This window comes from Panthera tigris, chromosome D3 (assembly GCF_018350195.1).
Source record: "Panthera tigris isolate Pti1 chromosome D3, P.tigris_Pti1_mat1.1, whole genome shotgun sequence".
NCBI classification, from domain to species: Eukaryota; Metazoa; Chordata; class Mammalia; order Carnivora; family Felidae; genus Panthera; species Panthera tigris.
In genome coordinates this window covers 39,259,538-39,403,716 of record NC_056671.1, presented here as the reverse complement: position 1 = coordinate 39,403,716, position 144,179 = coordinate 39,259,538, and the positions used below count along the sequence as shown (strand labels likewise).

At 39.7% G+C, this 144,179-nt stretch overlaps 1 pseudogene; it reads right to left on the bottom strand.

Moving 5' to 3' along the window:
• Nucleotides 1–25,723: 25,723 nt before the first annotated feature.
• LOC122232877 lies at nucleotides 25,724–25,923 on the bottom strand (annotated as a pseudogene).
• Between the last annotated feature and the right edge of the window lie 118,256 nt (nucleotides 25,924–144,179).

Sequence of the window (144,179 nt, the reverse complement as noted above, 5' to 3'; positions counted from 1 at the left end):
CAGTGCAGTATCTCCCCCCTCCAAAATTAAATAAACTTAACAAAAACGACTCATTGAGTCAAACATCTACCAATATGGAGAGCAGCAGCACTACAAGTACCTTAACATATTATCAACAAAACATAAATTTATCTTGAAAAGCTATATGAAGTTTAGAAATAGTTATGAAAAATTTTAATATACACTTGCCCCTTTGCTACAAGCTTTGAATCAGGATAGTTCTCCACAAGGCCAAGGCACAGTTCTGATTTTCTGGACCTAAAAAATATCTAGCACACATATCTTGTACAAATTAAATGTGCTCTAATATATTCAATCAGAATTCTAAAAATCTGTGAGCCCAGCATGATTCTAAAAGGGGGTGGAGTGGTTGGAGATCTTCCTTATGGAAGAATAACAACTAATACATGAAGAAATAATGGTACAGTTAGAAAAGGCATCATATTAGGACCATTATTACAATAAGTGATTCAGGCTAAGATCACGATTTCAATGGTAAAGCCAATAGGTTAAAAGCTGCTGGAGAACAGGACATACCCATTCTCAAAGTGTTGTTTCACAGATAATCTTTTAGAAAAGGTACAGAAGAGCCTGCATAGTGATGGAATCTTGTGGACACTCTGAGATTAAACTTAATATTACAAAGAATGAGAGGTACCCAAAAGAACACAGCGCCAGCTAAGGTAGTATCTGGCTAAGAATTTGGACCTGAATCTAGGACAGAGGAAATTAGACAAGTTCAAACTGAGGAACAATCTGGGAAACAAGTGAGCTAGAATCTTCAAATTAATGGTCATGAAAGATGAGGAAAAAAATGCGGGGGATTTTCTCGATTATGGAAAACAAAGGAAGGGTGCCTGGGTGGCTCCGTTGAGGGTCGGACTCTTGATCTTGGCTCAGGTCATGATCTCACGGTTTCATGAGTTTGAGCCCCACATTGGGCTCTGCACTGACAGTGCAGAACCTGAGTTAGATTCTCCCTCTCTTTCTGCCCCTCCCCTGCTCACACTGTCTTATTCTCATATATATTAATAATAATTATTATTATTTTATTATTTAATTATTATTAATAATAATAATTTATTATTATATATTATATAATAATATATTATATTAATTATAATTATTATATAATAATATATATTATATTAATTATAATTATTATATAATAATATATATTATATTAATTATTATTAATAATTAAAAAAAGAAAAAGAAACAGGACAACAAAAAGCAAATAATGATCCCTGATCATTGTGTTCTGGATCAAAATAAAAATAAAAGTTATAAACAATATTATTAGGACAATTGGTAAAATATGAATATAAACTATGTATCACATAATAGTATATCAGTGTTAAACTTCTTGAATGTGATCCTTATATTGAAAGTATGTAGAACATCCTTGTTTTTAGGAGATTGAGCATACGTATTCTAACATGAAAAAGGATGGGGCGCCTGGGTGGCTCAGTCCGTTGAGCACCCAACTTTTGGTTTCAGCTCAGGTCATGGTCCCACAGTCTGTGGGTTTGAGCCCAACAGCACCATGGCAATGAGGAGCCTGCTTGGTATTCTCTCTCATTTCCTCTCTCTCTGCTCCTTCCCCAGTCTCTCTCTCTCTCTCAAAATGAATACACTTTAAAAAAAAACATAAAAAAGGACAGATATAGCTAATGTGACAAAAAGTGAAGAGTTGGTGAATCTTGGTAAATATATAGTGTTCATTGTACCACCGTGCAAGCTTTGTATGTGTTTGAAATTTAAAAAAGAAAAGTTAGGAAACTGTGATTTTCTTAAGTCTTTTCTATCATTATGCTTACAAATTCACGATTCCAATTTTTTGGTAAAATTTTTCAGAAATCAACAAAACTACTGCTTCATGGTTTGTAAGATTTCACCTGTGCTGCATTAATAATAGTTATTCTTATAACTTATCACTCACTATGCCAGATACCACAATGAGTCCTTTATAAATATATTCTCTCATTTGCCTCTTAAAGCATCTAACTTGTTGTGACTTTTACAATTCACATGAGAAAACTGGATTTTAGTGACACTACATCAACCTGCCCTAGAGGCTGAAATAAGACTTAAAGGCATCACTATGTTCCTAGAGTCCAAGTTCTCACTTGTACAACCTCCCTAGGAAATGTCCGTACGTAAAGGTTGTGCACCTGAACCAGGAGAGGTGCATGATAATAAGACAGACAGCACTGGATTCAGCCGAACTGTGAACTTCCTGACACAGGCAGTTTTACTCGGGAGAAGTGAAATCAATGAAAATGTAGGGTTAGGTACCATGATACATACAGTCACTTTCAGAAATGTTGAATATTATTTTTATTAAGCTGATGCTATTTGTCAAAGTACATAAATACATTTTTGTTCCTTGCATTTGCGATAATCTTTTACTGGCTTATTGCTTACTATGTCCTATTATGATTCAGTTCTGATTCCTAATCAATGTAGATTAATACACGACACGAGAAGAAATCAGACTATCTTAATAACATGTAAGAAGATGAATTCTCTGAGGATTCTTTATTAGTTGATTCACACATTTTCTTTGATGTCATTATTTTTCTGTTCTATGAGATAACAAGGCATCTTCACATAATGCTTTATAGTTATTTTAATAATTAAGCTGGATAACCTTTAACTTGTTTTGTTAAGATTGTAGGAAACAATCTGTGAATAATATTTCAGCTATTGTATGTGGAATCAGCAGAAACATAGCAAAATTGTAGGTACAGCATAGGGCATACAGAGACATTTTTATACAAAGAGTTGGAGAAAAAGCTTTCAAAACACCTATTATAAAGGAGAACTATACCCAAAATGGCAAAGGTCTATTGGTTGTAGAGAATACTTGTTTTTTCATCCCTCCTTACCTAAAAGAACACCCAACATAAATCATTTCTTTCAGTCTAAGGGAACATTGTATACTTTATAGAAAATGAGTCACTCAATACAACATCAAAATGTATAAAGTGTATCCATTCATTGATTTATTCATGTAAAAACTTTTACTTGGCCCATGTTATGTGCCAGAAAGTGCTAGTCGCTTGAGGGATAAAATATGATCAAGATATGGTGATGATCCCATTGGGTTTCACAAATTGTGGGCAGAATATTAATCTATTATCTTCAGAAAGATCAGTTCATCAATGCCATTACCCCGTGAGCTAGTCCTGCAGTGAAAGTTCTACTGCACATTAGAAAATTTTAGCCATTGGCGAGAACTGTAGGTCAGAGCCAAAGGGTGTTCAATTCTCCATAAACAATATAGCTAAGTTAATTAAAATACAAGAATCTCTTTTTTTTTTTTTTAAAGCAAAAGAGTAATCAGCCTGATGACTCAGAATGAAACACTGCCATTTTCTAAAAGGTCAAAAATATATGACTTAGAGCTAATTAGCCAACCGATGAAGGCAGTTAAGACTTGTTCCAAACCGAGTAACTATTTTGTAATCATTACATGAAAGGTTAAATCCTACCCTCCTTGTTCTGAGTATACCAAGGTGAACTAAATAGACAGTGACATCTACAGATCTACAGTCAATGGAAGAGAAAAAACTACCTGAAAGGTTATTCAAGTGAAGGTCAAAAAAATGTATCAACCTTCACTGAAATTAACATAAGCTCATACGTTAACCTTCAAGACTAGATATTGCCAAAGGCAACATAAAAGCTCTACCCGAAAACAAAACAAAAGAAAAAGACCTCCAACATTTAATTCTAGGTGGGAAAGGAAAGAGAACTTAATTCACCGGTGACCTCAGAGTGCTGCCCTGAGGAAAATTGAAACTTGTTTGGGAGCAGGATCTGAGAGTAGGCAGAGGCACTGATCAAGGCCCTGACTCTGTAACAAAGTAACAGGCGAAAGGCATTGAGTGGGAGGAAGGTGGTGATGGGGTGGGCTCTGTGTTTTTACATTTGGTCATTTTTTTTCCTTGATATTCCTTTAATACTTCAAACGTGCTGCCATTAACCTCGCCCATTGCCCCATGCATTATTACTAACGCCTCCCTATATGACAGAATAGAATAGCCCCTGGCATAGCCTTTTTGCATTTCCAGTATATACTTTTGAAGATGAAAGAGAGAAAACTCACGAATACACCTAAAAGTCAGACTGAGGATAGAATATTTTTAGTGTCCTTTCAGTGTCCTTTTCTGTTGCAGTGACAGAAGTGGAACACAAACTAGCTTAACAAAAATGGAATTCATCAGATCATTAAACTGAAAAGCCTAAAGCTGGCATTGCCTTTATATACAGCAGGATTCAGGGCTCAGAGGAGGCCATCAAGGCTCTCTTCTTCCCCGCAACGCTGGGCTGTGCTTGTCATCAGACCGCTTCATTCTGCATCTGGCCCTAAGCACAGGGCAGGCCGTCCACATATTAATCCCACAAAATGATTCTGACAGTCTCAACCTGGCTCTCATTACCCCGCTGTCTCAGGACTAGGGGAAGGTACAGTGACTGGAAACTTCATCCCGTGAGGTGGAGAGGCTGATTTCCCCAAGGAAAGGTTATTCCCCACAATACCCAGTCATTGTTTCTTTTTTTTTTTTTTATTTTTTTAATATGAAATTTATTGTCAGATTGGTTTCCATACAACACCCAGTGCTCATCCCAACAGGTACCCTCCTCAAGACCCATTACCCACCCTCCCCTCCCTCCCACCCCCCATCAACCCTCAGTTTGTTCTCAGTTTTTAAGAGTCTCTTATGTTTTTGGCTCCCTCCCTCTCTAACCTCTTTCTTTTTTTTCTTCCCCTCCCCCATGGTCTTCTGTTAAGTTTCTCAGGATCCACATAAGAGTGAAACCATATGGTATCTGTCTTTCTCTGTATGGCTTATTTCACTTAGCATCACACTCTCCAGTTCCATCCACGTTGCTACAAAGGGCCAGATTTCATTCTTTCTCATTGCCACATAGTACTCCATTGTGTACATAAACCACAATTTCTTTATCCATTCGTCAGTTGATGGACAGTTAGGCTCTTTCCGTAATTTGGCTGTTGTTGAAAGTGCTGCTATAAACATTGGGGTACAAGTGCCCCTATGCATCAGCACTCCTGTATCCCTTGGGTAAATTCCTAGCAGTGCTATTGCTGGGTCATAGGGTAGATCTATTTTTAGTTTTTTGAAGAACCTCCACCCTGTTTTCCAGAGTGGCTGCACCAGTTTGCATTCCCACCAACAGTGCAAGAGGGTTCCCGTTTCTCCACATCCTCGCCAGCATCTATAGTCTCCCGATTTGTTCATTGTAGCCACTGAGACTGGCGTGAGGTGATATCTGAGTGTGGTTTTGATTTGTATTTCCCTGATGAGGGGCGACGTTGAGCATCTTTTCATGTGCCTGTTGGCCATCCGGATGTCTTCTTTAGAGAAGTGTCTATTCATGTTTTCTGCCCATTTCTTCACTGGGTTATTTGTTTTTCAGGTGTGGAGTTTGGTGAGCTCTTTATAGATTTTGGATACTAGCCCTTTGTCCGATATGTCATTTGCAAATATCTTTTCCCATTCCGTTGGTTGCCTTTTAGTTTTGTGGATTGTTTCCTTTGCTGTGCAGAAGCTTTTTATCTTGATGAGGTCCCAATAGTTCATTTTTGCTTTTAATTCCCTTGCCTTTGGGGATGTGTCAAGTAAGAAATTGCTGCGGCTGAGGTTAGAGAGGTTTTTTTCCTCTCTGACCTCAGTCATTGTTTCTTGAATGAATGAATGGAGTCAGTCCATGAGTAAAATCATTTCTAGAATATTAGACCTTTTTTTGAAGTGGTCAAATTTCTCTAACTCCTGCCCCGTACCACACTTCTGGTATTCACTAAAACACTTATAACAACTAGAAATTAAAATGTTGTGGGTCAGAATGAAAAATAGTGGGACAAGTACCTACTGTAAGTAAAATTCTGCAGGTGGAAGTGAAGACTTTAGCAGTGAGGTTGTAAACCTGGGGAGTCTGGCAAAGGTGACATGACATTCCTAAAGACAGGGTTGAGAGGTATGGGGAAGAAAGACAAATGCATGGACGATTGAATAGCTATACAACAAAGTAGTAATTCATTTGTTTTATATATATATATATTTTTTTTTTAATTTTTTTTTAACGTTTATTTATTTTTGAGACAGAGAGAGACAGAGCATGAATGGGGGAGGGTCAGAGAGAGAGAGGGAGACACAGAATCGGAAACAGGCTCCAGGCTCTGAGCTGTCAGCACAGAGCCCGACGCGGGGCTTGAACTCACGAACCGCGAGATCATGACCTGAGCCGAAGTCGGACGCTCAACCGACTGAGCCACCCAGGCGCCCCTTTTTGTTTTATATTTTTAATAAACCTTGATTTGGGAATCATTTTAGATTTACCGGAAAGTTGCAAAGATAGGACAGAGAGTTCCTGTATAAGCCTACGTTCAGTTTCTTTTAATAATGATGTCTTTTTCAGCTCTATTAAGGTATAATTGAGAAATAAAATATATTAAAAGTATACAAAGTAGTGATTCTTAAAGCACAGAATATAACTCAAGTAACCGTGGTATTGTTTTTCAAACCATCATCACTGCCCAAGAAAGATTCTGGTATGCCCCAAAAAAGGATAGTACCCAAGGTCTTAATAAACGAAACTGGTTTGACATGTTCTTATGATGAGTGAAAAAAACTGGTTTTGACATGATCCAAAAAATTTGAAGCGATGAGCCCAAGCTAGCAAATTTAAGTTAAACAGATACAGATGTCAAGTTCCATGAGCAGGTTTAAAATGTATAGAAACCGAGCAGAAAAGCTTACAAGATCATTTGGGAGGGGGAACTCAGGATCAGAAAACTCAATTAGGAAGTCATAGTCGGCATCTGTTATTTTTGACAGCTCAAAGTAATGTAATCACTCTCTGCACATTCTGATATTTTCTTTTATTGTCGTCTTACCTTCTCCATGTAAAATTCAGCAAAACCCACATTTCTTAGCTTCCTTGGTTACTAAAGTGCAGGCATGTACCTTATCTTCCACCTCTGGGGTGCATCCACATAAGTCAGGTCAGAATCCAGCTGCCTGAGCGGAGGGCACTGGTATGGGGGTGCGGGTGGCCTCTGTGGCTGCTGAACCGCTTTGAGATGTGGTTCTGGGGGTTGTCCCAGTTGGCCTTATGTCCCTGTTCTTACAGAGTTGACCAAGTTTCTGAACGCTCTCTAACATTTTGAAAAACAAACAAACATACAAATAAACAAATACAATTTCCCCACTTAAATGGGATCCAATGGTTTCTCCTTATGAATGCTGATCACAGAGGCCTCTGCTGTTTCTTTGCAAAGCTGAGATAATCACACTTCTGCAAACCTTACCGGAGAATAAAATGAGGTGATTGATATATATAAAACCGCTTGGAAAGGTATTAAGGAATGATACATAGGTAAGATTTTAATGCGGAATAAACCTATTTTCGGATGCTCCAAATGGCAAACCTAAATCATACTGGAGCCACTGCAAAGAGAGGAATTCTCAACATATTTTCCAAGAAATTAGGGCTGGCTGGTGTTGGGACAGGCAGACTGGTAAAGGAGTGAGCTTCTCATACTGAAGATATCAAAGCATAACTGGGTATTTAACAACTATATGATAAATGGGACTTTTATTTCTGAAAGAGACTTAGACTAGAAACTACTAAGACATTATTATAATCCTACTATTCCCCGATTTTACTTTGTCAATTTTACATGAAGGGATATTCTGGGCCATTTTGTATGTTTTTTCCATTGATTGTACATTGATGTATAATCAATGTGCGTTGACTGTATCCCATTTATTTAATTGTATCATAAAACTAGTATCCCTTTAAATGATAAAAACTAAATTTTTCCATCACTAAATTTATATATATATATATATATATATATATATATATATATAAAATACATCAATATATATATATAATACATCGAAACACCAAATATATTGGCATATATCTAAGATTAAAATATGTTGATACATATCAATATATCAAGATATAAGGATAAAATTATCTTATAAGATATAAATTAGTATAATGACATTGATTAGGAACATGTATAAGTATGTACAGGGACATTGTATGTATTTACAAAATAATTGTCATGATATGGGTTTTTGCTTTTGTTCTTTTCAATTTTTATGAAGAAAGAAAGATGACTTTTTAATCTATATTTCAGTCTGAAATAAATACTTTTTTATCTGGGGTAAATTTAGTGTACAGGCACTTCTAGGGCGCTGAGTTTACAAACTCAATCCCCCAGCGTTATGAGGGCAAACACACACTTACATGAGAGGGTGATAACGTGCGGCCTCTCCACCCTGCCCCAAGGGGGCTTTCCTTACTCTTCCACTATCACTTAAGTATGTATTCATTTGCCAGTCTACCTAGTTGGATTAGGAACTCTTTAAGAAAAGGGCTCATTAAAATAACAGCTTCGTGGGCTGCCTGGGTGGCCCAGTAGCTTAAGCGACTTCAGCTCAGGTCATGATCTCACAGTTCAGGACGTCGAGCCCCGCGTCGGGCTCTGTGCTGACAGCTCAGAGCCTGGAGCCCATCTCAGATTCTGTGTCTCCCTCTCTCTCTGCCCCTCCCCTGCTCCTGCTCTGTCTCTCTCTCAAAAATAAACATAAAATAACAGCTTCATTAAGATACAATTCACGCATGATAGGATTCACCCCTGTACAGCACATAGTTCTGTGTTTTTTTAGTATATTCTCAGAATTGTGCAAACATCACCATGATCGAATTTTGAGTACTTTCATAATACCTTAAAGACACTCTGTAATGTTAGCCATCGCTCCTCTTTTTCCCAGCTCCCCTCTGCCTAGTCCTAGATAACCACTAATTTACTTTTCTGTCTGTGTAGATTTGCCTACTGTGACCATTTCATATGAATGGAATCCTACATCTGTGGCCTCCCGTGGTTGGCTTCTTTTACTCGGCATGTTTTCAAGTTTCCTTCGTGTTATAGCACGTATCTGTACTTCATTCATTTCTATTGCCAAATATTATGCCATTGTCTGGATATACTATATTTTATTTATAAATATATATAAATATATATATTTATAAAATATATATTTATAAAAAGTGTCCTCCCATCAGTGGGAGAACACTTGAGTTGTTTCTCATTCGGGGTTATTATGAAAAGTGCTGGCATTAATGTTCAAATTTGTGTGTGTGTGTGTGTGTGTGTGTATAAGTTTTTAACTTTCACAACTATATCCCTAAGAATAAAACACTGGGTCATGCGGTAACTTTACGTGTAACCTTTTAAGAAAGTGCTATACTGTCTTTTAATAAACTACTAGAGGGGCGCCTATGTAGCTCACTCAGTTAAGCATCCAACTCTTGATTTCAACTCAGATCATGATCTTACAGTTCATGAGTTTGAGCCCTCCCGTAGGGCTCTGCAGAGCCTGCTTGGGATTGTCTCTCTTCCTCTCTTTCTCTCTCTCTCTCTCTCTCTCTGCCCCTCCCCTACTCATGCTTTCTCTCTCTCTCTCTCTCAAAATAAACTTAAAAAAAGAAAGAAAATGCTAGAATGTCTTCCAAAGTGGTGACACCACACAATTTCTCTATATTCCCCTCTGATACTTCTTATCATCTGTCTTTTTATTCTAGCCATGCTAGTATGAAGTGATATCTCATTCTGGTTTTGATTTCCATTTCCCTAATGATGATGTTATTAGTCTATATTGAGCACATTTTCATGTGCTAGTTGGCCATAGGTAGATCTCTTTTGGAAAAATGCCTATTCATATCATTTGTCCACCCTTTAATTAGGTTATTTGTGTTTTCACTACTGAGCTGTTAGAGTTCTTCATGTACCGTAGATATAAGGCTATTACCAGGCATACGACCTGCAAATATTTTGTCATATTCTGGGGGTTGTCTTCACTTTCTTGATGGTGTCCTTTGCATACAAAAGTTTTAAATTTTGCTGATGCCTAATTTATCTATGCTTTCTTTTTTCACTTGTGCTTTTGGTGTCATAGCTAAGAAACCAATCCAAAGTCACAGAGGTTTATAATTGTGTTTTCTTCTATGCATTTTATTTGGTTTTAACTCATACATTTGGGTCTTTGATCCATTTTGAGTTAATTTTTGATAAGATGTGTGATACGATTCAATTTTATTTTTTGCATGTGGACATTCAACTGGCTCAGTACATTTTGTTGAAAGATCTTTCTTGTCCATTGAATTGTCTTGGTACCCTTGTCCAATTTTTAATTGACCATATCTACGAAGACTAATTTTTGGACTCTCTCTTCTGTTGATCTATGTATCTATCCATATTCACTTTTGTAACTTCTACAACTAGCAATGTGCCTGTCCCCTACTCAGTGCAACATATATACATATTTCTAATGAGTGGCAATAAACCAGGAAGATTAGACTTTCCTGCTTACTGTCTTGAGAAAAAGATCTATTCTGCGGTTTTTGGATGAAGTAGTCTGTAGATGTCAATTATATTTCATTGATTGATGGTGTTGTTGAGTTCAACTCTATCCTTATTGATTTCCTGCTTGCTGTCCATTTCTAAGACAGGGGTGATGAGTGTCCAACTAGGGTAGTGGATTCATCTATTTCTCCTTGTAGTTGCATCAGGTTTTTGCCTCCTGTAGGTTGATGCTCTGTTGTTAGGTGCTCAGACATTAAGAATTGCTGTGTCTTAGGATAAATGACCTTTAACTATTATGTAAGATATTTCTTTATCCCAGATAGCATTTTACTTTGAAGTCTGCTCTGTCTGAAATTAATATAGCTGCTCTTGCTTTGTTTAATATTAGCATGGTCTATTTTCTCTATCCATTTACTTTCAGTTTATACAGGTCTTTATATTTAAGTGTATTTTTGTGGACAACATAGAGTCGGGTTGTGTTTTTTGATCCACTATGACAATCTCTGCCTTTTAACTGATGCATTTAGACCAGAGGCATTAAGAGTGCTTATTGATATTGTCGAAATAATATTTACCATATCTGTTGCTATTCTTATTTATTCTTGTCCTTTGTTGCTATTTCTGTCTTCCATTCTTTTTTTTTGCCTTTTATCATTTTAATTGAGCATTTAATATATTTCTATTTTCTTTCCTATCTTACCATATCCGTTATACTTTATTTTTTACTTTTTAGTGGTTGTGCTAGAATTTGCCAATATCCAAGTTCACTTTCAAATAATACTATGTCATTTTACACTATACCTTATATAACAAAACCCCCTAATTCCTTTCTTCCATTCCTTGTGTCATTACTGTCACTCATTTCACTTATATATAAGCATGAATAAGCAAATATATAATCATAATCAAATACATTATTGGTATAATGATTTTGAACAATTATATATTAAATTTTTAAAAATGAAAGTTTTTTTCTTTACTATTTCTTTCGTGTTCTCCCTTACTTTACATAGATATGAGTTTCTGACCTATATTATTTTTTTCTCCCTAAATAACTTCTTTTAACACTTTTTGCTGGGCAAATTTATTGGCAACAAATTCTGTCAGTTTTTGTATTTCTCAGAAAGTCTTTGTTTTTCCCTTACTTCCGAAGCATAATTTTAAAGAATTCTCGATTGGTGGATTTTTTTTTTCTCTAAACACTGCAAATATTTCATCCCACACTTTTATTACATGGTTTCTGAGGAGAAGTCAAATGTAATTATCTTTGTTCCTTTACGGGCAAGCTGCTTTTTTTTCCCCACCTCTATGTTCCTTCAGGATTTGTCTCTTACCTTTGATTTTCTGTAGTTTGAAAACGATTTGCCAAGTTATAGATTTGTTTGTTTGTTTCTGGCATGTACGCTCCCTGGTGTTCTCTGAGCTTCTTGGATCTGTGGTTTGATATCTGACATTAATTTGGGGAAATTCTCAGTTGTTACTCTTTCAAAAATTTCTTCTGTTCCTTTATCTCCTTCTAGTATCCCCATCATGCATATGCTACCCCTTCTGTAGTTGTCCCAGAGTTCTTGGATATTTTTATGTTTACTTCACTCTTTGCTTTTTGGTTTTCAAGCATTCCATTGGTCTGTCCTTCAGGTCATTTACTTTTTTCTTCAGCCATGTCCAGCCTGTCAAATAAGCCCATTACAAGCATGCTTCATTTCTGTTACTGTGTTTTTTTTGGACCTTAGGATTTCCACCTCTCCCTCTCCATCACCCATCTGTTCCAGCATGCTACTTGATCCATTAGGGTCCTTAGCATATTAATCACGTTTTTTGTTTGTTTGTTTGTTTGTTTTTTAAATTCTCCGTAAGACCATTCCGCCGTCACTGCCATGCCTGGTTCTGGTGCTTTTGCTCCACACAGTGTTGTCATTGTTTCCTGATAGCCAGATATGATATACTGAGTGAAAGGAACTACTATAATTCAGCCTTTAGTCCTGTGGTGGTGAGTGCAGGGAGAGCGGAAGTGTTCGCTAGCCCTGTGATTAGGTTTCAGTCTTTCCATGGGCCTGTGGCCTCTGGACTGTGAACTTCACAAGTATTTCTTAGTTGTGTTTTTCTCGCCACTTAGATGGGACAAAATGGCTAGAGTGGGCAGGAGCTGGGTATTTTCCCTCCTAGGTCCGTCAGGCTCTGATCGAACCCCAGTAGTTTAGGCTCTGGTTCACCAGCGTCTCCTGTAGGAAGCTTTTGTTAATAAGAACAGAGTGCTCTGTTCAGAATGGTTTCGAATGGTTCCTTTACAGAAGGCCCAGGGGCCTAATGGATAAGGCATTGGCCTCCTAGAATGGTTGCTTTTCCTCTTCCCCTGCCAGGTGCATGGTGGTATTTTACTGTGATATGTACTGTGCCAACCTAATGGAGGTCCTGAAGCTAAGTCTCATTACCTTGTGAGGCCTCCTATGATGACTGAGTTCCACTAGAGTTTTTAACCCTAATAGTTGTCTACAGTGAGGCTCCAGGAATTCATCAAGTATGATTTGGGTTTTCCTGCCCTCGCACTGGTTCTCACAAAGTTTCTGCTGGTGAGTCTCTACTCTGGTGAAATGGTAGTAACTTATACTCTCCCGTCTCTACGATTTGAGGGTCGGTGGTTCGTCCTATGTCTTCCCCTCTCTTAAGAATCCCACGAGAGTTGTTGATGTTTCAGTTTGTTGTCCGATACCTTCCCTTCCCTTAAGAATCTGACAAGAGATATTGATTTTTCAGTTTGTTCAGTTTTTTACTTGTTAGAATGGGGTAGAAACTTCCGAGCTCCTTACATCTGAAACCAGAAACTACAGGTCCTTGCTTACTGTCTTCGCAATTGCACAGCTGTCTGTGGTAGCTTTCTGTAGATTTCCAGAAGCAGAGTAGAAAGAAGCATTTCGGCCCTTTAATTCTGCTATGTGTTTAATACAAGAATATCTAAACTCATGGTAAAAAGGACCTGACTCAATGTCACACAAAAGAAAAAAACTCTGTTTTTTGTTACCCGTTTTTCTGTTACGTAACTATTTCTTGCCTGTAACATTCTTCTACGTCCTCGTCAATTCCATTCTTGTACGTCGGTGAGAAAGTTAAATTCACAACAATTGCGACCCTGATTTTGTTAAGCAGAAAAGAGAGTCCATTTTGGTATTTTAGCTCTTAACAATCTTCTGTATTACATACGTCTAAAAACCAGAAAGGCTAAATGAGAATGCTAGCAAGCCACTTAAAGTATATCAGACGTAACATTGTCTATTTTCACTAGTTGCTAGCTAATATATAACCTCACTTTACCTTTACCTCAGCTTTGGAGGTGGATGCCATTAAACTGATTATTCTAAGAAGAGAAACCCAAAGCACCGATGTGTTAAATAACTTAACCGATATGCGGAACCACGGAACACAGACGTTCAGGTCGTGTCTTGCACAAATGTAGGATTATCAGTTACCATGTCGCCAGAACTGCCATTTTTTTCCATGATAGCCCTGCAAATACTTGCAGATTCCTATCACGTGCTCCTTAAAACTCCATATATCTGCTTTTTATTTTTACTCATGTGGTCAGATTCCGATTTTTGATCTAGTTCTCTTCATTTTCAATACAGCTAGATTTGTCACAGCCCTGGGATCCTGGAGACGTTAGCAGAGAGTTTTTAAAACACTTTCACAGAAGCTTTCATACAGCCTTTTGGTTATAACAAAGACATAGAGCCAAGTATCTACCAAGCCACGGCCATACAGAGTACTTCCCTCTAGAGTCACCAGTAATCCTGGTTTGCCTGGAAATAAGAGTGATTCCTAGTACACAGGCCTTTTGGTTTCAAGTTGGGACAGTCTTGAGCAAACTAACAGGAATAGTGGGTCCCTCCTTCTATCATCTTAAAATCTCCCCTCTGTGATGATTTCATTCATATGTGGAATTTAAGAAACGAAACAATCGAGCGTAGGATGAAAAAGGAGACAGAGGCAAACCAAGAAACAGACTCTTCACTATGGAGAACCCACTGATGGTTACCAGAGGGGTGGACGGGTTAACTAGGTGACGGGGATTAAAAAGTGCACTTGTCGTGATGAGCACCGGGTGACGTACGGAAGCACTGAGTCACTAAATTGTACAACTGCAACTGACATTACACTGTATGTTAACTAACTGGAATTTAAACAGAAACTTAAAAGAAAATTTCCCTTCTGCAGTCTCTCCGCACCCCATTCACCAAACCTCGACCCTTGGCAACCACCCATCTGTTTGTCATCTCTAGAGTTTTGCTTTTCAGAGAATGCCATGTAAATGGTATCACACAACGTGTATCCTCTGGAGTCTGGCCCTGCTACCTCCGTTCTCTGATGGGCTTCAGAACATTCATTCCTCTGCAGTGTGTCCAGCTTTTCTTTTGTTGTAAAGTGGGAGTGTTGCTCTCCACATTCCTAACCCCAAATCACTCATCTACTTTCTGAATAAAGGGAGGGGAAACATCTCCAACAGCGCAGAAACCAAACGGTGGTCTAAATTTATGAATTGCTTACATGTGATAAACAGAATGAACTATATGATAGTTTCATAGGTGTTTTTCAAAAGGTTATGCCAAAGAAGGAGTATGCCAAAACAAAGGGAGGAAACAAAAATGCTCAAAATCGTAGAGAATACAAAGTGCTATTTAGACTGTAGCAAGACAATGGTCCCTTTATGACCATCTAGGGGAAAAAACATACCTTTAAGCAGTTCTCTGCTAGCTGTTATCACCAATTAAAGACCGATGTTTCAAGGAAAAAAGCGATTGGTATCATAACTCTCTTTCCATGCTGCTATAAGGAATACACAGTTGGCAATCACTGTTTCCTAATAGACTCATCTCCTCACAATGATAAAATTATTACTCAGCAACCTTGCAAATGATTACAAATTACTGCAATAAGCAAAAGGTATTCAACCTCATTCTTGCACAATCAAGGCACTTTAATATTAGTCAAAGAAATTAGTAATGAGCAAATGAGGCATTTCTTCTTACAAATAGAACTATATATTTCCATTTACCCCTCCCCCCTGAAAATCCATTGCAGGTTTGATAAAGTAAATTATGGTCCTTTTTAAAACACTGCCACTCACTATATGACACAATTCTGAGAGTCACATGTTTAAGCCTCCTTTATTGAGCACAAGAGTAATAATTTTATCTCAATATTTAAAGAAAGAAATTTCACTCTGGGTAACTGATGAGAAAGGGAGAAGGCAAATATTGGATAATGCAGTCCTTCAAATGATTTTCAGAAATCAGAACTGGCAAAAAAAATTTCTATTCAAGTCAATAACATCATCAGAAGCAAATCAAAGCCTAAGGTCGTACTGGTAAAAGCAAGGCAGGACCACCCCTCTCCTCATCTAACACGGAATCTAAGATACGTGTGAGAGAGAACCATACAAACAGAAAGAAACGCACACATACAAATTGACTGTATAAAACTAGTCCTATGCTAAGAACTACTTTGGTGAGCAAGACAAAATCCTCGTTGCCAGAATTGGCACAAAGTCAGAGCCAAACTAACTTGATACCAATTCCGAACGAGTTGGTCATAGATCCTGAAACTGTTCCCAAAATAAGAGCTTCAAAGTTAAGTTGGGCATTTTGGGTAGAACGGTAGACGTTAAAAATGGAAAAGTGACACGGGGCGCCTGGGTGTCTCAGTCCGTTATGTGTCAACTCTGGATTTCAGCTCAGGTCACCATCTCAACGGTCCTGAGATCGAGCCATTCATCAGGCTCCAAGCTGAGCCTGGAGCCTGCTTAAGAGTCTCTCCCTTCCCCTCCCTCTGCCCCTCCCTTGCTTGTGCACATGCACATTCTTTCTCTCTCAAAAAATAAAAATAGAAAAATAAAAAAAAAAGGAAAAGTGGCAGAAGTTGCTAACCTAGCAAAGCCCAAAACAGCTAATAAAAAAAAACACAAGTATAAATAAAATTTAAAAAAAAACACAAGTATACTTGATAAATATGTCTATAATGCCTACTCAACCCACTCTTCAAAATTCGTCTCAAAGAGGCTATACTAATATATCAATGCAAAGCTAAATGTTCTCAAGGATTTTAAAGCTACCTTGTGATGCAAAGGATACTTGTTGTGTACTAGACCATCCATTTCCTTTTGCTTCTTGGTCATTGACTCCCAAATTTTAGCCAGGGACACAGTCTCCTGGAACCAGAGACCACATTCCCTACCTTACCTCACAGCACTATGTGGCCACGTGATCAAATCCTGGCCAACGAGGCTTCAGCAGACATGGGAGACTTCCAGGACCCTTTCAAGGAGAGGCAGACAGCCTTCCTCCCTTTTGTCCTTTTTGTTTTTGAGAAAACAGAAATCAAGAATGGAGCTCCAGAAGTCTCCTTGGACTGTGAGTTAACCTTGATGATGGAAGAGACCTACTAAAAAGAGTAAAGTAGGAAGGGACGTGAAAAATGGGACCCTAAATCACTGGTGAGACGCAAGAGCCACCATACCAGTCCTGGGTAGTGTATCTCCAGACTGCTTTTATGTTAAAAAGCAATAAAATATCTTAAAAAAAACAACCTAATCCTAACAAATGTGTGACTGGAGTGTGTGTGTGTGTGTGTGTGTGTGTGTGTGTGTGTGTGCACGTGTGTGCACATGTGTGTGTGGTTGGTTGGTAAAAACACATCTAGTCTATAGATTTTCAGAGTCATGCCTCATTTTAAAAAATTATGGTACATCTATAATGGTAAGTTTTATGTGATGGACAGTTTTATGTGTTGACTAGACGAGGCTTTTATCCCAGTTGTTCAATCAAACACTAATACAGGTGTTGCTGTAAGATATTTTGAAGATAGAGTTGAAGTCTGTAATCAGTCGACTTTAAGTAAGGGAGATTATTTTAGATCGACTGGATAGGTCTGATTCAATCACTTGAAAGGGCTTAAGGGAGACTCAGGCTTTCTGATATAGTAGAAACTCTACTTGTGGATGGTAGTTTCCACTTCTGTCTGTGAATTCCAGCCTGCCGTTCCTCATGCCTTGATATCCTGCCATACAGACTTGTGTTACGCCTGCCCGGTCTCTCAAATCACATAAGCCAACTCCTTACGATAAATCTAATACGTATCTCCAACTGGTTCTGATTCTCTGGTTCAACATTGACTGATACAGCCTGAAATGTAAAAGATAAATAAAAATAGAGCAAGAAACCGTTGGGACAAAAAGGGGAAAAAATATATGAAGAAATTTATGATTTTTACTCTATCACATGTAAGTTTCACATGTTTCTTCATTTCTTTCTTCTTCCACCAGGCATTGGGAAATTTGTGATCTTAAGCAAAGTTACTCTGTGCTTTTTAAAAAATTTCTCTAAATATCCTTTCAGATTATTTTATCTTATGACATTTCACTGAATGAATTTTACCCGCATTTCCCTATCAAGACCATAGCCAATGGAAATATCCTATTTTGCCTTAGGAAAGAGCATTTGGGATAGTCTATAGACAACAGCCTTGATTCAGCTACTCCATCGCTTTGATTCAGTTTTCCATTTCTCCTTTAAGGTAGGGTCTGGAAATGGTTTCTAACATTCACAGATTGGCTCACGGGTGGATAATTTTTCATTACTTCCTGCCATCTTTCGAGAAATAATGTTGGGGTCTCTGCTTATGTTCTTTCTTCTAATAGATAAGAGAGCAGGATGCGTATTTTGAGCCTTGACAGTTGAGACTCTGCATTTTTGTGTATACTAATTAGCTCTTGGGTCAGCTGTGGGAGATCACCCATCACAACACTGTACTGGATCCTGAATCACTGTGTTATTTTTAAGTATTTTAATGATGGTACTTAGTCAGTGTCAAGACAATTTGACTTTCTAATCGGGGCCTTTCCCTTGATCTGATTTCTTGAAAGAATGTTTTTAAGAATACATACTGATGGAAATGATAGTGTGTTTTATATGGAAAAAAAAACCCAGAAAGATGTCATGGTTGTTATGGACTGAACGTATGTGTCCCCCCAAACTCATTATGTTGAAATCTAATCCTCAGTATGATGGTATTTGGAGATGGGGTCTTTGGGAGGGAATTCAGTCATAAGGAAGGGTGGAGTCCTCATGAATGGCATTAGTTTTTTTCTACGAGCTCCTACTAATACCTGAAATATGAGGCAAATTATCTTCTTATAGAGTTACTCCAGGTAACATAATGTAAAATACTATACATTCATTCTTCCACCTAACGCTGAGTGCTACACAGTATGCAATTTAGAGTTTGACACTGAAAATTCCAGAAGCATCACGGATAATAGGTAACTTTTGCCTCATCTACAAAATGAGGTTGAAGAGATTTTGTGACTTCTCCATAGTTTCACTCCTGCTTCCAAACTCCTCTGAATTTTTAATTTCAGGCCCCTCCAATACATACTATATATAGGAATTGTCATCGATTTTTTTTACTACCTCCTTCTTGCACAAAGCATTTGTGAAGTCTTCGCAAATGGGCAGAAACCCTGCAGGTTTTTAAATAATGATTCTGCTGGTCTAGTCTGTGTGAGGCTAACATTCATACAGAGATTTGTTTCTGACTTTTAAAATATGATGTTTTGGCAGAGCTCCTAAGCAAGCTGGAATTTTTGCCAGATTTCCTTTAGTAGGCCTTAGAAAAATCTGCCTACTTAAAAAATTTGGAAGGGTATTACTGCTCATAGAATTGGATATAGTCTTCGCTCATCTACATGAACTAATGATAAATTGCCCAAATTTAACACGCCTATAGCTTTTGTGTATCTAGTACACATTCCATTTATTTTCTGTGTTCTATTTTGTGTTCTTAGGCAGCATCTTTAATAATCATCCCTACTTGCTCCGAGGACTAAAAGCCAGAAACCTACATGGAGAACATTATTGGTGCACAGACCTTCAAGCCTACCAGGACTAGAACAGACACCGTCAACGTCAACGTCTATGTGCTATTACTTTTTCATTGTTGATGTCTGACGTAATGCTGTGGGGAGAGTGAAAAGACATCTAGTTACAGTGAAAAGGGTTTATATTGACTTAGAAAATATTAAGGCAGAACTCCATAACATATAGAAACCTGCCTATGAAAATATGTCCCTTTTCCCCTTCAGTCTTTTCAAAGGTTTCAATATTTGTCAACATTCTTATTTAAACACATACAAACTTCAACTTGTTTTTAATATCCTAAAGCTAAAATAAGTGGGATGTGAATCATACAGATTAATCATTAATGTTAGGAAAATATTAAATTTATTTTAAAACCCTGTAAGTTGACCTTCCATTATTTGGACGTTTCTGTTGTCCTAAAAATAACTCCTTTAAAAAACACACTAAGGCAATGCCACCCTTAAAAATGGTAGAGCCCACCTGTAAAATGTCTTAAATTTTCTACTTTTTAAATATGTTTTTGAGGAAAGAATAACAAGAAATAAATGTATCATTTCTAAAATATAGGAGAAACACCAAAAGAAAAAAACATCGGTTATCATATATCCATCCAGAAATAACAAACAGCATTTGGTCCTTCCCTCCCTCGCTCCTTTTGGAGGGCATCAAATCTTTACAAAGACACTCATTCCATGTCTATCAGATTTTGTATAAATCATATAAGGCTGTGACCCACACGGTTTATTCCAAGAGCACTGTAAAAAAGAACTGAGTGTAGGAAGCCAATGGAAAATATAAATAAATTCCCTAGTGGTTTCCGGCAAATCTTTAATAATACGTTAGAAAATTCACTTCTCCCCTCCTTTCTCTCATGTATCACAATTGCTTCTGAATCTGTCTCCTCCACAAACTAGAAAGAAACAACCCAAATCTTTCCCCAGGCCATGTTCTCCTCCTTCCCCTTTTCCTTTTCACTTTCTAGCACATTGTTGAGAGGATCTAAGAGGGGAGGATAGTAGTAGACCTAGATTTATTTGAGCAGACAGACAAGAGAAATGCCTGGGAAAATCTGAATTAGTGTTATTTTCAACATGCTCTTGTCCAATGCACATGTTCTTGTATATTTATGAAACCTTCGTGAATTGTTTCTACAGTAGCCTCATCTATTTGTCAATCTGGGTGCTTACTCTTGATCTTACTAATTTTTATATGCATTCTAATTTTTAAAAAGAAATTTTTTTAACGTTTATTTATTTTTGAGACAGAGAGAGACAGAGCATGAACGGGGGAGGGGCAGAGAGAGAGGGGGACACAGAATCTGAAACAGGCTCCAGGCTCTGAGCTGTCAGCACAGAGCCTGACGTGGGGCTCAAGCTCACGGACCGTGAGATCATGACCTGAGCCGAAGTCAGACGCTTAACCGACCAAGCCGCCCAGGCGCCCCAATGCATTCTAATTTTTAATCAGTTAGATGTATTATAGAAAATAATGTCCCCCAAGTTTAGAATTCACATTTGTGAACTGTCTATATATTTGCTTCATCTGTTCCTCTACTTGGGTCTTAGTTATTTATGTATTTTTTCATTTTAAATGTTTATTTATTGAGAGAGAGAGGGAGAGCACTGGTAGGAGAGGAGCAGAGAGAGAGAGAGAGAGAGAGAGAGAGAGAGAATCCCAAGCAGGCTCTGCAATGCAAAACCTGAAACAGGGCTCAGTCTCATGAACCATGAGATCATGACCTGAAGTGAAATTAACAGTCAGGCACTAAATGACTAAGCCACTCAAGCACCCCTTTATGTATTTTTTAATGCATTTTCACTTATATAAATTGTAATCGTTTTCCCAGCTTCTATTTTCAGGTCATTTATGACGATGTGTCCATACAGAAATATAAACTGTCATGTATTCAAGTCTATTGCCTGTTTCTTCCTTGTTAATTATTTTGGGGTATAGGTCCACATCCCACATTTATAACAACATTGCTGTGTATTTCTCCTAGTACTTTTAAGGCATTTAAAAGATTTTGAAACCGTTTCTTCACTTGAGGTTTATTTCGGTATAGTGTGAACTAAAGACACCAACTTTAATACCTCTATTTGGTGTATTTCATCATTAATAAATAAGTTGAGAAGCTTTACTTGGGTTGCTAGGGATTTAAAAATCCTCAATAACTTAAGTACCTTTGCTTAAGTGTTCCAATACATTTACATGTAAGTCAGTTTGGGTTGAGGCCCTAACATTATTCGGGAAAAAATAATTTTATGACTTTCTTCCGTGTGTTTGCTCATTGTGGTTTTCTGCACCCCACCCCTTTGACCCTGAGCCTATTATGTATTTTAAAACTGGAAAGGCCTAAATAATCTCGGAAAAGGGAATAATGTTGACATCACAGATGAGTTTTCAAATATATTCTCTAACACTGATGAAGTGTTGAGGTGATGGTGGGGTGGTCCAGAGCCAGTGGCCAAGAAAGAATTCTTGAATATGTCTTTAGTGCAAAAAGGTGATTTATTAAAGCACGGGACAGGACCCGTGGGCAGGAAGAGCTCCACTGGGGTCGTTGCAGGTAACTGATTATATACTCTCAGGTTGGGAGGGGGTTAGTGATAGAGTAAGTCTTTAAGGTATTTTGGAAGCAAGGTTTCCAGGACCTTGAGGGGCTAGCTGTTACTAGGGAAACATCATTTATTACCATTTAGTAAAACCTTAGTCATGAGACCCTTCAGATGTATATCAAGGGGCCATAAGCTTGGAGTATGATTGCCAGCATAGATCTCCAGGGAGTTGAGATAAAGGAAGTTTCCAAAGGAATTCTTATATGTTAAAGTAGACTCACAGGATCCTCGAGGTTGGGATAATGTTAAGCTAAGATTCTCTTTTGTCCCTGGCAAAGTGTCATCATCGAGGCAGCTGAGCTTCTTGAGGAAGGTCACTCTACCAGTTCCAGGGACTTGTCAATGGACTGTAGGCCAAAAGGGAATTTAATTTTTCATTTGCCTTAGTTTCCCAGATCACCATGGCAAGCACTTAAAACTCCTTTCCTTTGTTCTTGGGGAGCTGGGAGTGTCAGAGGAATATCACACATATTCCATGGTGGGGGGGGGGTAGTGCTGTTAACCTGTATTTTGCCCTCAGCTTGCCCCAGCTCCCTCATCAACACTACCAACAAATTGCTCTCACTTCTGGCAGGATGAGGAACTGCCATGGATTTATTGGCACTGCTCTGCCAGAAGACAGGATCTCATGGTTTGACGTTGTTAGGGCTCTTTTGTGGCAGGTTCTTTTCTTTCCTTCTTTACCCATTTGTTCGAGATGTTTGCCTGACCCGGAGTGACCCTTATGATATCGCAGGCTGACTTGCTCTCGCTCACTGCTTTCTGTCTTCCCTGGCACCGTTCTGTGTCTGATCAATCAAGATGTGGCTTTTGCCTTAGGAGATAAGGAGGCCAATGAATTCACTAGCCTAGTCGACGCATATTCTAGCTCAGTGAACCAGAGTTCGGATGAGATTGGGGCCCAAACCTACATGAGTGCCATAATTTGTTTGTGTGTTCCAGTGTCATTATTCTGTTAGGTAACTCCCTTGAGAGCATTTTGAAAAAGAGCTTCTGCTGGTTTTGTTTCTAGGTTTCTGGCCCTAATGCCATTCAACACAAATGCAAATTCACCATGTGTTCTCAGAAGCTTTATGTGTAAGGGCTTTTATTGTGAAAGAGCTTCTTGCATTCGAATATGATTTGGATGAAGGCTCAGAGGGATGGAATTGAGAGAATTCGAGAAGAATCTGGTGAAAATGAGGCATAAGGGGCCATGTGGGTCCAGATTGTGCAGGGCTTCCTTCTAACACCTTGTGAAATACTGGCAATTTTCTCCTAAGGGCAATGGGAAGGCTTTTGAGGGTTTTAAATAGGAAGCAAAATTATTGTAATAATCTTTTAGAAAGATTCTTGATGAAAAGACCCATTCTTGACTTTTCATTGCTTGACAACTAGCTTCTGATTGTTTATCAATTCTATTGTATTCTTAGGATTTTATTCAGATCGCTATCATTTTTTAAATTTTCATTTTGCTTATTATTCAAAACTTAAAATGGTATGTTTGAGTCTCTCATTACTGTTAGTTTTGTCTATTCTCCTATTTTTTTTACTCCTCTATATCGATGTAATTTATTCAGCACATAAAAGTTCCATGAAAAATACATCTTTATAGTAAAGGAGAATCCTTATTAAAATGTCAAATGCACACAAATCACAACAAAATTAACGTTTACCCATAATTAAATTAACTTTGCAAGGTTTGTGAAATAGTTTTTTTTGGTCTGAATCCAGAACATAAAAAGCAAAATTCGAAAGTGACCGTGAAAAATACATTAGAATTGGAAGAAGGCGAAAGAAAACCACTAAAATTTTGTCATCACTTTAGAAGCTTACCTAGCTCTCCAACTCACTGTCATTCTCTTTTAGCTGGTCCCCTAGGGACCAATAAAAGATGTTCTGGTTGGAAAACTCTAACTACTAGTGCAGAAAAGAATTGTGTTAGGTTTATTTAGTCATGTCATGGAGCCTTAAGGAAGGCAATAAAAATCTCTGATGCTCTCCAGAAAAGGACAAGTTTACCACATGGAAATAAATGTTCTAAAAAGACTCCAGCCTTTGAAGAAAACACTTCAACTCCTTTTTGGTGAAAAGAACGAGAAGCTGTGTATCCACGGAGTATGTAATATTAGATGGAATTAAAAGAACTCTATGGTAAATACAAAGACAAATCACCCAGCTGAAAATTGGACAAGGGATCTGATAGGACACTTTTCCAAGGAATGAATACAAATGGCCAACAAGCACATGGAAAGATCCTCAACATTATTAGTCATTGGGGAAATAGTCACTGCTATTTCATAGCAGCATTATTCATGGTAGTCAAAAATTGGAAAGAACTAAGTGCCTGTCAACTGGTCAAGAAATACACAGAATGTGATCATCCATGTAATGGAACTTTTTTTTTTTCATAAAAAGGAATAAGGTTTCATAATAAGGAATAAATGCTACAACATGGATGACTCTTGAAAACATGCCAAGCAAAAGAAATCAGCCACAAAAGCCATTCACATGAACTGCCCTGAATAGGGAAGTCTCTACAGGTAGCACATACAGGCATGAAGTTTCTTTTAGAAGAGATGAGATAGTCTAAAGTTGACGGTGGTGATGATTGCACATATCTGGAAATATACCAAAAATCACTGAATTTTATACTTTAAGTCGTGAGTTGTATGGGTATGTGAATTGGCCTAAATAATGTGTTTTTTTTAAACAAGAACTCAAGAAGTTGTGTCATTAGCTTAACTGTAACCCCTGATTGCATTTATCATAGATTTTAATATGGATTCAAAAGCCAAAATGCACCAGTGTAGAATCATACTACAGTCATATTTCATATTATTGTGACACCTAAAAGAGGTAAATACCTTGAGGTATTGCAAAATTCGCTGTTCTGAAATATATGCTCCTTTTGACACAATATTAAGAACCTTACCAGCGGGCAGATAGTATGTGGGTTACGCTAGCATTCCAAAGACGATTCCTTCTCTTGTATGCTATTTGGCAGAGAACATAGATCTTATTGAAATAATAAATCACTTGTCCTTATAAATTATGATTCTTTAAAATATACATGAGGTTGAATTCCAACTTTAAAAACAAAGTGATAAGTAACACTTGTATTAATTATAAATCCAGAGCAACTATCTTATCCTTATCTGGGTTTTATGTGGATAGTAGCTTGCTATATAGTACTTCCTATATTTTATGTGGATAGTAGCTTGCTATATAGTACTTCCTATAAAGTAATATAAAAACATGATAATACCAATTATATACACAGATTTTTCTGGGCCTTCCTCTATTTAAAATTCCAGGAAGAGGGGCGCCTGGGTGGCTCAGTCGGTTGAGCCGCCGACTTCGGCTCAGGTCATGATCTCGCAGTTCGTGAGTTCGAGCCCCGCGTCGGGCTCTGTGCTGACCGCTCGGAGCCTGGAGCCTGTTTCGGATTCTGTGTCTCCCTCTCTCTCTCTCTGACCCTCCCCCATTCATGATCTGTCTCTCTCTGTCTCAAAAATAAATGAACGTTAAAAAATAAAATAAAATAAAATTCCAGTTTTACAGCCCCCACATATTCATGTGTATCAGCTAGCATGTCCAAATTTATCACTTGACAATATAATCATTTTATTTTCATAGAGTCATTGGACAACAGACTTCAGAAATGCAAACTGTCACTAACCCACACATATACATGCATACACACACATAATTGTTCTATATATATATATATATATTTAAAATTATTATCTATATTTCATACATATCTGTGAAATAATCGAGGGAGATTGATGAATTCAAATCGATTATTTCATTTTAGAAATGTCTCTGAGAAACTCAGATCAAGCGTATTAGGGGTACGTGCCATAATGATATCAAAACTCCATATGCCGGGCTATCACTATGAAACAGAAGTACCATTACTGTGCAAGACAAATAAACCTTTCTCTATTAGCAATAATCGCGCCTCGGATAAACCTCATTGGCTACGATACTGCCACTGCGCAAAGCTAAATAAACCTTTCTCTAAAGTGGAATTCTACCAGCTGGTTTCCTGGAATTCTCCCCCTAATATTCCCTTTGACTCCAGGATGAAGGTGGAAAGCATGCATTCCTAAGCGCCTGCCTAACGCCATTGTTCTCTGTATCCCACAAAACCTCCTAGTTACTTTAGGCCTTGGCAACCAACTCTTTCCCGAAAGTCTCCATTTCTTAATCTTTTCCCAGGAGATAACTGCTCTCATCCCGTCGAGTGAAATGTACTATGTCAGATATGCATTTTGGTTATTCAATTCATGCTTGCTAGATTGAACAACCAATTGCCTTTGAACTCCTTCGCTGTTCTCCTCCAAATAGCTGGATGTTATAAAACAACTATCAAAATCTTAAAAGTACTAGTTTGTAATGAGCCAGGTCCTTCCAGGACTCAAACTTTGAGCAGGCTTGGTTAGCTGCTTTTAGAAGCTATATTAACTCTTTAAAACCACAAGGGACCTATTTAGTAAATTGCCAGTTCTGGGCTAATTTGCATGGCTGACTTGCTCTAAATTTTAGTTGGGATGGGAACTTGGTAGGGCACAGTGAACGAGCAGTTATTGTGAATGACTTTATGTGAATGAGCAAACTATAAGTGAACATTAGACATTGGTAAGTTTACAAAATGTTTCCAATAGTTAATAGATAGGATAAGGTGGTGTAACAAAGGTACTCTGAAATATACTGATTCAAAGAAATTTAATATAAACATTTCTTCATCACATAATAGTCTACAGGTTATAGGAGAACATGATAGAAAGGTAACATCGTATTTTCTCTATCAGTGACCCAAATTGGTGGCAAACTGGTGATGTAATGGTGTTGAGAACAATTCTGCTTCTTGAGATCATCCAGAGACTAAGAATCCTTATATCCTGCTGCCTGGTTGTGTTTTCAGGTGTTGTCTTTGCAGAATGGTTCCGTGGATGGAACCATTGAAACAGTGACAGTGACAGGGCTCATTTGAGCCCCACGGTGATCTAGAGGTTCAATGCTTACTGTTTTCTTACCTTTTACAGAGGATGAAATTAAACCTGAGAAGACGGAAATGGATGCAAATTTGTATCAATTATAACTGAAGCCAACAGACAATTTCTAAAAGAGACAAGTGAAAAATAAATATTAGAAGAATGCCAGAAGAAATGGCCAAAAGAATTAAAAGGGAATATCTCCAGGGAATAGGGCTTGAGGTTTGTGGAGAATGGAAGGAGATGCTTGTTTTCACTTGGTTTAATCTGATTTGTTAAAATCAGATTGCTTTGATGAGAGCTGAAAATTTGAAGAACAAATTTTTAGGGTATATATCCATAAGCAGAATCACCAGCTATAACTGTAGCAGATTGCCTCCAGTTATCTCTAATGGCCCCTGATAAATATCATTTCTATCTCCAAATGTTCTCTAGGAAATGTTAAATTCTAAGTCATAATATTCTTTTGAAAATAGATATGTCAAAAAATTCATCTCATCATACGGATCTCAGTCCTCACCACCTGCACATCAGAAATTCACCCCAGATTTGGGTAGATGGGAAAAAAAACACACAGCTGTTATGCTTCATTTGGCTGAACATTTTCCAACACCTCCAATCTCAGTGGGTAATGACCTTCCCCCAGTTCAAGTCCACTTGGCCAACCTGGGCAGTAAGGATTCGAGAAGCAACAGTATCCTTTAGATTACTGCATGATTAGTCAATACATGCCCTTATATATAACACCTTTGTTACTGAATAGTCATCCAGCATCTTCTGAAACCTTCCAGTGATGGGAGAGCCCACCGGCGGAAAAGTCATTCATCCTATATTTGAAGTATATTCTATGCTTCTCCTCCACCTCTGTCTATGCCCATGTACTCAGTCTGTATCACTCCTTTACTTGTGCCACCCTTTCTTCTTCATAAAACAGATATGTAATTTTTTTTTTGAGAGAGAGAGAGAGGGAGAGGGAGAGTGAGGAGAGGCACAGAAAAGAAAGAAAGAGGGAGAGAATCTTAAGCCCAGTGCAGGGCTTGATCTCATAATCATGAGATGGTGACCTGAGCTGAAATCAAGAGTCGGATGCTTAACCTACTGAGCCACTCAGGTGCCCCCATGGTGTAATCTTTTTAAAATCACGTATCTTCTCGTATGCCCTAGACTGGGTTACACACTCTACTACAGGTGTTCAGTAAGATCCTTGTACTTTCCCTAACATGGTGCTCATGACAAGTGTTGTGATTACCTGTTTGTTATTCCTTCTGAAGAGCAAACTTCATGAGGGAGGCAACATTCTGGGCATGATCACCGTTGTGTCTTTAGTAACTTACACTGGGACTGGCTCTTGGTAGATTCTGGAATGAATACTTTTGCCACTGCTTTAATTGCTAGAAATGTTTTTTGCTCTATTTAGTAAAAGTATGTTTCCCTCCGAGGCTACACAGAATAAGCCCTGTTCTAAAAGACAGCCCTTCACATGTTTAAAAACCACTATTACTCTTTACCTTCATATCACCTATAGGCTTGGCTAAATATTAATATATTTAAGTTGTTTTATATTACATGTTTCTATGAGTCTAAGGGAGCACAATAGATAATAATGCCCATGTAACTTTAGACAAATTGAAAAATTTCGTCACGGAAAAAAGTCACATGATGGAAATGCATTAAATATACAACCTGAATTAGAGTATGTCGCTTGAGTCTGGGCTACAATGGGCTTGCTACTGCTTGTACCCAGCCCCTGTGAACCTGGGTATTGGGACAGGTAATCATGAAGAACTTGGTTTTGTAGAGTAGATGCACTTACCCTTAACTGCTATCTTGCAATGACCTACGATGGACAAATGACTTTTGGCACTTACACATTTATAGAAGATCGCAGCTCCCCCCAATTCATGAATTAATGATTGTCACTTACCAGCAAGTTAGGTCATGGGTTAAGAGACAAGTAATGTCACCATGTTGGAGGTCTCTCTTGATACGGAAATAGGAAGAAAGGCATTTCCCCTCTGAGCCTGTAGTTAAACCAGACTTTCTCATACTATTTCATGCCATAATTTGCATAACTATAATAGGGGCCTTTATTTTTTAACTGTCTAATTTTATTATTTATTTCAGATTATAATTCTAAATTGTCAACTTTGTTCTGTCCACCTGCCACTTAATGTACAGCTATTTACAGCTTTGTATAAATTATGTCTTTTATAAGTACTTCTATCTTTATTAAAATCATTGGCTATACTTCTCAACAGAATGAGATGAAGTCCTGAAATAGGGCGGTTGAAACTTCTATATGCCCTTGTGTTATTGTATATGGTGGCCTAAAGCAGAAACCATCATTTAAGATGGGAAGAAAAAAATCAGCGAATGTTATATCTCTGCACTATCACTTTTTGGTCTTATCTGTAGATCAATTTACTTGACTTAGACTTAGTAAATCGAGTTTTCATAGATTGCTTTCAGTGTACAGATAGCCTCTTGGGCGTAGGACTACACAGGAAACAAGGTCAAGTTGAATACTCTCGATTTTCCTATTATGAATAATTTCCTATAACCACGGCAAGCGTATTCTTTCAAGAAAACAGTTTGCGTTGCGTACTTTACAGTTGCTGGATACATTATACTTGTGGAGCTAGTTCAGTTTCTCTCTTCCCTCTCCTTCTTACAGATTTGGCAGTGAGGCAAAGAAATTACCACGTGATTCACTCAAGGTTCATTGCACTTCACGCATCTCAGAAGTGAGACTGTCCCACCATAGCTACACAGGTATGGTATGGTATCTACAGCTTTCGTATTTTTGTTACTGAAAAAAACACCCGAACCTTTTGTTTTTGAAAAACAAACGTATTGTTCTTGGATTTTCTATTCATAATATCAAAAAATTGGTTAGCACTTAACAATATGACATTTCAGTAAAATTAATCTATAGAGGTAGGATCTCTTATGAAGTCTATTTTCAGAAAAATTATTCAGCCTTCTATATTCATTCCAAGTTAATTTATATGTTTATCACAGATTTCAATTTTATATTGTGTGTTTAAAATTCATAAAGACCCACTGCCTTATTTTTATTATCTGAGTTACAAAAGGGAATTCTAGGCTCTTTCAAAATAGCCTTTATTCCTGTGATCTATTTTTTTTTTTTTTGACATTTAAAAGAGTCCTTACACCTGTACTAAGATCTTCTTGATGAAGAACCACGGGTCACAGCTAGTCACCCAGAACACATTTCATGCTGACTGATGATGCCTTGTATTTGCACAACACATCGCAAGTGAAACATAGTTTCACATGTACCATCTAATTTGTCCTATATACAGGTTAGATGCTATTTCCTTCATTTCACAGGTCAGTAAACACAGCCCCGGAGATGTTGTGTTCCTGTGATGAGGAAACATAGCTTGTGGCAGGACCAGAACCCGAGCCTTGGTCTGCTAAATCCATTCGCTTTACCATGACCAGCAGCAGTAGGTACTATAAGAAATACAAAAGATAATGGTCTTTTGAATGGTAGCCTTCTGTCAAACTGAGGAAAAAATAATGGTGGCTATCCATCCCGTTTAAGATGGTGATTGCGTTTTAAGGCAGTGTTAGCTTTAAGAAGTCCAAACAATTCTGCCCGATCGTTTTAAAGTCCCAGTCCTAGTTGACATTTTCGTGCCTCTAGGTTAGTTACCATTTCAGTCAACCAAATGCCAAGACGTGGCAGGCATTGAAGAGAACACTGAGGACCATGTCCCTGAAAAATAGGTGTGTGTGTGTGTGTGTGTGTGTGTGTGTGTGTGTGTGTGTCGGGAGCTAAAGTACTGAGGACCCAGAGTAAGATGTGGTTCCTGTCCAGCTTGGTGACATCCTACTCAAGTGACCTCAGCCGAATTTATTCATGTCCTAGGCTCAGGTTTTGCATCGTGTGGCATGAGAATAGTAAACGCTACCTCACAGTATTGAGAAGGGGATCATACATGAAAATATTCCTGAAAGGTTTTGTAAACTATAAAGTATGTACGAATATTAGATGTGATTTTTAATCCTAAATCATTTTCAGATTGGAGAACATAATATGGGTTAACTTTGCTTCTTGGAAAGAGCCTATTAACATAGAAGATGGTCCTTTTGGACAAATACAGAGGCTCTATCTAAGAATATAAAAATCAACCTCTGAATTGTTTGCTTATGCTTTGGACCAGTGTTCTGGGAATAAAGAAGAAACTGTTCTGTTCTTTGGCTGTGAGCACAATATCCAGCATATTCTATTATAGTTACTCCAAACAAGACAATTTTGTCGGTGTGAAAGGATGCTTCTGCTCAGGTGGTTTAGTGAAAGCAGTATTTCTATAAAGTAAAAATGCCATCTTGTTCATCTGCTGCTAAACACAAAACCCAACAGTTCTCCGACTCTGAGAGGGAAGCCCTAACAAGCGTAGGTGTGGTCCTCACAACCGCTGGACTGGTCTTAGGCTGCAGCATCTACCGGGGTGGCCAGGGGAGGACAGCCACCAGCCATCACACCTCTTCACCCCTGAACTGCACGCTGTGTTGGTGTTGTCTCCCCAATTCTGGTCCCACCAGGGCACCCCACTGTTGCCTCGGGGAGTCCTGATTCCCCATTCAAGCTCTGGCTCCAGTTTGCTGAGAAAGCTGTGCCCAGGGTGGCCTGGCCTCTGAGTGGTGCTGTGATCACAGAAACTCAACCCAGAGCTAAGCTCCAATCCCCTGGAATTCTTCAACTGCTTTCGCTTGAACTCCTTTTGGATCTGTCCTCCACGTACGGGCACCTTTCACCTGCTTCCGTACTTCTAACAAATTATTCATCTCTGATTCTATACAATACTCTTTTCTACGCCTGCTTCCACAGTGTTTCCTCAAGATTCTACATTGCCCGTGTGGGTGCGTGTACACACACACAGACACAGACACACATAATCAGTCTGGTCGGGCAGCTCCGTTCCGCAAGTGCAGAGAGGGGAAGACGCTGAGAGAATCAAGGGGGAAGTCCTCTTTGATGGGAGGAAGGAAGGCAGCATTTAAAAGCCTTCTTTAGTTTTTATCCCTTGATAGATCTTTCTAGAGTTACTCTCAGAATAGCCAAGGTAAACTGTAATACTCAGGGAGAATTTATGAAACACCAAGGGGACATCTGAAAATAAACACGAAATTCATAAGGAATCACCTTCCTCCTGTAACTCAGAAACGCTGCACTGCATACAAAGGCTGGTAAGAAAAGAGAACCTCATGCTAAATCCAAACCTAATGTGTGGCCTCAAACACTGAGTCCCTTGCTCTTGTCTGTTTCCTTTTTTTTTTTTTTTTTTAACCGCAGAATCCCAGAAGCAGTTTTTACTTGCTCCTAAACTCCTTTTTTTGGGTCCAGGAGATACGGTCACCTTTCCCACCCACCCACGCACCCTTTTTTTTAACGATCAAAATAATTTTCTTTCCTGGAATAGAGAGAAAGATCTAAGATCGTCAGAGAGGATGGGTTCTTGGTCAGTTCCTCTTGAGGAAAGGTAAGTATGATTTAGTGCAATCGCTTTAAACCTCACTGTGACTCAGCCACCTCTGAAACTTGATAAATGCGCATTCATGGATCCAACATACAAGATTCTGATCCAGTTAGTTTTGTATGAAATTCTGTAAGGTGCAGTTTTCATAAGGATCTCTGTTTTTTTTTCCTTATGCGGTCCATGAAAAGTAACTTTAGAACCAATGCTCTATTGGAAAAGGCATCTGCCTGGAAGCAGGCGAGATGGTGATCAAATTCCAGCCTTGTCGTCAACCAGTTTGGTCACCCGGAAGGAACTTTCTGATTTTCTGAGCCTCAGTTTGTGTTGTTCATTTAAAAAAAAATATGAGAAACAACCAGAACGGTACACAAAAGGCAAATTTTCAGCTTGGCAAGTGATTATAAAGCAATAGTCTGCCCCAGAACGTCTGGCCAAAGATGTAAAATAACCATCTCCTCCAGGTGATGTTCTCAACCATCACTCCTTCCTGCCCACAAGCAACAGCCACTCTTCAGAATTTTAAGGGACCCCCCCCCCTCCTTGTTTTTCTTCACAGCTGTGTTACATATGTATTTCTAACATGTCGAGTTGATGTCTACCTTCTTTTTTTTTAATGTTTATTTATTTTTGAGAGAGAGAGAGCAGCAGGGGAGGCACAGAGAGAGAGAGAGAGAGAGAGAGACAGAATCCAAAGCAGGCTCCAGGCTCCGAGCTGTCAGCACAGAGCCCGACGCGGGGCTCGAACCCATGAACCGTGAGACCGTGACCTGAGCCGAAGTCGGAGGCTCAACCGACTGAGCCACCCAGGCGCCCCGATGTCTACCTTCTGTTTGAAATTTATACAAATGGGATGATGCAGTGTTCATTCCAATGTGTCTGACTTCTTTTACTCAACATTATGTTTTCAAGATTCGTCCATGCTATTGTGTTTCTGTAGTTCATTTCCAATGCTATGTAATACCCCATAATTTGAATATACCACACCGTGTTTATCTCTTATATTCTGGATGGGCATTTGCTTCCTGTTTGGGCCTTTTTTGAACATTCCACTCTATATTCTTTTGCATGTATCCTGGTGCATATAAACATACGTTTCCCTTTTTTAGGTTTATTTACTTATTTGGGGGGATGGAGGGAGGGAGGAAGCAAGAGAGAGAGAGAGAGTAAAAGAGAAACAGAAACAGAGAGGGGGGTGAGGAGAGAGAGAGACACGCACGCCCACGTGCTGTCAGCGTGGATTCAGATCCACAGCTCAATCCCACGGACCGGGAGATCATGACCTGAGCTAAAATCGAGTTGGGCACTTAACCCACCGAGCCACCCAGAAGCCCCTAAACACACATTTCCAGAGACTGTGAAACCAGGAACAGAAAAGGGCCGATGTATCCTCAGCTGTAGTCAGGGCTGCCAAAGTGTGTTCCAACTGGTTTTATAAACCTATAGTCCCATTAACTGTAAGAATTCTAGTTGCTTCACTTCCTCACCAACATTTGCTGTTGTCAAACATTTCAATTTTTGCCAATCTTGTAGACTCATACTCGTATTATGATAGTTTTAAAATTCATTTTGGTTTTAATTTGTATTTCCCTATAATTAATGAGGTTGAGAACCTCCTTCTAGGTCTATTAGTCCTGTTGAAACTCTCTTTTGTGAAGTACCTGTTCATATCCCATGCCATTTTTTAAAAATTCGATTCCTTTCCTTTCTCTTATTAATTTTGAAGATATTTACACATTTTGGTGCAAGCCCTTTGTTAATTAATGATGTGCCAAAAAATAGATTTTCACAACGTGGCTTTCCTCTATATTTTGCCATTCATGGATTTCAAACGTTTTTGTCTTCCTGACTAACGCTGAGTCTTGTTGTTTTAAAAAAATGTTTTTTTATCTGGAGATAATGAAGATATCCTATATTATATTACTGTCAATATGAACTGATTTTTTTGACAATGAAGTGAGATAGAGTTCTTCTTTTTTTTTTCCCTTAAGGATGGATAGCCAAGCGTTCCGGCATCGTTTCTTGAAAAGACCACCTTGCTCTCCCTGTTTCACTGTCTGCTTTCATCATCAATCAAGTGTTCATAGACACCTAGGTCTGTTTCTGTTCTGCTGCACTTGGTGTTTCTATCTCTGACACAGGACCATATAGTTTGGGCTAATTCTTGACTCTTGATGGAGCAGGTCCTCTCCCCTCTGCTTTTCTAGAGTTCTCGGCTATTTTCTGTTCATTATAGTTTCCTCTAAGTTTTCGAGTCAGGTTTTTTTAAGATTCACCAAAAACAAAACAGAAACTTGTTTTAAAGTATTCAGATTGTTATTAGGATTGTATTGAATCTATAAATCATTTAGGGAAGAATTGACCACTCTTGAAATATGGAGACTTCCAATCCGTGAACATGATTTGTATCTCCCTCATCCCCATATTTCTTTAGATGTTTCTCTCATTACAAGTTTATAGTTTTCTTTGTTGCATCTTGCATATCCCTTGGGGGATATGTTTCTAAGTATTTAACAAAATATCTCTAGAATATTTTGCATTCTCTGTATATCAAGCACAGTAACATCATAACATTTTAATTTCTTCTTTCAAGTTTTAAAGCTTTGTTGCTCTATTTTCTTACTGCCTTGGCCAACACCTCCAGTATAATGATGGACAGAAAAAGACATAGCACATACCTGTTTTTTACTCAATCTCAAGAAAAAACACGTGGATCGAATTATGATGTTTGCCGTAGATTATTTTATAGCGTTAAGTAGTAAAGAATAAAATTAAACAAGAAAGTTACCAAGATTCCTGTCAATCTCTCACTTCCTCTATCTTTCCTGCCAGCGCCGCTCATCAACTCCAGGTATGAGTATCAGGTACCAAACCATCATTATCTCTTGTCCGAGTTATTTCAAAAGGCTCTAAGTGCTTCACCTGACTGTATCCTTGCCTGCTTTCTCCACGTAACCCTCAGATGGCACATTAGAAGTGAGACTGCGCCTTTGTTCTGCTCATCCACCTTTAGTGACTTCCCATCTTACTTGTTGAGAGCCAAACCCTTATCTGGCCCATGAGACCATCAGTCTGGGCCTGAAATACCCAGATGTCACTCTTTCATGCAGCATGCTCTAGGCACTGCCCCCTCCATGCTGGTGCTCAGACAGTCCAGACTGCTCTTGCCTGAGGCCTTGACCTCAAAGTCCTCACCCTTCTATATCTGCAAGGTTCACCTCCTTGCTTTCTTCAGGTCTCGTCAAAAATATCATATACACCCTGAGAGTGAAGCCTAAGCTATTACTTTGACAATGAGCCCTAAGCATTTATACTCCTTGTTTTGAGGGCCTTATCTTTATCCAAAGACCTTATCACTGTATTTATTTTACTCATTTTCAATTTGTAGTCTCCCTCCACTGTAATGCAAGGTAACGAGAGCAGGGGTTTTGTTTTTTGCTTTTGGTTTTGTTTTTGTCCACTAATGTATCCACGGCACGCAGAGTAGTGCCTGACAATGACTAGACCCTTCAGTAGTTTTCAAATATTTCAGATGTGCGAAAATAACTTAAGGAATAGCAAACACATAGGTTACATTCTCAAATTTTACAATTTATTTACGGTTTAGAGTTTTGTTCCTAAAGGACCTAGATTTAGAAAAAAAAAGACAATTTCTATTTTTTCGATTTCAACAATAAGAAGTAACTATATAAACCCTAAGTTGTATATAAAAGTTTAAAAAAGTTGACAGGATACACACACACACACCCAGTGTCTGTGCCACTGGCTTTCTGGACAGATTTGATCCCTTAGTCCACTCTCTGCCCAAGGTGTTGGACATTAAGAACAACTCCATACCCACTCCCCATTTCCAAGTTATTCCCAAAGACACAATCCATTAATCAAATGAGTAATGAAAATGCCATTTACCATTTTCTATTTTTTTTTTTTACCTTGCATCTCACTATGTCACTGATGTCACTATACTTGGATTCCAACAGCCTTGTTTTTTTTTTTTTTCTATTCAACATACAATTTACAAAAAAATGTTTTTTTAAAACAATGCTGTCAGCATGCTGAAACGATGCAGCAAATTTAACTTAACATTTTCTTTCAAAAGCATGACACTTTTGTTCCAAATATTCCTGCGAACTGGCTTCTACAAGAAGGTCATTTCAGACTAATGTAGAAGGGAGAAATCGAAATATTCTCGTAGCAGAAAGTAACTTGCAGTTACCTTAAGGGCAGAGAGGTTACTTAGGGGATCAACATGTCGGATTTCATTTTTTCTACCTCCTTTTTGTGGACACCAATTCCTCGAAAAGTTTATAATGCCCCAAAACTAAAATACACCCTGAGTTAAAGATGTTTTACAAAATACAGTACAAGGACAGCTTAACTGATGTCACTAATATTCTCTATTTTGAATTGAGGACTCGGGCGCCTGGGTGGCTTGGTCGATTAAGCATCTGACTTCGGCTCAGGTCATGATCTCACGGTCTGTGAGTTCGAGCCCCGCGTCGGCCTCTGTGCTGACAGCTCAGAGCCTGGAGCCTGTTTCGGACTCTGTGTCTCCCTCTCTCTCTGCTCCTTCCCTGTTCATGCTCTGTCTCTCTCTGTCTCAAAAATAAATAAACGTTAAAAAAAAATTTAAAAAAAAATGAATTGAGGACTCATTTTACTAAAACCGCTGATGAAAAAGACTACCAGTAGGTTGCAGGTTACTTACTGGGCTCAAAGTAAATGTGTGTTGAATTAATCATTGAACGAATCATCTTGTAACATTTTTGCATACAGTTCACAAGATTTAGAAATAGTAGGAAAACACTTTTCCTGACTTAGTGAGGAAATTCTAATTATCACCAAAATCATACAAATGCTGGAAGCAGAAGATTGGAGAAATTACCCTATTCTATAAACTATAGCTATTGCCTATTTTACTTTCATATTATGGTGATGTTTACAGTGGCAAATATGAGGAAAAATCTTACTTACCCTAAAATTGGTACTATATCTAGACGATGAGCTTTGAGCTAAGAATTGTACATTTTTGAAGTGGTATGAGAAAAGGAAGAAAAAGCCACAGGAGCAGCAGGTGTAGCATCAGTAGAGGCCTTATGTGGTCTGTGAAGCCCCAAACAGTTGCCCCCTTGTCCTTTAGAGAAGAAATTTGTCCATCCCTGGTTAGAAAATGGAATACTATGTAGTCATTAATCATGATAACGTAAACATTACTTTTAAAATAAACTAATACCATTGTGGGTTGAGCTCAAAAAGCAAGTTAAGGGATTTGGGGAAGATGACCTAGTAGGAAGGACCCAGAATCTGTCTCCTCACTTAGACAAAAATTACTCTGGCACAATCTGTCTGCTGTAACTCTTTTGGAACCCTGGCATCTACTGAATGCTTGTAACGCCAGGATAGTTTTGGACTGTGAATTATTGATGTTAATTTTGGTCAATTTTAGTTTTTAGCATAGTAGAAACTATCCATTTGCCCCACCCCCAAGATGTGTCAGGCAGCTATGTACATATTCCAAGAGCAACCTGCCCACAGACTGCATGAGCCAGAATTGGCCAAAAGAGACCCTGCCTTCCAAATATCAAGGATCTGTGCTTTGGTCACATTGAAATGCAAAGACGCAGGTGGTGATTGTTGTTGAACCTCTTCTCATTGTTGCAAGCCTCTGATCCTCCGGTTGAAGTGATTTCCAAGGGACCTAAAGGGCCGGTGTCTATCCCTCTCTCCTTCAGTTTTCTCTTTTTTTCTCTTATGGGGGCAGATATTAATAACTGGACATTGAAAAGCAATTGTATATATGAGGACAACAAGAAAGTGTTTGAAAACAAGAAAACAAGAAACTGTGGATATCTGGGAAAGGCACAGGCTCAACAAGACCTGAGAAGATCTTAGGTTTATACTGTAGGCTGATCCTTAGCACAGAGACAGACCACAACAACCAAGATCAAAAACAGAAAACAAGGGGCGCCTGGGTGGCTCAGTCGGTTAAGCATCCGATTTCACCTCAGGTCATGATCTCGCGGTTCATGAGTTTGAGCCCTGCGTCGGGCTCTGTGCTGACCACTCTAGCCCGGAGACTGTTTCAGATTCTGTGTCTCCCTCTCTCTCTCTGATCCTCCCCCATTCATGCTCTGTCTCTCTCTGTCTCAAAAGTAAATAAATGTTAAAAAAAATTTAAAAAAAAACAAACAAACAGAAAACAAAACAAATGAAAAACAGCAAGCCCTGGAAGAAAAAGAGAATCTGACTTCCAGAGTTACCATAATATAAGGTTCAAATATCCAGCTTTTCAACAACAAAACAGAAACACACACCCACCCACCCCCCACACACACGCACACACAAGGCATATAAACAAAGAGGAAAGTGTGGTCCATTTAAAATGTAAAAAGCTAATCAACAGAAATTATTCCTGAAAAACCCTGATGGTAGATCTACTAGACGAAGAATTTAAAACAACTATCTTACAGATACTCAAAAAAGTAAAGGAAGAGGTAGAGAAAGTCAAGAAAACAATGTCTGAACAAAATAGAAATATCAATAAAGAGATAAATGACCTAAAAAGAAATTATAGAGCTCCTGAATACAACTGAAATGAAAACTTCAAAGGCAGATTTCAGCAGGCAAAAGGGAGAATCAGTGAACTGAAGCTAGAGTAATGGAAATTATTGAGTTTGAGAAAAAAGATTGAAGAAACATGAACAGAGCCTAAGGGACCTATGAGACATCATTAAATGGATCAATATACACACTGTGGAAGTCCTAGTAGGAGAAGAAAAAGAGAGAAAAAGACAGAGAGAATATGTGAAGAAATATTGTCTGAATACTTACCAAACTTGATGATATAGATGAATATAAACATTTGAGCTCAATGAATTCCAAGTAAGATGAACTCAAAGGGACCCACAATGAGAAACATAGTCAAACTTTTGGAATCCAAAAGCAGCAAGAGAGAAGTAATTTGTCACATATAAAGGATCCTCAATAAAATTATCCTCAATAAAAATTATCAGCAGATTCTCATCAGAAGTTTTGGGACCAGAAGTCATGAGCTGTATTCAAACTTCTAAAAGGACAAAAAGCTGTCAACCAAGAATCTTCTATCTGGTTGTCCTTCAAAAATGAAGGGGAAATTAAGACATTCACAAATAAATAAAAGCTGAGTGAATTTATTACCACTAGACCTACCATGCAAGAAATGTTCAAGGATGTCCAGCAGGGTGAAGTGAAAGAACACTAAATATTAACTGGAAATGGAGAAATAAAGATCCTAATAAATGTAAATATATGTGCAATTATAAAGCTAGTATTATTATAACAATTGTTTCCAACTCTACTTTTTGTTTTCTACGTGATTTTAGAGACTAATGCATTTCTCAAAAAAAAAAAAATTAGTCTAAAAGCTAGTATTATTGTAACTTTATTTATAACTCAACACTTTGTTTTCTCCATGATTTCAGAGATTAATGTATTTGAGATAGTTATCAGTTTATGGTTTTTTTGGTACACAATGTAGAAAGATGTAGGTTTGTGACATCAGTAATAAAAACAGGTGGGGATAGAGCTGTTAAATAGAGTTTTTGTATTTTATAAACTCAAATTAGAGTGTTATAACTTTAGGATGTTAAATTCAAACCCCATAGCAAACACACACACACACACACACACACACACACACACACACACACACACAAATAACTATATAAATAACTTCACACAAGGAAGTGAGAAACAAATTTAAACATTTTACTACAAAAAATTAACTAAAAAAAGTAAGATTGTAATGTATGAAATGAGGGTCAAAATCTGTAAGGTATGTAGAAAACAAATAGCAAAATGACAGAAATAAGTCCTTTCTTAGCAGTAATTACTTTAAATGTAAATGACCTAAAGTCTCCAATCAAAATGCCTAGATTGGCAAAATGGATAAAAACACATGATCCCAGGGCACTTGGGTGGCTCAGTTTGTTAAGCATCCAACTCTTGACTTTGACTCAGGTCATGATCTCACATTTCATGACCTTGAGGTACACATTGGGCTCTGTGCTGATGTTACAAAGTCTGCTTGTGATTCTCTCTCTCTCTTTCTGCCCTGCCCCTCCCCTCCTTTCCCTCCCTCTCTCTATCAAAATAAACTTTAAAAAATACAGAACTATATACTCATTTTATACACAAATGGACTGAAAATGAAAAGATGGAAAAAGATATTCCATGAAAACAGTTAACAAAAAAAGCAGGAGTGCCTATATTAAGATTGGTAAAATAGACTTTAGATAAAAAATGTTTACAAGAGACAAAAGCACATTACATGTGAATACAAGTTTCAGAATAAGAAGATACAACAATCATAGTCATTTGCATACCTAATAACAGACCACCAAAATATATGAAGCAAAAACAGAACTGAAGGGAGAAATGGTCTATAATAATAGTTGAAGATTTCAATACTCCACTCTCAATAATGGACAGAAAAACCAGATTGAAGATAAGTAAGGAAATAGAGATCTTAAACAACACAAAAAAAGAACTAAACCTAACAGACACATATACAACACTCTACCTAACAATAACAACATTCTTCAATAACATTCTTCTGAAGTGCATGTGGGCATTTTCAGGATAGACCATATATTGGAACATGAATTAAGTCTCAGTGGATTTAAAAAGATAAATATCATGCAAAGTATCTTTTTCAACCATAAAAGGATAAAGTTTTATCAATATATAACAAAATATCAATCAATAACAGAAATAAAACTAGAAAACAACCAAAGGATCAAAGAAGAAAAATCACAGAGGAAATCTAAAAGTACTTAGAGACAATTGGAAATGACAGCATAACATACTAAAACTTATAGAATGAAGTGAGTGGGGTGTAAGAAGAAATTTTTAGGTATAAATGCTTACATTAAAACAAGAAAGTCCTCAAATCAACAAACTTGCTGTATAACTTAAAGAACAAGCAAAACAAAAGAAAACTAAACTAAACCAAAACCTAGCAGAAGGAAGGAAATAATAAAGATCAGAGCAGAGATAAATTAAGCAGAGAATAAAGATCAGCAAAACCGACAGAACTTTAGCTAGATGGATTATAAAAAAAATAAGACAAATTGCTAAAATCAGAAATGAAAGTGGGAACATTACTACTGATTACACAGTAATAAAAAAGATTATAAAAGAATACCATGAGCAATTTTATACTTAAAGTTGGATAACCTAGATGAAATGCACAAATTTCTGGAATAACAAAATGTAGCAAGCCTAAATTGCCACACACAAAAAAATCAGAATAGACCTGTAACTAGTAAGGAGATTGAATCAGTAATAAAAAAAAAATCTTTATTAAAAAAAAATCCCTGGACCTGATGACTTTACTGATGAATTCTCACAAACATTACAAAAGAACTAACTTCAATCCTTCTCAAACTTTTCCAAAATAATAAAGAATTGGAAACTCATTTTTCAGGCCAGTATTACTATTAAATGAAAGACATACAAAGACAGTACAAAAAAAATAAAACTACAGACCAATATCCTTATGGACATTCATGCAAAAATCCTCAAGAAATTACTGGCAAACAATATTCAGAAGCATATTAAAAGTGGGATTTTTTCCTGGAATGCAAGGATGGTTCAATATACTAAACCCAACCAGTATAACATGCCACATCAACATAATAAGGGGGGAAAAACACATGATTATCTCAACTGATGCAGAACAAGCAACTGACAAAATTCAATAATACCCTTTTAAGATAAAAATACTCAACAAACTAAAAATGGAAGGAAACTGCCCTAACATAATAAAAGCCATTATGAAAAGCCTAGAGCACACATCATGCTCAATGATGAAATACCGATAGCTTTCCTTCTAAGATGATAAACAAGGCAAAGATACCAAGTTTTTTCCACTTCTATTCAACATAGCACTTGGAGTTATAGCCAGAGCATTAAGTCAAGAAGAAGAAATAAAAAGTAACCTAACTGGGAAAGAAGAAATAAAATTATCTCTGTTTGCAGATTATTTTCTCATATATAGAATGAGATTCCAGAAAAAAAAAACTGTAAGAAATAACAAATAAGTTCAGCAAATAGCAGGATATAAAGTCAACATGCAAAAAATAAGTTGCATTTCTATAAAATAAATGAACACTCTGAAAAGGAAGTTATGAAGACAATTCCATTTACAATGTCAAAAAGAATACAATACTTAGGCATTAAGTTAGCCAAGGAGGTGGAAGATTTGTACAATGAAAAGTATAAAACATTGCTGAAAGAAATGAAAGAAGATGTAAATAAACAGAAACACATCCCATGTTCATGGATTGAATGCCTTAATTATTGAGATGTTAGCACTACTCAAAGTGATCTACAGATTCAATGTAATCCCTCTTCAAACCTCAATGACTTTTTTTTTCCTACAGAAATTGCAAAAATCCATCCTAAAAATTATGGAATCTCAAGGGACCCTGAATAACCAAAATAGTCTTGAAAAATTAGAATAAATATAGAGGACTCACGTCTGATTTTCAATACTTATTACGAATTACAGTAATCAAAACAGTGTGCCACTGGTATAAAGACAGACAGGAAATAGAGACAGAGAGCCCGGAAATCGACTCTCACATATATGGTCAAATGATTTTTGTTAAGGGTTCAGAGATAATTGAATAGGAAAAGGACAGTCTTTTCAACACATGTTGCTGGGGAAAGTTGCTATCAGTATGAAAAAGTTGGATCATTATTACCATATACAAAAAGTAACTCAAAATGACCAAAGACATAAATGTAAGATGCGAAACTATAAAACTCTTAGTAGAAAACATAGGGAAAAACTCAACATTGGATTTGGCATTGATTCTTTTGGCTATGACACTAAAGGTTCAGGTAACAACATAAAAAATAGACAAATTGAACTTCCAGTGAAGAATATGAAAAAAATTTATGCATCAAAAGAGACTTGAGCAAACTAGCACCCACAGAATGGGAGAAAATATTTGCAAATCAAATATGGGAATACCTCATTTTACTGTGCTTTGCTTTATTGTGCTTCACAGATGCTGTTTTACAAAATGAAGGTCTGTGGCAACCCTGCATGACAGGCCATTTTTCTAGCAGCATTTGCTCGTTTGTGTCTTTGTAACCCATTTTGTTAATTTTCACAGTATTATAAACTTTTCCAATATTATTACATTTGTTACAGTGATCTGTGATCTTGGATATTACTATTGTAATTATTTTGGGGGTAGCACCAGTGACACTCATATAAGATGATAAAGTCAACAGATAAATGTTGTGAGCGTTCTGTCTGCTTCACCGACCAACTGGCCATTCCCCAGTTTCTCTCCCGTTCCTCAGGCCTCCCATCCCCGAGACACAACAATGTTGAAATTAGACCAACTGATAACTCTATGATGGTCCGTAAGTGTGTATGTGAAAGAAAGAGTTGCCCATCTTTCACTTTAAATTGAAAGCTAGAAGTGATTAAGCTTAGTGAGGAAGGTATGTTGAAAGCTGAGACAGGCCAAAAGCAAGGCCTCTTGCACACAACAATTGGCCATGTTGTGAATAGAAAGCAAGAGTCCTTGAAGGAAATTAAAAGGGCTATTCCAGGGAGTAGGCAAATCAATAAGAGAAACAGCCTTGTTGCCGAGATGGAAAAAGTTTTAGTCGTCTGGATAGAAGATCAAACCGACTACGACATTCCTTTAGGTCAAAGTCTAACTGTAACTCTCTTCAATTCTATGAAGGCTGAGAGAGGTAAGCAAGCTGCAGAAGAAAACCTTGAAACCAGTAGAGGTTGGTTCATAAGGTTGAAGGAAACAATGCATTTACAGAACATAAAACTTCAAGGGGAAGCAGCAAGTGCTGACGTAGAAGCTGCAGCAAGTCATCCAGAAAATGTAGCCGGGATGATTCATGAGGGTAGCTACGCTAGACGGCAGGTCTTCAGTGTAGACAAAACAGCCTTATATTGGAAAAAGATGCCATATAGAACTTTTATAGCTAGAAAGACATCAAAGCCTCAAAGGACAGGCTGGTTTTCTTGGTTAGGGGCTACTACAGCTAGTAATTTTAAGTTAAAGCCAGCACTCATTTCCCATTCCTAAAATCCTAAGGCACTTACAAATTATGCTAAATCTACTCTGCCTGTGGTCTGTCAATGGAACAGCAAAGCCTAGATGACACCCCATCTGTTTACAATGTGGATTATTGACTATTTTAAGCCAATTGTTGAGATCTGCTCAGAAAAAAAAAATCATTGCAAAATATTACTGCCCATTAGCGATGTACCCGGTCACCCAAGAGCTCTGAGGCAAATGTACAATGAGATGAAATTGGTTTTCATGCCTCCTAACACAACATCCATTCTGCAGCCCATGCCTCGAGAATTAATGTCAACATTCAAGTTTTATTGTTTTAGAAATACAATTCATTATGCTATAGCTGCCATTGGTAGCTTTTGGCGATTCTTCTGATGCAGTTGGGCAAAGTCAATTGAAAACCTTCAGCCTGTATGTTAATTAATGAAATAAAAAAAAAGAAAAGAAAGGAAAGGGAAGGAAGGGATGAAAGAAAGGAAAAGGAAAGAAATAAATGAAAGAAAAGAAAGAAAGGAAACCTTAGGAAAGAATTCACCATTCTAAATGCCATTAAAAAACATTCATGATACCATATGTTTTCACTCTTAGGTGGATCCTGAGAAACTTAACAGAAACCCACGGGGGAGGGGAAGGAAAAAAAAAAGGAAGTTAGAGTGGGAGAGAACCAAAGCATAAGAGACTCTTAAAAACGGAGAACAAACTGAGGGTTGATGGGGGGTGGGAGGGAGGGGAGGGTGGGTGATGGGCATTGAGGAGGGCATCTTTTGGGATGAGCACTGGGTGTTATATGGAAACCAATTTGACAATAAACTTCATATATTGAAAAAAAATCATGAATTTGGGCTTCTGGGTGGCTCAGTTAAGTGTCCAACTGTTGATATCATCTCAGCTCAAGGTTGTGGGATTGAGCCCTGCATCAGGCTCCGCACTGAGTGTGGAGCCTGCTTGGGATTTTCTCTCTCCCTCTCTTCTCCCCCTCCCCTATTTGCACTTTCTCTCTCTCTCTCAAAATCAATCAATAAACTTTTTAAAAAAGAGAAGAACATTCGTGATTCATAGGAAGATAAAACATTCACATTAACAGGAGTTTGGAAGAAGTTATTTTAACCCTCATGGAAGACTTTGAGGGTTCAAAGCTTCAGCGGAGGAACTAACTACAGATGTGGTGGAAATAGCAAGAGAACTAGGACTAGAAGTGGAGACTGCATGTGCTTCAATCTCATAATAAAACTTGAATGGATGACGAAAGAAAGTGTCTTTTTGGGATGGAGTCTATGTTTGGTGAATATACAGTGAAGATTGTTGAAATGAAGGCAAAAAATTTAGAATAGTCCATAAACGTAGCCAACAAAGCAGTAGCAGGGTCTGAGGGGATTAAACGAAATTCTACCATAGGCACAATGGTATTAAACAGCATTATGTGCAAAGAGAAACTGTTCATGAAAGGAAGAGTCAATTAATGTGGCAAAATTTATCGTTGTCTTAGCCACCCCAACCTTCAGCGACCACCACCCTGATCAGTCAGCAGCCATCAACACCGAGGCAAGACCCTCCACCAGCAAAAAGATTATGACTTTCTGAGAGCGCAAATGATGGTTTGGATTTTTTAGTAATAAAGTAGTTTTAAAATTCAAGTATGTATATTTATTTTTCAAGACGTAATGCTAGTGCACAGTTAATAAAGTACCACATAGGGCAAACATAACCTTTATATATGCTAGGAAACCAAAAATCCCTTTCACTTGCTTTTTTGCATATTCACTTTATTGCCATGGTCTAGAACTGAAACATCTCCTAGATAGGCCTGTATCTGATGAGAGATTAATACCTAGGATATAGAGAGAACATCTAAACTCAACAACATATAGCCAAACAACCTGATTCAAAATGGGCTTAGGACTTGAATAGCCATTTCTCCAAAGGAGATATACAAATGTTCAATAAACATATGAAAATATTTTCAGCATTATTAATCAGTAGGGAAATAGACCAAAACCGTATCCCACCAATTTACATCCATTAGGACGGCTACTATGAAAACAAACAAACAAAATAGCATGTGTTGGTGAAGATGTGGAGAAATTGGAACCCTGTGCACTACTGGTAGGAACATAAAATGTCGCGATTTGCTGTCGAAAATAATAATTTATTTCTCAGAAAGTTAAAAATAGAACTACCACATCATCTGGCAGTTCTACTTAGGTATATCTTCAAAAAAGTTGAACGCAGGGTCTCCAAGAGAGAGGTATTTTTTTTTTTAATTTTTTTTTAACGTTTATTTATTTTTGAGACAGAGAGAGACAGAGCATGAATGGGGGAGGGTCAGAGAGAGGGAGACACAGAATCTGAAACAGGCTCCAGGCTCTGAGCTGTCAGCACAGAGCCTGACGTGGGGCTCGAACTCACGAGCTGTGAGATCATGACCTGAGCCGAAGTCGGACGCTTAACCAACTGAGCCACCCAGGCGCCCCAAGAGAGAGGTATTTATATATCAGTGTTTGTTTATAGCAGCATTATTTATGATAGCTAAAATAGGGAAGCAATTCAAGAGCCCTTGAATGTATGAATGGATAAGCAAGATGTAATAAATACTACAATGGCATATTATTCAGTCTTAAAAAAGAAAGGACTTTTGATATATGCTACAATGTGGATGAACTTTGAGTATGTTATGCTAAATGAAATAAGCCAGCCACACGCATTCACACACACACACACACACACACACACACACACACACATCCCTGAAAGCAAATATTGTAGGACTCCACTTACATGAGGCGTTTAGAGTACTTAAAATCATAGAGACAGAGAATAGAATCAGAGGGTAGAATGATGGTTGCTAGGGACAGGAGGAGGGGAGAATGGGTAGTTAATATTTTAATGGGTTTCAGATTTATAAGATGAAAAGAATTAGGGAGATGGATGAGGGAGATCGTTGCATACATATAAATGTCATTAATCCCACTTAACCATATACTTAAAATGGTTAAGATAGTCATTTTATGTTACGTGCATTTTACCACAAAAAATTGGAAAAAAAAGTATGTTAATTATATTTGTAAAGAAAATGTTTATGCATGTGCATGATATACACAGATTATATAGGCACACACACCATATATGGAAAAGCCATAATATAGACAAAGAGTTGTTCAAAATAATTTCCTTTGAATGGTGGAACTATAAAGAATATTAATTTCTTTTGCTGATCAAATCTTTAATTTTCGCTTAGTATTTGAAGAATAAGAGATGTTTTTATTGCTACACGAGGTGATGGCTGATAATGTATACAGCTATCACGTACATCTCAATAGGGGGAGTGATATTTGAAAAGAAAGGAGGAAAATCTGGTCAGGTAGGCAGTAAATGCTGTCTACGTTGATTTTAAGAATCTGGGGATATCAGGGACACTGAGTCTCACTGGGCCCTTGGTTTGACAGCTGCTCCTGTGCAAAGATGCACAGCTCTCCTCTCCTAAACCCCCTTAACTGCACTGGGCGTTTTTCTAGTGGGTAGAGCCACCCTTATAATTTTGGCTGGACACTGTCTAATAGCAGCAGGAAGCCCAGAAACAAAAAGGCTATGATGCAGATGGCCACAGGGTTAAGAGATAGGGTCTGGGCAGTCAAAGCACCTCCCTTCTAGACCCCCATTCATGCAGTAGTGGTGATGCAAAACCAGCAGCTACTCAATCAGGAGCTCCAAGCAAAGCTTTCTGGAAATCGCAGAATACTATTGGTGGGGAGTGAGTTGCACCAGCAGGTCCTTCATTTTCTGCAACATTGAACCAATGTTCTAAGAGCTTGGTGGCTTGGTGGCCGTCAAAACAATAGGCTGCTCAACAGCATGCTCGGGACAGTGAACCAGAGCACCAAGGGTTAGCATGGCATTTGGGAACAGCCTGGTACGGCTGTCAGAGGAATTGGTGCCACTAGTTACCTACATGCTAGAGAATTCTTTCAAATATAGGCTTCCGATCTCACATTATTTATTTTATTCTACCTTTCATCACAAATCAAAGCTGCCATGCCTTCTTGTAGGCACAGTTATGAACTTGACCTTCTTTAAATGTCTCTAGCTCCAGACAGTTATTTTCATCTACTGCCACATGCTTCAACAATGGAAGGATTTAACTTACTATTGTAATGTCTCTTCCCCTTTCTCGATCCTAACTGAAAGCATTGACTTTGTTTCACTGGTTTGCTTCTGAATATGTGAACACAATGGGGGGAAAAAAAGAGATTCCAAGTTTTATCTCTTAAAAAAAAAGAGTTGTCTGTTATATAGCTCCGAGGCTGGTTCCTTAAATGACCCTGGCTCTTGACGGTGCAGAAATCATGTTCTTCAGGCTTCTCTAGCCCTTGAATGTCTGTGAACTTCTAAAGTCATCACAAGGGGAATCAACAAATCACTAATGGATTAAAAAGATGGGATCTCTGGACCATGTTTACAGACAGTTCTGTGTTTTCATACACTTAAATTTGCATGCACTTAAAATTTGTGTAATTCTTAAATGTTTTATATATAAGGACTTTACGTGATGACCTTTAAAGAACCACTGTTATATTCTCACAAGGAGGATGAGGAGAAGGAGAAGAAGGAGAAGGAAAAGAAGAAAAATAAAACAAAACCCCAAACCTAAGCCAAACCCTCAATTTCTTCAGAGCAGCAGGAGACCAACACATTGCTTTTCTTTTCCCCATAGAGTATGACGGAATTATCTTAATCGCACACTGTTGATATAGTTTATCTGCTTAGATCTCATTTGCAAGCTACAGAAATCACTGTTCAACTTGGGATAAGGAAACTTATTGGAAAAATCAGTTAGCCTTGCAGAACTGGCAGAGGAATAGCAGAATCAAAAGGAAATTGGAGGGACTTCTGCTTCCAACCAAGATGGAAGAGTAACAGGGACAAGATTTACTCTCCCACTAGAAATTCTCACATATCAATAAAAACATAGGAAATCATGGCTTTTAAGACTCTTGACTTGAGAAAATGAACAGTGATCCCTGAAAGACAGGAAACAAATGAGGTGAGTCCTATGATTGTTCCAGCTTACAGACTAGAGAGAGTTGCCAGGCAACAGTGCAAGTAAGGGGGAACCCAGGCAGACTCTAGCCTAAAGCAATCCATCGAGGAGGACTCCATAAGTCAGACTCTACAACAAGGCAGCTAGAGTTCATAGGACAAAATGGCGGAGAAGAGAGAGATGCCCAGAGACAGAACCTCAGATATCAGATAACTGCAGAGGGTCCTCCTGAGTATCCGAGTGGGTAACGATCATGGCCTGCATATAAGGAGACTTTCCAAGGCTGGAAAGATCCATCAGAAGGGATAAGAGATAATAGTACTGAGCCAGGAACGGTACCTCTTCTGACTGAGTGAAACCCATTAGTAGAATCCATACAAGGATTTTGCCTCTGTAGTGGAGAATAATAAGCCCTCGACTGGATTCTGCTCTGGTCCTGCCTGAAAACTCACAGAAGTAAGACTCAAAAGCAGTTATCAGTGAGCTATGGCCTGTGGACCAAATCCAGTTTGTAGCCTATTTTTGCATGGTCTGTAAGCTAAGATTTTTTTAATTTTTTAAATTTATTTTTTATACTATTCAACATTATATGAAAAATATATAAATAATATTCAACAAAGATCATGTATGGTTCACAAAGCCTAAAATATATACTATTTGGCTCTTTACAGAAAAAGTTGGCCAACATCTGCTCAAAAGGATCAGTCTTTCCAAATAACTTAATACCTCATAGAATGAAGCTCGAGAGGAGTAAATAAATAAATATAAATATTTATAGGAATAAATAAATATAAAAATGAATATCCACACAAACTGTTAAAACATGAAAGGCATTTTTTTAAAAGACTCAAATTGAACTTCTAGATAGAAAAGATAACTGAACATGTTAGATAAAACAAAGTAGTGGGGTGCCTGGATGGCTTAGTTGGTTAAGCATCCCACCTTGGCTTGGGTCATGATCTCACAGTTCAGGAGTTTGAGCCCCACATCAGGTTTTCTGCTGTCAGCACAGAGCTCACTTCGGATACTCTGACTCCCTCTCTCTCTGCCCCTCTCCTGCTCTCTCTCTTTCTCTCAAAAATAAATAGTTAAAAAAAAACACAAAGGAACAAGATGATGGATTTAATCCATAATTGTATCAATAATCGCATTAAATGTAAAATGGGTTTATCCTAATCATAGCAATAATCACATTAAATATAAATGGCCTAGATATACCAATTAAAAGAAGATATTGTAGGTCTGGAGAAAACAAATAAGACAATATAAAGACACATAAAAGTTTAAAGTAAAAGGATGGAAGAAGATATGACATGTCAAAACTAGTTAAAAGAGAGTTGAATTAGCAATATTAATATCAGACAAAGTAGATTTCAGGCAAAATGTATTACAAAGAATAAAGCAAGCTATTTCATAATGATAGAGGGGTTAATTAATCGAAACTATATAACAACCCTCCATGGTTATATGCCTAATAATAGTTTATAAATACATGAAACAAAAATTAAAAATAGATACAAATTAACTTCAAAATAGATCATAGATCCAAACAGAAAACCTAAAAGATATAACTTATGAAGAAATTACAGGACAAAATGTTGGGTTAGGCACAGAGTTGTTGTTTTTTTTTTTTTTAACATTTCATTTATTTTTGGGACAGGGAGAGACAGAGCATGAACAGGGGAGGGTCAGAGAGAGGGAGACACAGAATCTGAAACAGGCTCCAGGCTCTGAGCTGTCAGCACAGAGCCCCACGCAGGGCTCGAACTCATGGACCGGGAGATCATGACCTGAGCCGAAGTTGGCTGCTTAACCGACTGAGCCACCTAGGCGCCCCAAGGCACAGAGTTTTTAAATGTGACACCAAAACCACAAGTCATTATGATAATATTTGCTAAACTGGGGTTTATCAAAAGTAAAATACTTCCCAATTATATACCTGATTTAAAAAATACTTGTATCCAAAATATATACAGAAATCTCAGAACTATTTTTTTTTAGAGGCATAAACAACAGAAACGTTGTCTTGCAGCTCTGCAGGTCAAATGTTCAACACAGTTTTTAACTGGGTTAAAAATGAACTGTCAACAAGGCTACAGAACCCGCAGAACTTAATTAGAGAAGAACACAACTCAATAAATAAATAAATAGGTAAATGATTTGAACAGGTACTTCCTGGAGGACGATATATAGAATGAAAGTAAGCACATGAAAGACAATGCGTTATCATTAGTGATGAGGGACATTCAAATTAAAACCATAACAAGGTAACACTACACATTTAGATTACCTAAAATTAGCGAAGATTGACCATACCAAGTGTTAGTTAACTTGTAGAGAGCCTAGAACTCTCACGTATTTCTGGCAGGAATATAAACCGGGAGAATCATTTTGGAATTTATTTTTTTAAACATACATCTATCAAAACTGAAAATAATCTACATTTCCACCAACGGGTGAATAAACAAATCATTGTGTATCTATACAATGGCATGCTACTCAGCAGTAAAAATGAATAAACTGTTGATGTGTGCTACAACAATAGATGAATCTCAAAATACTTGTGCTGAGCCAAAGAGGACAATAAAAAAAAAAATTCATTGATTCTATTAATGCAAAATTTCATAAAATGCAAACTAACCAAAAGTGACAGAGAACGTGTCAAAACTTGTCAAATGTAGGGGCGCCTGGGTGGCTCAGTCGGTTAAGCTTCCGACTTCAGCTCAGGTCACAATCTCGAGGTCCGTGAGTTCGAGCCCCACGTCGGGCTCTGGGCTGATGGCTCAGAGCCTGGAGCCTGCTTCCGATTCTGTGTCTCCCTCTCTCTCTGCCCCTCCCCCGTTCATGCTCTGTCTCTCTCTGTCTCAAAAATAAATAAACGTTAAAAAAAAATTTAAAAAAAAAACAAAAAAAACTTGTCAAATGTATAAAGTGTGTACTATATTGTATGCTTCCTATACTCCAATAAAGATATTAATAAAATGAAAGAAGCTGGCAGAGATTTGGCTTGAAAATGGACAAAAGGAGAAAAAACAGAAAGCAGAGAGAGGTTTCAAAGTCAGCAGACAGGACAAGCCACTGCTGACACAGTTGCGGCTACAGATCCGGGATCCTAGGAGAGAGAATCTGATTGGCTCAGCTGGTGTCACGTGCCAGGCCTCATTTCCACCATGGGGGGGGGGGGTGCACACCCCTAATGAGCCTCTCTTCCAAACTCACAAACGGAGGGCAAAGGTAACGCCTCCACATAAACGGGGGGGGGGGGGGGGGGGGGGGGGGGGGGGAAGGGGCGGGAGGGTTGGGGGGGTTGGAGAGAAAATGCCTGCAGAAAAGAAAAACAAATGAAGAAACAATCCCGCTAGGCACGCAGGACTTTGAGGGGTTCTGTTGCTGTTGTTCTAAGTGTGAAGTCCCCACATTATTTATTGTTTAATAAGACTTTATAGAGAATTTCTGCTACAGTGCAGCACACTTCTATTTGTGTGTGCATGGGCGTGTGTTCACCAATATCTATCCCCTAAATGAGCTAATATGGATGTTAGAACCAGGTGCTTTGTTGTTCACTACTTCTTCATAAAGTAAAAATGTTTGTATGTTTGTTCATCCTTTAACCCACCAGCGCTCCTTATTCACCTGGCTTTAATAACAATTTATTGGCACTCACTTTGTACCTGACATTACAACAGCTCCATTATCACACCACAAGCTAAAAATGTTTGAGCGCCACACGTTGATGGCACTATGTTACGCTGTTTTTCTTTGTCTCTAAAACAAAGGGACATAATAATCCTGTCTTAGGAATGTTCACCCATAAATTTCCGGTTTTCCGCCAAGAGTACAATGTAGGGCAACTTGTAAGAGGATGCATAGTTAGCACACTGGATGGGAAGGCAGTTCTCGTGGCTTTATTTCTGCTTTTCACGGTTCATTTCCCCAAAAATTTACTTTTCTGTGTCTTAATTTCCCCAGCTACAAAGAAAGAAGAAACTATTTTGTGAATATAGGAGTAAAGTTTCAATGACTAGGTTTAATGGGTTAATTTAACTTCCTACCTAGATCTATTACTAAATACGCGGTAATTTGCCAAAAAAAAAAAAAAGGTGCATAATTTCAAGGATGCCAACCTACATAAATTTGTCTATTAGAACCAACCAGTTTGTGCCCATTGTCATGACTACAGAAATTCTTATGCATATAATTTGAGAAACATTTTATGGTGCTATGGAAAAGCGGATGAAAATGACCTTAAGTTGACTTTAGCCAGTTATGTTTAAAAGTCACTAGTAAGCAAAAGAGAATATAAATAGAGTTTGTAAGGAACCAACTCAACAATTAACTCATCGAATTCCTCTCTAAAATAATAAATACAGAAAATCAAGTAAATTATTTTCTACTTATCGCCTCTGGATATTGCTGCCGTATAGACATTTGGTAAGATTTTCTCTCCTTCATTTGAAAACTGCTCATATATCTTTGTTTGAAAATCATTGCTTTTCAATCTTCTTGAATTTGTTGAGGCTTGTTTTGTGGGCTAATATTCTTCTTGCTGTTTGCCACGACATGGATAGAGCTAGAGAGTATAATGCCGAGTGAAATAAGTCAGAGAAAGACAAACACCACATGATTTCCCTCATATGTGGAATTTAAGAAACGAAACATACAAGCAAAGGGAGAAAAATAGGAGAGAGACGTTGAGAGCCAAAGCAAGAAACAGACTCGTAATTATTGAGGACTGATGGTTGCCAGAGTGGAGGGGGTGATATAGGTGACGGGGATTAGGGACTGCATCTGTTGTGATGAGCACCGGGTGATGTATGGAACTGTTAAATCACTATATTGCACACCTGACACAAATATAACACTGTAATGTGCACTCAATGGAATTAAAATAAAAACTTTAAGAAACACAAAACAAAAGGAAAGAAAACAAAGCATTTCTTTACACATGATCAATGATTTGCAGGGCTAAGAAAATTAGCATAGAGGCATGAGTTGCAATGCTAACTTTGTTCCTAACTAGGTGTCCCTTAGTTCTATGTCTTACCCTTTCTGTGTTGTAACTTCTTTAGCTGCAAAGGAAGGCAAAGAGCAGCCAAGATCTAAGCGTTCTCATGCTCATTGCAAGTGTTGCTCGACAGGCATAAAAAACTCTTTCCTGTTGATCTCACGTATGGCTTTGGAATCCTTTTCCTCACAGCATATTCCCAGATGAGATTTTACCTGTTTATTGAATGCTTGCACTATGCCAGGCACTATTTCCAATGCTTACCTGTGCTAGCGGAGTTCATTATGGCACAACTACACAAGGAATGCACAATTCATATCCTTATCTTGGAGATGAGAAAAACGAGGCCCGAAACTTGGCCTCTAGTGAGTGCCAGAGCTTCGAGTCAAGCAGCCTATGTGTTTCCACGCTTCGCTACTTCCCCTTTGGGTTCTCTGGAGTCCACTGAAACACAAACGCCATGGTTAGGACCGAAAGCAGGCCACAAACATTTGACGGTGCTAAGCATTCCCTGCTCTTCTGCGAATTCGTTCGCAGCTTTATTCCCAGCAGTTAGCGCAATGCCTGGCACAATGTCTTGCCTAAAGTGGGCACTTAGTAAGTAATGATTGAATGAATGAATGCTGACCTCTCCCTAGAAGGCATTACAGCACTCTTTTAAATTGCTTTAAAATTATCTTCTTTGTCCGTTTTTCGGCAAAGTTTCTATCGATTTTTCAGGCAGAATCCTATTTGGTTTCCTAAGCAAAGCTCTATCGTAGTTCTTCGCCAGTTGAGGGTGTATTCTCATTTTAACAACTTATTTGGACCCATAAGTAAGAGGTCCGTCGCAGGCCATCCTTAATTGTTGGGACAGGGATGATGCTTTGCACGAGCTGCCTTTCTCCATGCGGGAGAAGCAGCCTGAAAGGAAGGGTGATCGATGGCCAAATTGGGGAAAGCCTTGACTGACTAAAGAACAGATGCTCTTGCGTGTAATTAGTAGAGACTTGCAATGGCCTAGGTGGTTATTTGCCTAAAAAGGGAAACATAAATGAAACCAAAATTGGATCATTTTCAGGGGATTTCATGGTGAGTCACTGAACAGAACGTGGTGACATAAAAAGAACAAATTGGTAAGCCAGTGTTTATAATAAAGTACATGGAATTAGAGTCAAGACAACTTAAAACCAATGACATTTTTTTTTCTTAATTATTATCCACCAAAAGAAGAAACCAGTACCTAATTTACCTGAATTATAAATAACATAAAAGCTACAGATACCCAGCAAGGCACACAAGTTTCGAGCGTGCTTACCAGTGATATTTTCTGCCAAGCACTACAAGTACATTCGGGGAGAACACAATCTTACAAAGTTCCTGATGTATACGTCTCACAACCATGACGTCTGATGCCATTCTGTTTCTCCCAAACACCATCTCGAGTCCAGAGATGAAGGCTTTGGGCGACTTCAAACAATAGGAACAAGAGTGTACTGACATCTACTGCAGGGTATGTGAAAAGAACTAGAACAGAACGAGAACAAAGACATAGCCCCCAAAAGCTGCTGGCAGGAGCTCTAAGAGGATTAAAGGGCAGAGGAGAGCCCAAGGGGAACTCCTGGCTCCTGCTAATTGCACCGCAGCCACCAGCTGCCTCACTGAGTTCCTTTCTGGCTGGTACAACTCCTCCCAAAGCACAGAGTACCGGTCGCTGTCCTCCAGGGAGAATTCTGCACAGCTCCGAGAGGAAAGCCTTCTATGTATGCACTGAGTGGAGAAAAAGGTGGCCAAAATAAGATGGAGGCACTGTCATTACAGCAGAAGGGAGAAAGTATTTATTTTAATTAAACATGACCAACATTGGGAGACAGAGCAGGGTGGAGAAAGAAATTGCCTGCCGTGCATATGCCACTGAAAAGTTGCGACCCCAGGCAGGCGTCAGCATAAACAGACAACAGCAGTTCATACGACATGATGTTCCACGTTAGGAGAAACAGGGGTTTCTAGTAGGTCTAAAATCAAATGGCGAATTTTGCCTACATATTGTCGTGCTGCTTTGGCTACCCCCCCCCCCTTTTTTTTTTTTTTTTGAAAGAGACAGAAAGAGCATGAATGGGAGAGGGGCAGAGAGAGAGAGAAACAGAGAATCCTAAGCTGGCTCCGCTCGGTCAATGCATAAGCCTGATGTGGGCTGCAAACTCAAGAAATTGTGAGATCGTGACCTGAGTGGAAACCAAAAGTCAGACGCTTAACTGGCTGAGCCACCCAAGCGCCCCTACTTTTCCACCCTTTTGGCAGCCCCTGACCCAACTAGCAAACTCACTCCCCTTTGTAATAGTCCAAAGAGCCTCCTTCTCAAGTCTGTCCATTTCTAAAGAGGCCCATTTTCCAAAACTGTTCCTCCCTCCCTGTTATGGACTGAATTATTCCCGCCCAAATTTCACATGTTGAAACTCTAACCTCCCATGGAGGATATTCTGAGTAAGGGTCTTTGGGAGATAATTTGGTTTAAATGAGGTCATGGCAGTGGAGCACTCATGATGGGATCAGTGCCACGTAAGAAGAGACACCAAAACAGCATGGCTTTCACTCTCCTTCTTGCACAGAGAAAAGGCCAAGTGAGGACATAGCAAGATGGCACCATCTGCAATCTAAGGTAAGAACCTCACCCCTACCGACATCGTGAACTCGAACTTCCGTCTCCAGAGCTGTAAGAACTCCTTTTCCTTTGTTTTAGCCACCCAGCCTATGTTATTTTGTTACAACAGCACCAGGTGACTAAGAAGTCCCATCTTGCCCATGTCATCCAAAATCACGTTAAAGCATACGCGATGCATGGTGCAAAATGTGGTTCTTTCTCACTTATGGAGTCAAGTGACCCAGGTTCTGCTAAGAGTAAATCACGTAGACCTGGCCAAAATATTCATCTGCCCTTGATGTCACCCACAAAACTGGACGATCCAAAAGACTAGTGTTACCAGCTGGAGCCCAAAACCTGACCTTTACGGCCCATCTGCTTATACTCACCAACCTTTGTCCCACATTTTTCCTTCAACATCGCTTTCCAGCTTCTCCCTTAACTCAGGCAAACGGGAAGCAAAACTGCCCTTCTAGCAATAGCAACCGCCCTGACAGGACCTCCAGCCAGCCCAGACCACCCGGGCCGGCTCAACTTTAACCCCTGCCTGGCTTGCTCCTGCATCAACGGACCATGGAGTGACCTCTAGAATGACCCACAACTACCTTTACCGCATTATAATACTAAAATCTCCACCCAAGGAGGAGCGCGAGCCTCATTTACATAATATACAATGTGTGGATAGGCATGTTTCCTTAAGACCCATGCACCATACAATGCCAAGACTTTCCTATCTAAATAAGCATCCTAACCCTAAACAAAAGAAACCCATCCACCCTAGCTCAGGAAGTCATGGCTCTGGAAGCCATTCCCCGTGATCTCACTGGCGACAAATAAAATTTTCTTTGGGCTACATACAGCTCAACCTGGGGCAGCTTCTGACTCACTAAGCAGCAAACTCACGGTGGTTCAGTTGCACTGGTTCTGATCTTTCCCTCCAGGGGCTGCTTGTTTGTCAAATGCATGTACTGGGATCGGGTCCACAGGAGGTATCTCGAGAAGGGGAGTCCCCCGTGCTCATTTTTAGGACATGACATTTATCTCCACCATCATGATAGAAACACGAGGGTTAGCCAATTAACCCTCTGCTTCTGGAGCCGCTGACCCCCAGTAAAGAATGTTAGAACAGACCTAAGCTAGCCCTGGAGACTTGGACTGACGCCAACAGCAATAACTACAACTTGCTTTGCGGCTGTCACACTATCTTAAGGGCTGCATGGTCGAAGGAAGCCACCGTTCCACGTTGTTACGCTCTGAGTCTCCCTTTCTGCTGAGCTGAAGTTCGCAGCGCATCTGCACAGGAAGAGTCAAGAGTCAAGCCCTCCAGTACGCACCATGTCCTGTCACTGGGCGCTGCATCTGGTTATGGTTATTATCAGGATGATGCCTTCTGAGGGCTTTCCTTAGGCAAACAAGTCAATGTTGCCAAACCTGAAAGGCGAGCATCTTTATCTGGTTCCTGTCATCCCAGACCTCCAACGTATCCATCAAGTCGGGTTCCAGGGCGTTATGAAAATTACTCCAAGGCATTTCAAAAAACTGGTTCACACTATTCTGGGATCTCTGCACTGTTATTTCAGTCCCTGACTAAAATGCAAATGGTGTATAATAGCAACATTGTACTCAAAGAAAGGAGACTTTTCCTGAGCAGTCGGAAAAGGAAAAGGAAGGCAATTTAGACGTCAATCTTTTCAACTTTTCCTCACCCTTGCCCGTGCAACCTTGCCCTTGTTCGTCTACATTCCAACGGAATGGAGCTAATCTTAAAGGAATTCTGAAATAGAAAAATGTGAATGGCTGGGACAGATGAAAGATGTCTTTAAGAGTTATTTGGACTCAAAATAACTTCAGTAATGCTTATAGCTTTCCCAGGAAGCAATGAAAAATTATGTACTCACAATAAGAATAGGACTTTTGCTTTTGAAAAGGACAGCCCTAAAGTACTGGGAATGGGGAAAGTGTTCAAAGTGACATCATGTAACAAAGACCACAGTTGGATCTCAGAGTATGTCTCACTGTTAAATTTATAAAATCGTTGCTGCACCCATGTACATATTTGATGTGAGGAAAGAAAGGGCAAAGTCTATCCAGAAAATGACCCTTTAAATATTAATTTTTATGTTCCTTAGAAGTCAATCTTAAATGCGTGATACAGCCCTGTGTCATACAGAGGTAAGGCACTGTTTCTCAATTAACATTTGAAAATGTTGTTAGTGTTTTATTTATTTTTTATTTTTTTAAAGGCTTTAATGCTTATTTTTGAGAGAGAGAATGAGCAAGCGAGGGGCAGAGAGAGGGAAACACAGAATCCAAAGCAGGTTCCAGGCTCTGAGCGGTCAGCACAGAGCCTGACGCGGGGCTCGAACTCACCAACTGTGAGATCATGACCTGAGTCGAAGTCGGAGGCTTAACTGACTAAGGCACGCAAGTGCCCCCAAGATGTTGTTAGTGTTGTTAGTGTTTGCGAGGTGCGCATGCACACAAACAGAACCGCCAAGTAGGCACTTTTTTTCTATTTGCCCAATTGACCGCCACTCAGATGGAGGGGACTTACCCAGAGTCTGAAGATTCGAGGGGAACTAGATAGCACTGTGCTCTAGAATGTGTGGGCCCCCCAAGGAGGGCTCTCTGAGGAGGAGTAGATCTTATCAGATTTAGAAATCATTTTCACTCACAGGGTAGCGAAATAAAGAAGGATGGCTTCTATGTCTATTTTGTGGAAATTCCAAGTGACAATGGGTATTAATCCTCTCGGCAGCAAACCGATGGTGAAAGGAGCCCAAAGTGAATATGGCAAAGGGAGCTTTAAGGAAACCAGATATTTCATTGTCAGAATTTTAAAATATAGTATGTTAGACGCGCCTGGGTGGCTCAGTCGGTTGAGCGTCCCACTTCAGCTCAGGTCATGATCTCACGGTTTGTGGGTTTGAGCCCCACGTCGGGCTCCGTGCTGTCGGCTCGGAGCCTGGAGCCTGCTTCGGATTCTGTGTCTCCCTCTCTCTCTGCCCCTACCCCGCTCATGATCTGTCTCTCTCTGTCTCTCAAAAATGAATAAATGTTAAAAAAAATAATAAAATAAAATAAAATAAAATATAGTATGTTACTCTTTTATAGCAGGTCAGAATTACTGAAATCAGCTTCTCTGCTTCACGTGACAATGTCCAAACATCAGCTGAGGAACAATTATTTTTATACCCCTATATAATACAAACTCTTTGGTAAATAAAGGTCCTACAGTTTGAGTATGAGAAAGAGAAAGTGTAATTTTTTTTCATATTCAGTAAGAAAGGGAAATAATATTGAAGGGGCAAAGAGGTATGGTATTTTCATTTCAGAGAAGGAGGACATAACAAAAAAAAAAACCCAACTTAGACTCCCCTATAGAATATGACTGTGTTAAACATTTATTAAATAACTCTAAAAAGACACCACAAACATTATCCTGTTTAAATGTCAAAACAGCCTACGAATCAATTTCTGTCACGCTTACCTTCTTTCAGCAGATTAGGAAACAAGCTCAGAGGGGCCACAAAGCTAACAACTGGCAAACCTCGCTGGATGACTGGAGATAGAAAGTGTCCATTACTCATGCTCTTGTCGGTGTGACATTGGTTACAGGACCAAGAAGCATAGAGGGATTAGTGCAACTCTTGTACAACACTTGGCAGGCTGCCCTACACAAAGTAAATGCTACAAAGTTCTGCGATAGAAGTCAATATGGAGCCCAATGGAAGCTCCAAAGGAAGAGCCTTCATTTCTGTCTCGGTGAAGAGTTGGGAGTGGGGCGGGTGGGGACAGGGAGCCAGAGTTCATAGGAGAGGAAGGTTCCGAGGAGGAGAAGCTCACTCTTCAGGCCCGAGCAGTCGGGCACAGGGAAGGAGGAGACGACTGGAGCCCATGAGGGGAAGCAGAGCAGTAGAAGGCAGTGTGGCATCATCAGAAATATTTGTGGTTCAGTGTAGCTATTTATATGGGAGGCAGAAGAGGCAGATCTAGGGGATGGCACAGGAAGCTAAGAACTAATGCATCTAGAAAGGAGGAAAACAGGGGGCGTTGGGTGGCTCAGTAGGTTAAGCGTCTGACTTCGGCTCAGGTCATGATCTCAAGGTGCATGTGTTCGAGCCCTGCATTGGGCCCTGTGCTGACAGCTCAGAGCCTGGAGCCCGCTTCCAACTCTGTGTCGTCCTCTCTCTCTGCCCCTCCTATGCTGGCTTGCTCGCTCTCTCTCTCTCTCAAAAATAATGAAAACAAAACAAGACAAAACAAAAAACTAGAAAGGAGGAAAAAAAGTCATGAAAGGTTATTTGTCTTTTGCTAAGAACTTTAGGCTATTTTTTTGTCCACCACTGAAAAACGTGAAAAAATGTAAGCATGTTTCAAATTTCACTCTAGCATCTCATTCTTTTTTAGGAGAGAGCCCAGGTAATGAGAAAAAAAATAAAAGGGAAAAGGAACAATTGGGAGGGTGTTCAGTTATGCAGACCAGAAATGATGATGGCCCTGGGCAGCTGCTTGGCTTGCTTTTTCATGTTTAATACCTTGTGTGTGTTTAAATTTACAAAGGTATTATATAAAGCAGTTTAGCCATATGTAGCTAGAGTAATAAAATTGTTCCTAGTGAGGTAAAAAAAAATAATATATTCAATAGATCAGAGTGTCTTTATACTAGCAAGAATAGAATAATAGGCACAGAAAATTTCACAGAATAACTTCAAGTGAGAAATGTCCCTATTAACTAATAATTCAAGACATGGATTTAAAACGTTAGGTCCATCATTAAAAAAAAAAATCCATAGTTGGCAAGGCAGAGTGACATCTCCAAATACTCTAGGTGAGATGGTAAGTCGATCCAAACACCCTGGAAGTAAGTTGAATAGGTACAAGGAAGAGTTTAAAATTTTCACATTCTTTAATTCAATAATTAAACTTCTGGGAATTAATTGAAATAAATAACAAGCAGCTTACTGTACTGGTTAAGAGCATGAATGCTGGAGCCCTGGATTGCCAGGGTTTAAATCTAACTGCTATACGATCTTAGGCAAGTTATTTAATATCTTTGTTTCTCAGTTTCTTCAACTGTAAAACGTGGATCATTTTGAGTCTGAAATGAGTTGATTGTTAAGCACTTAAAACATATACATAGTAAATATTAAATGAGCATTGGTTAAATATATTGAGAGATATGTGTATAAACATATTCATCACATTATTACAGTACAATATAAGAAGCAACTTACACAGCCAACAGTTAAGGAATAAACCACATTATATTTAGTAACTGTAATCATAAATGAGACAAAAATCCCCAAATCAGAAGTACCAGAATAGGTAGTCCAACATTAGAAATACGATAAATAGATCGATCTATTTATAGATATTCATCTATAAATAGATCGATCTATTTATAGATGAATATCTATAAATAGATAAATACGATCAATAGATCTTCACTATTGATCTCCAGAACTTTATTTTGCCAAACTTAAACTCTGCACACATTGAACAACTCCCCGTTCCTCCTCCTCCCAGTCTCTGGAAACCACCATTGTACTTTTGCTTTCTATGCATTTAAGTACTTTAGATATCTCATGTAAGTAGAATCATATAGTATTTGTCCTTTTGTATCTGGTTTATTTCACTTAGCATATTATCTTCAAGGTTCATACATGTTGTAACATGTATCAGAATTCTGTTCCTTTTCAATGCTGAATAATATTCCATTTTATGTATATATCACATTTTGTTTATCCATTTACTGTTGCTTCTGCTTTTTGGCTATTGTGAATAATACTGCTGCAAACATGGGTGTACAAATATTTGTTGGAATCTCTGTTTTCAAGTCTTTGGGATGAATACCCAGGAATGGAATTGCTAGATCATATGGTAATTCTATTTTCAATTTGGGGGTGGGGGGGGGGGGGACTTTCGTACTTTTTTCCACAGAGCCATTACATTTCTATTGGCAACCCACAGGGTTCAAACATCTCCGAATCCTTAACACCATCTTTTTTTGTTGTTGGTGGTGGTGTTTTGATAACAGCCAACCTGAAGGGTATGAATTTGTATCTCATTATGGTTTTGATTTAAATTTCCCTAATTGTTATGAATACTGAACATCTTTCATGTGCTTACTGGTCATTTGTATCTTTTTCGGAGAAATGTCTGTTCAGATCCTTTGCCCATTTTGAAATTTGGTTGCTTGTTGTTTTGTTGTTTCTGTTGTTGAGTTGTAGAAGTTCTTTATATATCCTGAATATTAATATCTAAATAGATCTATGACTTGCAAATATTTTATTCCCTTTCTGTGGCTTGCCTCTCTACTCTGGATAGTGTCCTTTGATGCATAAAAGTGTTTAATTTTGATAATGTTTGCCTATGTTTTGTTCTTGTCCACTCTTTCAGGGTCATATCCAAGAAATCATTGTCAAATTCAGTGTCGTGAGGATTTTGCCCTATGTTTTCTTCTACAAGTTGATTTTTTTTTGCTTTGATGAAATACAGATTTTTAAAACTGAAATATAATTAACATATAATGATATATCAGTTTCAAGTGTACATCATGCCGATTAGACAATTCTATGTAATACTCACTGCTCACCATGGTAAATGTAGTCACCATCTGTCACCAGACAACAATTATTGACCATATTCCCTATGCTATACTTTTCTAACAGTTGAATTACTTTTTAATTGGTTTGTTTTTTAGTGATCCTTTCATTTACCTATTGATCCAAGGAATACAATTCCTCAAGGAATACAGTTTTTAATTTGTATTCTAATATCTATTTTCAGTGATGCCAAAAAGATATTTATTCAGCCCAGTGGCAATTTAAAAAACAACAAATGGATTTATTTGGAGAAGGGTCATATATACAGTGGCCAAAAGATTCTGAAGAAAACAAATGGATACACTGGACTATATAGTCCATAACATTTCTCATAGTCATGGGTAAGTCTTTTTGCAAATAGACGTGTTGCATTTGTAGCACATGAACAATTTACGAACTAAGTCACTGTGGATTAACTAGTTGCGAGAAATAAATCCTATCTGTTAAAGCAGACTATCTGGAAGTCATTTGTCATATTTATTACATATTCAGTTGATGTGGACATAGTGGAACTAAATTATAGAGATAACATTAAAGAGTCAAACACTTAAGTGCTTATACATTGACTACTGGACAAACTGCTAAATGAGAGATGGCCTACATTTTGGATTCAAGACCAAAGAGAAAACTTAAAAGACCAATAAAGTTTTTGGTTTTTTATAGCTTCATTCCACAAAGTATTAATAAAGCAACTCACATTATGGTCTTGAAGGTCCTAGTTTCATAGTGGTAATAACGGGAAAGAGAAAGGAATTAGGGGCCTAATGTCACCATTCAGGCCAACAATACTTGTTTGCTGGTTTTAATGAATATATTCTGCGTTTATTAAAATTATATTGGTGTGCCAAGACAATTCAACTGAAAGGAAATTCAGCTCTGGTCAACAAATGGTGGTGGAAGAATTGGATACCCACATGGGAAAGAATAACGTTGACACTAGAAACTATAAACAGAAATTGATTCCAAATGGATCAAAGTTTATTAGACAATCTTACTCTTAGGAATAAATCTTCATGATCCTGTTTTGGGCAAAGCCTTCTTAAAAACACCACCCTAACGACAGTGATAACAGAAAAAACAAAAACAAAAACAGGTACATTGAACTTCATCAAAATTAGACACTTCTGTGCTGCAAAGGACACCATCAGAAAAGCAAAAATGCAAAACACAAAATGAGAGAAAATATTTACGGATTATGTATCTGATAAATGACTTGTACTCAGAACGCATAAAGAACGTTTACATCACAATGATAAAAAGGCAAAAAATCCCATTAAAAAATGGGCCAAATATCTGAATAACATTTCTGCAATGAAGATATGAAAATATGCAATAAGCACATGAAAAGATCCACAACGTCATTAGCCACTAGGAAAATACAAACCCAAAACTTATGGGGATGCCACTTTATACTTACTACTATGCCTAGAATCAGCAAGTCAGATACAAAAAAGGGTGGGGAGGATGTAGAGAAATTAGGACCCTCAGATATTGCTGGTGAGAATATAAAATGGTGCAGCTGCCACAGAAAACAAATTTAATGGTTTCTGCAGTGAGTTAAACATAGAGTTACTGTAGGATTCATCAATTCCACGTTTAGGTGTGTACCCAAGAAATAAACACATGTTCGCAAAAAATGTGCACATGAATGTTTAGAGTAGCATTATTCATAGCAGCCAAGAAGTGGTAACAACGCCAAGGTCCATCAATTGATAATGGATAAACCAAAAGTAGTATACCTAGACCGACCGTGGAAGTATTACCCACGGAACAAAAGGAATGAATTATTGACGCAAGCTACGACATGGAAGGACCTTGAAAACATTATGCTGAGAGATAGAAGCCAGACACAGAGGACCACACGTGTATGATTACATTTATAGGAGATGCTCAGAATTGGCAAATCCATATAGAGAGAAGGTGTACTAATAATTGTCCAGGGCTGGAATAGGGGCAGGGTGAGAGTAACAAGAGAGTGTTAGTTTTCTTTTTTTTTTTTTTTAAGGTGATGAAAATGTTCTAAAATTAGATTGTGTTAATGGTTGCACAACTGTAGATATATTAAAAAAAAAATGAATTCTACACTTTAAATGGATTAATCATATGCAATGTAAATTATATCTCAATAAAATTGTTAAATATATATTGGCACTAGAAATTTTACTTGGGAATCTCTCTGAAATTGCAAGTAGAGAAGAGAAAAATTAGGCCTTGAAGTTTGCAACTTAGGGAAAAATCATACAATTTAAATGGTTCTCATTTTTCATTTAGTTTGACAAGTAATTGGCAGGTGTTCCTCTTCAAGCCTTTCATTTATTCATTTATGCCTGGTTACTGATATATCCCAGGCTTTGGAGATAGAAACATGAAAAAGAAAATGTTTGATCTCAAGTTTAGGAAATAATAGGAGAAGGAAAGATTACATACAGTTAGTATGATAGAAATATGGACTCAATGCAGTGGGAACACAGTGTAGAGGAATTGTCCATATTTATACTTGGGAGTTGGGCATAAAGACAGAAGAGATTAAGAGGAACTTCCTTGAAGGGTGAACTGAAGTTTATCAAGTGGTCAAAGAGGATGGACACAACAGAGTGAAGATGATGCAGAAGAGGGAAAAGTCAAGGACTATTTTTCTTCCTTCAATTCTTGGGGATTTCATGGACCATTGACCTCAGATTGATCCTTAGGAAGGACAAAAACAGTCTAGTTAACTAGAGAGAATGAGTTTGCTAACCATGTTCACAAAGTCCACTTTTGGTCAGAAAATGGGAGGCTTTTATCTTCTGCCCTACTTTTACTGATAATGTTTGACTTCACTGAAACATCACAATAATTGTTTTCTAGCTCCCTAAATTTTATGTAGCATATGCTTGACACGGAAGAGAAATCCGAGTTGGAATTCTTCCCTAATTACTTACTAGCTATATACCTAGTGTGAATTTTTAGTTCTCTGTAAATTGCACCACAATGACAACAATAACTGATGTGGTTCTGGAAAGATGAGAGGAAATAAAGCGTACAAAGTACTTCCTATATAGAGTTTTCATACATGGAGCTAGTATCCTTATATATGTTATGATTGTATTTTCTTTTTTTTTAATTTTTTTAACATTTATTTATTTTTGAGACAGAGACAGACAGAGCATGAACGGGGGAGGGTCAGAGAGAGAGGGAGACACAGAATCTGAAACAGGCTCCAGGCTCTGAGCAGTCAGCACAGAGCCCGACGCGGGGCTGGAACTCACGGACTGTGAGATCGTGACCTGAGCTGAAGTCAACGCTTAACCGACTGAGCCACCCAGGCGCCCCGATTGTATTTTCTTATATTGAATATATAAAAATGTTTTAATTTCTACAGAATATTTTCATCTCATAGTGTTTTCATTTTAGTAAGCAGGATCTAGATTGTTCAACAAATCTATTTGCTGACAAATGTATTTAAGGCATTAAGAGACAAAATTGGTCTTCCGTTACAATAAAAATGTCAGAGCTCAGATGCACAGGAACAAAAAGCTAAGGAAATGAAAACCAAATGGGCAAGGAATCAGGCCATATATAAATAAGAAGAGACAAGGCAAAGGCTGCTTATGCAACACGCAGAGATAATCTAGTAAAGGTAGAAAGCAGGCTGGACTCAGAGGTCAAGCAGAACAGCAGACTGTCAGGCAGCAGTTAGGAGCCAGGAAATTATCAGGGACTCAAACCTATTAGCTGATATTTGTTTCTTAAGACAGAACAAGCACATATTTTAGGGGTCTGATCTCCCAAGAAAGTGAAGTGTCCTCACTACGTTCCTACGCTGCTTAGCGGACCAACTCCGTCTGATTTGCAAAGTGAGAAGGATTTCTGTTGTACCAATGAGATAGAACATATGTGTATCTGTGTGTGTCTACATCCATTCATATGCATATATGTACACACATATATACATACATATATACACATACATATATATACACACGTGTGTGTATATATATGTATGTATATACGTATGTATGTACGTACGTATATACGTATGTATATATGTATGTATATACGTATGTATACATATATACATATGTATATATGTATACATACATACACGTGTGTGTGTGTGTGTGTGTGTGTATATATATATATGCATATGTGACATTTCCACTATGTACATTATAAATTTCTTTCAGAGTTAAACAACCTAATTGCCATTTCCTTCCAGGTGTGGCTGCTTTTCGTGAGACCACTCCCTACATGTTTCCGTAACATCAGTGGAAAGCCAGTTTCTTTCATGTTTCTTGAATGTTGGGTTTTGGTGAATGCTGAAATATCTACACTGAAAAACGGAGAATAGAAAAAGGTCAGTTCCTACACTGGGGCTTTCATTAAGCTTTGAATGGCTTTTCAAAACTCCTATTCCACGGAAGCAGGTAAAATGCTTTAAAAAATATCTAGATGTGCAGAGTAGAAGGCACCATTATTTCCGCTCGTACAAGATCCTGCCCATCGAAAGAATTATCTTCATTCACAGATCCTCCTTTGTCTAGTAGCTTTCTTTCTAAAATAAATGGAATGATCCTTCCATGTCCCTCTGCTGAATAAAGGTTATTATGTCCTCACAGTAGGATTCTTCGGGACCTACTTTTAAATTTGCTTCTGAAAAGAAAATTCACTAATCACTTTGGTTATTATTGTCATAATTAATAAGCATTTGGCATGCCATTTTAAAAATGAGCAGACTATATAGCTCCACTTCATAAGGATTCCCCGAACTTAATGCCAGAGAGTGTAACTTATTCATTGTTGCCACCCAGTGAATTTAGACTAATAATTACAGGACTGGTTATTAGACATCAGGGAGAAATATTATATTAGAAGTAATCAAGAAGTTTTTGGATACTCATTTTCAGTCTACTTTTCTTTCCTGTGCAGAGTAGTCATTTACTGTGATTATTTTTATAAACATGTATAATAATGATTAATTTTTGAAAAACAGAATTATATTAGTTTCATTATGGTCATATGCAATATAGTTTCACATGTGTCTCTGACACTAATCACACTAATGAAGTATTTTAGTCTCACTGCCAAAAAGTCAGCAGCTGGGGCAATTTCTTTTTAATGGAACAAAAGCTTCTATTTTCCAAGGGACAGACTTATTATGCAAACTTCTAGCATTACCGGGTCTCATTGTGCTATTCTTTAGGTGTGCTACATCTTTAATTACCATTTTCAAAACATGTAGCTGGATTAAATTTCAAAAATCTTATTTCTTTGGTGCTTGCTAGAAATGGACACTTCGGAGAATACAGAAGAAATAGCCATTTTCAAGGAGTATACATACATTCTTCACGGAGAGAGAATGTAGATTTTAATCTTTATTCCTAGCTAGTGGCAATCATTGGAAACTCTCTGCTCTTTGCTAATAGAAAAATATCTTCAGGAAAAAATGAGAGGACAAAGCCCATTTGTCCTTTAACTAAGTAATTTCAGGTGCAGTGTATTCGATTCTAATTTCTATCCCTGTCAGCTGATATTTCCTGTTACTCTTTCTTGACTCTGATATGAAAAGTCCTTAAGCTAAAACTGCTCATTTCCCTTAAAGCTTAGAAACTCCTTCCAAGGGCAAGACTACTATGGTATCTGTTATTCAGCATACATGTGTGATGAATTTCCCAAATACTTTATCTAATTGATAAAGAACTACTCTAGGAGGTATTATCGCCCCCATTTAATAGATGTGATAAATGAGTCTTGGTGACTTGTCCAAGACTTTAGAGCCCCTGAGTAATGTACCCAACACCACAGGCACCAGAAGCATCTAATTTTGCCTCTGACCAACCCCATGGCCTGTAATCTTCAATGCCTCATTCTACCTCTTTAAGAATCTGTATATAAAATAATGTGCTAAAATTAAAAACACAAAAAGCACCTCATGTATTCTGTATGCCATTCACATGTTTGGCAGTTTGAGTGGAAAGAAATCCCTTTTCATTCAAGTGGCTGGATTGGCTTTATAGAGAAGAGTCTATACAGCTAGGAGGATTTGAGATGGAAAAAGGAAGGAGTTACCTTCCTTCCTACTGACTTTTTTGCCAAATATTTTTTTATCATGCTTTATTTATTTATCTATCATTTAACTATCATGCTTGCTTTCTTTCTTTCTTTCTTTCTTTCTTTCTTTCTTTCTTTCTTTCTTTCTTTCTTTCAGCAAAAGAAAGAGCCCAAGCGGAGACTTGGAGGGACAGAGAGAGAAAGAGAAAGAATCTTAAATAGACTCCATGCTCAGCATGGGGCATGACGCAGGACTCCATCCCACGACCCTGCGATCATGACCTGAGCCAAATTCCAAAGTTGGATGCTCAACTGACTGAGCCACCCAGAGGCCCCAAGTTTGAGTTCTTACCTGAAAGTCGGTACAAAAAAAAAAAACAAACCTCCACAATAAAAACATTATGAAAACAACTGTAGTGTAAGACAGCCTATTGTCCTTTAAATAAAAGCAGCTGAAACTATGTTTATATTTTTCTAATCAAAATATGTTGTTGATCTTTCCCTGCAGGTAAACTTGTGTATCTCGTTAACAAAATATACATGTTAGTTCACAAATGTATGTTAAAGAGTTTATACAAAGAGCTGTTGTCATGACTACATTCTTCCTATACTTGTCATGAGAATTCCTTTCAGAAAAGTACTAACATAAAGTGCTACCTTTACGTGATTTGAGTGTAAATATTCAGTATAATTCAAGGTGCTTTGCTAATTTTTTAAAATATCACATTTCTATCATCGACGTAACTTTTCTTAGTGTTTTCAAAAATTATGCCTGATTTACTAACGGATATTACATTGAAGATATTGAAAAGTACTATCAGATTATATAAAAGGTAGAATTTCATTTAGAAAGATGTTTTCAATCTTTTTAAAATATTTATGTATTTTTGGGTCACCGGGGTGGCTCAGTCGGTTGAGCATCCGACTTCGGCTTAGGTCATGATCTCACAGTTTGTGGGTTCGAGCCCCGCATCGGGCTCTGGGCTGACTGCTTGCTCAGAGCCTGGAGCCTGCTTCGGATTCTGTGTCTCCATCTCTCTCTGCCCCAACCCCGCTCACGCTTTGTCTCACTCTGTTTCTCAAAAATAAAATAAATGTAAAAAATACCCTAAAAACATATATATATATATATATATATATATATATATATATATATATATATATATATTTAGTTTTGAGAGAGAGAGAGAGAGAGAGAGAGAGAGCAGGGAAGGGGCAGAGAGAAAGGGAGATAGAGGATAAAGCTGTCTGCATTGACAGCTAAGACCCCCATGTGGGGCTCAAACCTACGAACTATGAGATCATGACCTGAGCCAAAGTCAGATGCTTTCTGACTGAGCCACCCAGGTGCTCTTAGAAAGATATTTTAAACAGCATTTGTTGGTATTTTCCCTCATATACCAACAAGTGGGTCTTTTATTTAACTCCTTCCTCCAGTAAAAGACCACAGAGACTGGGTGGCTCAGTCGGTTAAGTATCTAACTCTGGATTTCAGTTCAGGTCATTATCTCACGTTTGGTGAGATTGAGCCCCGCAGCTGGCTCCACACTGACAGCTCAGAGCCTGCTTGGGATTCTCTCTCATTCTCTCTCTCTCTCTCTCTCTCTCTCTCTCTCTCTGCCCCTTCCCCACATGTGTGCTTGCTCGCTCTCTCTCTCTCAAAATAAATAAAGAAACATTTAAAAAAAAGTTAACACAATTTCACAAGAACCAACAATTCCACTCTTGGGTATTTACTCAAGGGTGATGAAAACATATACCCATACAAAGACTTACACACAAATGTTCTTAGCTGCATTAATCATAATCGCCAAAAATGAAAAATCTAAATCCCTATCAACTAGTAGATAGCCAGATGTGGCATATACATATAATGGAACACTACTCAACAATATAAAGTAGCCAACTACTGATACATGCTAAAACATCAATGGACCTCAAGAACATATTACAAGTGAACAAAGAACCCGGAAATGGGTAGGATATATGATATGTAAAATATACCCAGTAAGATATTTTTTTGTTTGAAGTGATCCAGCAGTAAACATGCTGCATTTTTCTAACTCCTATGAAGCTGAGAGGAGATTTGCCTTTGCCTTGGGCAGAATTAACAGGGTAAAAATATCATTGACAGTTACAGCTGTAAGCAGGTCAGGTCCTCATGTGGATATTAGCCCAAATTATGCCTGCAATAAATAACTAAATAATTATTCTAACCTGTATTTTCCCAGTCACCTGAAAGAAGCAAATATAAATGAACCATCATCTGATACTCCAAAAAATCCTGAAAAGCACTTTTAGTGGAAAACAAATATCTCACAATGAAAAATCATCAAGCACACAAGGAAACAAGTCACTGTGTGGGACAGCAAACAGACAAAAGAAAGCAAGCCATGAAAGTTTGAGATTTTGAATCATCAGGCACAGATTATAAAATTACTGTGCATATTATAAAAAAGAGACACGCAGAGAAGAAAATTATCAAGAATCACCACGCTTATCTGAAAATTAAATGTTTTTTTTTTAATTTTTTCAACGTTTTTTATTTATTTTTGGGACAGAGAGAGACAGAGCATGAACGGGGGAGGGGCAGAGAGAGAGGGGGACACAGAATCGGAAACAGGCTCCAGGCTCCGAGCCATCAGCCCAGAGCCTGACGCGGGGCTCGAACTCACAGACCGCGAGATCGTGACCTGGCTGAAGTCGGACGCTTAACCGACTGCGCCACCCAGGCGCCCCTGAAAATTAAATGTTTTAAATAAACAAACTTAAAATTGTCCGTGGAGCATTGGAATAGCACATTAGAGCTGAAGATGTACCTCGCAAACTTGAAATATATCAAAGGAAATAACATAGACTCTTTTACATAGAGAAAAAGAGATTCAAAAGAGGGAAAAGTTATAGGACATGGGAAAAATTTATTAGAGTTTCAGAAGGAAAGAAAATAAGAATGGAGTAGCTGCAATATTTCAAAGGATAAACCTCTGTGGTAGAGTCAGTGCAAGATTGCTGCAATATACATGCATTTTGTAACGTGGCCTTGGAGACACTCCCATCAAAAGATGGAATTCTTTCACCCATCCCTTGAAAAGAGGCTGACCTCTTGTCTCACATTGGCCAAAAGCATGTGGTGAAAAGTGACAGCACGCCTGTATGACAGGACTGCATAAGCTTCGAGATGTCTTACGTGATTCCCCGCTTTCTTTCGGAAACTTGCCACAGTCAGATGGAAAAGCTTGCCTGCTGGAGGATGAGTTCAGGTGGAGGAAAACCAAGTTGTCCCAACCGAGGCCATCCTAGACCAGCCTAGAGGCAAATGAAGCCCAAGATGTGAGACAGCCCAGTCAAGATCATCAGATTACTTGTCCCATACACGACCAAGGATCCACGAATGAGCCCAGACAAAACGGAACAGAAGACTTGGAAGCAGATCATTGTAGCCTCCAAAGCTAGAAGGAGTCCGCTGCGAGCTTTGAAATTGGTCAAAATGGTATCTGGGCAGAACAGCGAAAGCATCAGCTGACTGTTCTTAGCTGTGAGTGATGCAGAACTGAAACAAGAGAAGAACTGGTAGAGAATTCACTATGGTGCAAGTATAATGTGAAAGATATATAGGGGGTTCCTGTAGATTGCGGAGTTGGAAAAAAGATGTTTTTCACCTCCAGTCTCCTAGTTAGTAAATATTCTCAACATAAAACGAATCCCGAGGATTCTAAGATCCAACCAAGTGTCTTATAGTCATAAGACCCTTTTGAAGAACCCTCAAAAAATTTGTTTTTCCTGCTAGGCCTTCTCAGCTGGACAAAAGGGGTTCTAGGAAATTTGAGGGCATAGTCCCATAGAAGCCTAATACCAAAAGAGGAGTCATTAGGTCTGGGTTAAAAAGGACTGTGTTCAAATAGCAGTAAGGCCTCTGGGCTCCCAACTTGCTATGAGCAACAACTTGAGAAAACGACTTGGCTGACAAAATTAGTCATTCTTTAGAGACGGTCAAAAAGGTTAATCCAAAAGGATGGATGTTGCAGAGAGAGGATACAAGAGATCCCATGTAATGAATGGGATTTTTTTGATTTTTTATAGCATTTTTAATGAATACATGTAGACACAGGAATAAACAATTCATGGTTTGGGTCATTCATATGATTATTGCTGGATAAGTCAACAAGTCCACTGTGAAAGTCTTTACTAAAAAAAGAAAAAAAATCATTTATCACTCTGATGGATAACTATTGATAGAAATAGGATCAAAAACCTCTCAATCAAGAGTCTATGTCCACTATACCACAAATTGCCTTTATTGCACCGCAAAGTGGCGTAAACACAGAAAAAGCTCTAATTCTCTTCATGTGAACACAAGAGGAAGAAATGTTGTTCTATTATTTGCAGTACAAGGCTTTTCGATTTCCTATAAAAGATAAATATTGCTGGACAAAATGCCACCCAGAAAATAGTATTACCTCTTCCTTAATATACACAGTAAATTATAAAATTTAAAGTTCACTCATTAACGGTAAAGAAAAAATAATCAATGGCACGGAATTCATTCATCTTACAATTCATTCTGTGCCATGCTTTATAACGTAGCCTTGGTGTTAAGAATATAACTTATATAAAATAATGGCTTTTATTTTCTCTCTCGCTGCAAACCTTTGTAATGATATTATACCAAAGCACAATCAATAGATCGAAAGTGAAGGGCAGTTACAGGATTTGTTTCCAAATGAAGATTATACTATAAAATCAGTAGCAAAACAACTCCATCTGGTCTGTTGCGCTATTGTTATTATAAGTATACAGAACGATCATCTTTATCTGCAGAGACCAAAAGCGTGATAATACCCTGAAGAATGATGACTCCCGGGGCTGCGTATTTTTACCTTTTGCTGAGTGCCTAAGTGTTTGACAGTTTATGATGACGAGAGTGACTTTAACAAATTTTGTTTCTTTTTTTTTTTTAGAAGGCTACAAATTACAACAGACAATGTTAACAAATATGTATTCATTTTTGAGCTATTTCCCCAACTAACTTTCACAATTTCAGCCACAGAGCTATGATCCTCTTTCATAAAGGGCAGAGGGTCTAGGGAGAAAAGCTCACAGGTGGGGGCAAAATGGTGCCCCTGTAGGCTTTGTTACTTACTAGCTGTTTTTCAATTCTAAAAGCTGTAACTTTAGATAGGAGCAGCATCCTCCTGGTCCAACAGGGGTGATTGAATGTGATCATGTACGTAAAAGGTAATCATTTTGTAAGTTGCGATGGAGGAGTACAATGGCAAAAATCCAAGGCAGTAAGTCAACTGTTTGTGTACGTGTGTTAGTTGTAACTGATAATGACTTGGACTTCAGTGGGGAGAACAGCAGGAGAGGAGGAAGTTTAGCGGGACATTAGGGGAAGCAGTAGGAAAAGTCAAGCTCATAGAGAGCTTCTGGAGATAACCTTGGAGGAAAACACTTTTAAGTTAATTGAAACACAAATAAAAAAGTAACTGTTGGAATCTCCTTAAGGTTAGTAGTAACTAAGTCTGATCACATGGTTTTATTTCTTGTACTTCCTACCGTAGTATTTTGCTGTTCTACCTGGTATGTTATAAGTGTCCATTTTTAAGTAATCTAGAAAACAAAGCTCATGTTTTATTTGGGATATACAAATTTCAGGCTTTAGTTGGGTCTTAACGCTTTATTTTATCTTCAAAAAGGGAAGATAAAGGAAATCTACTTCCTACACACACAACAGTGTCCCAGCGCACCGCTGATCATCAGTGTTCTGATTGGACTTTTAATTCCACCACCCCACCGAGGCCACGAAACAGTAATTGCTCCCACACGATTCAGGTGGTAGCATTCCATTGTTTAAATCGTCCTTCTATCTCCCAAATGTCTGCATGATTTTGTCTTCTCTGGACCAATTTACTTCCTACTGGACTTGGTGCCTCTGTTTCTGAAAACTACATCTGCTACCTCACTCAATGCACTCAATTAATTAATGAAAGTTTTTATGTTCTTAAAGCAAAGAAGTATGTGTGTGTGTGTGTGTGTGTGTATACACATATACACACATATATAATTTATTGTCAATTGGTTTCCATACAACACCCGGTGCTCATCCCAACAAGTGCCCTCCTCAATGCCCATCACCCCCTTTCCCCTCTCCCTCACCCCCCCATCAACCCTCAGTTTGTTCTCAGTATTTAAGACTCTCTTATGGTTTGCCTCCTTCTCTGTAACTTTTTGTTCCCCCTTCCCCTCCCCCCTAGCAAAGAAGTTTTGATTAGCACGGAGAGATTTCGTTTGTATGTAGGGGAAAAGAAGATAATGTTTTGTTTTTTTTTTGCCAATAGTGTTGCTATGCAACCACTATAATATGACAACCGGCACTAAAATAAAATGTAATTTCATAAGTGGGGAATGTTTTAAAAAGAATATGGTTAGAGACTGCCCATCAAAGTTGGCACCTGCTGAAGCCTCCTCAAAGGAATGAGCTGGAGAGGAAGTGAAGGGCTCTATAATAGTTTATAATAGATTTTTTGAAAAAGGAAGTCCAAGTGTAGATCTATGGGGTTTTTCCTTAAATTCTATTATTATCTCAGGCAGTGCATCTAGAACGCACAACTAATTATGATGAAAGTTGTCATGGGCCACCTACCCCAGTTATGATGCAAAAGAGACACATCACCATTGAGACTTTTTAAACATTTAACTATAACTGAAATAGAATGTTCAGTTTTGTAATGCAGAGACCATGATCACAAAGATGACTGGAAACATGAACTCTACAGCACCCCTGGGAAACCACGTTTAAAACCCAGTCACTTTAGTATTTGCTGCACATTTTTAAAAATGTGTTATTTTAAGAAATTTAAGAAAATCTAATAAAGGCATTAGGTATTACAGAAAATACTTCTTAGGGGTATTTTCTCAGTATGAGACAAAGTGTTCTCTATCACTCTTATTATTTGTTTTTTTTTCATTTTCTGTGGGGTGTCAAAGTGTAGCCTCAGAATTCAAATGTTAACGAAGACCTACGCCTCCTTCCTTTAGGAAGAAGAAAGTAATTATAGGGTATTAGCCAGGGTTCTCTAGAGAAAGACAACCAATCAGATATATAAATACATGGAGAGAAAGAGATTTATTTTAGGGAGTTGATTGGCTCATGCAGTTATAGAGGTTGGCAACTCTCACTATCTGCAGGGTGAGTGGGCAAGCTGGAGACCCAGGAGAGTGGATGGTGTCATTTCAATCTGAAGGCTGGCAGGCTCAAGACCCAAGAAGAGCTAATGTTTCAGTCCAAGTCCAAAGGCCAGGAAAGAGCAATTGATGTCTTAGCTCAATCGTCAGGCAGGGCAGGTTGTCTCTCGCTTAGCTCTTTTGTTTTATGTAGGCCTTCAACTGACTTGATGAGGCTCACCCACATTAGGAAGGGTAATCTGCTTTACTTAGTCTGCTGATTCCAATATTCATTTCATCTACAAATAACCTCACAGAAACATCCAGCATAATCTTTGACCAAATATCTGAGCATCCTGTGGCCCAGTCAGGTTGACACATAAAATTAACCATCACAGGGGCCCTCTCTGCCATGTCTCCCCCTGTAGTTCAAGGTTCCCACAGTCTGGTCCCAGCTTAATTTATTTTTTGTTCAACACTGAATGTTGGTCCACATGGGCCTCCTTATTTCAGATTATCTGGAGCTAACTGTCAAATATTTCTGTGAACACGATCATCTTACCATGACTTTGATAAATGTAGCCCCTGTACGAAGAAAGCCTTCCCTTCCTTTGTCTAACCACATTGTATTCAAGTTCAGGACCTTAGCTCCACCCAGTCCCCAGGAGGCTTTCTTGCACATGTCTCTTTTCCCCCTGAATTCTGATAGGATAGAATCTGTGCTAAGTTTACGGTCTTTTATAGAGTATCTTTTATTGTTTGCTTTTATTCTATGTCTTTTTATTCTCAACAGAATGCAATTTTAAGAGTAGGGACATCTGTGATATTCATTTATACATTCAATCTGTAGCTCAAAAACATACTTCTTGCTTTCAACGTATTTACCATCTGATAGAGAAATTAAAATAATTAACAGACAATTTAATAATGTAATACGTAGCCCCATACAGGTAAGCGCAGGGTGTTAGGAGAGCAGAGATAAGAAGAAATAAGGACGGCGTAGATAAGGTCAAGAAATTGCTCCAAAAGTTAGCAGTGGAAGCTGATAAATAATACAACGAGCCTGGTTTCTGTGGGTCAGGAATCTGCAAGCGGCATAGATGTGTGGTTCTGGCATAAGGCCTCTTCTGAGGTTGTAGTCAAGCTGTTGGCTGGAGGTACAACCTCATCTGAAATCCCAACCTGGGGAGGAGCAGCTTCCAAGTTCACTCACACAGTCGTTAGATGGCCCCAGTTCCTGATTGGCTACTGGCCTTACTTCAGCCTGCCCCAGTGTTCTCACGATAGAGCAGTTGGCTTCCCACAGAACCTACTGAACCTACTCTTGGAAGTGATCCGCCGTCACTTCTGCCCATTGTATTTGTTAGAAGCAAGTCCCCACTCCAGTCCCCACTCATTGGAAGATAAGTAGCTTCCCCTCTCAGAGGGAGAGGTACCAAAGAATCTGTGGACATATTTTTAAAACCAGAAGTGAGGGCGTGGTTCTTAGAGGAGGTGAAAACTAAACTGAATTTTAAAAGATCCGTTAGGTAGAAAGGATAGAAGAAAAGCATTTTGGGGAAAGAGAGAAGACTATAAAAAAAAGAAATATGAGAGAGCATGAGACCTCTGCATAATAGGAAGTCTTCACATTATCTGGCTGAAGATAGTGTGGATGTAAGGGGAGCATGCCACACAATGATGTGGCCATAAGTTCCATCTAAAGGGTCAGTCAGCTACCATTAGGCAATCTTAAGTGGAAAAGGGACTTGGTCATATTAAAACCCAACACAGAATTAAGAAAATTTGGGGAAATTATGGGAGGGGGGCAGAAAGCACCAAAAATGTTATGGTGGTACCTCAGGCGACCTAAGTTGTGAGTCTTAACTGAGGTAACAGCAATGGTGAGAGCATGGAAAGGAAAGAATAAAAAGGTGTGAAGACTGGATCAGTAAGTTTTTTTTAACTGACTGTTATAAATAAGGGATAGGAGGCAATTGAGGCTCCACTTGATTTTCAGCCAGGCACGTACGTAAACTGGGGGCAAAAAGTCTAAGTCAAGAGAGACAATGGATCATTTGGGAACATATTGGACGTGACATCCCAGAAGGACATACAAATGGAGCGGGTTTGGTAGGTGACCTGATATTTAGCTGCTAAGGATAGAAAGCTATCAGGACTCAAGCTGGCTATTTCAGAAGCCATCTCTGTGTTGGTGGAGTTTGCTAGAGGCACAGGAGAGTGTAGAGTGAGAAGAGAAGGACCAATGATGGACCCAGTAGGAAGACTGACGTTTCAAGTACGGTCAAAGGAAACCGAACCTGACAAAGAGGAGGGTGTTCTTATCATCGGCAGGCTGAACACAAGGGGAGATTTTCTATAATCTCCTCGAATATAGGGTAGTACTAAACCCAGAATAGACACTTAGTACAAGCTTGCTGAATGAATGACTGGCTGGCCTCTCCACTGACGTTTACAAAAGCTAACCTCAAATCTACTTTTTTTTTTTTTAAATAGTGCATCCCTTTTTTTTTTTTTTGAGTTATATTTTATGGCATGGATATACCACCACTTGTTTATTCATATTTTGAAGCTTATCCAACTTTCCAGTTTTTGGCTATTGAAAGAGAACCGTTATAAACATTTATGTACAGGTTTTTGTGCACAAAAGTTTGTATTTCTCTGGAGTAAATGCCCAGGCATGCACTTGTTGGCTTATATGGTAGTTGCAGATGTATTTTTTATACTAAATATAATTTATTGTCAAATTGGTTTCCATACAACACCCAGTGCTCATCCCAACAGATGCCCTCCTCAATTCCCATCACCCACTTTCCCCTCTCACCCGTCCCCATCAGCCCTCAATTTGTTCTAAGTATTTAAGAGTCTCTTATGGTTTGCCTCCCTCCCTCTGCTGTAACTTTTTTCCCCTCCCCCCACCCCTTGGTCTTCTTACCCTATGACCCAGCAAAAGCACTAGGGATTTACCCAAGGGATACAGGAGTGCTGATGCATAGGGGCACTTGTACCCCAATGTTTATAGCATCATTTTCAACAATAGTCAAATTATGGAAAGAGCCTAAATGTCCATCAATGACGAATAGATAAAGAAGATGTGGTTTATATATACAATGGAATACTACTTGGCAATGAGAAAGAATGAAATCTGGCCGTTTGCAGCAACATGGATGGAACTGAAGGGTAATGCTAAGTGAAATAAGACAGACAAAGATAGATACCATATGTTTTCACTCATATGTGGATCCTGAGAAACTTATCAAATCTATTTTTGGAATACGTCTTAAAAAACAGTAAGCCCCCCCCCTTAAGTAAAGAAAGCTAAGAGTCATTTTAAAAGATTCCTCCCACTTTTACCTCATATGTCGTAAAGCAAACCACCACTATCTTTATACTCTTTTATAATACTCATCATAGAAGTTCTAACAATTTATTTATATGAAGTTCTACTGGCCATAAAAGATGAAAATTTACTTCAGGCCACTAAAAAGCACAACCATTTCGTTTATTGGTTCTTGGACAGAATCTGAATGCTAGTGACACCAAAATATGTTCTTAAGAAACAAAATTCTAAGGGCACATGGATGGCTCAGTCAGTTAAGCACCTGGCTCTTGATTTTGACTCATGTTATGATCTCACAGTTTGTAAGTTCGAGGCCCACATCAGGTTCTGTGCCGATGGCACAGAGCCTCCTTGATATTCTCTCTCTCCCTCTCTCTGCCCTTCCCCTACTCTAACTAAATAAAATAAACATTAAATTTTTTTTTAACGTTTATTTATTTTTGAGAGAGAGACAGAGCATGAACGGAGGAGGGGCAGAGAGAGAGGGAGACACAGAATTGGAAGCAGGCTCCAGGCTCTGAGCCATCAGCCCAGAGCCCGACGCGGGGCTCGAACTCACGGACCGTGAGATCGTGACCTGAGCCGAAGTCGGGCGCTTAACCGACTGAGCCACCCAGGCGCCCCTAAAATAAACATTAAAAAACAGCTAAAAAAAAAAAAGAAACAAAATTCCAGTTTTTAAAAAAAAGGCAGCCAAATTAAATATAACTAAAATTTCAATTTTCCACCCGATACAATCTATAAATATTATACATGACTTTTTTCTAGCTATAATTTACAGTAATAAACACTAACCACAACACAGAACATTAACAATGATAATTTACCAAAGATGCCAAAATATGCAAAAAAAAAAAAAAGCTCAATAAATTAACGGGGATAAATTAATTATATGTCTTTAAAATATATAATTATGTGTCTTTAAAATATAAAAAAAAAATCTATTTGAAAACTTTAAGGGATGCCTGGGTGGCTCAGTCAATTAAGTGTCTGACTTCAGCTCAAGTCATGATCTCGCAGTTCGTGAGTTCAAACCCTGTCAAACCCGGTGTCAAGCTCTGTGCTGACAGCTCAGGGCCTGGAGCCTGCTTCTGGGTTCTGTGTCTCTCCCTCTCTCTCTGCCCCTCCCCTACTCACTCTCTCTTTCTCAAAAATAAAATAAATATTGAAAAACACCCTTCAGAACTAGTTTAGTAAGTTGTCATATATAATGTAGTAATTACTAGATTTTTTCTCTATCAGCAAACAATGATTGGAAGATTAAAAAAAAGAAAAATATTTCTTTTTCTCATTCATAGAAGAAAATTTCTCATTCATAGAAGAAAAAAATACATGAGATATCTAGAATTATCAAGAAAAGTTTGCAACTCCTATGGAAAAAACCAATAGAATTTCATTTGAAGATGGAAAACGAAAGGTGAAATGAAATGGGGTCACTTATGTCAAGAGGTTTTAAAATGGAGCCGTAGGCCATCAAGGAGGCCTCACATCCTCAACCAAGTAGAACCATGAACTTTGAACTCGGCCAAACCAAGAAAAACTCCAAGGATCCAGCCTGAATACCTGCAATTTGCCTGCAACAAGGAAATTTGCTTAGTGGTAGCCTTAGTAACCAATTATATTCAGCCAAGATTAATTTTCTGCTCCCAACACCAATCAAAATTCTTTGCAAACAACATATGTAAGTGTTCCATTTTGTCTTTAAAAACCCTTGACTTTTATTCTCTGAAGGTGGGGGACAGGATGTAGGTTGCTGCCCAAATCTGTGTTCCCCACATCGCAACTCTGCCACCCCAAACAAATGCTTTTATTTTAGCTCGGCCTCTTTTCTTGGCTGACAAAAGTGAGATCAAGTATATTAAGTTACACACGCTTTCCTAGAACAATTCAGTATTATTTAAAAATAACACCGGGGCGCCTGGGTGGCGCAGTCGGTTGAGCGTCCGGCTTCAGCCAGGTCACGATCTCGCGGTCCGTGAGTTCCAGCCCCGCGTCGGGCTCTGGGCTGATGGCTCGGAGCCTGGAGCCTGTTTCCGATTCTGCGTCTCCCTCTCTCTCTCTGCCCCTCCCCCGTTCATGCTCTGTCTCTCTCTGTCCCAAAAATAAATAAAAAACGTTGAAAAAAAAAATTAAAAAATAACACCAAATTAACATACTGCTTAATACAAACAATCCTGATGGTATTTTTGCGATTTTTGACAAAAAGTATTCTAAAGTCTGTTAGGAAGAATAACAGTAATTTTCTTCAAAAGTCTCAAACAGAAATGTTATCATAGTAAATCACCCACAAAATATAAAACATCTAAAACTACCCACAGGTGAAATAGTATGGAATTGCTGCAAATCTGTCATGAGTGACACGGGAAAGATAGCCTGAGACACAGCCGAACTCCGTAATAAAATGTAAGTCAGAACGGACCTTCACAAACTAATGGGGCTAGATTATCCATCCAAAAATAACTTGGAGAATTTGGCCCTTGGGGAGAATAATAAATCCACGTCTCACTTTATACTCTAACATAAAGGATTAAATGAAAAACACAACAAGTGAGAAAAATTATGTATTTAACCGATCTTGGCATAGGCAAAGAGTCCCTATGCATATAGGAAATGAACGAAAACAAAGAGTAATAAATTCATCGAGGTAAAAATGTAAAGGGTACCTTGCAAATTAAAGGCTCTCTTCCCACAAGGCTCCCTAGTCGTCTCACTGAGGCTCTTCTGTGTCTGACTTCCCTCATCTCCAGCGCTTCAAGATCCTTCTGACATTTTGACTCCCAGGTCTGTGTGTCGGCCATGTTTGCTGAGCTTCCATGGGTCCCAGTGCTGTGTCTGTCTCCTTCACTTCTGTGGTTACTGTCACAAAGGCAAGCACCCAGAAGGGCCCTCAAGTTAGCGGTAGAGTCCCGCTTCGCCCCCTAATGTTGGGCCACCAATTATTTTGACACTAACTGGATTCAGGCTTTACTGATTTGTCAAGAAAGAGTGTGCTGCATCTTGCTGGATGATGTGCTTCAACAATCCTGAGGCAACTGTGAGTGGAACGGTTCCCTTTCTTCTCTGGACATTTGGTTTTGAACTGGAATTTGAACCCCCCAGCGTTAAACACTGTCTTATGTTCCTTCCGGACACTTCCAGCAGCCTTGACGTCCCTTAACTCCCGGCCACCACCAGCTCTTCTGCGAAGCAGGCCACTCCTGCAGCAATTTAGGGGCCTAATCAAAGCACGCTCTACAGCCTTCTCTCTCCTACTGAGACAGGATAATCCATTCAACCTTCTGCATCTGCAGTTCACATGACTACCTAATCACCTGTCTCTCATTGGCAGCTTAAACTCCTGGAAGTTTAGCTACAGCTGGAGGGCGAGGGGAATGTGAAGTTAGAGAAGGTTCTCCACTTGTTGACAATTCAATCCAGGTGCTGTTAATTTCTGCATCTAAGGTCTAAACACAAAAGGCGTTTCTACAAATCTAAACTAGGGAATTAGCTCATGATCTTTTACCCACAAGGTAGACCTATGGCTCTTTTCTGGAGCAGGGGAAGGGGTATCAATGTCTCTTTTTCTCTATCCACTTTAACATCCTGAATCAATCCCTTGCTGTCTTTGCCACACACCATGATGTTACTTTGGTACCTGTGGCAGGAGGCCTGGGCCTTTCTTTTTCTTTTCTTTTTTTTAATGTTCATTTATTTTTGACAGAGAGAGAGAGAGAGACAGAGCATGAGTGGGGGAGGGGCAGAGAGAGAGGGAGACACAGAATCCGAAGCAGGCTCCAGGCTCTGAGCTGTCAGCACAGAGCCCCACGCGGGGCTCGAACTCACAGACCGCGGCGAGATCATGACCTGAGCCCAAGTCGGGCGCTCAACCGACTGAGCCACCCAGGCGCCCCGGCCTGGGCCTTTCTTATGCCAATTGTAGGATCGGCCACCATTGTGGGCTAAGGGATACACAGCTGGACCCAAAGACATTTTGAATAGCTCTTAACTCAAAAAACTCCCCCCAATATGACTATATACAATTATATACTGTATTCTTAGAGCCTCAGAACATCTTCATGTGGACATTTCTGCACCAATGTAGTGGGTTGTGCGTGAGTCCCCTCTGTTCTTCCAATCTTTCCTTCCTCCTGTATGTCTCTGCACCTATTTATATGGCAACTTACTTATTCATGAATTCAGAAACTGTCATATTCAGCTGTGTATCTGCTGAGTAGTCCCTGGCACATAGCAAACATTCAGGAAATACTAGCTGAATGAATGAATGAATGAATGAATGAATGAATCATATAAACTCCATTTGTGAAAAGCTTTTCTGCCATCAATTACAAACGTCTGGACTGGAAATTGTCTAGTTAGCATGTATAAGAGGAAGGGCTAGCATTGATTTGTGAAAGAAGTGGCATTAAGAGGGCAGAGAGATGACTACAGAGAAACTATTTTCAGACACAATTAGAATGTCTCTTAGAGGAGAAAGGGTGAAAGTAGGAACAGATTGGTTTGATTCAATTAATTCTCAGGATGCCGAGGTCATCTATTTTTACCTCCATTGTCCTAAGAGGTAAAATTATTCTACTGCTCAGAATATGTGAATCTTTTGGCCTCCACCAGCCTTTGCCCTGATTTGTTATATTAATGTCTTCACATAACTTTTGATTGTGTATAAACGGGAATATGGTAAAATGCTCAGAGCCATTTAAAAAGGCTTCCTTCCTCCGATTACAGTAATTTAAAATGTTTTAAAGTCCATTTTTCTTTTTGCTTAAAAGTATATGAACATTCTGTTTGTTTGAGTCCATAGGTGTTATATTTTAATTTGTATCTTTATTATATACTTTCTCATCTTTTGCACCTTTTTCCTGTGGATATGCCTGCAGAGTTGGACCAGAGTACTTTAAAGTAAACAATTTTTCTCTCATTTCTTAAGTTAAAATTGTGCTAGATCTTGGGTACTTTATTTTCTTTGAAACAGAGTCCTAAAATTTAAATTTTGAAAACCAATCACAATGTAAAATTACTATACTTCCTTCCTATACTATCTTCCTATACTATAGTATCTTCCTATACTATCTTCCTAGATAAAGAGACTCTCCAGGAAATTCTTGCATAAAGTAATGAAAACAATATAAACTTAGAATCTATAAAATGGCTTCATATGAAAATTAGTCTTTGTAATAACTATAATATTTTGGTCATATCCACTATACTGTAACTTAACTGTTTTTGTAAGTTGATTTTGCCAAATGTGCATTTCTGATTTATTTATTCCTTTTTGATACGTCAATACCCACTTACCTTCACTGAAAAAAATCTTAAGGGTGAAGATAACCTAGGTCCTGTTCTCAAAGGATTTATCTATTTCTTCTCAATCTCCTAAAAAAGACTTCTTCAAATTAAAACCCCCCAAAAAAAGGTTAGTGTAACAGAAGTACTTTTTTATTATTTAAATCCAAGTTAGTTGCCATATAGCGTAATAATGATTTCAGGGGTAGATTAGTGATTCATTACTTACATACAATACCTAGTGCTCATCTCAACAAGTCCCCTCCTTTTTTTTTTAATTTTTTTTAATGTTTATTTATTTTTGAGACAGAGAGAGACAGAGCATGAGCAGGGAAGGGGCAGAGAGAGAGAGAGAGACTCAGAATCTGAAGAAGGCTCCAGTCTCTGAGCTGTCAGCACAGAGCCCGACACGGGGCTTGAACTCATCAACTGAGAGATCATGACCTGAGCTGAAGTCAGACGCTCAACCGACTGAGCCACCCAGGCGCCCCAACAAGTTCCCTCCTTAATGCCCATCACCCATTTAGTCCATCCCCCCCCAACCCAAAATCCCTCCAGCAACCCTCAGTTTTTTATTTGTATTTGAGAATATTGTTTCAGGTAACATTGAAATATCGGTACCAAACTATCAAAGTTTCTACTAAAAATATTTATGTAATATCTCAGAATCTTTTCTTTGTTAAAAAATGTTATTTATTTATTTTTTTAATGTTTATTTATTTACTTAGGGAATGTGCACGTGAGCAGAGAGGGCGAGAGAGGGAGGGAGAGAGAATCCCAAGCAGGCTCCACGCTATCAACGCAGAGCCTGACGTGGGGCTTGATCCCACGAACCATGATATCATGACCTGAGCTGAAATCAAGACTTGGACACTTAACGACTGAGCCACCCAGGTGCCCCAAGATTTTATTTTTGAGTAATCTCTATACCCAACGTGGGCCTGGAACTCACAACCCTGAGATCAAGAGTTGCATGTTCTATTGACTGAGTCAGGTACCCCTAGGGATCCTTTTCAATGAAAGCTAGTAACCTTTAATCATTTCCAATAAGAATGAATTTTCAAACCCATTAGTTTTTCTCCATTTATCAAATGGAGAAAAAGTGTTTCTAAAAAAAAATCTTTCTAAAATATTCGTTGCTTGTATTGTATACTGTGGTTATGTCGATAATATCCTGATAAATTTTTCAATGAAAAGAATACATATTAACTCAAAAACGAAAGTTGAAAACAGATGTTTAAGATTTTCAACCATTTATTGGATATAGATTAGATATTGAATACATTTTGGAGACTGAATTTCTTAACACAAAGCTTTAAATCACAACAGGAAAACAGCACATCATTGCTTTTGACTAGGGTCTTCAAAACTGAACTATAATCGACAATTTGTAAGGTCTATTCAGGTCTGAGAATGGTTATTGGACTTCCCCTGCTTTATGGACACGATGCATTCAAAGTCCACAGTCGATTTCAGGAAATGGTGTGTGTTTGGGGGAATTCTGAACTGTTTCATACTCCAGATGCGATGTAAGTAGCTTGAAAATAGGCTGAAGGAAGAGGGACACTATAATTCAATATTTTTACTCTAGGCATGCCTAGTTTTTGAGAGGTTCCATTGTATTTCTTCTGTGAAATTGTGTAATTTCTTGAAGCAACATTTTAGAATATATTCCTAACCAAGAATTTTTGATACTTTAAAATTTAAATTGAGATAGTAAAAACGAAAGGGGTATGTTTAGGGGCGCTTGGGTGGCTCAGTCAGTTAAGCGTCCGACTTCGGCTCAGGTCATGATCTCACGGTCCGTGAGTTCGAGCCCTGCATCGGGCTCTGTGCTGACAGCTCAGAGCCTGGAGCTTGCTTCAGATTCTGTGTCTCCCTCTCTCTCTGACCCTCCCCCGTTCATGCTCTGTCTCTCTCTGTCTCAAAAATAAATAAACACTAAAAAAGGGGGGGTATGTTTGCCAGAAGCCTACTAGTTGTTCCTTTGTCAGATGGAAAACTAATAGTATCTAAAACATCTGTCTTCTAGTCTATTATCTTATGTATATTCTATAAGAAATTACTTTATGCCTTTTAAAAGTAGGATAATTGTAATTTAAGAAGGTTGGGATCTAGTCTTGGATAAATGTCTTTAAATGACTCCAGGAATAGTGTCAATCTCTCTGAACCTCAGCCGATTCATCAATAAACGGGGGCATATCCTATCCCTACCTTGTTTCTCAGAGTCATTAAAAAAGTTAGATGAGTTACACTGTACATGATGTGCATTGGAGGATGTCAGCGTCATTGGAAGTGAAGGTGGGGGGAAGGAGTGAACCCGAGTATAATAGTATGTAGTTCAAGCCAGCAGCTTAAGAGAAGTTTCCCCAAAGGCATAGACTTTTAGCTCTAATCTCAGATGGGCAGACTGAAGATGGACAGAAAAAAGTAGAGAATGTAAAGAGACCTAGACTAGAGATTCAGCTGTATCATGTAGGTAAATGTGGACCATGGATGAGTTAAAATCTTGGGCTCCCCTCTCTTCATAATGAAAATGTGGGCAACTTCTATTATAAGCGTTTTTAATGTATTTTTTTCTAAACATTTTGCAATGGGCAGAATTTGATTTTACAATGAGGCAAAAAACCTCATTTTATGTAAAAATATAGGAGAAGGGTCAACCCTTATGGGACTGTTATAAAAATTAAATAAAATGCTATAATAAAGCACCGTCAATATGTGACCTTATATTCTTTATTATTTTTTTTTAATAATTTTTTTTCAACGTTTTTTATTTATTTTTGGGACAGAGAGAGACAGAGCATGAACGGGGGAGGGGCAGAGAGAGAGGGAGACACAGAATCGGAAACAGGCTCCAGGCTCCGAGCCATCAGCCCAGAGCCTGACGCGGGGCTCGAACTCACGGACCGCGAGATCGTGACCTGGCTGAAGTCGGACGCTCAACCGACTGCGCCACCCAGGCGCCCCTTATATTCTTTATTAGAAAGCTGAAAACACCTAGTGATAATTTTAGCATTTATCAAATTCCTTCAGTTGAGAGATGAGCAATCTGAGGTCTAAAAGATAAAGTTACTTAGTCAAATGCTTGCAATAGTACAACCTCCTGATTCACACTGCTTTCACTATGCCATACTGTTAAGAGTATAGAACATGGAGAATAAAATTAGAAAAGGAACTTGTGTGAGCAAAAAAGGAAGGGAACACAGCCTGTAGGTTCCAATGAGTGAGCCCTTGACTTTGCTCCTCTTGAACCCACCAGGTAGCATGTGCCCGACAGCCAATGGTAACAGGGAGTCTAGAGAGAAACAAACAAACAAAAACTCTGATGATTAGGGACAGAAAGAAGGTTGGAAGTTAAAAAAAAAAGTAAAAGAAAAGAAGAAAAGAAAAGAAGAGAAGAGAAGAGAAAAGAAAAGAAAAGAAAGGAAAAGAGAAATGAAAGAAGGAAGTGGGAAAACACAAAAATTAGATGTCATGTGCTGGTTTGTCTCTTCTGTTATCTAACAGATATTTGTGTAGTATAGCAGAAAAAAACAGACTTGAAAATGGAGCTCCACCAAATACAAGATGTCACGTGAGAAACTTAACACCATTATTAAGCAGCACCATTTTCTCTGTTGGTAAATTACTTTTGCTTTCACCAGGTAAATATGGAGTATCTACTATGTGTCAGGCATGGTACTCATTATTTGCTTAACTCCGGCCCTCCCCCGCCACCACCACCAAATTTTGCAAAGCTGCTCTATGTGTGTCACTAATTTACAGAAGAGAACTCTATGACTTAGAAAGTTCAGGAAATTTGTCCAAGGTCACAAAGCCAGTAAGGACTGAAGGTTGGATTGAAAGCCCTGTCAACCATACTCTTTGGCTCATGATTTTTACCATATTGTGTTGCTTATCATATTTCAGAGCAACATGAAAATTAAATAGTATTTAGCTGTCAGTCCCACAAATACCCAACCTCCAGATCTCATGAAAATATCAATGAAAGTACAGAAAAGTTGTCTTGAATACTGTGTATCAACTGCCTAGCACTTACATACTCAATAAATACTTATTGACTGGTCGATTCTGACTGCTGTTTCCCTTCTTCCCTCCTTGCCTCTCTCTTTTCCTCCTTCCTTCCTCTCTCTTCCCTCCTTCCCTTATTTCTTGCATTGCCTGGTAATTTTTCCACTGTGTAATAATTGTTTTTTTTTTTAACTGCATGTATATCCTTTTAAATGTGACAATTGGATACTTTAAACATGATTTCATTTGCTCATAGTGAGCAATTATAGTAATTTATAATTTGCCTATTTCGATTTTATCATTTTTTTGCTTTTTGTTTTTTTTTTTTTATTTTTTTTCCAACGTTTTTTTTTTTTTTTTGGGGGGGGGGGGACAGAGAGAGACAGAGCATGAACGGGGGAGGGGCAGAGAGAGAGGGAGACACAGAATCGGAAACAGGCTCCAGGCTCCGAGCCATCAGCCCAGAGCCTGACGCGGGGCTCGAACTCATGGACCGCGAGATCGTGACCTGGCTAAAGTCGGACGCTTAACCGACTGCGCCACCCAGGCGCCCCATGCTTTTTGTTTTTATGCTTATTGGTAATTTCCTTTTTTCCTACAATTTGTTCTATATTGGTTTGACTGCTTCAGTCTTCTCTTGATTTAAAAGCATACATCCTTTAAATATTATTTACTAAATTACTTTGTTTTTCAAAAACACTTTCAGAATTATATTCTTTAATTATTAAGAATAAGAACTGAGTGGGGCGCCTGGGTGGCTCAGTCGGTTGAGCGTCCGTCCGGCTTCGGCTCAGGTCATGATCTAACGGTTCGTGAGTTCGAGCCCCGCATCCGGCTCTGTGCTGACAGCTTGGAGCCTGGAGCCTGCTTTGGATTCTGTGTCTCCCTCTCTCTACCCCTTTCCTGCTCATGCTCTGTCTCTCTCTGTCTCTCAAAGATCAATACACGTTAAAAATTTAAAAAAAAAAAAAAAAAAGAATAAGAACTGAGAAAGCTTTCACTACACTGTTTCCCACCACCCCCTTTTTACGACTTCTGTTTAGACTTTCTACCAGGAGGTAAAATTGTAAAGAACTTAGGGTGCCTGGGTGGCTCAGTCGGTTAAGCCTCTGACTTGGGCTCAGGGCATGATCTTACAGTTCATGGGTTCAAGTCTCGTATCAGGCTCTGCGCTGACTGCTCAGAGCCTGGAACTGTTTCAGATTCTGTGTCTCCCTCTCTCTTTGCCCCTCCCCTGCTCATGCTTGCTCGCTCTCTCTCTCTCTCTCTATTTTTGAGATAAAAATAAATATCTCAATAAGTATTTTGAGAGAGAGATCTCTCTCTCTCTCTCAAAAATAAATAAATATTTTTTAAAAACTTTTTAAATATTGTAGAGAACTTGATTACTAAAATTAATCTAGATATAAAGATCACACTTGTGGTTAAAAATATGCATACACACACACACAAACATAGGTTGTAGGAAGAGTAAAATTGGATTTTCTATTCTTCTATTTTTAAGTTTATTTATTCTGAGAAAGAGAGAGAGAGAGAGAGAGAGAGAATTCCAAGCAGTCTCCGTGCTGTCAGCGTGGAGCCTGACGCAGGGCTTGATATTAGAAACTGTGAGATCACGACCTGAGCTTAAATCAAGTCATATGCTTAACCAATTAAGCCACCCTGGAGCCCCTGGATTTTCTATTCTTAATACAACAGCCAGAGTAATCTTTTCAAACCTATGTCAGAACATGTCATTGTTTTTCCTCAGCACCCTACAGCAGCCATCGTTCACTCTGAGTAAAGCCCCAAGTCCTCACGGGGCCACAAAACACCACACCATCAATTTCACATCACCTATCTGATCTCCTCTGTTAACTGTCCCCATCACTCAATCCACTCTGGCTGCACTGGCCTTCACCTTTGGACTTTTCCATTAACTAGTTCCTCCACATGAGCCATCCCTCCACCAGATACGTCCATATATATCTCCCTCAACCCCTTCAAATCTTGGTCAGATGTCACTTTATGACAGTCTTATTCAACATTCTAGCCCCATAACCCCCCATAACTCTTATCTTGCTCACTTGTTTTCACGATAGTAACGTGCATATTTGTGTGCATATACGGCATAATTTAGCACATTTGCTGCTTATTCCTTCCCTCCTCTCCCACTTGAATATAAGACCTATGGAAGCAGGGGTTTTGTTTGGTTTTCTGCTGATCCCTAAAATATTCATGCACTAAACAAACTTTAAATTCTCTGCCATAAGTGAAAAAGAACCGCAAGAAGTTACTAGTGTTGATTTCAAGGACGGGACAGTGTTAAGGACTCTGCTCCATAGCTTCAGAATTGAGGTGGTGACTGTAGGGAATACTGTGCCCTCAACTCCATCATGATAAATGATCAGTTCCAGTTAGGTTTTGAACAGGTCCACTGAAAGTTTAAAATAGAACGAGAGAACTGGAAGTATTGGCTTTAGCCGCATAATCGATCACCTTCAATCGGGATGAAAGAAAACTTGGGGTTCACAATCAGTATAAAATCTACGCCAGACATGACTAACTCGATATTTTCTGGGTAAGATCTAGTCATGAAAGGGGCCCCCCGGGTGGCTCAGTCAGTTAACCATCCAACTTCGGCTCAGGTCATGATGTCACGGTTTGCAAATCCAAGCCCCACGTTGGGCTTTCTACTGTCACCAGAGCCCGCTTCGGATCCTTTGTCCCTCTTTCTTTGCCTCTCCCCCGTCTCATGCAAACACGCACGTGTGCCCTCTCTCAAAAATAAATAAATATTTTTTTAAAAATCTAGTCATGAAAAGCATTCTAGTGTGGAGAGAAGGCATACTATATTGCCTTCAAAAGAAAAAAAAGGAAACACATTTTTTAGATCACAAATGTAAAATAGTACAAATGAAATTGTTGCAAGGTACCATAGAAACAGCTTGGAAGTTCACGAATAAAAGGGAAAAAGGTAACGTCCATGAAATTGAGCTATTGTTACTTATTTAGTGTTTTTATCTGTAAAGAGTTATACTGAGTATGTTACCATATATCACATCAAAAATTCTTAGACTAGGGGCCCCTGGGTGGGTCAGTCCGTTAAGCGTCTGACTTCAGCTCAGGTCATGATCTGACGGTAGGTGAGTAGGAGCCCCCTGTCGGGCTCTGCGCTGACAGCTCGGAGCCTGGAGCCTGCTTCCTGTTCTGTGTCGCCCTGTCTCTCTGCCCCTCTGCTCACGCTCATCTGTCTCTCTCAAAAAAATAACTAAACATTAAAAAGAAATTTTAAAAACCTCTTAGACTCTTGGAAGTTGGTGCTATTATCATATACTCGTTATCCAGATGGGGAAACTGAGGCTTAGAGAGGTCTGTGTGACTTTCCCAAGATAATGCAGCTACTCAATGCAGCTGTGGGTGTAGGTCTCAAGTTTAGTGCTGCCTCTTGCCAAATTAGAGGTTTTTGCTTCTACCGTGACAGTGCCTGTGATACATAGATGGAGGTAAATCTATCAGAGTTCCAAAATCTTCAGGAAAGAGAAATAAGATGTTTCTTACTCAACAGTTGAAGAGATGGGAGGAAGGAAGGAAAGGAACAAAATAAGGCACCTAAGGCGAAATTCAATCCCACCAGAATTCATCAGGGAGAAAACTGTTCTTACACTAGAGGAGCATATAGAAAAAAAAATAACCTTAGGAGACTCAGTTTTGCCTGAAGCTCATAGAGGAAAAGAAAACAAATCTAGTGGAGAAAGAGCTCAGGGAATTTACAAGAGAATAGAATCTCTAATCCCAGAGGAAACTGTACCCTACTACCATAGGGACCGGACAGAGGGAATCTGAATGAGAGAAGCTACCAGAGGAAAGGAAATGGGAGTATGCTGTGAAAATGCATAAATATGTTGTGAAAGACATAACAGGAATAGGAATCTGTGTTGTAAACAGTTATCTTTGAATGAAGATAAGCAGACTGAATTTATTTGCGAACAATATAATAAAACAATATTGCATTCGTTTGAACTTTCACATCAGTCAACTGAGGAAAGGCTCCCTACATAAGGGTGTATTTTCCTGTTCACCACACTAAATATCGGGCATTTGAAAGATAAAAATTCTCAGAATGAATGGCAATGTATTCTGAGTTGGAAAGAATAAACCTTAGTGATCTTGTTTTTAAGAACCTAGACACCTAAATCGAGGCTCCAAATATTCTTAAACTACTGCCTAAAACTCCTGAAAGAAGAAAGAAAGAAAGAAGAAAGAAAGAAAGAAAGAAAGAAAGAAAAAGGAAAAGGAAAAAAGCTAGCAAATCAGATAAGACTTATTTACAGGAACTAATAAATGTGAATAAAATGCATTCAAACTGTTTAAAAGTAGGATAACTTTCTCAGAAGAAAGAAAATATGGCATTGACATAGGAAGGATGAGGAAACTCCTAGAAGATAAACAATTGCATGAGAAATTATGAAAGCTTTGCTTCCTTTCAAGATGTCGCAATGTGTTAAGATAATTATATCTGAGAGAAAGTAGTGCCAATGACAACGGAAAATAAAATGGATATTTCGAGAATCAAATGTTCATTAATGTAGAGAACTTATGGAAAAAGGAAAAAGGGTTTTCAGCTGCATTTGGAGTTGGATGCAAATCAATGAGCGAGGGTGTGCCTTTGGACCAGAACACGGACACATGATAAAAGAAAAGACACAAAGAACAAGAACGAGAGAAGGATGGTTGGTGGTACTTCCAATAAATTTAAAAAAGGAGACGGTACCAAAAGAGAAAGTACGCTTAATAAAAAAGTGTTTATGCAACTACCGAGAAGGAAAAATAAAGAGGAAATAGTATAGGTCAAAGGTGAAATATCAACAAAAAAAAAAACACACAAACAAAAAACAAAACAAACTACAACAACAAAAAACACAGAGCCTAACAGAAAGCATCAGTATTGACATGTAAGCGTCAATACAGGCTGTTTATGCAAGAATAAGTAAATGACCATTAACATGGGAAGAGGTTTTAAGTAAAGACAGTTTAAAAGAAGAAAGAGAGGTAAAAAGGCTTATGATTGGACATGGCAGTTTTCCTGATTTACCAGAAAAGTTGCCGAAACATCCATTATTCATTCATCATACCAAACTGCCATTTATTTCTCACATGTATGTATCCACATATAGGCTTCGGCTCCTGGAGGACAGTAATCATGTCTTATTCATCGTTGGATGCTGAGTGCTAGGAACATAGCATGCTCTTTATGGATATTCACTGCACTGAATGGATATGTGAAGTTACCATACATTGGTACAATTAGCATCTTTGTGCTAGTTCATGAATGAGAAAAGAAATTCAGAATAATCTATGGACTAAGCTGAGGTTATTTCTGTACGTGTGATCAATAGAAAAAAACTCAAAAGAAAATAAGTATCAAATTTGAAAGTAGTAAAGTACAAAGTTGAAAAAGGATTGGTGCACGGAGTCAAAGGGTATGCAGATGACATCACTTTTTTTTTTTTTAATTTTTTTTATTTTTTAATATATGAAATTTACTGTCAAATTGGTTTCCATACAACACCCAGTGCTCATCCCAAAAGGTGCCCTCCTCAATACCCATCACCCACCCTGCCCTCCCTCCCACCCCCCATCAACCCTCAGTTTGTTCTCAGTTTTTAACAGTCTCTAATGCTTTGGCTCTCTCCCACTCTAACCTCTTTTTTTTTTTTTTTTTTTCCTTCCCCTCCCCCGTGGGTTTCTGTTATGTTTCTCAGGATCCACATAAGAGTGAAACCATATGGTATCTGTCTTTCTCTGTATGGCTTATTTCACTTAGCATCACACTCTCCAGTTCCATCCATGTTGCTACAAAAGGCCATATTTCATTTTTTCTCATTGCCACGTAGTATTCCATTGTGTATATAAACCACAATTTCTTTATCCATTCATCAGTTGATGGACATTTAGGCTCTTTCCATAATTTGGCTATTGTTGAGAGTGCCGCTATAAACATTGGGGTACAAGTGCCCTTATGCATCAGTACTCCTGTATCCCTTGGATAAATTCCTAGCAGTGCTATTGCTGGGTCATAGGGTAGGTCTATTTTTAATTTTCTGAGGAACCTCCATACTGTTTTCCAGAGCGGCTGCACCAATTTGCATTCCCACCAACAGTGCAAGAGGGTTCCTGTTTCTCCACATCCTCTCCAGCATCTATAGTCTCCTGATTTCTTCATTTTGGCCACTCTGACTGGCGTGAGGTGGTATCTGAGTGTGGTTTTGATTTGTATTTCCCTGATAAGGAGCGACGTTGAACATCTTTTCATGTGCCTGTTGGCCATCCGGATGTCTTCTTTAGAGAAGTGTCTATTCATGTTTTCTGCCCATTTCTTCACTGGGTTATTTGTTTTTCTGGTGTGGAGTTTGATGAGCTCTTTATAGATTTTGGATACTAGCCCTTTGTCCGATGTGTCATTTGCAAATATCTTTTCCCATTCCGTTGGTTGCCTTTTAGTTTTGTTGGTTGTTTCCTTTGCTGTGCAGAAGCTTTTTATCTTCATAAGGTCCCAGTAATTCACTTTTGCTTTTAATTCCCTTGCCTTTGGGGATGTGCCGAGTAAGAGATTGCTACGGCTGAGGTCAGAGAGGTCTTTTCCTGCTTTCTCCTCTAAGGTTTTGATGGTTTCCTGAGATGACATCACTTTTGAGAGCACCTCTTTGATCCATCAAGACCACAACTCCTACGCCAGTGATGCTATTAAAAATCAGATGGTTGGGGCACCTGGGTGGCTCCGTCAGTTAAGCATCTGACTTCATCTCAGGTCATGATTTCACAGTTCGTGGGTTCAAGGCCCGTGTCGGGCTCTGTGCTGACAGCTCAGAGCCCGGAGCCTGCTTCAGATTCTGTGTCTCCCTCTCTCTCTGCCTCTCTCCTGCTTATACACACACACACACACACACACACACACACACACAAATAAATAAACATTTTAAAGACTCAGATGGCAATAGAAGGAAGTGGTATTTAGAATATACAAATTGTTTCATGTCTGCTCTGTAGTTTAGTTAGATAACATTAGGGACACTGGTGCATTTCAGGTGGCTGGGACTGCCAGCAGTGAGGACAGTTAGAAGCCTCATGTGAGATGCTAAGTGAAATGAGAATTGTGTACCCCCCAAAACGCAGGTCAAAATCCTAAACCCTAGTATCTCAAAATACGACAGTACTTGGAGAGAGGTATTTTAAAGAGGTGAGGTTATATGAGGTCACTGGACAAGGGAATCCTAATTCAGTATGGCTGGTCCCTTTATTAAAAAAGCCGGTCTGTTGACAGGAACTCATAACATTAGTTAAAAGAGATAAAGGATAGTTTAGCTAGAGAGATGATAGAAATAGAGGTATATACCTAGAGGGATATATACCAATGCGAAGAATGTTTCATGGAACAAAGGTATAATTAATCAAATTCTGTACTTTAGAGTTCCAACAAGAGAGAGAACAGAGGAGGAAAAAAATAACCATAGATAAAGCATTTGACCTTAATCATGAAGAAGACTGCTTTATCTTCTGTGACTTGACAAAAGGAGACAAGAATAGGTGTAGATGTAAACACATTTATATATGCAAGGTGAGAGAAGGGAGGTTGAGTCATTTACAGCTGATGTTCCCAATTTCCTTGATTACGTGGGAAGCTAGGTAATATCGGATGAGAGCGATGGCTGGTTGAAATGGATGCTGAAGATTTGGAACAGTTGGTGATAGAAAAACCAGAAGTACGAGTAGTTGTATTTTCAAATTCCTTCTCTTTGACAGTATATACAGTAAGGAGTTATAAAATTTGAGCCCGTGTCGATAATAAGCAGATAGGGAAGGGCTCTGGCTTGCGGTAGAGTGCTAAGAGCTGATGGGTAATTAAAGAGGGGGTGCTAGAGTAGGAAAAACATTACTTTGCAACTATCGTGGTGTAGATTAGATTAGATCAGGACCATCGATGGAAGTACAATCTAGGAAGAAGTTGTCATGTGAGCAGCCTAGCTGCATGATCAGCAGGTCTCCCCACAGACCACTTATTACTTGCAAGGGACAAAAACAAACTGTGACTATACAGTGGAGAAATCAGGCCACGTCTTGACCAATTAACGGCACCAATAAGGGATGGATAAAAACCATGCACCTGCCAAGGTGATATCCTGAGAAGGATACAATGTCATCCATGCCGGACTCTGGCCATGAATGTAAAATGTTAATGTAGTTAGAAGGAAATACCATAAAAATGAATTGCTGAATGTTCTATTAACACAAAGATGGGGTTGGAAGTATACTCTTCAAAAATGTCATTGTTACCAAAGGAAAGAAAGGCTGTGGAAATGTTTCTGATTATAGGAGACTAAGGAATCAGGACAGCTACCTGACTCCAGACTGGATCCTGTTTTGGCGGGAAGAGGGAGGCAGACAATTATGCTGTAACAGACTTTATTAGGTGAAACTGGCAAAATTGGAATCTGGATAGAGTAGATCAAAATATCACATCAGTGTAAGTCCATGAAGTTGAGAATTGTAGTGAGATTATGTAAGGGAATTATCTCTAACAACTCAAGTATTGAGGAACAAAAGATTCTAATGTAGGTAATTTACTTTCAAAATGTTCAGTAAACTAATTATGCATGTGTATATGAGATAGAGAGAGGGGAAGCCTCCACACTGATGATACTCCTTCATTAACAAAATTAACGACGTGGCTTCTTTTCTATATCTTTGGAGGCTTTGTTGTTATACCTTGCTGAACATGAAAGATAAAAGCAACGTTACGATGTGTATGAGAAGAGAAAAATTCCCATCTGATGAATGCCTCTACAATAGATCGCAAGTGATGTGAAATGTGTTGAATTCTTTTTCAGGCCCTGACACCTAACCCCGTTTTAAAAAACAATTCGGATAAGTTTCATTCACCACATAGCCACATGAATGCACGCCTACCTCAGTTCGCCTTAGTTTTAGAGGATTTTCCTCCGTTTATTCCATTAAATACAGGGGAAACATCCATAACGCAAGCTAAGCATGCCAAAACAAAATATATACTTCTGGATAACTCCAGGATGTTTTTCAACATGTTCCTGCCACGTTTTAAATCTACTATAAATACACATTTTTTAACAAGGTCTTATTTTCTTGTGTTTAGCAAAAATGCCCGTTTTACAATCCGATATAAGAGGAAAAGCCCAATGAGGAGACTGATCTGTTTGTTAGTCCACAAGTCACTCTGGAGACCCAACAATAATAACTTTTTTTTTTAATTAATTACCCTCCCTCAAAAAGATGGATTAAAAAATGGATGATTTAGGGGCGCCTGGGTGGCTCAGTCGGTTGAGCGGCCGACTTCAGCTCAGGTCATGATCTCGCGGTCTGTGAGTTCGAGCCCCGCGTCGGGCTCTGTGCTGACAGCTCGGAGCCTGGAGCCTGTTTCAGACTCTGTGTCTCCTTCTCTCTCTGCCCCTCCCCCATTCATGCTCTGTCTCTCTCTGTCCCCAAAATAAATAAACTTAAAAAAAAATAAAAAATAAATAAATAAAATAAAATAAAAAATGGATGATTTATGGTGTTCTTTTAGGGACTATTTACAAACTGTTGAGATAACTGGCTTTTCCCCCAAAAAATCCTCTTGCTGCTTTCAGCTGGACACTTACACTAATGTTATACACATGAAATAGTTAATGCCTTTTATTTGTAGTGTTATGGGAGGAATCCATTTTGGGAAGATCTTTGTCTCACCAGTCGTGCATACAGATAGATTTTTCTACTATTTTCAGATGTCTATGTTATCTCGTTTTTGTCTCTTAGCAGCATTTTGCTGCCTGCCCACACTGGCACTTTCTATCCTCCATTTGATTCTCCTAGTTCATCTCTGAGATACTAGGAGTTGTGAAACCATCGAAGCCCCATCCTGCAGCCTCTCTAATATCATTCTTCATTCATTAACTATTCTGAAGTGTAAATTATGGTACCCATAGTTGTAAACTATTATACGCATTGGCAATTGAGAATTTTAGTTGCAAAGCTTCCACCCCTAGAAAGCACAGATAATGTTAACTGTAACTTACGTTGCAAAATAGCTTCCTCCCTCCTGCATTTGAGGTTCACTGCAGCCAAGGTCTGTGGGTTGAAGGAAAACACAGAGTCCCCAGATGGAACCTGGAAAAAAGATACTATCTCTCCAAATCATTTTGCCCCCACTGTAACAATCCCTGGAGATCCCAGGGAACAGATGTGGTACTGTAACCAGCTTAGGAATGTTGCAGATACAACTCTGAATTCTATCTCTGGTTATGAATGTGCTCGCTGAGCAACAGGCAGAAGAGAGAGAGACACAGGGGATCTCCTTTTGAACTTTGGCTTCCGCAGGGTTTCAGGTGGATTACATACAGCAGAAAGAGATAACACGCATATCTCCCTATAAACTGCCCAGTTTATTTAGTCAAGTTTCCAAAACTTGAAAAAGAGGAGGCCTCATAGTGCAGGAGCTAACGCGACATGTCTCCGTATGGCTTTGCCCGAATTAGACAAATTTCAGGGAACATTCTCAGTCTAGGTAAGGATCTGCCGGAAGTGAAGAAATCACCGTTCTTGTTATACAACAGTTTTATGCCTGGGATTTCTATTTCCATCCTGAAAGGCCAAACGCTCCCAATATATGTGTTTCCTTTCAAGGCAATGTTTATGTATGTAAGACACTAATGTTTTCTTGGTGCAATTTAACCATTAGCAAAGTCACGTCCTCATCTGGAAGGAAAAATCAGAATCCGATCTCAGTGCCTCTGGCTTGTTTCCAGAGACCCAGAAATCCATTTTGCCGCAGTGCATTCCCAGATTCTTGAGGGGATTTGATCCTAAATTTGGCTTAAAGACTTATCGCCAAACCATTTCCCCTTTAGCTAGGCTTTTGCTGGAGCTTATACAAAAAAGCCAGGGTCCAAACATTCTAAGGCAATTACTTAATTGCTCATAATTACTGCTTAAAATGTTTATGCTTTTAACTGCTGAGGAGATATGGCTCTCTCTGACCTCTTTCTATATAAAATGTCAGTTTTTTCTAACAAATACCAAGCCTCACTTGTTGACGAAATGGTGAAAAACAGATTTTTTAAAAACCCTCAACAATTTTCCTCTTGAAGTTCTTTATGTGATTTCAATAGCTGGTTAGCTTTGGTTAATTTGAAACACTACTGAAAATTTTCAGAGAAAAACCCACCCCTTCTTAAAGTAGCATTTGAGATTAATTCTTTTAAAGAAGATAAATGATTTTTGCACTTATTTCCCCCAAAAGTCAAAACCATTATTATGGTTATTTCTCAGTAAAATTTTGTTTTTCCTTTGTTGCAAGCACAATACTGACAAGCCTTATGTACACAGGTTGAAAAACAAATGATGATGCTTTTTTTTTTAAGTTTATTTACTTATGTTGAGAGAGAGAGAGAGAGAGAGAGAGAGCAAGCAGGAGAAGGGGAGGGGCAGAGAAAGAGGGAGAGACAGAATCCCAAGCAGGCTCCGGTCAGCATAGAGCCTGATGAGGGCTTCAAACTCATGTTCCAAGAGATCGTGACCTGAGCCAAACTCATGACTCAGACGCTTGACTGACGGAGCCACCCAGGTGCCCCCAAATGATGACACCTTAAAATGATTCTCTATGAAAGTGGTTCTTGAAATTATTTGTGAACCAGAACATCTTAAGAAATGAATAATACTTACGTCTCCTCCATTTTCTCAAGATGAGGTGTCTCTAAAATAATTTATAAAGAAATTTCAGGATTTTAAAGATCCCCTGAGGGCCAGTATGTCCTGAGTCTATGTGAAGCCTTTCTCCAGGATAGTTTTTGATAACATGGGGACCAGAGTCACGGACTTGGCTTTCAGCCTGTCTCATTTACTGGTAACGCAACTAAACCATTTGCCTGTTTCACCTGTGCCTCAATTTCCTCACTCACATAAGAAATAGGGGCGCCTGGGTGGCTTGGTCGGTTAAGCGTCCGACTTCGGCTCAGGTCATTATCTCACGGTCCATGGGTTCGAGCCCCGCGTCGGTCTCTGTGCTGACAGCTCAGAGCCTGGAGCCTGTTTCAGATTCTGTGTCTCCCTCTCTCTCTGCTCCTCCCCTGTTCAGGCTCTGTCTCTCTCTGTCTCAAAAATAAATAAACGTTAAAAAAAAAAAAGAAAGATAATATAAGTACCTTCTCCATAGAAACAGCATGAGAATTATACTTTCAGTAAATATTTGTTACATGACTGGCATACAATGGTCATTTGTGTCAAGTCTAGGACAATGCACAAGTGAGCAAAACAATAACTGAACTTATAGCCTAATAGGGAAGATAAGCAGTAAACAGGTAATAACAAGAGTTAATTCCATTTTGATAGGTACCACGAAGCAGACATACACAGAAAGCATAGCAAATATCTGAAGAATGAGTCAATGCCTTATCACCTAGGTAAAGGAATCTGGGAGAAGGGCACTGTGGAAAGATGAAAGGCCAGGGGCAAACCCTCTGAGGATTCCATCTTCAAGGAACTGAAAAAGATGTACATAGTTGTGATCTGGAAAGCAAATGTGAAACAGAACCTATAGAGGAATGAGGGGCAAGATCATATAGGGTACTGTCCATCTTAAGGGCCTGGGACTTTATCCCAAGAGCAATGTGTAGTCATTGAAAATGTTAGGCACAACAATGACAAGATTAAAATTGTGCTTTTAAAAAGTAAATCTAAGAAATGGAAAAACATTCTGTGCTCATGGATTGGAAGAATAAATATTGTTAAAATGTCAATACTACCCAAAGCAATCTACACATTCAATGCAATCCCAATCAAAATTGCACCAGCATTCTTCACGAAGCTAGAATAAGCAATCCTAAAATTTGTATGGAACCACAAAAGATCCTGAATAGCCAAAGTAATTTTGAAGAAAAAGACCAAAGCAGGAGGCATCACAATCCCAGATGTTAGCCTCTACTACAAAGCTGTCATCATTAAGACAGCACGGTATTGGCACAAAAACAGACACATAGACCAATGGAATAGAATAGAAACCCCAGAACTAGACCCACAAACGTATGGCCAACTCATCTTTGACAAAGCAGGAAAGAATATCCAATGGAAAAAAGACAGTCTCTTTAACAAATGGTGCTGGGAGAACTGGACAGCAACATGCAGAAGGTTGAAACTAGACCACTTTCTCACACCATTCACAAAAATAAACTCAAAATGGATGAAGGACCTGAATGTGAGACAGGAACCATCAAAACCCTAGAGGAGAAAGCAGAAAAAAAACCTCTCTGAGCTCAGCCGCAGCAATTTTTTACTAGACATATCCCCAAAGGCAAGGGAATTAAAAGCAAAAATGAACTATTGGGACCTCATGAAGATAAAAAGCTTCTGCACTGCAAAGGAAACAATCAACAAAACTAAAAGGCAACCAATGGAATGGGAAAAGATATTTATTTGCAAATGACATATCAGACAAAGGGCTAGTATCCAAAATCTACAAAGAACTCACCAAACTCCACACCTGAAAAACAAATAATCCAGTGAAGAAATGGGCAGAAAACATGAATAGACACTTCTCTAAAGAAGACATCCGGATGGCCAACAGGCACATGAGAAGATGCTCAATGTCACTCCTCATCAGGGAAATACAAACCAAAACCACACTCAGATATCACCTCACGCCAGTCAGAGTGGCCAAAATGAACAAATCAGGGGACTATAGATGCTGGAGAGGATGTGGAGAAACGGGAACCCTCTTGCACTGTTGGTGGGAATGCAAACTGGTGCAGCAGCTCTGGAAACCAGGGTGGAACTTCCTCAAAAAATCAAAAATAGATCTACCCTATGACCCAGAAATAGCACTACTAGGAATTTACCCAAGGGATACAGGAGTGCTGATGCAGAGAGGCACTTGTACCCCAATGTTTGTAGCAGCACTTTCAACAATCGCCAAATTATGGAAAGAGCCTAACTGTCCATCAACTGATGAATGGATAAAGAAATTGTGGTTTATGTACACAATGGAATACTACTTGGCAATGAGAAAGAATGAAATATAGCCTTTTGTAGCAACATGGATGGAACTGGAGAATGTTATGCTAAGTGAAATAAGTCATACAGAGAAAGACAGATACCATATGTTTTCACTCTTATGTGGGTCCTGAGAAACTTAACAGAAGACCAGGGGGGAGGGGAAGAAAAAAAAAGAGGTTAGAGAGGGAGGGAGCCAAAAACATAAGAGACTCTTAAAAACTGAGAACAAACTGAGGGTTGATGGGGGGTGAGAGGGAGGGGAGGGTGGGTGATGGGTATTGAGGAGGGCACCTGTTGGGATGAGCACTGGGTGTTGTATGGAAACCAATTTGACAACAAATTTCATATTTAAAAAAATGAAATAAATAAATAAAATAAAATAAAAAGTAAATCTAGGGGCACCTGGGTGGCTCAGTTGGTTAAGGGTCCAACTTCAGCTCAGGTCATGATCTCATGATTTGTGAGTTTGAGCTCTGCATTGGTCTCTCTGCTATCATTGCAGGCCCCACTTCGGATCCTCTGTGCCCCTGTCTCTGCCCCGCTTGAGTTCTCGCTCTCTCTCTTTCTCTCTCTCAAAAATAAATAAACATAAATAAAAGAAAAAAATTTAAAACTAAGTCTAAATGGCAATCTGAATAGACCTATGGTTTTTAAAGAAATTAAATGAATAACTAATAACCTTCCCAAACAGAAAGTACCATGTTCAGATGGATTCAGTGGTGAATTTTACCATATATATATATATATATATATATATATATATATATTTATTTATTTTCAGAGAGAGAGAGAGAGAGAGAGAGAGTACTCACACATAGGGGTGGGGGGCAGAGAGAGAGGGAGAGACAGAATCTCCACATGGGGCTTGATCTCATGAACCATGAGATCATGACCTGAGCCTAAATCAAAGGTCGGATGCTTCATTTTTATCAAATATTTAAGGAAGAAATGATACAAATTCTCTACCATCTTTTCTAGAAGGTAGAAGCAGAGGAAATACTTCCTGACTTATTCTACAAGGCCAGCACTGCAATTACACCAAAACCAGACAAAGACACCACAAGACAACTGCGGGCCAATATCTCTCATGAACATCGATGCAAAATCCTCCAGAAAATGTTAGCAAATCAAATCTAACACTCTATAAAAAAGAATTATGTACCACAATGGATTGAGATTTGTCCCAGGTACGTAAGGCTAGTTCAGAATTCGAAAATGAATCAGTGTAATCTAGCACATCAACCAGCTAAAGATGAAATATCTCATGACCGTCTTGATAACATAGAAAAAGCATGTGATAAAATCCAACAGTCATTCATGATCAAACCTCTCAGCGCACTAGGAATAGGAGGTAATTTATTCAACTTGATAAAGAATATCAAAACAAAAACCTGCAACTAGCAACATACTTAATGGTAAGAAACCAGAAGCTTGCCTCCTAACACCAAGGACAAGGTAAAGACGTTCCCTCTCACCCCCTCCTTGCAGTATTGTGCTGTAGGTCCTAACTAATTCAATAAGACAAGAAAGTCCAATTAAAGGTGTACAGACTGGGCAGGAAGAAATAAGATTGTTTTGGTCCCAGATGACATGATCATCTAGGGACAAAATCGGAAAGAACTGACCAAAGAACTCTTACAACTAACGAGTGATTATAGCCATGTTGCAGGATGTGAGGTTAATATGCAAATATCAGTTACCACCCCACATGCCAGCAGTAAGCAAGTGGTATTTGAAATTAAAATCGCTATTCCATTTACATTAGCACTTGCCCAAAATTAAATAGGTATGTATCTGAAAAATATATGTGCGAGCCCTATGTGAGGAAAACTACAAAACTCTGGTGAAAGAAATCAGAGAAGAACTAAGTACATGGAGACATATCTGCTATTCACGGATAGGAAGTCTCAATATTATCAAGTTGTCAGTTTTTCCAACTTGATCTGTAGATTCAATGCAATTCCATTCAAAATCCCAGTAAGTTATTTTATGGATATTGACAAACCGATTCGGAAGTTTATAGGGAAAGGCCAGAAGAGCCAACACAATCTCGAAGGAGAACAAAGTCGGAGGATCGCCACAACCGCACTTCAAAATTCAGTAGCAAGCTACAGTAATCAAGACAGTGTCGTACTGGCAAAACGACAGACGAAAAGATCAATGGGTTGGACTAGAGAGGACAGAAATAGCCCCCCATCAATGCAGTCAATTGTTCTTTAACAATGGAGAAAAAAATAATCTTTTCAACAAATGACGTTAGATAAACTAGGCTCCCACGTACAAAAACAAATGAATCAATACACGGATCTCACCCTTGTCACAAAAATTAACTAAAACTGGATCATAGACCTAAAGTAAAACACAAAACTATAAACCTGATAGAAGACATCACAGGACAAAACAACAACTGAGGTTGCATGATCTGACTTCAAGCACTGAGCACGGATGAATAAATGGAAATTTCATGGGCAAATTTTCATTCAGAACCATAAAAAACACTCTATGCTACAGTTTCCCAAGGAAGGAGTATGCTTCCTGGCAAGGTAGTGAGTTTTCGGCCAGTGCGGAATTTGATATTAGACTGGTTTTTCCCTTAGCCGGATGCTACAGTGGTGGTTCCCAACTTGGCAACCTAACAGAATACGATGGGGGAGCTTTATAAAACTAGAGATTTCTGTGTTCATTCTTTTTTTAAAAAAATTTTTTTAAATGTTTATTTATTTTTGAGACAGAGACAGAGCATGAACAGGGGAGGGGCAGAGAGAGAGAGGGAGACACAGAATCTGAAACAGGCTCCAGGCTCTGAGCGGTCAGCACAGAGCCCGACGCGGGGCTCGAACTCACGGACCATGAGATCATGACCTGAGCCGAAGTTGGACGCTTAACCGACCGAGCCAACCAGGCTCCCCTGTGTTCATTCTTAAGCCAGCATTTGAAGCTGCTGCTAAATGAGATTTAAGCATGGGGATTTTTACATGAGATTCCTTTCAGTATCCTGAAGTTAAAAAAAAAAAAAATTAGTAAACTGCTCTTCCTCTGCTGAAAATTCCTTAGGATTTTTTGTGTCAGAATACACGGATCTTTTCTTCTTTTTCTTCCTCCTGAGTTTTGCCTGCTCTCACCGTTTCAGTCCTACATTCATTTCCTTCCTGCGTTCGTTTACTTTCAGCTTTTCCTCGAGAAGGATAGGACCCTTGAGTCTGCCATTTCTCAAAGAGTTTTGTGTGGCCTCTTTCGCTCAATAAAGAGTTGTTCAATTTCAGCCACGGGGATGCTGCATTACAGTGGTTCAGTTATCTTTTCCATCAGAGCACTAAGCACCTTCTTAGTAAACTAATTGAATCAATGGATCTTCTTGAGCGTGCTCAGTCACAACCAGGGAATAATTGAGGAGACCGACTTGCTGAAAAACATCTCCAGGGTCTACATTGCTATAGAAACAGGGAATTTTTTTTTTAATTCTTTACCATAATTTATAACTAATTTTGTAGGTTGCATAAACAAAAGAATCAAATAACTAACTCATGCTCACAACTACCTACAGAGAATTCCACTGGGTAGGAAAATACCAATTACCTGCAGTCTAGAAGGTTGACAAGTTCTCAGGAAATGAACTGGATATTATTTCTAATATAGTGAAAAATTTTAAATAGGATGGCCAAAATAGAATCTAGAAAATTGCAAGATAATATCTTCCAAGTGCAAATTTTGCGATAGGAAAATGAGCTGTTCTTACCACCATTTCCCCGAATTATCGTAAGGCATGACATCAGAATATTTGGAGGGATTTATGTGGTGACTTTTCACTTCTCACTGCGGATGACACTCTACAGACGCTATGTTCATTGTTCTGAAAGTTATAACGGTCGCTGACGATAAAGGGTCTCTGCTCTACAGAGCTTCCAATTCTAGCCAATTAGGAGCTTTTCAGCTCTCTCCAAGAATTGGGAACGACTCTGAAGTGTGATAAAAGACCTGGTCTTGTCCCACTAGAAACTCGACTTGTGTTCCAATGCCGCTCTATTTTCAAGAACCCTGTCTCTATCATTCTTCCATCATCCCCTTCTTCCCTCTCCCCTCCCATTTTCCCCACCATGAGGGCTGTGCTGAAATAGAATTGGATTTGCTTAAGTGGCCACACACCATATTTGTACCATCTTCATTTTACTGGTCTAATTTACTTATTTTGAGAGAGAGAGAGAGAGGATCCCAAGCAAGCTCTACACTAACAGCACCCCCGACGCAGGGCTTGATCGCATGAACCACGAGATCATGACCTGAGCTGAAATCAAGAGTTGGACGGTCAATGGACTGAGACACCCAGGTGCCCCTTGATTATCACTTTTAACTCCCTTCCTGTTACTTTTTGTGCAGTTGCCTTCTCTCATATATTACGCTCCGTTCCGTCTTGTATGCCATAGGGTCCAGACCACAGCACAGCGATGTCAAGACAGGCATAGCAAAACAGGAGCTCTTAGGCTTCTAAGTAAGATGTTGTTGCTGGGTTTGTTTTTATATTGCGCCTGCATGACCATGTATTTCTCCTGGGAAAAGCCCACTAAATGGAGAGTAAAGCTCTTGACCTGGAAGGGTGTGTTGATTTCCTGCCTCCAGAGTAATCTGGCTTCACGCTGGGACCATGCCAGGGTCAGTGGGAAGTACACCTGATGAATGGCAGGCTGTATTCCCTCACTAGGGAGTATAATAGCTCATGGTGGTCAAGGAAGTTCATCTCCAGGCCTACAGCAGGCTCACTTCTAAATGGGCAAGTCAAGGAAGGCAAGCCTTTGACTTGGTGGTGCCATGCTTTGGTCAAAAGCACACTGTTTAATACCCCAGACTTTCTTTCCCTCCTTTTCTTATGTCTGTGTTGGCTTTCTGTGAATTGTATTTTATTCCCCGGGTATAACAATGACGAAGGAGTTGTTTATGTTGTTATCAAAAAAAAAGTGTGTATGTCCATGGCCAAGTAATTCAGCAGCTGGAGAGAGACAAAGTTTGAAGAAGATCTACAAGACATAGTCCTTTCCAAAGGAACTGATCTTGAGCTGGAGAAGCACTAACCACAGCACAGGGTTGATGTAACTTTACATGGAGGAAGAGAAGTAGAAGGATTTGGGACTATAGAGAATGCAAGAATAAAAAGTCAAAGAGCATCGGAATATTCTTTACTTGGAAAGTTATCTGTTATTAATGCTTCTGGAAGACACCTATATTTCACTCAGCCCGAAAGTACCAGATTCATAGGCCCTAATGTGAGACAGTAAGTGAAATAAGGAGAGCTTACAGGGAAAATTGCAAAAGGCAGGTGGACTGTAGGTAAGGCCCAGGAGCTGGAAGTTCCTCCTCAACTCATTTCTACACCTTCCTATGAGATAGGAATGCTTTAGATGCTCATCTCCAGAAGAAGGGACGATCTCTTCTGGAAGCTGAAAAAGAAGACCCCAGCTTGTTCGCCATCAAGATGCAAAACTTCTGATATCACCATTAACCTCTTCATAGAACATGAATATTGCTGTCCTGAGTGAGTGTTGGGTTGAAAAGCTGATGTTGGACTAATGGCACTATTTAACAGGCATTCGGACAAAGACTCTATCAAGTCTTTATATTTTCTCCAGATAATACTTATATTCTGCTGTGCACTATAGTTACCAATAACAATGAGGACCTAGCTCGTAAGATAGTTTGGCTGCTGGGGGGAAGAATTCCTCATGTGAGCTCTATGAGGGTAGAAGGAAATGGGCACCAAACTAGAAAGCGCTGCCATTCTGTGGTTTGATGTTTCATGAATTTTTGCAGGCTGGAAAAAAAAAAAACGTTAAAATATCATTTTGTGTCCTGTTGCTTTTCTGGAACTTTAAAGACATGGGAAAATAGAAAAGTCTTGAGGTCTCAGTGAAAGATTCCGCTCTGAGGCACTGCTCAAAGAAATGCATTCTAGGGGCGCCTGGGTGGCTCAGTCGGTTGAGTGTCCGACTTCGACTCAGGTCACGATCTCGCGGTCCGTGAGTTCGAGCCCCGTGTCGGGCTCTGGGCTGATGGCTCAGAGCCTGGAGCCTGCTTCCGATTCTGTGTCTCCCTCTCTCTCTGCCCCTCCCCCATTCATGCTCTGTCTCTCTCTGTCTCAAAAATAAATAAAACGTTAAAAAAAATAAAAATAAATAAATACATTCTAGACATGCTCCGGAATGAAAACAAGCAGTAGTGGAAAGAAAAAATGTAAGACCAAGCGTGAAGACATTTTATAAATATTCAGGGGCTTTCATTTTGGTGTGGTGTTTTAGTCCGGGTTCTCTAGAGAAACAGAACAAACAGGAGGTAGATATCTATATATACCTACCTACCTACCTACCCACCTTCGTATCTAGCTATCAAGAGATTTTAAGGAAGGGGCTTATACAGCTGCAGAGGCTCAGTGAGTCCAAAATCTGATGGGCGAGGCCAGCAAGATGGAGGTGTCTCTTTTCCTGGATGGGCGTTTATTGATTTAAAACCCTCTCGAAGGAGATTCTGGAAAAACGGTGGCTGCGGTAGCGGCATAGCTTCAGGATTTTCCCAAAGCCCCGATCCCCCAACTCCTTACTCACCACTCCTCACTGACAAACACACAGACCCTTCTCCCCCAAGAGAGTAATGAAGTAGCAAAACCAAAAGTCCATGGACACATCTATGACAACAGAACCAAGAGATAAGGTGTCCTTGCCGACCCTGAAATACAAGGAGGTGGAGACAAATCACCAGTGGCCTACCTGTGTGTATTAGTGTCTGTGCCAGGGAAAACAGAGGGAGCCACCGGGGTGCCTGAAGGACTCGAGAACAAGAGAATCTCCAAATAGCTGCGGAGCTCCACTGAAAAATGTGAAAGTCTAATCTGAGAGCAACAGTTGAAGCTGGGAACCGTGCTGCCATTACTAAAAGCAGGTGGATGCAAGCCCCCTGCCCCCCTACCTGTGCTTTCCCCCTAAGGCCTGGGGGCTGGAGCTGTGTAGCCTTTTATGAACTCTCAACACTGACCCACAGGGCCTCTCTTGCAGTACAAGGCTCCACACTACAGAAAAAAGTGTTGGGAGTGAAAGCAAAATTTAACAAGATAGGCCAAGTACAGAAAAAAAGAAAAGGATTGTCCACATAAAATGAGGGAGAAGGACAAGGCCAGATATTTCAGAAAGCAAGGTGCTTTGACACTACACAAAATAACATAATAGAGTTCGGTGTAGTTTGCGAAAGCTCTCTGAACTCACTCTCCTTCTAAATGTTTAGGGAAACTAAATTTGAATAAACAGTATTGAAGTCCAATCCCATACAAAGTTGCTCTAAGAACAAAGAAGACTAAATTATATGGGTCTTAGCAATCATGAACTATATGCTTAAAGAAAAAAAATCAAAACCATAAGTACTATTTAAAGACAAGCTAAGAGAAATTAAGAAAAACAGAACAAAGTGAACACCAATTTTAATTCAAGGATTATTTGTTTATCAGTTATCATATAGTCGGTCACCTTATTAGATCATGGGGGAGGAAAGATAAACGTGGTAAAAATCCTTGCTTCTGAGACCTTACAGACCAGTGAAGAAGGAAACCCAAGTCAATCGCAAGACTTCTTTTATGCGAATGAAACCTGGCATAAGAAGCTTGAGGTTCAACGTTACCCCCCAAATTTCACCAACTACCAAATGCCCATTCTATAGATTTTACATTGAAGGACTCCAAGATATCTTTTAGGTTACTACATTCTAGCAAGTCTAAAGAAAATCAGAGATAAAGGGCTGGTCAAGTGAGTAAAATATTCCAAAAAAAAAAAAAAAAGTAAGCTGATATACGTTTTGAATGAAATTCTTCAGTCCAGTGTGACTAAGTCACAGCAGGAAAGACACACTTTCGAGCATTTTAGGCCATCATCCGCGCTAGTGAAAGAGGCCAGCAGCTCGGGTAAATAAGGAAATGCAAAAGCGAGGTGTAATGAGCCAAGGAGAGGGGGGAGCATAACCTCTTTTCCCAGCAGCAGATGGCTGACCTCTTTACCTGCCTCGGCTCTGCTCCTCTCCTCTCATTTTTCCCAACAGGGAGAATCTCCCTGCTGAAGTCTGTTGAGTCCCTGGTTCCCTGTCTTTCTGTGGCCGTGACACCCATAGCAGGTGACTCCAAGGGCTTGCCTGCAGACGGCGCTACTCTAAACATCGGGACCTGCCCTGTGCTCTCCAGACTGGGCATTTCAAGAGCTCTGTCCAGTTACATGAAATCTTGCCATTTGAAACGACATGGATGGATCTGGAGTGTGTTAGGCTAACCTAAAGAAGTCAGTGAGAGAAAGACAAATACCTAATGATTTCACTCATCTGTGGAATTTAAGAAACAAAACAAATAAAGAAAAAGAAACAAAAGGGGGGGGGAATGACTGAATAGATAAAAAGGGATGAAGAGACATTTACCATGATGAGCCCTGAGTAATGTATAGAACTGTTGAATCATTATATTGTACACCTGAAACTAACATAACACTGTGTGTTAACTATCCTGGAAAAAAAAAAAATATATATATATGATAATATACATATAATATATATAAAATATATAATATATATATTATAAAATATATATAAAAATATAAATATATAGTTAATATTAATATTTAAATTATATTAAATAATATTTAAATTATATATTAAATAATATTTAAATATTTAAATATTTAAATTATATTAAATAAAATTTAAATATAAATATATAAAATAATATAAAAATATATATTACATATAAAAAATATATATATTTTATATAAATATATATATATATATATATTTTTTTTTTTAAAGGGTTCTTTCCAGGTCAAAACTCAGGTAATCCAGACCAAATCACCTTCTTCTGATCATTTCAGCCTGGGCAGGTGCCTCAGGCCCATTAACTAGACATTTTCCCTTCCCAGGGCAAAGTTCCCATATTCTCCAGCAAACTGGGAAAGTCAGGTCAGTCTGCTCCCTGTGCAGCTAGTTTGCTGGTACCTAAGACCCTCTAAGGCAGAGGCCCTCTCTTCCTCCTGTCAGTCACCACAAAGGACTCTGGCCCCGACCCCGTTTCTCGCTCCTGCTACCCTTTTTAAAATGTCATCTGCTCCTTGATTCTCATGAGCTAGGCTCCAGTCCCAAATGTGATGCTCCATCCCCTGTTGTTGGACCTCCCTGGCAATGACTGAAGGCTTGTCTGGGCTGCAGCCCATCGCCATCTTTTTCGAGAGCATGCTGGCCTGTCCGGTTGGACGGTTTTGCCACCGTGTCTATCTTGAACTTCCACCAGCGTTGTCCCCATCTGCGGCAGTCCGCTGGATCGTGTGATCCCACCTTTTATAGTTTGTCTTAAGCTGATGGAGTGAATATTTCCAAGCCAGACAATGTCAAGAAGTATCCTTGACTTCTCCCCACGCCACCTCACGCGCTCGTGTGTGCACACACACACACACACACACACACCCAAGTGTCCAGAAAGTTGTCAATCTTCAACACAAATGCCACCCCTCCTCTCCACTTCCCACAGCTGCTCTCCTAGTCCTGACCATCCTATCTTGCCTGGACAACTGTAATAGGTTCCTGCTTTCACTTCTGTCTCCCACATCCCAGGCTCCATATAGGAGATGAGTGATGACTTCACCAAACATGATTGTGTCATTCTCTTTCTCAGGACATCCCGATTATAGCATTGGTCACATCATAATAAACTCACCTAGAGTGAATCTTTTAGCCCCAGGATATGGTCCTTCCAGTGTTTCAAAGTAAATCCTAAGATATTTCTTTTTCCTTTTTTAAGTTTATTTATTTTTGAGAGAGAGAGAGAAAGAGAGCATGAGCGCGGGAGGGGCAAACAGAGATGGAAAGAGAGAGAATCTCAAGCAAGCTCCGCGATGTCAGCGCAGAGCCCTATGAGGGGCTCGAACTCATCGTGAGACCACGACCTGAGCCAAAATCAAGATTTGGGACGCTTAACCAACTGAGCCACCCAGGAGCCCCCTAAGATGTTTTCTAAGTGTCTCTATCTTGCTGGGACTCAGATATCCCAGCACTGCTGCAGTGGGTAGTTACTGAAATACCTCTTAACTCTCCAACTGTCTCCTCCCCTTGGATCCTTTTCCAGATCAGGGGTCAGCCGGGATTTAAGGGGGGTTTATATATGCTGATGTGGAGGCTTCCCCCTGCCATTCTCTCCTTCCTAGGATCTCTCTTCTCCTCCCCCAATTTCCAGCTACTCCGGCAGCCTCAACACTCCAACTTCTGACTCCTCAAGGCCAATAGGAGTTTTCTGCTTGAGCTCTATCTGGAATGCTTCAAGGAGACCTGGAAATGCCCTCAGGGGGTTGCAGGGGAGGGGTGAAATATAGATAAGAATCTCAATCCCTCCTGTTACCTTCTTTTAATGGTGGATTCCACTTCAGTTTCTTCCTTTTTTTTTTTTTTCTATTCTCCATTACCTCCAAATTGCTGCCTTTTATATTTTATTTAGAACTTAGAGTAGTTATTTGCCGGATTAAGCTGATAAAATCAGACAACTGGAAGCTGCTCACCTAATAATTGTTGAAGTGCCTTATTTGATCTTCCCAGTATGTCCACAGTTATCTTCAGAGGATAGTTCTCACAATTGCTCTTATCATACACTCTCTGCATTGTTAAGGGAGTACCTCTCAATAAATGGTTTTATTTAATATGGGTCTAGGAGAATCAGTTTCCATCAAAGCCCTAATCATGGCCTAAAGATGTTACAGTACCGGGACTTCATTACCATTCTTGAATTCATCCACTGTGACTTCACCCATGCTTTCTCTGCTTCAGCCTTGCTGGCTGCTTGGTATTCCTCAAACACGATGGCATGTTCCTCCAGCAAGGTTTTGAACTTGATAGTCCGAAATGATCTTCTATCAGTTATCCATAGGACTCCCTTCTTAATGCGTTTAGGTCTTTACTCAACTGTCACTTTCAGGAAGATACTTCCCTCACCTTCTCTTTAAACCACAACCCCCTTATCATTCCCTATTTTTTTAAATTTCCTCCACTGCATTTATTGCCATCTGACATGCTGTATGTTATGCTGACTTGCCTTATTTGTCTTATCTATACTCTCACTAGGGAGTACATGTACAGAGGGCACGGGTTCCTGCCCATTTTCCCCGCTTTCCCCTAGTCTGACTTTCCCCTGGCACAGAGCATTTGTTAAGGGAATGAGCAAATAGAGCATAATTCAGTTTGCTCTCTGGGTCACTGCCTAACTTCCTCTGTGAGATTTCTTTGCTACCTGGTCACTCTGTGCCAGTAACGCTCCATCTCCCTTTTTGTGTAGTCGTACTTTTGTAAGTGGTTAAGATCAGGCAACTCCTTTGTATATGGGTCTAGTTTGTCCTCTAAGGTTTCAAGTATCCCATGAGGTCAGTAGCTCTTTAGTTTCATTTCTTGGTATTTCCTCTGCCTGCGGCTGTTTGCAAAAGGTTGTATCCTTGTATGTTTCCACAGTCAGGCAAAGTAAGCCTTCCTAAAGTGGCAGGACTAGATCGGACCAGAGGCAAACTGAAATCTACTTTTGGAGACAAGGAACAATAGCAGACCATTAAAATGTATTCATACAAAAAATGTAACAGCTGAAAGTTCTGGTGTGAGAGCCAAATCATTTGCATTCCTATCCCAACTCCTCTACCTACTAGCTCTATGACTCTGGTCCTCAAAATAGAGCTAATAACTACAACAGTATCTACTTTAGAGGGCTGTCATCTGGCGTGAATGCATGCGAAATACTGAGAACAGTGTCAGTCACTTGGTGAGCGCCAAATACATGCTCGCTATCATAAACAGCCTCACAGATGAGCTTGCGGGTGGCCTGATTCAGCATTCCAAGGTCGCAGAAAGTCCCTTTGAGAAGTTACCATCACCCTTAGGCCCTTAGGAAGGAGAGAACACTTTCGGGAGAGTTAAATCGAAGCAGAGAGAAACAAATAAACCTTAAGGATCAAATGTAAAGGAGCAATTGGTGAAGTATTTTAGGGGGATTGAGATTTAGTATAAATGCCACTAAATTGAGGAAGAGGGAAGGGCGGATTATGAGGAAGCCGTCTGGACAAGGCAAGAGAGCTGGCATTCTCCACCCAACAAGCTTGATACATCTTAAAGTGCTAAAGATGTTCCCAACTAATATGGAAACAGTTACGTTCACAGCTACACCCGAAGAGTAAACTATTTCTGAGGAAACAAACAAAAGCAAGTTACTGCTAGGTGAAAGTGTAATGACAAGGAGTCAAGGGCAAATGGGTGTTCATGAATTATCTGAATGCAAAGTTTAACACAAAAGCTGCACAGAAGCATTGGTGAGGCCAATTAGGGGCCAAAGGAACAAATTCAGTCCGAATACCTTAGGTCATGATGAGAAAGACGAAGTATTTGAGAACTAGAATAAAAACAGGGGCCTGATTTTATAGATTGCTGCAGTTTTAGGGCTCCTGGGAAATAGGGAAGTTTAATTTTTTATTTCATTGCAGAGTTCCACTACACCTTTCCTTCCACGTCTCCTATCTTCTTTCTCCCTTAAATCCTCAAGATCTTTACACTGTCTTACTTCTCTACAGAGCAACCTGCTGACACTCAGAAAAGTCCCACAAAGTTCTTTTTTCCTCTCCATTCCCCCCAATACAGGGCCCTGATCTCTGCTAGACTCTAGAAGGTAGCTGGAAATGAGCAAATACTTCCTGAGCTGAGTGCTTTTAACCTCACAGGTAAAAGCACGCTTATGTACCATTGCTCAGGAGTGACCTTGAACAACCACAATATCTACAACGTGAGTCAACGTAAAAAAATGTGATAAGACCAGCCAAACGCTGAGGCGATCTTGAGCATTTGGGTGTCTACATATGCTTCTTCCGGGAGCATGTGTTAGAAATCCATTTTCTCTGAACTTCTGACTTGATCTTCCTCACTTTGTAAAGTTTAACCATTATTCAAATGACAGTTGTATTTAAGATATGGGCTTACAATATTTTTCCAGGAGAAATCTAAAAAAAAAAAAAAAAAAAAAAAAAAAAAAAAAATTCTAATGGGATAGCTCTCCATTTTTTTTTTTTTTGTAATTTTTTAACGTTTATTTATTTTTGAGACAGAGAGAGACAGAGCATGAATGGGGGAGGGTCAGAGAGGGAGACACAGAATCCGAAACAGGCTCCAGGCTCTGAGCTGTCAGCACAGAGCCTGACGCAGGGCTCGAACTCACACACCGTGAGATCGTGACCTGAGCTGAAGTCGGACGCTCAACCGACTGAGCCACCCAGACACCCCTCTCCATTTTTAATGTTACTGAACATTTCCTGTATTAGAATGTTTCATTTAACCTACAGAGATTGAATTCAGGTTCTCTATCAAGGCATCACTACCTTAAACCCGTTGTACGATGTAAAGGCACAAGGCTTCCATGGCATATCCCAGGGTCACACAGCTCTTAAGTTATGAAACCAGACTTTGAGGGACCTAGATTCCTGTCCAGGGCACTGTCAACTGTGGGGACACCACCCTGGCAGTTTCCAAAGACTCCGTGTATACCTGAATTGTCCTCGTTGTCTTGTGGTAGGGTCCCCTCCCTAAGGAATGTGAAGAAAACAAAAAACAAACAAAAAAAACTCAAGGCAACCTGGCTATGAGCATAGGTGACTTCCCTCATGACCTTGTAACATGAGACCACTTAATCAGACTGCATGTTTCTGTGTTACAATATATGGGAGACAAATAAACAGAAAATCTATTTAAAAAAAAAAAAACTACCCCACGAGGTGTTCGGGCTTAGTTCTTTGGGTACCAACCGAACTGAGTCGTGCTAGCAGGAATAAAGTTGCTTCCCAGAAAAAAACAAAAAACCAAAAAACCCTCGGTGTCATGGCTTTCTGTGTAAGAATCCTGCCACAGTCTGTCTTGTTAACTGCCTTTATTTACCCTCTTCTTACAAATGCCAACTAATTGCCAGGGAACAGAACTGGATTAGGAAATTTCTGATCTTCTTTGGGCCTCTTGCAAATAAGGGTTAAGGGCCTTTCCAAGTAGGCAGGGCTCTGCCCGCCCTCAGCCCCAGCTCTCTGTCCAGCTGTGCTCTTGCTTTCAGACTCCCGTCACATCATCTACGCTCTGTAAATAGAGGTCTTGTAATCATGAAATCGAACAGTCTCCCATAAATATGCCTGTGAACTGCCACTGTCCTGTAACATCTGGCGAGCACATCTGCCTTGAATATCTCCCTCAGAAATCAGCACATGCGATGGCGCCTCTCTTCCTCGGATTCTGACTTAATGACAGGTCCTCGGATTATTTAGGAAAAAGCACGGAATGCTGCAAGTGGCTAGAGTGACAGGGTTTGAAACATTCTTGGCTTGTGTGTGTTGTATTCCATTTTCTCCTCAGAGAATAATTTCTACTGGGACTCTTTCAAGGCTCTGACAATTAATTAGCTAGGACAGAAACGTTTGGGGTACCTTCAACAATCTTCAAGCTCAGTTTCAAGAACGGGGTCAGCCATCCTGTGTCTTCTCCAGAGAAGAGGGCCTATGCCCTACTTGCTCCTTGTGACACACAGACGCTTACCCTGTGACCCGGAGAATGTGTCCGTCAGCTGCCTGCTCAGCCACAGCATTTGGGCTGATAAAAGCCAAGCTCTGATGTCTTCGTTTTGGTCCCTTATGTCCAGGCCGTCGGGAAGTTCTGCTGAAACAGTAGAGAACGCACTCTCACGCCCAAACTGATTCTGCCACCTAAGATAACACCCTCCTCCCCCACCACCAACCACCGCCATCATGGCTCTTCCAACCTTGCTGTGTTGGAAAGAGTGAAGGAGGAACACCAAATGAGGCAGTGGTAAGAAGGTTAGAGAGAGAGAGAGAGAGAGAGAAAGAAGGGGGGGGGGTGGTTGAGGGAGGAAGAGGGAGTCTGGGGCAGCTGAAATAATAGCTTGGGTTTGCTTATCTAGCGCTCATCTAACCTGTCACCAGCTTCACATCGGACATACCATTTGCATAACGTAATGACCAGCCTCCAGCCCATTCCAAACACTGGTGCTTAGGAAATGGGTCTCTCTTGGTCTCTGCCCTCCAGCACGTGTACAACCTTTCTTCATGAGACTTCCAGGCTGTGGCACACTTTTCACTGCCCACACGCCAGTCCTCCTCTCCGGGTCCTACCAGATGCCCCTGAAATAGCCCACAGCAGGCTGGGGCCTCTGATGGCTGTGACAATTACAAAAGGCTAATTAGCTCACCAGAGCAGTGGCAACCTTGCTTTTCCTGGGCACTCACCGTGCAGTGTTTGCTCCAGAAATTTCTCCACGGCAATGTTACAGGCTGTTCTTTTTTACCCTGAGAGGTGAAAACAAAATAGGAACTAAAATTGGAGTGTGCAAAGCCATCTGCATCAGATGTGGCATCGACAAGATGGCCTGGAAACTTTTTCAATACTTGTTATGAAAAGAGAGCTGCCAAGGGCCCAGAAAGCAAACTCTGTCCAAGCAGATAGAGGTGACAAAGGTCACTCTCCACTGTAATTTGTCTGTCAGAAAGCCCTCACCTAAATGCACTCAACACTTCCCTTTTCCTAGTTCTGTGTTATTTTGTTGCAAGAGTCGCCATGAAACTTCTCCTGCGTCTTTCTGAGAGGGGTCTAGAAGAAACCCCAAACAAGTTCCCACGTGTTTTTCTTCTTTAATACCTAGGGCTGGGAACATTCAACCCCACAGTATTTCACTTCTGGGCTCCTGAAACCAACTTGCTATTATGGGGAAAACACAGAATTTGAAAGAAGTCTGGGTTCTGGTCTCAGATTAGCTGGGTCTGGCTGTGTGTCCTTGGGCCAGTCATTTGCTTCACCTTTGCTTCCTTCCTTCATCCGCAAAATGGGAATGACTGCCTTACTAACCCCCAAAGCAATAAAATAAAGCATGTTAACACACCCTATATGACTAGTACCCTATGTGACTAGCTACACACTGTGTACGTTGGTCCCTATGATTTTAAATAAATTGTTTTCTTTTTCTTTTCAATTTAAATTCAAGTTAGTTAACATATAGTGTACTATTGGTTTCAGGAGTAGAGTTGAGCGATTCATCGCTAACATATAACACCCAGTGCTCATCACAAGGGCCCTGCTTAATGCCCATCACCCATTTAGCCCACCCACCCATCCACCTCCCCTCGAGGAACCCACAATCTGTTCTCTATAGTTAAGAATCTCTTGGGGTGCCTGGGTGGTTCAGTCAGTTGAGCGTCCAACTCTTGATTTCAGCTCAGGTCACGATCTCTCAGTTTGTGAGTTCGTGAGTTTGAGCCCCACGTTGTGCTCTGGGCTAATGGCATGGAGTCTGCCTGGGACTCTCTTTCTCTGCCCCTCCTCCTGCACATGCTCTCTTGCTCCCAAAATAAATAACCTTTTTTTTTTTTTTTTAAAAGAGTGTCTTATGGTTTGTCTCCCTCTCTGCTTTTATCTTTAATTTTTTAAATTTTTTCTGATAGTAACGATATCTCTGCTTATTCTAACACTTTTCAGAAAATACAGGGAAATGGGAAACAGAATGAAAAGTGTTTGTTTCCAAAGGCATAACCACGCCTAACATTTTGATATTTTTCCTTCTAGATGTTCCTTGTGTACATACTCCCATTTTCCCAAGTGGCCATCATAATATACTAATTGCGTGTAAAATGCAATTTTTATTTAATGCCATGTGAAACTATGTGAGTTGTTATTTTTTTTACTATAAAAAAGAAAGTAGCCCAGATGAAAATTGAAGACAGCACAAATATAACCAGCATATGGCATTTCTCCACCGCGTCAAAGTGAATTATTCATAAGCATTTGTCAGAAATATCCAAGGTTACTGAGCTATTCTGGAACAACAGGGTACAAATTCTGAGGCAGAGATTGCTACATGTTCAATAAAACCCATTTCCTTTTCCTCCTGGGCACATAGCAAACCTATATTTGCTGACTCCCTTGTGTTTAGATGCGGTCGTGTGATTGAGTTCCTGCCAATAGACATGTGTGGAAGGGATATGTGGATGGAAGGAGCCTATAAATGTGGATGGAAGGAATGACCATGAGGTCGACCACCCGCCAAGCACACATTGGACTTGACGTAAACAAAAAATAAACTTTTACTAAGCTACCGAATGTCAGAAGTTTAGATTACAGCAGCTAGCTTCACCTACCCTAATCAGTGATACTTTCAACATGCTTCCGTGGAACAAGTGTAGATTCAGACTTGGAGTAGGTCCAGAATTCTCCTCCAACGTAGGCAGAGCTGAAACTCATTCAGTGTTTCAATTTCAAAAGTGTAGAGAGTCACCCCTCCTCACTTACATGGTACAAATAAATGTCTACCCACTCCCTTACAAAAATTTCTAAATTGCTGTCCCCAGGTTTTCCTTCTTACATTGAAAATTAAGACTTACAATGCAAATATCCTTGAGAGAGACAACACATTCATCTGACTAACTAACCTGAACCGTATTAAGATTGTGGTGGAGATTACGCAAAGAGGTAGAAGAGATTCCCTACCCTCAAAGAATGAATTATACTATAACAAAGGCAACGAAACTAACATAGGTTTAATTACATGGGTACAGTATCGTGTATAATTGCTAGAATGTAGGTTCCATGGAATTAAGAACTTGGTCTTTCTCTGGCACATACGTGCTATGTTGAAAGCACCCGGTAGGCTTTGGACAACGTTTGCTCAAAGACTGTTGAATTAAATTATTGAAGAACAACTAATTATTAAACCACACACAACTATGAACTAGAATAGTCGGGGAAGGCTGAGTGAAGAAACTGGGACCGGGACCGTATTTCTTGAAGTTTTCACGAGAGGGGAAATATGCAAAGTGATAATGTCTCTTCAGCCCACTGGGGCCAACAAAAGGGCTTCTTGCGCCCAGAAGAAGAGTTACTGGATGTCAGCTATAGCCCATGCTCAGCTTAGCAGCACACGGAGGATGTGTGGACATAGCAGCGAGGCTTGGCCGAGGCTCTGTTGCACAACAAATGTGGACAGTATCAGGAAATCTGTTTGCGTGGGCGCAATGGAGCAAGACTTTGGAGAATTTGTTTTAACACTTTTACTGAGGTTGAATTTACATACTATAAAATGCACCCATTTTTAAGCGTACAGTTTGGTCAGTGTTGGTATATTTATACAGCTGTGCCAATATTCCCATAATCCAGTCCTACCACACTTCCAGAATGTTCCCTCATACCTCTTTGCAGGCATTCCTTGATCCCAGCCCAGGCAACCAAGCGATCTGTTTTCTGTCTCTGTAGTTTTGCATTTTCTGGATAATTCACATCATATAGTACATGTTCTTTTGTGACTGGCTTCTTTCACTTAGCATAGCCTTTTTTGGGGGTGTTTCTGAGTTGCGGCACGTATCCGTGGTTCATTGCTTTGAGCCACTGAGTAGCGATCCACTGTGTGCACATACCATGTTTTATCTCTCAGTTCATCAGTTCGTGGTTGGAATATTTCCCCCTTGGGTAAAAATCTGCCGCTTTTACCCTGATAGCGCATGGATATCAGCCTCTGATCCCAGGGGATTCTACCCCTCCTGCCAGCAAAGCTACTGATTTTGTGGGCAGCCCCATCTTGTAAACTATGTTTCCTGCCTGAAAGACCTGAGGTGGGAGAAAATGCCCCAGACCCAGAAATCACATGTTCTGATCCGAAGGTCTAGCAGTTTTTCAGGAATAAGTGCTTCAATTTGTTTTCCTCTCTGGGAAACCAAATTTCCCGTGCCCCAGTATGGTGGATTTTGGCAATTTTGGCCAGTTTTATGCAAAGAAATCACTGACCTCTCCTCTGCCTGCTACGACAACCGGAAGTCCCTTATCTTCTGAAGTATCTTGAGAATCAGGACACAAAAACCTGATGCTCTGTGAGAACCAAGAGGAAAACATTACATCAAGTTTAGGAATGAGACAACCTACGTGATCCTCAGAGATGGCAGCAATGGAGCTGCATGGGAAGCAGTTGGAAGGGAAAGATTTCAACCAGGAGACTCTTGCATTAATCAAATAGAAAGGTTTTTAAAAATCTTAAAGTCAGTTATTGGGGCACCTGGGTGGCTCGGGGAGGCATCCGCTCTTGGTTTCGGCTTAAGTCATGATCTCACGGTTCGTGAGTTCGAGCCCCGCGTCAGGCTCTGTGCTGACAGTGCAGAGTCTGCTTGGGATTCCTCTCTCTCCACCCTCCTTCTGTCCCTCCCTGGCTCTCTCTGTCTCACTCTCTCAAAATAAATAAACTTTAAAAAAATCTTAAAGTCAATTAAATGCAATGCAAGTCAATTCCATAGTTGTTGTTTAAAGTCTGTCCTATTTCCTCACATATTGCAATTTTCATGGTATTTAATATATGCTTTTGGAGGATATGTGACCCTATCTTTTCTGCTTGTCACCCTGCTTCTGTGCACGTCCACAAAGAACAAAGCTTGAAATCCCTAACAGTTTGGAGACCTTTCCCACATGCTATGAAGCCCATTATCACTAAGTATTATTTTTTTAATGTATTCAATGTATTATTTTTTTAAGTATGAAATTTATTGTCAAATTGGTTTCCATACAACACCCAGTGCTCATCCCAACAGTGCCCTCCTCAATGCCCGTCACCCACCCTCCCCTCCCTCCCACCCCCCATCAACCCTCAATTAATTCTCAGTTTTTAAGAGTCTCTTATGTTGGGCTCTCTAACTTTTTTTTTCCCTTCCCCTCCCCCATGGTCTTCTGTTAAGTTTCTCAGGATCCACATAGGAGTGAAAACATATGGTATCTGTCTTTCTCTGTATGACTTATTTCGCTTAGCATAGCACTCTCCAGTTCCATCCACGTTGCCACAAAAGGCCACATTTCATTCTTTCTCATTGCCAAGTAGTATTCCACTGTGTATTATCTTGAAGGCGCCAACTTCCTTTGGCCATTGGCAGTTGCACACACAGAGTTTCCTCTACTTGGTGCTGCTCTCTTTGACCAACTGTTGCCACCATCCTCCCGTCACAGCTTAATATCACATTCCCCAGGAAGCCTTACATGGCTTCACAATGGCCTTTCTGTGAAGTTGAAAAGCCATACTATAATTACATGTCTGCCCATCAATTTCCGCAGTTCGGTTTAAATTCTGTGAGGGTAGGGGCCATGCTGCCCGGTTTACTGTTATATTCCAAAAACTTGGCGAACCTTGAGAAACAGAACGCGTGTTTTGTCAATATATACAAAATTGCTTTGCTGGGAAATTGTATAGGATTCTTGTTAAGGGGACCGAGTCCTATGACCTTTGGCAGATTACACAACCTCTCTGACCCCCAGTTTGATTTTGAAAAGTGGGGAGAATCTTTACACTTGCAAAGATTGAGTGGAAAGATGCACTCAAAAGCTCCTACACGGTGCCTGGCCTATAACAAAAGCTTAACAAATGTTAACTATTAATTAGGAAGTCCTTGTTGATGGCAATGGGGAGTATAGCTGACCTGGCTGCCCCGCTCTGGACCACACCATGTGAATGCCAAGATTCATGTTTCTCCCAGACACTCCAGCCAGTGACCTGGCAGTGGGGGGCAGTGCGGGGCCCCTCCTCCAAACAGGAGAGTCGTCTTTAACATGCAACTTTGTCATGAGGCCTCTATTTCAGCAGGTAGAATTTTTCCTGGTATTGCTCCCTGGCGTTCGTCCAACAACCGCCCTTCATGTCTGACACTATCCTGGTGTCTGCATTTTAGAGGACTCAAACTAACATAGGTGGTACCAGGGCTGGAGCAAGGAAGCAGGGGTGGAAGGCTCTGCTTCACTCACCACCGGGAGGACAAGGAGGATGCCAGCCTGAGCTGTGTGTGGCCCAGTTGCTGGAGGGTTCTTTGTTGGTGACCTGGAAAAACGTCCTGGCGGAGGGAGTGCCCCTCCAAAGTCAGCGGTCCACGCACTTGAAAGATATGAAGGAGTAATCACTATAAGGACAGAAGAGCTCATTGCTTGGTTATTGCTAAGTTGTGCAGAGACCCCACAGGAGCGTAATGAGAAACTGTGGGTCATGAACAAACAATTAAAGGTACGAGTGAGAGCCAGAGGGCCTTTGTAGTTGCTTTCAAAGAGCCCCTTAACTCCTGTGGTGGGAGGTCTGACCCAGTCGAGAAGAGACCCGCACGATAGAGACACAGAACTCCAGAGAAGTTTAAATGTTCAGCCAAGGCAGTCTGTTTTACTATGTTTGGAGCCCTGGTTGAGAAAACTCTGGACCCTGAAACATAGGACAGGGCATGTGGATGGGTGTTCCAGTGGAATTTGGCTTTGTGGACCCTAGCCCTCCGAGCTTGTGGATGTGGCCCACCCCTCTCTTCTAGGAGCCAGATCTTCCCCCATGCTGGAAAATGACACAGCGCCCTCTCCCCAGTGAGGTGCACGGTACCTCCCTTTAAAGCTGCTCCCATATCTTCCCCTAGGAACCAGGCTGAAAACTAGAATGAAAATCCAACTGGGAATATTTGGGGGCTGATAAAGCAGGAAGGATATCATGTATTAAAAGACCTGAAAAAAAATTAATTTGCATCCAGAAGCAATGACCAATTCAGTGTCCTTGGGTTTTGAGCGGCTGAAGAGAGGCACCAACACCGACAAGAAGGCAGTGGTAGTTCTCAGAACAAGAGAGGCTGTCCAGGGCTGGGTTCATCAACACCCACAGAGCTGTGGTGATGTCTACCCACCAGAAGGACCACGTGGTGATGTGGTGATGTCTACCCACCAGAAGCTGGGCAGCTGACACTCCTGGAACAACTGGAAAAGTCATAGGGGCAGTCAGTGCAGAATGACTCACAAGAGGGATGGAGATGGTCAATAATCATGACAGCCCCAGAGATGAAACACGTGGGTCATCAACAAGGTTGCTGCTTAGTATCTGTTGCCAGAGACAGAAGAATCAAGGAGCAAGAGGCTGAGGGCAGCGCGCCAATAAAATGTCATAACCACTTGCTCAGATCCAGAATCCGCTGACGAGAAAGGAAAAAAACAATTTGCAAAACCGTGGCCAGCATCTACTCTAATGATTCCCCGTTTATCTCTTTCCAAAAGGGATCTGTGGCTGTTCCTTTGGTGGTTGTATCAGAGAGAGGGAATTACTCAGACGCGATGAGGAATTTTGGACCCAGGGTCTAAACTGATATCGATACTCAGAAATCCAAAGAACCACCAGAAACCATTCAAAATAAAAGAGGTGCTGAACAACCAAGTAGGGACAAAATGACTCAGCCAGTTGACATCAGCTAAACTTTGTTGCCACCAATAAGCCACCAAGACCTACCAAAGTGACAGCTGAGGGGGAGGGCAATTTAGAGTAGGCAACCGATGAGGCCAAGGATGAGCGCTAGTTGAGAACCCCAGACCCACTACATCCACAGAGGCTGAAGGGTGAGCCACTAATCTCCCCTTTCGAAGTTACCCTGCAGGAGGGGTGGTCCATGGAAAACACGGACAAGCTGTTCCCTGAGCCTGCGTGGAGAAGATGGAGATCTGAGCGGCTCCAGGGGTGACTGCAATATCAGGCCATGAAAACACACTACCCAGATCTCTTACCCAGGGAACAGAGTTAGTTGACGGATCCAGCCACTACTTCTCTGGATGTACTATTGTGTTCACGCTGAGGACACCGTGTGCTCCCAGCCAATGAGTGAGTGGTGGTGAGGGTATTAGCAGACCCGTTCCTGCACCAATGATTTGGCCATCAGCGCTCTCCATTGGTCTACTGAAACTTTCATTCGAACTTCTGTGTAGTCTGAGGTTCTTCCTAGCCCCAGCCTCCTGCCTTCCTCTTCTCCTTTCACCTGTATTAGTCTGAAGCCTCTCCCTACACACTCCTGCTTTCTCCTCGTATCCTTCACATATCCTTCCTCCAGTCACTGCTGGCATGTCTAATTCAATGTTGCATCTACTTTCCTGAGGAGCAAAGTCACGAAGCCGGGGACACACAAGATTTTTCATTTGTTTTTGCTCAAGAGGGTCGCAATACACTGCACATAGGTTTCCAGTTCACGCACACATTTTTTTTTTTGTCTGTTTCTGGGCAGGGAAGTTGTCCCAGTCTTTCAGGAAATATCACATGCCTTGTTTTTGTTATTTGTTTTGTTTTGTTTTGTTTTTGTACATTTCGGGCTGTGCTTACACCAGCACATGGAGTTTATACCAGCAAAAAAAGAGGAGTTCGTTTGTTCTCCAGTGAAATAGGCTCCTAAATAGACACAAAGAAAGAAATGCTTGAGAGACTGAAATACAAGAAGATAAAACTAGTCTTGCTGATAAAGCTGCAGAAAAAAATAAATCTAGGAAATGGCAGGTGCCTGGATAGCTAGAAGAAGACAAGAGGAGAAAAATGAGGGAGAAATATTCCTCCTCCTCCCTGACTTCCCTCTTATTTTCTACAAAATGCCACTGGAATTTCCCTGCTGCCGTATTTGCAATAGCATCAAATAAAATGATGGATAAATAATATTTGGAATCACTACACCTCAGCCCATTTCTCCTCAGCTACAGAATAACTCATTCATTAATTCTCGCTTTTATTCCACTAATCATCATACAATGGAGGCCTTCTTGTGTACTATTCTGAGAGCTGATTCCGCTCCAAATTCTCATTTAACATTCTTTTTTTTTTTTTTTTTTTTTTTTTTTGCTAGGGCACTGGTCTTGCACAAATCTTTTTCCTTACCCAGATTTGAAATTGGTTCAACCTTTGATCTCTGTTCAAAACTCTCATGTGTTTGATTTCCAAGGTAGGGCAACCTCAACACATGTTTTTTACATCTTAGCAAGTTAATGACAGGAGAAAATATAAGTTATCTAGCCTTTGACAAGCTCCCAAATCTTGGAGATTCCTGGGTTAGTCCTTCCTGATGAGGGGAATAAAAAAGAAAACTGGAGAGAATTTTGTGGTTTAGAAATTCATATAGACTGAAGACACAAAAATTCCCTGGTATGGAAGGACTTCAAGGTTACTAGTGAATAGAGAGCATCCCTTAGTACCCCAAAATGGATATTCTTCACCCAGTGACTGAAAAACGATGTTCCACAACTAAGGTGCTTTGAGTATTGGCAAAATTCAAATACTCCTAGAAAAGTGTTCTCTTTGTTGTTGTTGTTGGTGGTGGTGGTGGTGGTTTATTTTTGAGAGAGAGAGACAGATAGGCAGAGAGAGAGGGAGACAGAGAATCCCAAGCAGGTTCCATGCTGTCAACACAACAGACCTCCATGGGGCTTAACTCAACAAACTATGAGATCATGACCCGAGCTGAAATCAAGAGTAGGAAGCTTAACTGACTGAGCCACTCAGGAACCCCAAAATACTCCAAGAAAAGTGTTAAAAGTGTTCACTCACCGGTGCAAAATAATTTCTGAATTTTCCTAATAGTAGGCCTTCCTAGGGAAAAAGCAAAAATCAGAACTGGTTCCTTTTGGCTTTTGTTGGGCCACAAGTGAATGAAAAACAAAACAAAAACAACAACAAGTTTAAGGCACTGGATTAAACCTGTCCAATTGCCCCAATGGGGGCTTTGCATTTTCTTGAGAGCTGCAGATGAGCATCTAAAGGAGATTATTCCCTAGACAACAAGTTGTTTTGCTTTTTGTGTCTGTCCATACCTAGTATATAGACTGTAGTCCTTTGCTACCAAGAGCGCGGGTCCCGCACCAGCAATGTCCCTATTGCCAGCGGGGTTGTCTTGAATGAGAACCTGACCCGACTTCACAACCATGGAATCAGAATCTGCCTTTTCACAAGGTCCTCAAGAGACATGCCAACACATTTACATTTGAGAAGCAAGGCATAGCTCAGCAGACAGGCTAAGATATGGAAAATTGGCTTAGATGTCTGACTCTGCCACTTACTAGCTGACAAATTGCACAGCATCCTTGTGTTTCAAGCTCCCCCTTGCCAGATGGAGGTAATCTCTGCCTATTCTTTCTCTTATTTCTAGTCTCTGCTTTTACTCCTCCTCATACTTCTCTAGTCATAATTTCCCCATATTCCTGATCCAGTAATCTTCTCTGCTCATTTGTATTCGTATTGGATACCTTTGCCTAAGGAGGGGAAACTAGACATGAACATAATATGCACCCATATGTGTGCATCCCATCCCAGTTCTATTCATTCCAGTAAGGTCATGTAGCGATTATAAAAGCTATCTGACTATTTAAATGCTTTCCACCAAAACACCAAGCTTCCATACCAGGCTGTCTGCCAGATTTTGGGCCAATCTTTGGATGAGTAGCCAATTTGTACGTAACTGGTTAATGCAAAGTTTCTCTTTCTAACAGTTTCTAACTAATCACTGCACTTTGCTTTTCTTTGAAAAGCTAGACTATGACTGATGATATGTAAGTTATTCTTACATTAACTGACATGTCATGTCACAACGAAGGCCTGCTCTAGATTATCTTTGTGGGCTCTTCCAGTTCTAAAATCCTATGATTCTGATGGTAACTTAAGGATTCCTCGGAACAAAACATTTGCTATCAAATATTAAAAAGCAGGGAACATGATTTAATGTGCCCTCCTCAAGACTTCCTTTAGATCCATCTACCTCAAGAGCAGACTTGGTCCACAAAAATCCTCCCAAATTCTCTTCATTTGGTTCCAACAAAACTCAGCCTCTCAGAAATTCAAGAACTCTCTGGACAGACACTTTGGAGCAAGGTCTTTAAAATTTTAACCCCAAGTCTCTTTTTAACTTAATTATTTATCTCACTGCGAATGTCTAACATCTCCATCAATTTCCAAAAGATAAATATGCATGAGGTTTGGACCCCAAAATTAAACTCTGAGATTTTGAGACTGATTTTTAAATGAAGCTAGACAGCTAATCCAGCTTCTGAATAAAAATTTACAGGAGTGTGTAATTGAATCACTTAGCATTCCTCACAGAGGAGAAACCCTTTCTACAAATATTCCTTTTCCTATAAATTCCACATAATTTTCTGACAATAAATCTTGATGGAGCTGGTAATCTAAATTCCAATTTGTTGTTTCATCCTGAATTAATCACACAAAATTATAAATTTACAGAATAACGGATACTTTAGAACATGCGGTAACAGCTCTTGAACAGAAATAAATGCCCTTCATCTTAGAAATAGAAACATATCAATGTCCATCTGCTCAGGACATCAGGTATTTAACCCTCAAGGTGCTCAGTTATTTCTAGTAGAGATTTAAGATTTATGGTCGTAGTAACTACCCATCATACTTAAACGCGAGCTACTAATTTCTCATTAGTTCCTGCTAGTTAGTTTAGTTACGGATTTAAAAAGACTCAGTACATTTAGTAGGTCTGTGCATGCTAAGGGATGAGACACTTTGGGAAAAGGAGCAGCACCAATTATCCTCTATTGATCACTAATTACACACCAGGGATGCCCTAATCTTAATCTTCATGACTGCCTTTTACAAGTGAGGAGACCCAGGTACAGAAAGACAGAATAATGTGTGCCAAGTCACATAGGTGGTAATCAGCACAGTGACAGTTTGAATGCAGACTGTCTGACTTTGGACGTCTAGGCCCTTAGCCTTGACATTGTTATCCTTACCAACTCCTAATCTAATATACACTTTAACATATTAGATCGGGTTATGTTATCGGTGAACGTATCATGTGCTTCCCAGATGTTAACAGTATATGATTCCATGGTAAGACATTATGCGATGTTATATTTTATATGATGGTACTTGGATTCAGAAACAGTATCATTTCGGTTCAGTGGGGGGCAGGACCCCTCTTTTTTCCCCTAACCCTAATGACATGACTTCTGTTTGCCTCCTGGGCTCGTACCTTTAAAAACAAACAAACAGTGGCGCCTGGGTGGCTCAGCCGGTTGAGCCGCCGACTTCGGCTCAGGTCATGATCTCGCGGTCCGTGAGCTCGAGCCCTGCGTTGGGCTCTGTGCTGACAGCTCAGAGCCTGGAGCCTGTTTCAGATTCTGTGTCTCCCTCTCTCTGACCCTCCCCTGTTTATGCTCTGTCTCTCTCTGTCTCAAAAATAGGTAAAACGTTAAAAAAGTAAAAAAAATAAAAACAAACAAAAACAAACAAAAAACCAAGAACAAACAGACAAATAAATTAATAAACAAAAGCAATAAGAAAATAAAAGAACAGTAAGAAACCCATTTGATGGCTCGGCTTCATAATAAATACCATCGTCCTTGGGTTTCATTGTCAGTATTCTCCCTCAGGGGTTGAAGAACCAAATGCCTGGAGGAAATGAAAGGACTGCAAATAGATGGGAGACCTTGCGGGGATGAGAGGCACTCAACCGAAGAACCTGTGCCCCTCTGCAGGGGGTGCCCCTCCATAGCATCCCTGGCCTATGGCAGCCATGAGGAAAGGGTAGTCCCCTATTCTCTGACCCTCTAATTTGTCCAGGGAAATCAGAAATAACAAATTTTAAAATTTGACAATCAATTTTAAAACCAGCTAGAAAATACTGGAAAGGCTAAAGTATCCACGTAGGCAGGTTGGTCATACTTGGGGCCTGGATGCCATCTGGTCTTCAGTCTGTCATCTCAGTTCTGGTCTCTACTTCCTTACTGGATGAGATCATGCACTCCTTGGCATCAGTGCTTACCTAACATTTATGACTTCCAAACATATTTTTGACCTTACTGCTGGGCTCCAGATCCCAATCTCTAATTACCTCTCTGGCAAATCCTTGCCCAGAGCACCCCCTACACAATGGGTGTATCGATGAGAATGTCCCTGTCTGTAAACCTCTTCCATCTGGAACAATCGCTACCTTGATTAATGCAATCTTTTCTTTGTAGTCATCCAATAATCTTTAACTCTTCATTTTTTTTTTAACCTCACAGAGCTTAATGATAAGCAAGTCAACTGAAACGACCTCAAGATATTTCTGAAATCTCCCTACTAATTCCCATGCAGCCTGTTAAATAATCTGAGAGTTGTCCAGTTTTTTAAGCTACAGAATACTTTCTTTGAACAAAATTTTACTTAGAAACCTAGTTGCAACAGATATAAACAGGTTCGCATTATATGAGAGACCCAGATTCCTACCCACTCACCCTCATTATCCTCTGAGGCTCATCTCAAAGGGACTCACAGTTTTCCCCCAAACACAGTTTGAAAACCAGACATAAATATAGACCTACCAATCAGCTTCCCCACCTCCATTGCTTCCATCTACCATACTGCTATAAAAATTGTCTTTCTGAAACATAAGCGTGGTCAGATTTCCATCTCGTAAGCTTTGGTGGTTCACCATTAACTGTGGGATAAAATCTAAACGCTTCAACCTAAACTTGTACCTTTCACGGCCTGGGTATATGTCCGATCACTCATCTCATCTCGATGTGCACGTCAGCCACACTCACCTTTTGTCTGGCTACTCGCCTGCTCCTTGCTTGGTGCCTTCTAGTACTTCAGCCAAGAAAAGTTTGATCTAGGTCTAAAATGGCACTGGAGAGAAAAGGCTGAGATGTGATTTGCTCCCTGAATTCCATACCGCCTATCCAAATAGGCAACTATCCCATCTTGCTAACTTGCCTAGCAGGGGCAGGATCACTCAGACTGAAGGAAGAGTAGTGCTTTTCAATTGGCAGCAGTGAGCCCTACATGCTTAGTCTTCAATCACTGAGTCCCCTTTAGAGTGGCATTCACAAGTATGTAAGATGGGCATCTGGTATCGCTCCGTTCATTAACTTGAATTGTCCTTATTACCGACTGTAGGGTTACCTAGCCCTCAACTAACCAAGGCACTTCTAGTTACCGTTCATGGACTACTCATTTTCAAGGACACAATCACTACAGAAATGTGTTGCGCATCTATTTTTGTATCCTATATAATTAAGACCACATGAAAAGAATGACACATTTTCTATGGTCAAAAAATGTCACCTAGTTCAGAAAACGGGACTAAAATGTCACACAGTTTATGATCAGCATAAAGCAGTATGCAATTAAGCAATTAAATTTTACAGATGATTAATGTTAAAAGAAATCAAGGGACGTGTGTTCTAGAGTTCTTACCATAAACCTCATGAAGGAGATTGTGTTAACCTGGGGTGTGAAAGTTAGGGAAGAATTATTATTTTTTTTGAAATTTTTTATTTATTTTTATTTATTTATTTTTAATATATGAAATTTACTGTCAAATTGGTTTCCATACAACACCCAGTGCTCATCCCAAAAGGTGCCCTCCTCAATACCCATCACCCACCCTCCCCTCCTTCCCACCCCCCATCAACCCTCAGTTTGTTCTTAGTTTTTAAGAGTCTCCTATGCTTTGGCTCTCTCCCACTCTAACTTCTTTTTTTTTTTCCCCCTTCCCCTCCTCCATGGGTTTCTGTTAAGTTTCTCAGGATCCACATAAGAGTGAAACCATATGGTATCTGTCTTTCTCTGTATGGCTTATTTCATTTAGCATCACACTCTCCCGTTCCATCCACATTGCTACAAAAGGCCATATTTCATTTTTTCTCATTGCCACATAGTATTCCGTTGTGTATATAAACCACAATTTCTTTATCCATTCATCAGTTGATGGACATTTAGGCTCTTTCCACAATTTGGCTATTGTTGAGAGTGCTGCTATAAACATTGGGGTACAAGTGCCCCTATGCATCAGTACTCCTGTATCCCTTGGATAAATTCCTAGCAGTGCTATTGCTGGGTCATAGGGTAGGTCTATTTTTAATTTTCTGAGGAACCTCCACACTGCTTTCCAGAGCGGCTGCACCAATTTGCATTCCCACCAACAGTGCAAGAGGGTTCCCGTTTCTCCACATCCTCGCCAGCATCTATAGTCTCCTGATTTCTTCATTTTGGCCACTCTGACTGGCATGAGGTGATATCTGAGTGTGGTTTTGATTTGCATTTCCCTGATAAGGAGCGATGTTGAACATCTTTTCATGTGCCTGTTGGCCATCCGGATGTCTTCTTTAGAGAAGTGTCTATTCATGTTTTCTGCCCATTTCTTCACTGGGTTATTTGTTTTTCGGGTGTGGAGTTTGATGGCTCTTTATAGATTTTGGATACTAGCCCTTTGTCCGATATGTCATTTGCAAATATCTTTAGGGAAGAATTATTTAAGAGGAAACCGTGCTTTAGGCCAAAGAAATAATGTGATCAAAGGTACAGAGGCTAAAAACAAATTGGCTTGGGACTACACCAGAGAGGGATGGATGGCAATATTGGATAACTTAAAGTACTATAAATCCAGAAAGAGTTTTAGGTGTTTGTAGTAGGTCTTTGAATACTATATTGCCTGTGTGTGTGTGTGTGTGTGTGTGTGTGCACATGTGTGTGGTTTTTGGAGAATGGAAACGACATTTAAGGATGGTCAGTACTGTATACAGGTAAAATGTGTGAGATGGACTGGATTACCGGAAGGAGAGACTGGAGTCAGAGATCCCAGTGGAGAAAGCAAGAGTCTGTGCAGTAAATGAGGTATGACTGGACCGGAAAGTGTCACTGGTCTGCAATGGACAAGAAACACCTCCTGTGATGGGGGAACCAACAGGCCTTCTTAGAGTCTTTCATAATAAAAGAAAAAAATGAGCAGTGCTAAATGACCACAGGATTTTCATCTTGAGGGTAACAATAATCATGTTATTTTTGATAGACACAGGAGCTAAACTGATTGATGAAAAATATGTTCCTTTTCTTTAAAACACACACACACACACACACACACACACACACACACACTGAATGTGAAGAGCTCTCTTAACCTGGTTTCTTTAAAAGCAGAGCCTGAGGCAATGATTAGTGTGCTGATGCATTATCTGTAAGTGTATACCCTGAGCAATGAAGGTAAAAACACACTCAAGTGAGGTGGGGAAGGAAGTGAGCCATGCAATGATCCATTCCTGGACTGGCCATCCTCTCCCAGTGAGCCTGAGAGAGACACAAAGGTGGCTTACCAGGTGTTTTTCTCAGCTACAGAACTATTTCATACAGGCTAGGAGGAAAAATCATATTTTGAATTAGTCTGTAGATTATAGGAAGATGGGAAATCAATCTCCTTGGCTCCCCTCGGAGTCTTGTTTCATATTTGTCAAAATTCACCCCAAGAAGCATTAACTCCTTCATCACTTGGCCTTTTGGTAGGCACTTGGGATGCCAGAAGCCATAACCTGCAGTGTGGGGTTTTATCTCAGATCTGATATGGTCAAGGGAGCCTGAAATTCCAGGCATACAGCCGGTCAACCAGGGATAGCAGCCAAAGGGAAGGAATGGCACTCCCTGGGCAAATGGCAAGCGGGCATCGTGTTGTTCTGGAAGTGGTTCGTACTTCTGCAAGGAAGAACACATGAGAGGGGCTCTGATATAGGACATATCTGAGGTGAGAAATAATTTCTCCATTGGAATAAACTTGCAAAGAAACCGGACATATGTATCAAAGCCTGGAGGGAAATTTGTAACAAAAGGTACAGGACTGAAGTTCCTAATTTTCCTCCACAAAGTTATAATTGGAACTTGGGAGAACAAATAAACCCCTGGGAGAAAGAACACAAGAGACAAGTGGGGAGAGATGAGAATCTAATACTGGGAACCAAGGGTCACAGAGGAAAAGCAAGGGGAGAAGAGAAATACCATTTCACGATCCTAAAAGAAAAACCAACCAAGAATAAAACAAAAAAATGAAATCCAGGAAAGATTTATACCATGCAGCTAGGAAAGGGAAAATTTTAGAGGAGTTATCTATGGAACAGCGTCCAATGCACCAGATTGGTCCAGAGAAATGAGAAGAGAACAAAGGAAGTTTTGTTGTTAAATGAAACAAAATGCCTTTCACATTCCAAAACTGGATGTGGAATAAAAGACTTCTCTGTGAGCCAAAAGTCTCTAAGGGAGACATTCTGTGAGTCCATAAAGGCCTCAGCTTTGGATCTCGCCGTCACAGAGCTGTTGGTTTGGGTAGGCCAGCCCGCAGGGTCTTCTATGACTCGAGGTCCCGGTCAGCTGTAAGCGCAGGTGTCCCCAGCTGGAGTCAGTATTTGTGGGAGGCCGAGATAGTTGGCACTGAGCGTCCCTTAAAGAGAGCACACTGGTAGTTGCTGAGGAGTCTAATGCAAGACAACCTGAGAACGTAGTTTGAATAGGAGACCAGAAGACCAGACAGACCTAGGGGGGGTTCATGGAGGTCAGAGTAAAGAAAAAAATCTGAGTGGTCTAAGGGGACACCCAGAAGAGTCATCTGTGGAGAGTCCTAGAGGGTAAGTCCATAAAGGAAAAAAGTCAAGATATATTTTGGTGTGGACAGAAATTAAGATGAAGATCCGACTGAGGTAAGTCATAGATGAGCTGTGTGGAATAGTGAGCTTTTGAAACAGACTGCCTGGGCCCCGTGTCAAGTTCCAACAAATCTTTTTTTTCTTTTCTAATTTTTTTTAATGTTTATTCATTTTTGAAAGACAGAGAGAGACAGAGCACAAGCAGGGGTGGGGCGGAGAGAGAGGGGGACACAGAATCTGAAGCAGGCTCCAGGCTCTGAGCTGTCAGCACAGAGCCCGATGCGGGGCTCGAACTCACGAACCGTGAGATCATAGCCTGAGCCGAAGCCGGATGCTCAACCGACTGAGCCACCCGGGCGCCCCAGGCTCCAACACTTCTTGATTGTGACAGTGGAAAGTTACTTGGTCACTCCAGATCTCAACTGCCTCGCTTGGAAAATAGATTTAACAAACGAATCTATCTTATAGGGATGTTATGATAAAAAATATGGGTTAAACCATAATGTACTTAACAGAGTCCCTAGCAGATAGTAATGATTTGTCTATACCACATATTCGCATGGATGACTCACATGTAACAAGTGTAAGACTAGTTTCATAACCCACCCTCTCGATGCTCCTCTACCTATAATAAGGCCACCCCCCTCCGCGGGGCAAACCAGACATCTAGAAGTCATCCTTGATATCTTGTTCCTCATCCTCCACAGCTAAACCATCATCAACTTCATCAATTTTCCCTCCAAACTCCCTGTCAAATCCATACACGTTCAGCATCGATATGTTTGCCATCCAAGTTGCTATTCTTCTTTGGCTATGCTATAAAATGGCCCAGGAATTTGTCCAGCTGCACAACCCCTTTGACTCTTCTGCAATCCATTCTCTAATGCAGAGCTCCCCAGGCAATGACCTGTATGAGTTACAGGCGCCCAGGGAGATAAGGTATACAACCAAAAATCTAGCCTATGGGGCCTAAAGAATAGGCCACATGGAAGCTTCTATAGGTACAACTTAAGGTATGACCCAAATCACTGAGTCAGATAGACTTGTGTTTACCTCTGTCTGACACGGAATCATATAGTGTCTGAGTAAAATGCAAGATGACGATTTTAGTAATGCATCCAGGCAAGCGTGTTTCACAAATGAAAGCTTCAGCTTTATGGAGGATTTTTTCCACAAATTCAACTTTATACACACACACACACACACATACACATATATGTGTGTGTGTGTGTATATATGTATATTGTATCTCTATACAATATATCTAATATATTGTATCTCATTTTACATCCTAGTTCTTTGTATTTTATTTTAATTATTTTAATTATATCACATAAAGACCAGGGGATTATTTTTTATCATCTCTCACCTAAATACCCCCCAAGTCCCCTCTTGCTTTCACCAGGGCATAGAGGAAATATCACCATTCTATACGTGCGGCATGACGTGGGCAATTTGGGAGAGCAGGGTTCCTGTCTATAGTCAAAGCAAACAAAGCTTAAACAAAGCAAATCTGGTTATATAACGCCTCTGCATAAATGCCTAATGGCTTCACAGTGCGGTAAGAATGAAGGTCAAGATACACAGAACAGACTACAAACCCTACGTGTCTGACCACACTTCCACTCTAGTGATATCTTACGCCACAACTTCTCTCACTCTGTGTACTTCCATTCCCCCTGATTTCTTGCATTTCCTTAAAAGCATCTTGCTCCCTTCAATCGCAGACATTGTGCACACACATCTCTCTCTACCTTGCGAATGTCTCACTCTCACCATGTCGTTTAGTTGATTTCATTTCATCCTTTAGCTTGCAGCTCAAGGTCCCTTCCTTAAAGAAGCCATACACCCTCTCCCCACACGCCCCGCCCCCGCCCCCGCCCCTTCCCAGCCTACTTCAGAACTCTTCCGTTTATCTCTCAAATGTCATGGATACTTAAGTTTATCACAGTCCCCTCAACACCTAACATAGTTCTTGGCATTCAACAGGAACTCAATAAATAAGTCTTGAAAAATAGGTTGAGGGCTAAGTGCTAGCCAGCCATGGGTCAGGCATGAAGCTGTGAGTTGTGGCTACTTGGCCCAGACTCAGGTAGCTTGACTCCCCCTGCACATGGTTTCACCAAGCGCCCAAACAGGTTCATTTTTAAAGACTGGCCATGATGGAGTGTCTTTTGTCTTTGACTTAAATTTGTAAATGTAAAAATCAATGAGGGACTTTCTGGGGCGCCTGGGTGGCTCAGTCGGTTAAGCATCTGACTTCGTCTGGGGTCATGATCTCGTGGTTTGTGGGTTCAAGCCCCTTGTCGGGCAGGCTCTGTGCTGACAGCTCGGAGCCTGGAGCCTGCTTCGGATTCTGAGTCTCTCTCTCTCTCTGCTTCTCCCCCACAAACGCTCTCTCTCTCTTTCAACAATAAAAGTTAAAAAAGTTGAAAAAAAAAAAGAGGGACTTTCCATATAATAGCAAGCAATCAATATTAATCTTTCTAATATGACAAAACTGTGTCATTTTTGTGTAACAGCTTCTGTTCTTTGTCCAAACACGTTCACATTTTTGGGGTACCTGGTGGCTCAGTCGGTTAAGCATCCGACTTGATTTCAGCTCAGGTCATGATCTCATGGTTCATGGGTCTGTGCCCCCACATTGGGCTTTGCACTGACAGTACAAAGACTGCTTAGGATTCTCTCTCTCCCTCTCTCTCTGCCCTCTCCCACTTGTGCTCTCTCTCTCTCAAAATAAATAAACTTCTATATAAATGGTGCACATATATTTGCTGATTTTTTTTCATTCAGCAGAATATTACACACAATTTCTTAAACAACTACGTGGTACTTATAGCTATCATTTTATATAACTACACAATAGCATCTTCCAGAATACTTATTGAAGGAGTCTAATGTGCCAAGCACCATGGATGTACCAGAGAAGCAAAGAGTCACTCAATTTATCTGGAAGATACTGAACAAAAAGGTGGGGTTGAAATGGGAGAGGAAATGGGGTCAAGAGGAGTTGCTTTGTGTTGTTTTGTTTTAAATTAGAAACATTTTTTTCTTTTCTTTCTTTTTTCTTTTCTTTCTTTTCTTTTTTCTTTTTTTTTTAGAGAGAGAGAGCATGTATAAGAGGAGAGAGGCAGAGAGAGAGAGGGAGAGGGAGAGCAGGCTCTACACTCTCACAGAGCCTGATGCAGGGCTTGGCCCCACAACCCTGGGATCATGACCTGAGCTGAAGTCAAGAGTGGGACACTTAACCAACTGAGCCATCCAGAAGCCCCGCTTTGTTTCATTTTTTAAATTGCAAGCAAAAAAGAAAACACATTTGTCTGCTGATGAGAATGATGTAGTAGAGAGAAAAAAAAATGATGACGTAGGACAGAGAGAAGGATTTGCTGGAGGGATATCCTGGGTCAAAGGAGAGAGAAAGAATTGAGGTCACAAGAGAGGCAGAAGGCAGAGAGTGTGAGGGACAGACTAGAAGGCGAGTATATGTGAGTGGGAGAGTGTGGGAAATTTCCTCTCCTTGCTTCAGTTTTCTCAATAACTAGAAAAGCAGGAAGCAAAGTGATCAGCAAAGAGTGGGGATGTTGGAGAAGGTAGGGAAGGTTTGAATAAAGAAGGGAAAGTACAAAATAGTGGTCTGGACCAATGAATGGGCCCAAGAAACACTGTGTGACTGCTGGGAGGAAGAAAGGCCCTTTGGCTCTTTGTGGTCATGAAAAGTGACACCTGTCAGTGTTTTGACGATATTTTCTCCAGCCATTTTCAGCAACATGAATGAAGGTATGAAGTTGGTTCAAAGTTAGCTTTAGTCAGGGTTGTGGTTTTGACAAGTCAGGATTACAGAGTGAGAGAGGAGAAAAGTCATTGGGTGGGGGGTGGGGGGGAGGTGGGGTGGAATATCCAAGGCAGCGATTTTAATGATGCGTATTTGTGAGTGTTGCAGGATTTTTTACCTCAATACCCAGGTTTTGTTGTCTCACCACGTCGAAGAATGAGGAAGTGGACACAAAATGAGCAGCAGACAAAGTTTATTCGAGTAGAAGATCAGAAAGGAAGAATAGGAGGAAAGCTCTCTTTCGAGAGGAGACATTCGAAAGTGAATGCCTGCGACTGTAGGCAAAAGTCCTTGTTTTATAAGGTTCTGGTCAGCCCTCCCGGTTCCCTTCCCCCTTGTTCCTTCTCAGGTTCTACTCTTATTGGCTTGATAGCTCTAGGTGCTGGGTTGTCCGTTCCTGATTGGCTCGTTTCCATTGTAGGAGGGGTGGTCTCTGGCCTTCTCATTCCTTGTGGGTCATATATTTTATATTCTACTACTTGTTTTTAGTTAGGTCTTTTGTCAAATTCCTGAGGGAAAACTGAGGGGTAAGGTAAGTGGTATCTGTTACATTTTTAAGAGGAACCTTATGCCTAAGGGGGTTTGCTGTGGCCAGAAGCTCCCAGCATTGTTTCAAAATATGCGTTTTTCCCCACCCAGGGATCTCAGGTCCTCCTCTTTCCTCTTCACCTATTTTATCCTCTTTTCCTATCATAATAGTTTTGTTCTCAGAGGGCTCAGTCTGGCGAGGGAGAAGGTAAGAAACAACTGCATGGTTAAAAAGAATGCTAGACTACAAGAATACACAAGATGTCATGAGGACACAAGGATTTGATGTACCATATTTTGCTGAATTATTACAGAATATTGCTATCAATTATGGATAATGTCACAATAAACATTTTGAGACCTATAACACCTTTTAAGTAATACTCCTCGAAATAAGTCTGAGTTCTTTAATTCCTCACCTATTGGCTTAACTAGCAGTTGGGTGTTTTGTTTTGCTTTTCCTTCACTTGAATATTTCCAAGAACTGTGAGATGCTTAAAGGTTTAGTTTTTGTTTTGTTTTTTTTAGGATTTTTTTGGGGGGTGCTTCTAATGACATATTTATCTTATTTCTATATCTTTCTCTCATGGATCACAGAGGTTTTCTAGGGATATTGGGGTCACGAACAGCATCACCCTGAATTTGGAATATCACTGCACATGCCATCCAGCCTTGAGAAGGACATTCTTAATTGAAGATAGTTATCTCAAGAACCATGAGTTTTCTCTCCGTATTCTTTCTATTCTCTTTCTATTCTCCTTTTGTATTGTACCCTCATAGTTTACTAGAAACATGTGCACATGGCTAAACTCCAGGTAGGGGAAGTATCAACTTCTCTAGAAGACATAAGAGGAAGTGATATATATTTTATCCTTATGGCCATTTCACTCAGAGTAACTGGTTACACATATTTTGGATTATTGTCTACGTTCTAATTACCAGTGGAAGTATGGAATTAGCTCAAGTCTCTTATCAATTGACAACATCTCGGCTTGTATGTGTCTCCTGAAATTTTACTGCAATCTGGTCAGGATTGGGCGCGCTGAGTATATTTTTAACTTGATATTTCCAAAGGTTGTTGTTGAAATATTTGGGAGTGGTACAGAAAAACTCTCCACATAGTAAAATTGTTAGTTTCTTCTAAACAAGTGATTAGGTTGTCCTTAAATTACTGAGCATGTATACTTGAATTCCTTATCTTCAAATTACCTTACTTTCTATGCAATTGACAGGTCATACTTATTTAGGGGAGGGAGAGAGAGAGAGAGAGACAGACAGACAGACAGACAACATGCCCAAAATGGAGTCACTTGTGCTGAGCCTCAATCAGCAAACCAAGACTTAATGCCAAGGCAACTACAATTTCAGTATCTACCAGGAATGTGACCTTCAACCAGTCAATCTGGAACTATCTGGTCGGCACGAGTGAGTTAATCTGCATGATAAACCCTTGTTCCACCCACAAAGGAAGGTGACCTTGCCTAAAACAACACAGCCTTTTCCTACCCCCTTTCCAGCCTATAAAAACCTTCCATTTTGTATAGCTCTTAAGAATCCCTTCTGGCTGCTAGATGTAAGGCTACTCTACTCATGAATTGCTGAGTAAAGGCAATAAGACTTTTAAAGTTTGCTCACCTGAATTTTGTTTTTTAACACACCTTACAGATGAGACAGGACAGTGGCTTCTCTTCATTTATATACACAAACGCAGAAGCTACCTCCCTTTCTCCTCCAAAAAGAGGGAGTGAAACATTTTCTCCTTGGTACTGACCTTAACCTTAACCTTTGGAATGTCAGTAAAATCTCTCCAGGAGCCAGAGAGACCCTTACGTCTTAGATTATTTTTGGCCTCAACGAGCCTCCAAGATCTGAGCTTTGTCTTTTCTGTCATGTAAATACCTGAGGCGACTGCACTCCAGTATTCCTGGTACCTGGAGAGTTTTTTGAGCCTCATTTGAGCTGTCGCCTTTTGGACCTCTCAGGGAGATAAGAAAAGATGTATTGTCCTTTTAGATAGAGCAGTTAATGAGACAAATAGCTATATACTCTTCTCATTGTAGAGGAAAAGCACAGTGCTTTTAGGGAAAGTAAAAGCAAAGATTCCCTATCTTTCCATCATATGCATTGCCATAGGCCAGGAGTCTTGTTTTTGTTTGTTTGTTTGTTTGTTTGTTTGTTTGTTTGTTTGTTTTTACAGAGGCACTGAGAAACCCAGGGAATCTTTATTTTCCCACAGTGTGTAAATTGCTCCTTAATAAAGCTGATTGGATAAGAATAAAAGGAAATAATTATTTATACATGTAACATCATGAACATTGATGAATCTAAAAAAACATGTGCGTGAAAGAAGACATACACAAAAGAATGCACACTGTTTACTTTCATAACTAAACTACTGGGATGAAAGTCAGATCAGTGTTTGCCCAAGAGAGGTGGGGACCAAACTACAAGGAGAACAAAGGAAAGTTCATCAGGCATGAGCAGTTCTACAGCTTGATTCAGGTGGTTGTTACAGAGGTGTACAGAGTTAACAAGACTTTTAAAAAAAATTATACACATAGATTATTGAGACGATGGCAGAGTAAAAAGATCCTGAGCTCACCTTGTCTCATGGACATACCAGGATAACAGCCACATCAGGGCAAAACACTCTGAAAATGACCTGAAGACTAGCAAAATAGATTTTTCCAGGTAAATGTAGAGAGGAGGCCATAGTCAAAAGGGTAGGAGAAATAGAGACACAGTAAGGACCCAAACCCCTGGGAGAGACTAACGACAAACTGGAGGGACACCACAAGCACAGAGAAGTGAGAAGACCACACCCCATAGCAGACACTCCAAGTATGGGGGAACCACACTGGGGAGACAAGTCCCAACAATATTTGGCTGTGAAAAACAGTAGGGCTTACCTTCATGAATTTTCACAATTGGTGTGGGTTAACTCCAGGACTCTAAAAATCAGTGGTCTTAGCTCCAAGAGAGCCAGAGGGTGATGAGAAACTGAGTCCCTGCCTTTCAAGAGCCAGCATAACAAATAGACTCACAGAGATAACAGCATAGAAGCAGCAGTTTGAAAATCACCTGAGGCATATATGAAGGAGGCTTATTTACTAATCTTGGAATTTGTGTTAGAGAAGCCGGGATACTTAGGAGACTTCAAGAACAAAAGTGTCAGGTGCCACTTTTCCTGCCTACCTCCAAGCTTAGATAGCAGGACACTTGTGGACACCAGAGAGAACACTATCTTTCTAGCACCAGGCACTGTGCCACAGGTTTTTCTGTGAATCTACCCCATCCAACCTGCCCCACTGATAGTGGAGCAGTAGTAGGAGTGGTAGTGGAGTTAGCCCTCCAACGTGGCACCTGTTCCAAGGAGATGGAAGGATAGTCACACACACCAGGGCACCCATACTTTTTTGACCACAATGGTATGAACATAGATCAATCATCAGGAAAAAAACTGGAAAGGACACAAATGCATACAGGCTAAATAACATGCTACTAAAGAATGAATGGGCCAACCAAAATATCAAAGATGAAATGAAATAATACATGGAGACAAATGAAAATGAAAACACGATGGTCCAAAATCTCTGGGATGCAGCAAAAGCTTTTATAAGATGAAGACTATAGCAATGCAGGCCTACTTCAAGAATCAAGAAAAGTCTCAAATAAACAACCTAATATTACACCTAAAGGAGCTAGAAAAAGAAGAGTAAACAAAGCCCAAAGCCAGTAGAAGGAAGGAAGTAATAAAGAAATAATGAAATAGAGACTAAAAAACCAATAGAACAAATCAATTTAATGAGGAACTGGTTCTTTGAGAAGATAAACGAAACTGATAAACCTTTAGACAGACTCATCAAGAAAGAGAGAAAGGAAAATCAGAAAGGAGAGATGAAAAA